This window comes from Gavia stellata, chromosome Z (assembly GCF_030936135.1).
Source record: "Gavia stellata isolate bGavSte3 chromosome Z, bGavSte3.hap2, whole genome shotgun sequence".
NCBI lineage: Eukaryota > Metazoa > Chordata > Aves > Gaviiformes > Gaviidae > Gavia > Gavia stellata.
Window position 1 is genome coordinate 66465110 of NC_082637.1, and position 144179 is coordinate 66609288.

General features: G+C 39.4%; 1 protein-coding gene across 2 annotated transcripts; it reads left to right on the forward strand.

The window, feature by feature from the left end:
* Positions 1-43163: 43163 nt before the first annotated feature.
* Positions 43164-116552, forward strand: KCNN2 (potassium calcium-activated channel subfamily N member 2). Of its 2 annotated transcripts, none has more exons than XM_059833953.1 (9): positions 43164-43185; positions 43483-44657; positions 44968-45063; positions 63782-64200; positions 92186-92327; positions 106233-106343; positions 108859-108986; positions 114293-114362; positions 116265-116552. In XM_059833953.1, exons 1-9 carry the CDS (start codon positions 43164-43166, stop codon positions 116550-116552), a joined length of 2451 nt encoding a protein of 816 aa, XP_059689936.1. The 2 variants fall into 2 exon arrangements, with proteins under 2 accessions (XP_059689936.1, XP_059689937.1); XM_059833954.1 differs by lacking the exon at positions 43164-43185 and having other exon boundaries at positions 43491-44093; positions 44181-44657.
* Positions 116553-144179: the final 27627 nt, after the last annotated feature.

The window sequence follows — 144179 nt, forward strand, 5'->3', positions numbered from 1 at the left end:
AAAGTGACATAGTGACATTCAGTCAAACATCTTCTGGTGGCTCATTCAAAGCCTGCTGAAATGAATGCTTTCTGTACATTTTTATATTTAGCCTTTCAGAGGGTGAAATATTTTTAACCAAGGAAAAATTACTTTCTAGATTTTAGAGGCCAGCCCTATATTGTTGTACATGGTCCCATTTTCATAAAAGGTAGGTAGTAGCTGCCTCTTGAAATCAGTTAAACTTCTTGTCATCACTGTCCCTATTGGGGGGATTTTGTAGACAATTATACCTATGGTATTTAAGAAAACACCCCATTCCCTCCCTGCACTATTTCCTAACTGGGAAAGCTATTTTTATTAAACACAAAAGCAACCAACTTGTCTAGATATGAATCAGCATCATTTCTGTAATTAATCCAAACTGAAATCACCAGCTGAAACTTTCACAGACTCAGAAGTTCAATCTGGATGCAAGCCAATCACTGCTCTGTTTTTCAAATATAGAACCGACATTTAGTCACAATTGGTTTAGAAAAACTAAATGTTTAAGCTGTTCTTGCACTTTGCACAGACATATGAGTTATTTGAAGTGTCAGGTATACATAGTACCTATTCAAAAAGTCAGAGGTTTCGTGAGGGGTTTTTGTCATTATTTTTTTTCTGTGTGTTTCCTTTTATATTTAATGTGGGTGACATAAGGGGAATTGGAGAATTTCTGGGCTACTTGCATCAACTACTTTCTGTAATCAGTGACTAACAACTAGCACCTTCTTCTGGGTGAGACAGCAAAGGGGACCCTCTAACATGCTAAGCAGTGGGTTACACATTCCTTTTGATCAAAGAAACCTTGAGGTGCACACATGATGTGTACAAGAGCTCTCTCACTTTAGGACAAAAATGAATCTGTTTCAGATGCTTCCTACAGATTTGAACTGGGGAGTTCAGCACTGGAAGTACAGAATACAGTACTAAGGAGCTAAGGATTTTGTAGGAGGGGACTGGTGTAAATGTTCAGTCTCCCTTATATCTGCTGTGTATCTGCTGTGCATCTGGACCATGGCAGATTTCACTGAGAAATTTCCTGGTTGTAGAGTTTTGAAATTACCTGTTTTTAGAGTGGTTGTTTTAGCTGATCAGTAGAAATTTGTGAAAAGGCTATGTTTCTGTGCAATTCCCTGTCACTGAGAACCACGGGTCTGCTGTGGACCGAACCTGCTCTAGTAAAAAGGGAAAGGCCTGCTTCCCTCTATCCCCACTGCCTTTCCCTCCGCAGCCCCCATATCACCCCAACTAACCCCCTCCCCATACCACAGGATCTCCCTGTAAGACTGGGTTCCGGCTCTGAGGGAGCTTTACCTTGCAGTGTCAGGGCAAGGGACTGTGATCTGGGAGCCTGGCGTGCAGCTGACTCTGCTGGGACCTGCTCTCCCACTTTATTGCTGTTACAGTGTGCTTAATCAAACTCTCTCTCTCTGCTGTTACTCACATTAGAGCTGAAAAAATGAACTAGCTGGGGTCCACATATCATATATAGGCTCTTCTCTCCCTCCTTCTGCAGGTGGTAAGCATGAAAACTAGTGTCAGCTTCAGTGCCTCTGCGAAGCCCACACTTGCTGACTCCCAGTATTGCAAACCTTCAGCTTGGTATCCACTCTCCAGGCACATAAAGGGTAAAAACGCAGAAGCTGTGGTAGGAGGGCAACTCTGTTAACACTTGTTCCTTATGTTATTAAAAGGACCCCCTCTTCCTGCTGCATATATATTTCCGAGATAAAACAGCTCTGGAGTAGGCTGTGTGGGACGATGCAGATGAGAGAAAGGGGCATCTCATGTGTCTTGACATCACTGCGAATGAGTCAGTGCTCCCCATCAGTCATCATGAGGCACGGAGGGTATTTGTGACTGCTAGATGCACAGAGGGCACGTGGCATGGCAGGGCACCTGAGCAACCTGGCTGGAGCCATGGGGCAGCCCTGGGTGGCAATGTACTGCCCAGCTGCACCCCCAGGGAGTCCCCGCTGCTCCCAATACCCCTCTAGCCTGCAGTAAGCCCTGACATTACCACTCGGTCTCACCAAGGTTTGATTTTGCTGCAGTGCAATTAAAGAACAGATTAAACTAGTCTAGGCAAACATCAAAAAGTGCATAAACCCAAAGGCAGAACTAACATGCGTGACTGAGCAATGCATATAAATACAATTCCAAACATATAAAATGTTCAATAAACTAGAAATCTATATTGCCTTTTTGTCGCTGGGATTTCTTCTCTTGCTATCATTCGAAGACAGTTTAATAACAAAAACAGGTCACACTGGTAACATTTTATACAAAAAGGGATAAGACTGCAAAGTCTGACAACGTTCTGAAATGAAAACCGTTTCTTACAAGCCCTGTCCTCATCCTTCCCCCCACTGAATCCAGTTTTCTGTGGTTTGTGATGATTTTGTAAGTATCTGAAACCTTAAAGTCCAAGCATAATTTGGAACTTCCAAAAATTTATAGATACTTTAGAAACCTTGTTTTACTACTTAAAATTTTTACAAATCACAGTCCAGAGAACAATAGCAGTAGTTTTTTAGTGTTTACTGCAGAAGTCATGCCTGCTGCATCACCTACATGTTCTTTCAAAAGCATTAATTTTTCATGATTATATCAGGTAAATTGACAAACTTAGCATGCATAGACATACTTGATAAGTGCAATAAGGGAAGACAAGATTTTCTGAACGTGCCGTAGCAATAAAAATTTATTTTAGAGGCTTGTGTGCATCAGCATTTAAAAAATCATTTCCATGATGCATGATCACATTCTACAAATCATCTGTTATCACTGATAATCTTTTATTAGGCAATTTCCATTTCAAAGAGTTGGTGTTAATTTTTCAGCTTCCTCTTATCCTGCCGTTATATCTTTCACAGAAAAAGTTAAAGGACATTTATTTTGAAGCAAAATAGAAAGTGACCCAGTGCTACTTTTAATAATTCACTTTTATATACAAGAAGTCAGATGGAGAAAAAATTGCTCAGCATAATTTTTAAAAGTCATAGCTTCATCTCTTTTAAAAATAATTTTATTTTCATTACTGTTCAGACTCCTGGAAGCAACTGAATGTTTTGCTGCAATGTGTTACATAATGCGTCAAAGAACATGCAGTCTTTACAGACATCTCTGGTTGTGGGGCAGATTTTGGTCTCATTTAACACTTTTTACACTAGTGTGTTATGCTTTTCTCTGTGGCGTTTTCTCTGGCTTAAATTTTGTACAGCAGACCAGAAGCAAACATTAAAACCTCCACAGAACCTCATGACATCCTATAGTGATGCCTTTTTTCACAAGGAGGACTATGTTTAAGAAAGGATTTATGTGTTTAGCTTTCTTTAGAAGCGTCTAAGCCCAAAATTTAGATATTCAGAAGCTCTCTGATCAGTTTCCTCTTAGCCTGCACACACTGAGGCTTTTCGTATTCTTCCGCCACCGAACCTCTGTGCAGATAGTGTTCAGCAGTGTGGGTCCCTCCTTTGCTTAATCTCCTTTGACTGCTTCTTGCATCAATCTGTTCAAAAACAAGCAGAAAAGAAGCTGGTGGCCTTCTCTCCTTTCATCAAGCAGCTCAGTGTGGATAGTCTTTCTTTTACCCATGAAGTGATTTCACCCCACATCTTCTACCATGTTGCTTTACTTCCTAAGTTGCACTACACTCTCTGGTGGAACTGTTCTTGTTCACTCCTACCGAAGCTGTTCCTCCCATGTCCAGGCTGCAGCAGGAGCTCCATTTGTTCTAGAGTATCTCTGGAATAGCTGTTGTGACAGCAGTGCTGTGTATTGAGTGCATAAACACAAGCTCATTGCGCTTGGATGGGTCTCTGAGGTCCTTCTAAAGGATGTATTCAAATTTTGTCTAATCATTGGTATTACTGCTTGTACTCTAGTTGATACTCTACCTGTTTAGGTTAATGTAATTTCAGCCTTTCATGCTTGAAGTAGCATTAGTGACTTATTCTACATAATCTTTGCTAGCTTTCACCTAGCAGAGTTATTTAGCAATGAAGTTCTTTGTTACTCTTCCTGTTGCTGTTAGAAATGTCTGTGAACAACTGAGAGTGAGGCTTTGTTATGCTGGCTCTGAACAACAAGAAATCTAAACACCCGAATCCCCCAAAAGGTGGGTAAGGAGAGACAGCTCACAAGCAGAGTTTGTCTCTTGGCTGGTGACAGCATGGGTAGCTTTTGCAGTGGTTTCTTTTGGTTGGATTGCCTTCTGGCATCTCCCTCCACTGCCCCTCCCCTGAGGCACTGTGGGTGCTTGTGCACTTGTGTCAGAAGGTAGCATCTAATCTTGGCTCTGAATGGAGAGGAGACCCATGCAGACATGTGCTCTGGCTTACAACGGTGACACTTTCCTTTGTTCTTCCCAGGGCAGCAGTTGCTGCTTTAGCCTCTTCTGTCATTTCTCACCCACCACACTGTTGTGCTGCCGCTTCGCAACACATTGCACATTTCTCCTTGAACTTGTTCCTTGGCTCCTTGTACAGGGGCAACGTAACAACATGCTGCCAGGTCGGATGTGTGGATGGGACAATCTCCCGGCTGCAGTACCAGAGAACTGAAGTACTTCATAGTCCATTCATGGAGTAGTGATGCCACAGAAAGTATCTAGGCAGACACAGGACAAGTCCACTTACACATTCAGGTCTTTTGATCCAGCAATTTACGAAGAGTTTACATTTTAAATAACAACACAGAAGTGTTCTTTTTCTTTATTTAGAATGTGCAAATGGAACAGCTGATCCCTACAAAAGCAATTCATCGTCATTATGTGATGTAGTTGCATATAGCATACAGCATATGACCATACAGCAGAAAATGAGGACCTACAGATTGAGGTGTCCAGGGGGAGAATATAGAGCAAATACTGATCAAAGTTGATGTGTTGAGCTTTTTTGTTTGTTTGGCTGGTTGGTTGGTTGTTTTTAAGTAAATGATTTGCATTAAGACTAATCAAAAGGAAGCAGCTGCTCTTCATCTGTGTACCAATTCTTAAACGGTATTGAAAATTAACAGTAAAAGAGAGCTGAATAATAAAACAGGGACATTTTTAAAAGTCATGGTTTGTTTTTTCAGGAATAATTTGCTTACGAAAAACTGTTTAAAACAGAAAAGATGTACTTGTTTCTACTGGTTGGAAACTGAACTGTGGTGGTAATATCTAGTATTCACCCCTTGTTTTCTGTGGGTGGGCCACTTCAAATCAAAACAGTCTGTGGAGCCAAAGGTTTGGGTTGCCTCCAGTTACATAACTGGGACGAGTTTCTCTGTTCATTTGAGCCCTCTTCCAGAGCAAGTCATAACAGTTTCACTAGAACAAGAGAGATGGGGATTAGTGGACCTCTGTTATCTATTGGCTTACAGAGAATCAAATACTGAAGAGCATGTATGTGGTTCCTCAGTATCACTTCTTACTGCATGTAGCATTGACAGGACTGTCAAGAGTTTTCCTTGCTTTGCCCATGCCCTTTCACATTTTTTTTCCCTGAGGAATGTTGAATGAACCATCGTTCAGGCTATTTCTGCTGTCTTAGACGCCTCTCTCCTGAAACCCACCAAGTGAAGCGTGGGTTTCTGTCTGCTGGGTCTTTTAATTGGGAAAAAATTACTGTGATGAAAAACTTGAAGTTACACCTCAAGTAACCCAAGATAGCATATGGCACCAAAAGATTGTTTAGTGTCTAACTTCTGCCTCCAGATACCTGCACTAGGGGCAGAGCCATCCTCTGTTAGGCACCATACACACACAACACTGAAATTGCCATTGCTCACGAGAATTGCTCAACTATAACCTGAAGACATGAGCAGATTCAACAAGCAGGAGAAAGGATATGAAACAACAGTTGAATAAAACTGGCTGGTAAAATAAACAATGGTCAAAGCACACCATCTGCTTTTCTGCAGAGCCTACAAATCACTGAACAATGTCTGGAGTGAGTTTAAAAGGATTTGAGGAAAAATAATTACTGTTGCTGTGGTTTCTGAACATTTGGGAAAGAATGGATTCCAATTGTATCTGCATCTTTTTCAATAACTCACACGGTATTACAGTCCAAGCCTATTTTATTCAGAAGTGTTTATATTTTTGAACCAAATTTCTGATGGCCAAAGCACCAGCTATGTTTATAATTCAGAGGCATAGCTCTGCTGTCAAAGCTCCAGGAAAAGCAGCTGTGTTGGGAAACTTTCTATGAGCCAATGGCAATTTCCTTCTTTTCTGAAGAAGCATGATTCAAAACCTCTATGACTTGTGATTTTGCTTTTCTTTCTCAAAACACATGGAAAAATTGCTACCTTCAAGCAGGTGGTCATATGTTAAATGAAAATAATGTTCACTGAGAGGTACATCATTGGAAATTTACCCGCATGAGAATAATGTGCCTCTACTTCTTCTGGCAGCTTATGTGGGAGTGGGATTTGGATCGGATAAAGAATCAGTGCTGCCCTTTGCTAATGGAAAATGATTATTTTTTCATAGCAAGAGGTATGATAATATGACAGGTACTATGAAGTACTCCCTTCCTTCCCAAATGTGTTAATAGCCTAGAACTTGGATGCGAAATAGCATTCTCTACTTCCATGTCACATACTTCAATGAAATTTTCACTGTGGTTAACAAGATCTGCCACAACATTATCAGATTGTTGCCAAAATCTACTGCATACTGTATGTATTTGATGTAATCAGTTGTCTCTGAACTGTGAGCCTAGTGGCAGATACAATTCCCCCCCCCCCCCCCCCACTGGATTTTTATACCATGAACATTAGAAAATTGCAGTCCTGCCAATTTGTTATTGTCTCTAAGGGCAAGGCACTCGTACTGGCCCTATATTCTTAAAATAGAATTGTTTCTGATCACTAGTAAACTCCTTTTGTCACATATGACAAACAGCAGAAATTAGAACTTGCAGTAAAATTATAATTTCCTGCTGTTTCCCTCCTGACAATCCATGTTCAGGTGGTGCTGAGCTTAAGTGATTCTGTTCCTTATCTCCATCCCTCCCCTCACCCCCTCTTGTAGGGGCATTTCTTCAGTTACCTGGAAAAAAAGCTGACTTGTTTATTTTCTAGGCTTTTTAAAATGAAAGATTGTAATAATCAAAATACTTGAAAGCTACTATATATCCCATGGACAGAATTGTAACAGAGGAAAGCAGTATGCAGAAATGCTGAGGATTTAGGGTGCTCAGCCCTGGAAGCTAACTTTTATTCTCTAACCTCTGTCAAGCTGTAAATCTTCATGCCAGATTATACTAGATATTGCAGTTAGCAATCATCAAGGGACCAGTTTAAATTCTGCCCACCTGCTTTTGCAGTGTATCAGCAAATATTTGGGTATTCAGTAATCTTTTGTGGGTTTTCTTGTTGTTAGTTTGGTAGGTTTTACTGTCGAATTAGATCCCAAGGGACCATCTGCTTATCAGTTTCCCAGTAGCTAGTAGGTGGAGTCTGTGGATGATCTGCTGTTATGCCCTTAGCTCTGTAAGAAAATCACATTTTGTCACTTCTGATGTAGTCTAATGAGACACAAGACTCTTGCTTTTTGTAACAACAATTTGTCACTCTTCAGAGAGTGTGCTGTTAAAACAAGTAAGCTTTTCTTACACATGCATACCTCAGAGGGGCAACATTCCCATCCTTTACTAGCATCTTTTATTGCAGTATATTTCAGATGATGATTTGGGACTTGCAGGGGTAGTTAAAAAAGGTAATTTATATGGAGGATGTTACAGGTATTATGTTTTCTAACAATTTCAAAGCAAGAAAAGGCAAATAAAATTTCCAGAGTGATTGTTTTATTCTATGATGCCTAAAAACTATGATATATGTGAAGTGTAAACCTAGTAAGTGTTGTTCTTGGTTTTCATAGAGGGAGTGTGAAACACTGATTTTATATATTTTTTTTATATATATATATTTATATATGTAACATATATATTTACTTAGTCTAATTGTGAGAGTGAGGCGAAAATGTTTGTGCAGGGGAAAAGCATGGCTTCTGCATCGGGCGACGAAGCTGGTGAAGGGTCTGGAACACAAGTCTGATGAGGAGCGGCTGAGGGAACTGGGGTTGTTCAGCCTGGAGAAGAGGAGGCTGAGGGGAGACCTCATCGCTCTCTACAACTACCTGAAAGGAGGTTGCAGAGAGGTGGGTGTTGGCCTCTTCTCCCAAGTGACTAGTGACAGGACTAGAGGAAATGGCCTCAAGCCGCACCAGGGGAGGTTCAGGCAGGATATTAGGAAAAAGTTCTTTACTGAGAGAGTAGTGAAACATTGGAATAGGCTGCCCAGGGAGGTGGTAGAGTCACCCTCCCTGGAGGTATTCAAGGAGCGTGTGGATGTGGCATTGTGGGATGTGACTTGATGGGCATGGTGCTGTGTGGTGTTGGGTGGGTTGGTGTGGTGTGGTTTTTTTGTTTGTTTGTTTGTTTTGTTTTGTTTTGTTTTTTAAGGTTGGACTTGATGATCTTACAGGTCTTTTCCAACCTTAGTGATTCTGTGATTCTGTGAAAAATACTGAACATTGGCAATCTCTTAGTGAATTGGAAAAATTGAAAAAATGCTGCCTGAGGCCTGGCTCATTTTTTGCCCTGGATCCACAAATATTAACATAGTTAGCTATAAAAGAATAATAAAGCAGTGTTCTAAGTAAGCAATTTTTTAGTTCTCCAAAAGTGTGTGACAATTTACTTTCTGAGCTTTTTGGAGAAAAAACTGATTTTGTACATAAGAGTGCACTTGGGCTGGGGAGAAATCAAAGCCTTTTCATCACAACCCCCTGTCAGCCCAGTTGTATGACGTAATTCAATAGAGTAGATAATGTGAGAGGAGAACCTATGAGAGAAAGAGAAACTCATAACACTTAAATTTAACCCTGACTCAACTGCAGTCTCTTCCAAATCCCTTTGAGTCCTGGACCTTTGTCTCCTGTGTTGCAGACAAATGCCAGAACTTCTTCAGATGAATGTGTATGTGTTCTGACATAAAATTCATCCTGGATCTACAGGAATTTTCGTTGTTGTTGTCTGGCATAATTTGTGAAGTGATTTTAATTTATCTTAGTATGGAAAGGAAATTGTGAGGGTTCTTTGTCAGTAAGAAGATAAAAACTCTGTCTTTTCTATTGGAAATAACAGCCATTGGGAATTTTCTGCATGGGTAGGTTAGTTAGGCACCAGTCTAGGCATTACAGTTTCTGCAAGCTTGCAGGGGATGTCACTACTTGGAAGTTTAATTGCTCTGTCACTCCTTAAGGCTGTTGGAATTACAAGTGCACCCAACTTTCATCAGAAAATACTGTAGCCTTGTTTAATTTAATGTGTGACTTACTACAGTGGATTCATTTCTAATAAACTGAACACTTCTTTCCATGTAACTCAGGTAGCCCTGGAACACAATCACCAGTTTTCGTGTAAGTGCAGAGTGAGATAAATACATTAAATGTGTGACTAACCAAGAAATCAGTTCCCATAGTAACACTAACTGCTTGACAATCTTTACACTTAGCATCCTACAGGATCTGTAAAGAATATCAGCATCATTATTATTATTATTATTATTATTATTATTATTATTATTATTATTTTGTATTGCTGTTGCACTAAACTGTGCTAGCCCAAGATAGCAGCTCCACTGTGCTGATGATGTAAGAACACGTGAAAATATATGTAGTTCTTTGGGACACATATAGTCTTCTGAATTGAGGAAAAGATAAAATTAATATGATAAGCAATAGGAGGGCTTCATAGCTAGCAATGCACACAGGATGACCAGCATTTATCATAACTCTGGGGTTTTTTCTCCTCTCTCTCAAGTCATAACACCCTGTGCTCTCTTAGCATTCCTTTCAGCCCCACTGTGGCTGCAAGGGATCTACCTGTAAATTTTGTCTCTGTCTTTTCCTCTCATCTGTTTTGCTGCTTAAGTTTGATGACTAGATATATGTTTAAAACTGCTCAAAAGCCATTCAGTTTCCCTCTAAGGTTTGATAATTCTGTATTATTTGGGCTTACAAAAGAAGCTCTAAGGACAGCATAACTTGGAATTTTTGGCTTTGATTAGCTTGTTGATTTTGTTGCCAGTATTTCTTCAATAACTTCATAATGATGTTTTTGAGATTTTTTTATATGCATATTTACTTCCATTGATCTGACTGTTAATAAAACACAAACTAATCAAGAAGATTTCACTTTACTTTTTCATTTGTGTGGCTAGTGCAGGTTTTTTCCTCTAGCTTTTCAACATATAATTTATTTCTCTCAGCATTAAGAATAACCTGTGTTTTTTCATGCACTTTCTGCAATGAGACACTAGCATATATCTCCATTTTGAACAGCACTGTTGTTAAACAAACTTGTCATTCAGTGGCCACCATTTAAGTTAAATTTGCCCACAGTTTAGAGTTGTGATGTGACAGTGTGACAGCAGTCAGGTTCCTCCACTTCCGACTGGACATTTAGCTGTAAGACCTGCCCAAAAGTGCTTCAGCAGGTGGTCACAGCTCTAGAAGGATATCAAGAAATACCTTATCTGCAGGGTTTGCGTACAGTCAGTCGTTCTGCCACTGCAGTATGCGTACCCAGTAATAGCACTCCCTTTTTTCTGTTTTTTGTCATGTCTTGTTAGGATTTTTAGTCTTGACCGGTTCAATTATATCTGATGCTTAGCAGTAAAAATAAATAAATAAATCTTAGCATTGGTGTCAAATTTGGATTTGAGATTTCATTTCCTTGTATACAGTGTATTCTCCATAAACCTGCGGTGTTCTCCATGCCAGTGCTTTATAGGAACTGGATGTTTCTACATTGTTCTGCTGTATCATCTAAACACCTTAAGTAAGGGAGATTAAATCTCCTTGTCCCTGTTCTCCACTACACTGGGAGTGAGCAGCAGCTGGGACATGGGTTTGGGTCCCCGATTCTCCCTTTTTGTAACATTGGCTTGAAGCAGTAGCATGGAGCTTAAAGTAAAGCAGAGTAATGGGATACAAGCTGCGCGGCTCAATGCCACGTGTCCCTCGCAAACATTAAACATCCTCCTTCTCTTCAAAAGGGGGAGTGTAATAAGCACAGAAGGTGGCTGTACGGCTTATTAGCTTTAGGCTGGCAAGGACTGCTGTTACTTATTCAATTAATTTTCAAGTTCATAACCTTTGGCTAGCTGAAATCTGCTGTTTCATGTTCACTAAAGAAAGGAGTTTGTGTGGCGGAAAGTTTGGTCCATCAAGTCACATTTGTTGTTAATGTAACTTCTTTCAGCATTCATGTTAAGTCAAGCTTTGGATGGGTTGCCAAAGATAAAAGGAGCCCACAACCTTGTGTGCATGTGCATGGCTTAACAAGAGTCTGTGGGAAGCAGGAAACAGCACATGAGAGAAAAAGGGAAAGGAAAGGATTAGTCTGCAGCATGTTTCATTAGTATGCTGCTAAAAGTTCCTCTAGGTGGTTGTGTTTTCATGATTTAGATGGTAAGATTAAAACAGTTAAAAATTTATCAAGCCTTTCTTAGATGTTCACTTCAGAAATGCAGTGGATTAAAAAGCTGTTTTCCTAGGATTGTTTGCTACTATCTCTTTGCCAGAACTTAAAACAAATGGATGGAAAGGATCTTCTCTTCCCAGTGTTCATCATTACCTTTAGGACAAAGAAAACTGTATTAACCCAACCAAGTTGCTGACCTCACTCTGAGAAGGAGGAAAAGCATGATGCATCCCACTGGCTCTGGCTTAGGAATTGAACTCTCACTTCAGGCAATAACATCTTAAACCATTGCAGTAATTGATTCACTGAGCATCTGGCTCTGGTTCCCATCCTGTTTTGATGGAAGTATATGAGGAAAGGCTGAAAGATGTTGTTTCCTGCATGTTATTCTGATACTGATTTTGATAAATTAGTAAATGATTTTGAGGTCTACAGGCTTAATTTTCTCTCTACATGCAATAACAGTAAATAAACAAACAAAAATTCCATTTTATTTTGCTTGGACTAGGAAGGTGTTAGCAGTCCTTAATATTTTGCATATTTTGAGTATTTTCCCTCTGAATTTTGTGATCTGATTTGGGACAGACATTAATTTGGAAATGTCAGTGAAATAGGGTGACTTCCTGCTAGCTCTGCTGAAAGTGGAGGTTTTATGAAATGCAACGTGTATTAATTCATTCAAAACTAAAGTTTTGAACCTAGGTCTCAAAATATAAGATTTCCCACTTTTCTTAGTGGAAGTATGGCTAGGTTATTTTCACGAATCTTGTTCTAATAAAACATTTATCTCATGTTTTTCATGTAACTATAGATTCTAAAATTAACACTTCCATTGTCCTCTTGGTAGGAAGAGGTATTCTGGGTTTGGTTTTTTTGGTCACGTTATTATCTTTTCCCTTATGTTTCTTTCTCCAGTCTTTAAACTTGTTTGAATTGTTTGTCAGGCAAGATTTGGAACAAAAATATGTATGATTTGTATGTACATCCTTGCTCACAAGATTCAGATTTCTATTTGTGTTTGATGCAATAAAAGAACTTTCCTGCTTTAAAAACTATAAAAGGGAAAAAACCCCAACACAGGGTCTCTAAATAAATCCTTTTTCTATAGCCCCTAAAAATAAAAAGCTGTCCCTTGACTTTATTCCTCCTCCAATTTCTTTTTCTACATGCATCATTTATTCATTGCTGCTACTCTCTTCATTTTGCAGCATGCACTGACTGTGTTTCAGGCACCTGTAATAGGTCATGCTTAGATGCCTGGTGACCATGACACTGTGTGATGTTCATGTTTTATATTAAACTGTAAAGTGATGGGGAAGCATCATCTGACCGTTTCCAACAATGAAGATATACTGCTTTATAGGTATTTGGATGGGAGGCTAAGCTGGTCCAAACTCTGAGATGGATTGGCTCAGATCTTCTCCTTATAGTGAGCTCTCAATGGAAGACCAAAAGACTTTTAAAATCAGAAAAAAACATTCTTCATTGAAAAAGCTAGAAATGTGACTCTTTTGAAATAAAGAAAACACAAACCAACAAATCAGGGCAGAAGAGAAGTAAAAAGGGTCTGAGTAAGACCTACTGCCTACTGCTCTCTTGCCAGCCAAATGCTGTTGCTGGAACATCTCCCCCCTGAGACAGCGCTTCAGCTTGAGAAGGACCAAGTAGAAGGGCAAAGCCCTCACCTTTGCCTTCCCTCCAGGGAGCTCCACCTGCCTCAGTCTTCTTAAAAGAGCATGTAGACCCAAGGCAAAGCACAACAGTTACTCTCTCCCATGGGCAAAATGACCACACAGTTTTCTTGGGTGTTCCTTCTAATTTTGGGGTGGAGAGGGCCTGTGGATGGAGGTGTTTTTTCCACCACAGTAGTAAAAGATCAAGCACTTAGCTTTCATGCAGCAAAGCTGCAAGTACTAATTGTTTTTATATGGAAATCCTTTCATAAGATAAGAAGATATGTTGTCATTTTAATTTCAACTTTGGTTGCTGACTGATGCATGCAAATAATTAATTAAAATATTCTACTGAATGAAATTATAGTTGATTAAAAAAAAAAAGGAAGAGAGGCATTATGATCCAAAAGCAACAGTATCTCCTGCTCATTACAAAGAGGAAGTATTTTCAAGGCAGCTAAAATGTCACTCTGGGGTGTTGAAAAAAACATGAAGAAAAGTTTTGGCAGAGAGATTTCAATCCTTGCTTTAAACAGCTCAAGTGAGACATCAGTCTACAGAAACCCCAACTGTGAACAAAATTAATGCTTTGCAGCTATGCAAATTTTAAACATGCATAGAAGGATAATAATATGATAACTTAAAGTAGTTACCATGCATTGTAATATTGCCAGTGACTGTTGGATCAAAGACAATGTAAAAATTTGATGATGTGTATCACATTGTGATAATGAATCTATTAATTAGCACACGCTTTTGTGTGCCAACAAGTTCATAGATTATGCAGCTTGCAGGAGAGTCAAAAAAGGTCTGGGATGCTGGTGTATGTTCAGGATTTGGTTTTGAGTTACTGAATAAGTAGTTGCCCAGAGTGTTAATCTGCATTAAAGAATTTCTAAAACAACTGCCACCTCGGCAATACCCAAGCAAACTGGATTTGCAGGTCAAGAATGTCTGGTGGATTGCAAGGAGCTTTAGTCTTTTCTTTTGTGCTTGTACAAAGAATCTACCTGAGGGAGACTGCATAGTGTATGTCTTTTTCTTTTCCCCTTCTGTTGTTACGGTCAGAGGAATTTCTACAGGGAAAATTCTGTAATGTGGCAAGGGTGAACTGACCTATTCTAGTAATTCAATCCATAAGGGCCTCAAAGAGAAGTATTTTTCTCTCTGCTTCTCACATGCTTCACCTGTGGGCTTTGCCTTGCTTCAGAAGAATGCGGTGATCTTAGAGGGCTCCTGGAGAGGGATGGGCCTCTGGAGTAACCATGTCTTTGAAAATCTGCAGGGAAAATAAACTAGAGCCTCCCATGGACAAACTGAGACAGATTTCGGCATGTCACATGATAACCAAACTACTTCTACATTTTTGTTGGTTCTTAGATGTATATGCTTTTCACTCCATCCACAGTCCTGGATGGAGGAGATATGTAGCAAGATCACTGCAACCAGGTTCTCCTCACTGGGGAGCAGCAGTTTCTAGTAAGCTGAAGATATAAAGGGGCAGTTGTGCCATCAGTATCACCTCATCATCTTGATTTACTGATTTATTAAGTTTCATTCCTCTTTGGTAAATTAAGGCAATTTGGGATGCACATGTAAGATCGTGTTCCAGTCAGTTTTTTGAGTATATCTATTACTGATATATATTACTCCAGACTTGCCTGGCATCTCCATGCTGAAGGCTGATTTCAGATGTCTGAAATTAGTTTTCACTACTTTTTAAAATGCGTTTCTTTAGAAGAGAGGTTGAAGATTCAGCAGTAACTGAAGAAATTTCTGTATCTAGTATTGCTATGAAAATCAGAGAGGATGACAAGCCTGAGATTTGAGAGAAGTTTGCCAGTAGTGGACACTGTCATTCCCTCAGCCAAAGTATGGATCATTCTTGTAAATTGGAACCTGAACTTGTTCTCAGCAATGTTATGCAATTTCCTACGGGGGGGGGGGAAAGAAAATTTTATTGGAGATAATTCTGTGCTGATTTAAAAGAGATAGCAGGGAGACAGGAGAATTTTAATTCTTTTTCATCAGATAGATTAACTACAACATATTTAAAGTATTTGTACCTTAAAGCTGTTTTTCTGTAGCAGTAACAGAGAAGAAAGGGTGAACACACAGCTTTGTTTTCTATGGATATCAGTCCAACTCTATTACCAGAACTAACCATAGTTGAAATAAAGAAAAAACATTTGTTACTCTAAATTAGAAACAGCAAAAAAAGAAAGCTATTGTTTTTCTGATACCTTTGGCTCAAGGGGTTATTGCCATCAGCAGACAAAAGCTGACACATGGCACTATGCTGCACAGCACATTGTGCTCCAACAGGCATGCGAATGCAATGCTGCTCATGTTTGCATCATACGGCGTTGGCGTAACACTGGAGTCCCTGTCGCAGGTAGAGTAGAGAGTGCACTTCCCTCCTAAGAGAGAACTAACAATGTATTTTACTGATACAAAATAGTGAGTTAACAAAGTTTAACAGTGGGTTAACAAAGTTTGATAGTAAATGCAACAGCGGTTTACCAAGATTTGATGGCAAGGTACACTTGATTATTCACTGCATAGAGGACAGGGTCAGACAGAACTGCAGAGAGACCCTCCCATTGAGTCACAAGGTTCAGAAAGGACCCCCTTGCTTTCTAAACTCCTTCTCAGAGAGGAGTCTAGGTGCACCTGGATCCAATCCTAGTCCCAGACTTGGTCAATGGTTTATCTCTAAAGGATTATATGCACGCAATCAATCCTTTATATCACTTAGATAAGGTTTCAAAGTCTGGCATGCTATCAGTCACTTACCGGGAATCTGTTGTGGCAAGGAATCTCTCAACCTTGAAGAGTAACCTTGAGAGGCGTCCCTACTCAAAGGGGAGACCCTTGCATGCAGCCTGCTGTCATTTCAGGAAAGCCCAATGGGCCCTGGGCTGTCCACTATTTATAGAGTAAGATGATTGACTTACAGTCATATTTGCATACCAACAAGACATCTGGTCACTGCTCCAGACAGCCTTTGCCATCCGTCTCCTCCAAGGTCCAACTCTAGCTGGATGCAGCCATCACAACGGACACTGGTGGTTATGGCTTAAGCAGGGGCAGGCAGGGGGAGCACACCGCCACAGTCCTGAAAGGTTGAGTAAGAACTGTTTGTCTTTGTGTGCCAGAGGATGGAACTTTAAATCGTGTCACTGCCACAGATCTGCTGATGAAAAAAGCCATGGCTGGAGCATTACTGGAAGTTTTTAAAAGAAATCCTAGTGAAAAGCCGAACAGTTAGGGGTTTGGAAAAGGAATCTGCCCTGTGTTAATGTGTCAGGAAGACAAACACAAGGCTGGTAAGAAAACACAGGCTTTTGATGATGGTGCTGGAGAGGTCAGTGAGAGACAGCAGTATTGATTGTGGTGAGAATGGCATGCATTGTGTAGATGAGGTCCACAGCAGGAAATTAATGATCTAAGCTAGTAAGCCATTACATACATTGGGCCAAGAATATATCATGGGTTTTTCTAAAACTAGCTGAGAGCAGGAGCTGGATGCTCAGCTCTTATAGACAGAACAACAGAAAATATGGGTAGAAGGGACCTTTTAAGATTATCTAGTTCATTCCCAACCTCAGGAACTCTGCCCGAAAGTTTCCTAACAAAAGTTTTTTTCTAGAAGATGCTATAGTCTTTCCTAGATAATCCATTCTTGCCCTTAACCACCCACACAGTCAAAACCATCTAATTTATATGCAATTCAGGATTATTGCTTCTCCTCCTACATCCAGGAGACACAGGGAAATATTTCTAATTTTCTCATTGTGGTGTAGTCCCTAGACTTAATAAATATCCCTGTCACCTCCGACTCCACCCCTCCTCCCAACCCTGCCCCATGTGTTTCCTGTTGTCGTTAGTCTCTTCTGGAAGCTTTCCACTAATACAATAGTTTCTAAACTGTGGTACTTAGAGCAGAGTATTCCCATTAGTAAGGTTTTTAGTCATGCGGGTTCTTTAGTGAGTTTTAGCTATTAACACCTCAGATGATGCCTTATTGCAAAAGTATGAGTTGGTAAAGCCTCTTTGGTCTGTGAGTCATTCCAGCCCCAGCTATTTTCCTGCAAAGCTGCTGCATAGGTGTTCTTCAAGTTGAACTTCTGTAGTTCATTATTCCCACAGAAACATAATATTGTGCAGAGATTATTTCCATGAGTTGTCAAGATAATTTTAAATACTCTCTATCTGCCAAAGTGGGTGCAATCTTTTCCACTTCATACACACACAAACTTACTAAGTGCATGGCCTACTCGCCTACTCAAGGATTTGGATCATTAATGTGAAAGCCCATTTGATATATTTTTACTGTTTGATGGTGAATCATTAAGAACTACTCTGACTATGATTTTTCTACTCAATTCTATATTTGTTTCATGGTAGCTCCCACCTGGACTGTATTTCTGTAATACCCTTACGGAAAGGTCATGAGAGACAGTCAACACCTTCCCTAAAGTAAGAGATACTGCATCTACTGTCTTTTGTCTATCTACATAGCTTGATAAGATTTTTTTTTAGCCTTTAAGGAGAAGAGCAATGTATTTTCCCTTACTTGTGGCTTTTAGGTTAGACAAACTGGTGTCAGGAATGCTAGAAGGCAATTGGCTAGGGGAATTGACTGGAAGACATCTTGAGGTCTATTTCATCCCTGTTGTCTGTCATAGAAAGCCAGTTCTCGCTAGATCACTCTTTGGCACTCTGCTAGCTTTATATAAACCTGACAAATCCAGCCTCCAGAGATTTATCACATAAAACTCAATTATATGTGCTCCAGGAAAGAGCTGGAACAAAGTGATATACTAGGTTATTAGTGAAAAATATCTTTTGGGAAATGGAAAGAAGTTATTCAGGATTACATCTCATCCTTAAGTAAGGATTGATCCCATAGTAAAATCTTAGCGGAGTCTCAGCTTTCACATCTTCTTGGTAGATGTATATTTTATGCTCTGCCAATATAAATAACTTGTCAGTTTGCCCTGGACTCCCTTAGTTCCCTTCTGCTCTGCTGTCATTTTTCTAGTTGCAAATCCACCAACAATTGTCAAGGGCTTTGACACTGAAGTTTTGAAACCAATACAGCCTGAAGTGTCCTCCATGGAATTACAGGAGTCACTTGCACATCCTTCGTTCAGGCCTGGGGTTGTGTCCATCTCTTTCTTTGCAGAACTGAGGTGTGATGTACTTCTGTGTGCTGTTTCAGAATGAACAATGGGCTGAAAGGGAGAGCCGTGAACCAGGTTGTAAAGACAAGTGCTTTGAGATGCATTGAACACAAGTAATAGCTGTTTCTGTTCACGGCTGTCAGAGTAAAGAAATACTGGGAAAGGAGTATAGAGTGGATAAACAGCTTTTGTTTTCCTTTTCACCTGCATGTGATAACTTGCTGATGATATCAAAGTTGCCTCCAGCTGCACCCATGGTTTGCACCCATCTAGCCCTGCTGCGATTACTATCCTGGCAGTAGAAGTGCTTTGAACTACTTAATACACGCAGTTTAGAAGCTGGACTTTTGTCTCTACAAAAATTAGTTTTTCATCAAGTAAAAGTCAGATAACAATGCATTTTTTAATCTGGCCCTTCCTTAATGACTTTTTTTGTAATTGGTATTTAAAACAGAATTGTACAGGTAGCAATGCCTAACACCTTATTTCCATGTTTCCCATTGCACAAACACATTAAACAAGTGCATATAAAAACTACATGACAGTTATTTTAGTATTTCCATGAGGCTTTGACAGCAAGACTGGATTGCACAGAAGGTGGGCAGAGGCAGAAACTGATGTTCCACGTGTGCCATTTCTGAAAGCTGAGTATTCTCTTAACCATCTACTTGTCAACCCCAGTTTCTTCTTCCAGTACGAAATGTAATTTGTAACTGTCTTTTAGGGGGAAAATGGCAATTCTTATGTTTCAGTAAATACACATTGTAAAATTTGTTATGTTATTTCTTGTTGTAATCAACAAACAAAACAGTAAGCCACTTTGTTTTGACTTAGTGAATATTCTGGAATAATCTTGAGAAGTTGGCTTTTTTGTTGTTTCCAATGTTTCTTTGTTGCCCAAATGGTCTGTTAAGTTTGTCTAACTTCCTCAACAACTTTGGTCCTGTCAAGAGAAAGGCATTCTGGATTCTATCTGGAGTATTAAAATAGGCTGAGATTTGATTGTAAAACAATTTGTAACCTCTTATCCCTTATTCTGTAGATGCAAACACACATAACTGAAAACATTGGGGCTACAGATGTGAGCATTTGAATACTTGTGATTAACAAGACAAGTACTGGCAAATAAGTAAACTCATTGTGGACAACCTTATACTGATTTTTGATAAAATGATGCATATTTCTGCCCTTTTGTCCTTTTCTTCTTCTTTCATCCACTCTTCCCAAATACAAAAATGTGTCAAATTCTTGTTGCACCTAAACGAAAATTTTCTTTTATCATGTAAGGAATAACATGATCTTATTATTAATTCTTCAATAAATATATCAGGGTTTTCACTGCTTTTATGCAGACAGTCAGCTACACTGGACCTATGCAGTTGGCTTGTTTGACTGCTGGGAATACATCAGGGCAGTTCACCCCAAGAGTGGGTGATGCCTTCCTTGATACTATTGCCAGGTCTGGGCTGTTACGCTTCTAGTCTGACCTGTGGCCTCCAGGAGTGCAACTTGCGACAACAGCATAAGATACTGTACTGATAAAAATATTTACGGTGAGACCTTCGCCTGAATCTTTTTACACCTATGGACTTAGTCAAAATACAATGTAATAAGAACTGCTTAAACCCAGGTGACTGAAATCCCTACTCACTGAAATATTTCCACTGTGTTCCATAATTGAGGTAGAAGCACAGTCTGTTTTCCAGTCTTTTGCGCAGTTTAATTAATGTAGGGCATCTCTTAGAAGGGTACTAGAAAATGCCATGCATCTTTTGTTCATTGAGTTACAGGGGTCTTAGGTAGCAGAAGCCCTTATGTGAAGGCTAGACTCTGCTCTGAGTTACCACCTCTGGAATGATTGCATTACCTGCATGAAACAACACCAACATTAACAGAACCTGTTCCAGGGTTTTACTTGGTTTCTAAAATATTTGGCAGCCACTGAAAAATTCTTAAAACTGAATAATCATCTTTAGGAATCTTGTGTGAAGTGAGAATATTTTTCTGTTCTTCAACTTGTATTAAGTGAGGTAATTTCATAGAAGATGAAGAAATGTTTGTAAAAGCATCGTGGTAGTCTCTTTAGCTTACAGTTTATGAATGCAAAAATGCTCAAGGAGTATGTCAGACCCATTCTAGAAAACAAAGCAGGTCTAACAGTGTCAGAGCGAGCTTCAGATGTCACATCCCTCTCAAGCCTAGTGCCAGCTGGGGTTATCTTGTTTAAAAGGGGTGGGGGAGAAACGTAAGTGTGTTTGTGTGTGTAGACATGAATATTCAGTCTGGCCCAACATTAAATGCAAACCCCAATCCACTTCTATAGTCATGCGGCAGGAGATGCGACTATCCCCCAGGACCTTAAAGGGGCAAGTGTGCAGTGGGTTGTCCGGTCTAGATGAGAGTTTCCAATATGATGTATTATGACAAGCTTGACCTTGATGTATAACAGTTGTGGTGTTTCTTTTTTAGTTTCTTTTTTAAGATACAGAATCAAGCTTAGTACCTACGTGTTGTATCAGACACTGTTTTAGTGTTCACCTACTTGAGAAATTCTCAGAGTACCATTAAAGGGCAGTGCATGTGTAATGATTTGAATCTTCCTACTAGGATGGCTACCATGCTGTCATATAACAAGGCTGTTGATTATTTTAATACTTCCATTCTATGTTAATACTTATGTCACTTATTTATCAACAGATAATATGAAGAATTCCCTAGCTTCATGTGTGCCTGCATTTAATGCTTTTTATGGCTGAATATGAGGTGAAAGGGTGAATGATAGTAGAGTAATAAATAAAGAAAGTGTGGGACCCATACAGGAGCCACAGATGTCTTGAATGCTGAGAAAACAGAGCACTGCCTCTTAAAAATGAAGACTTTAATTATAAAAAATGCACCAGGCAGCTCAGGGATGTTCTGGAAGCTTAGAATGATGCTACCTGCTTGCAGAAGGAAGCTTGCTATGTGAAGAAGTTTTGACTTTTTGCTTCTGATGAGGCACAGCCTGATTATGTTGAATGGCACAAGAATGACAGTTGTTGAGCCATGTGTTTGTCTATTTGGAAATACTTATTCTTTTCACTATGTTATCAAATTTAATTCCAAAACATTTTAGTTTCCTTTCCAGTTTAGAAGGATGTCAAAAATTAACTGAAGGGCAAAAGCGTTTCATTTTTATCACTTCAAAATCTTTTGGGGAATGGCAGACCACAATTACAAATCACATCTTTAAATATTTATCTATCTTGGGCACTACAGCTTGGATGATACTGAGTTTAATCTGTTTACAATTGATTTTCTTTTTAGAGGCAAATATTTAGGGTGAAATCCAGCCTTATTCATGAAAGGTACTGAACTCAATAGCTTAAATCAATGGGAACTATGAATACTTATTATATCAAGATGTAATGAATTATGCTTTCAAGTGTCTAGCCCTTCTCAAGGTTTAGCTCATAATGTGATTAATCACATAGCTATGGCAGGCAGGATTTCAACCAGAACATTCTCGCTAATGTATCTAAGTATGTGCAAATAGTGATGAAAAAAGGAACAGGATCTTTTCAGGCTGAAAAGTGGATTCCTGACCTTCAATAACTTTGTTACTCTAGTGAGTTTACTGTAGCTGGAGAAGAGAGGGTGGACCACTTAGTGGTGTAGCCAAGCTCTGCTTTCTGATGTGCTAAGGCTGCACGTTGCAGTAAGAACAGGTCACCCAGGTCTTCAGATCTGAGCAATGTAACTGCACTGCTTTCACGGCTTACAGACTTACTGTGTTACTGGAACGCAGGATAGGAACTGGCCCGCATACAGAAAGATGCCTGGCTATGCTAAGGTAGCTAAAGGAAAATTACAACACTCTTACAGCATGACGTAAAAACACTTCAGTTTTCATGAACCGAGGGGGAACAGGGCTGAGAAGAAAGGAGTATTTCTGTGTGAATACCAGGTGAAGGTCCATGGTGAAGGCACGCACAGCACATGTCTCTGTTGTTCTGGCTGCGTTCTGGGGCCAGAGTTTCTCTAAGAGACTTGGCACAGAGAGGAGCACTGAGAAATCACAGGATAAGGAAACACAGGAGAGTATAAGTGAAGAACAACATTTCTTGTTCTGAATAAATGTGATTCTTCCATTTGACGTTGTCTAGGGCATGCCACAAAATGCAGAAGATATCAACAGAAAGATACGAAGTTTCCCTTGCTCAGTCAGAGATACACAGAAGAGAAATTTCACCTCATCAGTGTCTGTTTTAATGTCTAGCAAAATTCTTTTGCTGAATTGCTTCACGGCTTTGTAACAACTGCTACACTAACATCTTCCATGCGTTGTAAATGCCTGCATTTCTAGCCTTTGCTGTGCAGTGGTATTAAGCTGCGTCGCCATTCTTTCTTGCAAAGAACCACACAAATAAAATACCCAGCTAATGCTCCAACTTTTTATATACTTCTGTCTGTTCATAAAACTTTATTAAGTAAACATATTCTTTGGCTTCCACATGTTTATAATTATCTGCCTGTGGTAGTGGCACCCCTGTGACTACACAACAGAAGTCACAAAAACTATATAGAAAAGGAATGAGGAAACATACTTTATCTGTTTGGCAATGATGATAAGGAATTCTTTTATCAACAGAAAACTACAGCTGTAATATATGCTATATGTATAGTCAATTTCAGTAATTGCTAATATGTATATTCCAGCTGGTATTCTTCATTTACTGAAAACTTTAAATGCCTTTGCTGTAATTGCTTATAAAAGAAGAAAACAGGAAATTTTACCTCATTCTGGTCGAGTGAGTTTTGCTTTCTTTACAAACTGTGGCCTAGCTTCAGAGGGAAAGCCTGAGGGTGCCATCTGTCCCCAGGCCCAGCCTAGATCAGGGTGACCTGGGCTCTCCCAGAAAATTGCCTTAAGCAGAGGAGGCATTGAATCCAAGTCCTGGAAAAAAATATTCTAAAACTGCATTTTATGTCTATTTTTGTCAGCTCTTTTTTTTTTTTTTTTTTCCAAAAGGAGATAGGTTCCAACCTCAGAAAGGCAACTCCAGACCATGAATCACAAGTGACTGTAAGAAGATGCTTGACTAAAAGAGAAGCTTTGGAGAGCAGTGAGACTTAGGGCATTTTTTCACTAATGGGGTGAGACAGACTTGGGCTTGCTTCCTTCTGCTGCTTACCTTACAGAATCACAGAATCACTAAGGTTGGAAAAGATCATCAGGTCCAACCATCAACTAACACCACCGTACCCATTAAACCATGTCCCACAGTGCTTCGTCCACACATTCCTTGAACACCTCCAGGGATGTTGACTCCACCACTTCCCTGGGCAGCCTGTTCCAATGCTTCACCACTCTCTCAGTAAAGAAATTTTTCCTTGAGACCGTAAGTGCAGGGAACAAGGCTGTGGGACATACCTGAGCTGGCTGGACAAACAATTTGCTTATTCAATTTGTATCTGCATTAACAGATCTACAGCTCTCATGGGGTAAAAAGAGCAGCTGGAAGGATGACTACAGTCAAATACACATAATTACTTAAAATTCAACACTGGGGATATTACACCAGCAGAGACAGAATCATTGTTGCTGTTAGCCATCTCATTTGAGTTCAATAAACTTATTTTTAAAAAACCCTAAAGCTTTTGCTGATGAATCACAAATAAGAGACCTCGAATGAACCATGGCTATTTTGTCTTTTCTTTCTTATTAGGGACCAGCCACATGGGAAATGTAGGAAGACTCTGAATCATTGGAGCAATGTAGGCATGCCAAGAAATGGCAACACAAAGGAGCTCAAGACTGCAGCTGTGCTTTGCTGTTGTGTTGATATATAGATACACAAGACAGGAGGGCTTTTTATACCCTTTCTTCTCCTTGTCCACCTGAAAGCAACTAGCAAAATATGATAAGTATTCACAAAGACTAACTTAAATCTGGGAGCTCTTCAGGGGTCTGTTCAGAGCTAATGCACAGGACCTAATCCACAATCACCTTAGTTCTGTCTCTAAATGTTTCCTACACCAGGAAGCATTTCTTATCTTTGCTGAACAGTTAATGCATAATCTCACTTGGACGCAGAAATTAGATGTTACTTCATCAGTCACTTTGAGGTAGTGGTCTGGTAGGCTTTCATACAGCACACTTTGTGCAAAATCTAGGGGACTGCACTTCCATGAAATATAACATTGCTGTCTTCAAAACACAGCTGGAAGAGGAGGTGGAGGTGATGCTCTGGAATCCCTGCCTCACTGAATGCTGGAGCCCATAGGCTGTACAGTCATGCTCCATTTCTCTTCTTTTTCTTCCTCAAAGACTTTATTCAATGCTTTGGCAGGGGAGAGATGCAGACAGTAAAATATTAGTCTGGGAGGTTTTGCAAAAGGTAGGAGATGAGTTTCTAATCCCAACACGATGATGTAGGAGCTTTCTGCTTCTGGCTTTCTTATATACTGATGTGTGTTCAGCAGAGGTTTCAGGCTCTGAATTCAAAGTGGAGAGAGGTCCTCACCTCTGACACTTACTAAGCTGGGGAACGGGACACAACTAAAGTACATTTTTACACTTGTGTTTACCTATTAGCTAGCTCTTGTGGATCCTGTTTGGAAATACCTCTTTCTCCTGCACAGGGAGCCTAGGTACTTAAGGTTGGGTTCCACTACCTGAAAGTTAGGTTTTTGCAATGCTCAGCACTGACACCAGAGTGGCTTCACAACATAGCGTGCTAAATGTGACAGATACAGAGAGGGTAAGGTAGCTGATATTACTGTACACAGAGGTTTGACTCAGCATCTATTGAAATGAATATCCTTTCACTCACTCTCATAGGCATTTGATGCTACCAAGTATTTAATTTTGAGGTGAGGAATTTGGCTTACATACTTCAGAAAACAGAGGACTAAAAGTTAGGCTCAAACACAATTCCGATACGGATTTTATATAGGGATTGATATTTCTCCTTGCATCAGGACAGGTAGTAAGACCAAGACTTTCACAGGCCTGCAATGACTGCTTTCGGTGCTCAACCTCCTGCATTTACAAGGACTGATACTTGAGACTAGATTCTCAGCATGTTCTGAAGCTCAGGGCTTTTTAAAGTGGCAAGTATATCTATCAAAAACTAAGACAGACAAACTTTAAAACCATTTCTGCAAAAAAATTGGTCTAAAAGATACAGAAAGATTAGGTTCTTTAGCAAAGCACTTATCAGAAAGCAGAGTGATAAATTAAGCAAAAGAACATAAGGTATGGTTATACATATTACATGATTAAAAAACATACTGTGTCATCCAGATCCCAACTCCATCTACTAAGAAGAGATCTAGAAGGATTATCCAGTTCTCTGATGCCTCAGTAATTTTCAGTTCCTCTCCCCCAAATTAAAATCAAAGCTTTTGTAGCTCATCTGCAAAGTACAAATATTATGGGAAGCAGTATCGAAGTAGAAAGCTGTCCTTTTCCACAATACTGTGTGCTGCAAAAGCTGTAACTAAATCTAAAATAGATCCTTTTTTGTCTTTGGCTTAGCCATGTGAGAAAGTACAATAAAACAAAGGGACTACAAACCAATATCCTAGATATTTATAGATTGGATATAAGTAGTCCAGCTGCAAATGTTGAAGTTCAATTTCTTAATTTCTCCTTTATTTTTCTTACATTTATAAGGTTACAAGAAAAGCACGATCATTTTTGTGTAGATTACTAATGCTACTCCCGTTAGATGAAAGAGAGAGAATTCAAAGGAGAAATTAATATACAGAGTGGATTTGGCTTATCTTTCATTAACTGAATATCTCCACTACAGTGGTGCTTCTCTTTTGGTGAGATCAGCATTTCTCAACACTGTTCCCCTTTTCCTCTTCCTCTTTCAATAATCCTTCTACATCTTCCCTCTTTGTATAATTGAAATCAATATTGTCAGCTAAAACTGCTTCCCAAATTCAGTTTACTGAAGGACATAAGAGTGTAATGGAAAGGGAATAAAATCCTAAAATCTGAAACTTCTTTTTTTTGCCCATGACAAACAAATGTTAGGCATAAGATTCCTTTTGGGAAGGTGAAGAAAAATGTTGCATGAAAAGTATTGACCAGCTGTCAGTCAAAAATAACTCAAGGACCCTATTCCTCCCCTTTTTTTTTTTCAATTAAATCAACCTGCATTTGCATATAGTTCCATATAAAACTCAAGCTATTGTTACTGTATGCATATAGAGTGACAGGGAAAGGGAGAAAAAAATACGCTATACAAAAGAGGAGGAGAAACCTTTCTGTCTATCATCCTTGATGAAACTATCAGTTTTAATAAAAGGCTATTTATTGTTCACTTCAAAATCTAATTGCTCTGATTATCCAGCTAACTCAGTCATGTGAATGGTCTTCCCCTAAAATCAGAGCAAAAAAGATTTTCCAGGATTTAGTTCCCTGAGTGGTTTGTTGGAGCAGTGTCTCTCTTTGTCTACTGACTAGTCACCTAGCCATCTCAGCAGGGGTATTCCTGCTACATGACTCACACCCTCACAACAGGCAAAATAAAGGTATGCTGTATTTTAATGCAAAGTTTGTTCATATTCAGCTGCTATTTTCCTTTTTTATTTACAGTAGGGCCTTGGTGGAAGAGCAGTAAGATTATCAGGGCTGCTATGCATCCTTTTAGTACTTGCAAATATTATCTTAAAGTGTATATGCAGAGAGAAAGAAAAACACTTATAATGAATGAGTTTGAAATGTTTTGATGAAGTGACTTGCTATTCTGCCTCAGTAATGATTTAGTAAATTTTAGTGCTGTGATCTTGCCACATAACAATCTAATTTAAAGCTTAAGAAAAATTATATGGGGCGGGGGGAGTAATGGAGTAATAACTCTTTACTGCAAAGACAACTTGATTTCAGGGTCCCACTAAACTGCCTTTTGAAAATCCAAGTGTATTAAATGGTTATCCCTTGTTAACACAATTGTGTTTATTTCAAGGACATCCACTGGATTTTTAGATAGGGCCCCTCCTTAAGGGGAAGATAAAAAAGTTGATTCCTTCCCAAAATCATATCAATCCATGTGTGTATTACTTTTATCTTTTATTATAGTTTTCATTCAGTTTTGCAGTCCCAACATCAGGTTTACTGGTCTGTAGTGTGCCACTCATCTTCCCAGGAACCTTGGCATCATATTGGCCATTTGCCAGCTGTCTGGTGATGCAGTCTTCAGCAAGAGGTTATATATTCTGCAGTTAGTAATTCAGCTATTTCATCTCGAATCACCAAATGCATAGGTAAATACTGGCTGATATTCCCTCCTTTATTTGTTTTTCCCATATTGTCTTTTACTGAGGAATCAGTATGGGATAGGTATTCAAACTGTCTGTCCGGATCCCTTCTTTATGGGGGACTTGTTGAAAGATGTAAGATCAAGACTGAAGGCTTCAAGACCTGCATCATATCTGCTACTTATTTATACAGGTTATTTACCTTCTAGTAGTAACTATTCTCGAGCCACTTGGTTTGGGGCATGCCCAGGACTAAAATCTTACATGTAATAATCAACTAAGCCCCCAGCTCATGTCTACGTCTGCCCAGAACAAACTGACCTTGAGTGTTTCTTCAACCTCTCTCATTACCGTGGCCAACTCCAGCAGGCATTTTTGCAACTTGCCATATAGTTCCACTCCTTCCCTCACTGCCCCTTCCAAAACAGAGGTGCTGCTATCTGTTCCCACAAATTCACTTATTAAACAATCTTAGGGCCTAGCACTGTCCCCTAGCATATGAGAGACCATGCTGTAGTTCTCTCCTGTGTGATAAAATCTTAAATCCCTCTGAGCTGAATTCTCTAATTGCCAGAATATAGGGTAAGGTTTTCTCAATTACTCTTACTGTTGAACAGAATAATTAAATAGCCATTGCAAAGCTCTACAGAATAATGACTGAGGAAGTCATTTGGGACTTGGAAGCCTGGATTCCAGTCCTTGTACTAAAGAGTGTTTAAAGTGTATTCTGTTAAGAGTCCAAGTTCAGAAAACCCTCTAGGTTAGTGGCTAAAGCATTGAGCTGAGAGATACAGATTAAAACTCATCAAGCAGAGTAAGATATTGACTCTATTTGTTCTGCATCTTGGGCATGTGCTGAGCAGGTGAAAAATGGCACAGGCCCCGCTGCATCCTCTTCCTCCCTTTTCCACCACCCCTCCATTTTGCAGGAAGTGGAGGCGAACACTGTGCCCCGGGAAACAGTTTGGATCTGGGAGTCTATCCTGTGTACTGTATGGTGGTATCTTACTTCATGTAGTGCCATCATCCCTCAGATGGCAATTGTCTACTGGCTAGATCAGGTTCACGTGTTGCTTCTCAATTTCACAGTTAAATGACTAATTCTTTCAGTGTACTGTGTAAAGATTCTAGTTGTAATCAGCAAGTAAAGGTTCTGGATTATATTAGTGGCTAGATACCAGAGAACCATTACAGTGCTAAGAAATCCAGCATTTATTTCTGTCGCTGATGTGCTACAGTTTTTGAACCTCTAGTTCTTGTCACAGAGGTTAATTGATGCTCTGTGGAGCTGAGTGGGTATTCAGTAGTGAGGGGTTTCACTGGTTTAATGCTTTAGAGTTACATTGTTTAGGTTCTAGTTTAATAGAGTTCATCATTTTACACAATTGTTGTAAAGACGTACTCAGGTGAGAGATTATTAATGTAAATCATGATTAAGAAATCCATCTACTAGGAAATATTCTGCAACTGGGAACTTAAAATATGCAAGCTACTGAGCAGCTATTCAAAACAGGCAAATCTTGAAATGAGAGAGGGTGTTCTAGGATACACAACATGCATTCATCTAACACCGTTTCAAATTAATTTCTAAAACGAAGCAAACATAGTTTCAAAGATAAGATCGTGAGCTTTTGTTGAGCTCCTAACCTGGACTGTCTTCTATTAGTTTCTTCTTTTGACAATCATAGAATCGTAGAATCACACAATGATTTGGGTTGGAAGGGAGCTTAAAGATCATCTAGTTCTAACCCCCCTGCCATGGGCAGGGACACCCTTCACTGGATCAGGTTGCTTTAAAGCCTCATCCAACCTGACCCTGAACACTTCCAGGGAGGGGGCATCCACAGCTTCTCTGGGCAACCTGTTCCAGGGTCTCACCACCCTCACAGTAAATAATTTCTTCCTAGTATCTAATCTGTATCTACCCTCTTCCAGTTTAAAAGCATTACTCCTTGTCCTATCGCTACTATCCCTGATGAAGCGTCCCTCCCCATCTTTCCTGTAGGCTCCCTTTAAGTACAGGAAGGCTGCTAAAAGGTCTCCCAGGAGCCTTCTCTTCTCCAGGCTAAACAACCCCAACTCTCTCAGCCTGTTCTCACAGGGGAGGTGTTCCAGCCCCCCGATCATCTTTGTGACCCTCCTCTGGACCTGCTTCAGCAAGTCCATGTCCTTCTTATGCTGGGGACCCCAGATGTGAACACAGTACTCCATGTGGGGTCCAGAAGAGTGGAGTAGAGAGGGAGAATCACCTCCCTCAACCTGCTGGCCACGCTTCTTTTGATGCAGCCCAGGATGGTTTTCTGTGCTTCACTGATCCTTTATCATTTCTCAGGTATCAGGATTATGACACATCTTCATCCCAGTTTGGTCATGTACTTACTGCTAAACTGGATCACTGGAAAAAGCTGATTGGAGATGGGCAATTTAGTGGCCAAAGATTTCTCTTGAGATACTCAGCGAATGCAGGCATTCAGAGAAAATTAAGACAATGCAAAAGGATTTTTTAACAGAAGTTATAAAAATGCTGATATTCCCCTTGCCAAAGGAGAATAATTTTACGTAGTTTATTCTAAAAGTGGATATTTACATCCATGATGGACTGGAAATGGTATTGCAATAAATATTATTCCTATATGCAAGAGTTGTGGGGAAAAAATGCTAGCAGTCAATTAATGATTATTCATTATCATTAACTATTTATTCAGAGTTTAATGCCTATTGTTGTCAAACTTCTTAAAATTCATCAGTGACCTTATTCTTTCAGCTTCCTTCAGTTAGCCAAAATCAGAGGGATTCTCTTTAGTAAAACACATGCAAAGGGATGACTGCTTAGCATAGGAAATTTCTAGAATGACAGAAAATTGTTATCAGGTAATTTTATTTTTGGAGATTCCTAAGAGGCTATATTGTGCCAGACAACTATAATAAACCTAAATTAAGGATTTGCTTTCTGTAAGGAGTAGAGATAGTCTTCTGCTTTGAATCTCCTTGCCTGTTTCATTCATTCAATGCAGTAAACATATTTATACAATCTCTACACAGAAATGCAAGAGCGCTACAGCAGGTGGACAAACCGAATAATATTGTGCACAGTTCTTCAAATTTTAGATACAAATTTCTCAGGCTTCTCCTTGAAAGTTCTTCTCACGCAGCATGTGTTATTTGTGTCCACTCTCATATGTTACTGAAAAAGTACTTTCCAGTTTTCCAGTACGTCTAATTTCATATTTCCCTCCTCCCTGAATGAGCATAATTCCAGTAATCTATTTTTAATATGATGTCTATATCTATTTAATACTCTTACTTTAATGCTACAAGAGAATGAATGCACTATGAAAAACAGACGTCCTAAATCAAAACTACTGATCATCCTAATACTTTTTTCTCAGATGGTTCACTAAGCACATGTTTGGTATCCATTTTCTCCATAACCTTACAAAAGACACTGTCTTATTTATACTATTTTAGAAAAAGTCTTTACATCCAGGGAAATTGCCTGTGTTTGCTCGCACTGCCACTGTGCCACTATCTTCTTTAGGTCTGGAATACTTGCACTATTCTTCTGCCTAGTAACAAAAAATAAATGTTAGGGCTAGAATTAAGAAAGAGTACTAAATCTGTCAGTATCATAGTAATTGGCTTAATTTTCAGAAATGCTCAGCACCTGATCTAATTGTCATTTTGGCAAAATACATCAGCTAAGAAGTTCCAAAAGATTTGGCACACTGCCTCCAAGAGTTTGACATAACTTGCTGACTGCTTGAGCCATATTCTTCACAGGTATAGCAGAAACAAATCTGTCCCCTTGACTGCACTGCTCTATTACACATACATTTAGAAAAACCCGAACATTTGTAAGGGTCCTGGAAAGTAAACTGGGTGAATATTTGCACATGCCTTCACTGGATAAACGATTTTAGGGTGAGCTGGTCTTTGCTAATTATGAGTTCTTTGCTTGGACATTGTAGATAAATGTGGCTTTGACAAATAATATATAGTTGAGAACCTTAGGAAACTACTGCTTTAATGTAGCAATAAATGGACAATTTTTTAAACTTCTTTTACAAAGTCACCTGAGGTAGGAATGTAACCCACCACTGCAAGTAGCTCAGCGAACAGTTTCAGTATGTAGTCACAGCCAAAGATGCATAAGTAATAGGATGAAGAATAATAAGGAGAATAGTTTAATAATGTTGAAGGCAATGCAGTAGCCTTCTTCTCTGAAGTGCTGCACTGGGCATTTCCTTTCAAGAAAGGCACTTCAGTGCTAGAGGCTGAGACAGGGATCATTTCCACTGGCAAGGCATAGAAAACGCTTGTAAGAAAAACATACTACATGCCCTCCTCACTTAGCTTTTTTGAGTGGTTTTCTAAATACCTGCATCCCACAGCGTTATGTAAAAAAAAGTGTTTTAAAATCTGTTTTAAATAAAAGGCCCTAAAAATAAAATACATGTTACAGAAAAACAGAACAGGACCCGTGTCTTCTCTCTCTTACCAGAAAAGCCAGCGGCAAGTAAATGAAATTTTAGAAATGTGAATATTCAACATTTATAATGGGATTCTTTTTTCATAAAATGTGAACCTTTGCAAATTACTGTCGTGGTAAGTCTGAGCTTTTAGCTCAGAGAGATTAAAAGGTGGCTGGGGTATCAGTTTAGATGTATATCTAGCATTTCAAATAAGAGACCTTGGAAAAGAAACCCCACCTATTATGTCATAGCCATCACTGACAAAACTACTATGGAGCAGAGCTGAGATCAGAGAGGCATGACCTCCCCGCCAGGGAGATGCACTGGAAAGGGGCTCCTGCCAGCAGCAGAGCTATGGTTGTCCCTCCCTCCACATAGACCGATCTTTCCACACCAGACTTCTGTCACCCAGGTCATTCAAAGTCAGCCTGAATGCATCACCATTCTCCTGCCCTTGTAAGAACTAGCAAGGGGGATGGATTATCCCTGTATCTAGTGCCGAGTCCTTAGCACTCTCTGTCTACTGAATCTCTAATTAGCTCCTGTCAGGGACAGGATACTTGTCTAAACTTGGAGCCTTGGCACTGCCTTCTCCCCACAGATTACAAAGAGGGGCAGTTCCAGTGCTCACAGGCCTTATCCGCCTTCTAAAGCTGAGCACAAGAGGAGGGACGTGTCAGCCATCTCCTCCATCTGCTGAGGACACAGATCAAGCTTGTAAAGGTGGCAAGATCTTATTGCTGGTAGAACTGTTCTTGAAAGAGCATGTATCTTACATCAGCAAGCCAACTTCGTTGTCCAGGACTCAGGCCAAAATTTTACTCGTATTCTACATGGATTAAATCTGTTCCCAGAATTTATCATTGGCATTTAATTACTGATATTCTTGCACTTTAAGAAATTCAGTGCTGGTGGCACATTGAATTTAGACAATTTATTTTGTATGTATATTGTATTTCTGGCCAAATATCACCTCTTATTGTTGTAATTACACTTTTCAATTCCCATGTCTCAGATTTTTTTTAAACATCTGCTGTCACATCTATTTTGGAATTGCAGCTTTTTTTATCCCTCATTACCATTCTTTCCACCTCACAGTTCATCTCTATAGTTCCAGTATTCCTCCATAGCGACTGCTGTCTTATTTTCATTTCTAGCTCCGCTGTCATGAGTTACTTTCACATTACAGACCAGAGACCAATAAGCAAGACTGATCCACTTGAAAGGCTTTTAGCCACTTACAAAGAAATTGTTTATGAGCATACTAGGGGGCATTTTTATGCAGGTTCATGCTTTGCCACATCATAGGCAGAAGTGCCACTCTTCCCTTCCATGTGGGAACTGTGTATCCATTTCCAGTGCTTCAGCACCTAACTTCCCAATCTGCTTGCAGCCCTGAAGTTTCAGGTGCACATGTAGATGCAAACATATTGGCAGAGTTTGTGCCTACCATACAGCAGCCACCTTTCTGCAAAGGTAAGCCGTTACATTTCACTAGAAAATGACACCTATAATTGTATGGCATTTTATAAATGCTTCCTGTATTTCACTTGCTGTAGATTTATCATCCTGACCTAGATTCTGCAATTACATCTGTCACTGTCTTCTAGGACAGTTTTCAAAACCAAACATTCAGACTATGTCTACAAAATATACGTTTACATCTGCAAAGAGATACTTTTGTAGAAAGACATGAACAAACATTCTCTGGCACATGCATCTGGTCTGTGTAAATACTTGCCTGTAGAAATGAAAGCATTACACTTGAAACAGAGTTGAACAAAGTTGGAAGGAGTAAAACTGTGAATAATTTATTTTTCAGGAGGAAAATTAGGAAGTTTAAATTCACATCTAACCAGATTTAGGAGTTCTTTTTCATCCCTGATGAAACCAGAAACTCTCAAGATGTAGTATCATGTAATTAAAAAAAAATAAATAAGTGGTTTAGTTGTTGCAATAAAAGGAAAATAATTTGATAGTAGGTGACATTATTCTCTCCCTTATTCAGTAGTCCTATTGTTAGACTAAGTCACCCAGAGCATTGCAGACTTTCAATCCCTTTCTGGCTTTGCCTGGGGATCCAGCCCCACAGGACAGCACAAGGTGTTCTGAGTAGAGACATTCCTGTGCCACCCTTTTGGTGTTTTTCTGTATCGGATAGATAGCTATTCATTGGTGCAGGACCAGAAATGATGGTGTTCACCTTCAAGTCTTAGCTGCCAGACTTCAAAGGCATGACTGCATTCTGTGACTTTTTTGTTTCACATTAAATGTAACAGCCTCAGAAGGAGAAATACAAAAATTTCTATTCTAATACTCTCATGCTCAGAAGGGAGGATAAAAAGGGTGTGAATTGGTATCACTGAATAATAGCTGATTATTTGAGAAAGCAGAGCTGGGCTTTATTGATTTATTTTTACCAAGAAAATTTCAGATGATTTACTTCTGTCATGTAACAGCTTGGGAACGGACACCATTTTTTTGTGGAAAATGTAACTGTCAGGGGAAAAAAAATCCCAAATGATCATCCAGCTTTGGGGGAACTGCAGTTTCAGCCAGGTATGTGAAAAAGTTCATTCTAACTTGCATTGCAAACGTATTTAGCAGTATGTTATTTTTATTCCTCATCATAACTATTTCTAGCCTTATGGAATTGCCACAGCACATGTAGTTCTGCAATCTACCTACTTTTGTTGATACTGTTGTTTTTTTGCATGGTAGCACTGACTAATCTAATAGGCAAATATAACCTGGAGTGTACTTTCTGCAAAGTCATACCATTCAATAGTAAATTAGACAACCTGTCCATGTTCATGGCAGTCAAAAAAAATAAACCAAAGTAGAACTAAACTACTAACTTTTGTAAAACTGGCCACTAGGTCTAGAAGATAGGAAAATTTAAGAGGGACAATTGTGGCATTTCCTTTTAGCTACCATTGAATACTGAATTAGTAAGTTTTTTTCAGGAGTTTAAAGAGTAAATTTCTAGTAGATCAGAGTAAAAATAGTCTAGGCAGTTTTTGTGAATAAACATAGCCAAACTTTTTATAATGTGGCCTTTTTTTTCATCAGTGCTATACTTCCCATGTTATAGATAAAATTATGGATACTTCATGTCAAATATAAAGTCTTTTTTCCTTTTTCTGTTATGCAAAACATGCTCATAAAGTATAAATCATAAAAAAACTTGATGAAGTTGAAAAAGAAATTGCCAAAGCTGAAGTGGCTTTCCAGAGTTAGTAAAGAGCACATGCAGACACTTAAAATTGCTTTAAACTAGCAGTCATGTAGCAGGTTCACCTTTCAGAATGACAGTCCTGTCAGTTATGTGCAATGCGAAGGGCAGCAGGACAAAAACTTACCCTAACTGACAACTGAATGTTCACTGAATGACAAATGAATATGATGACATTAGCTTGCAGTGAATCCTCCTTTTCCTAGATACTTAAGAGATGAAACGCTCAATTTTCACACACAAGACTAACAGTGACAACCATTTGGGGTATTGTAAAGTATAAGCAATTCTTGAAGGTCAGAATAAACACCTAGAGATTGTTAGAAATTTCTAGCAACTGCCATTTGACCCTCAAGACTTCAGGCCAGTTCTGAAGGTAGCTTTAAGATCTAGGGCTCAAAGTGCTGTGTTCTCCCCCGAGCACCCAAACGCTGTTACTACGCCCAAACAGCCGTAGAGGCCTGAACATGAGAAAGTCTGGAGATGGCCAACTGGCTCCTGGCTCTTCTAAAGGGGACAGCAGTAGATGTTGTGGGTGTTCGGTGGGTATTTGCACACTGCTCTTGGAGAGGGGTCTGTGAAAGGATCTCTCTTCATTTCCTAGAGGGGATTCCTGCTTGTATTCCAAAGAAAGCGACTGTTTTTTGGCTAGATCCATGTGTCTTGTGTACTCTCATTCTGTCTGACCCAATGAATCACCTCACATTTCATGGCTAGACAACCGTAAGTGGAGGGATTGGTTGTCCCTACACCCAGCTGTGATACAGCTTGATCTTTAGAACCTGCTCTCTGAGATGGTGTATGAGTGTGCGTCCATCCAGGCTGGCAGAAAGGAAAATCACATTTTCTTCCCTACTGTGTTTATGTGGGGAAGAAATTAGCTTACATTTAAGAGGAGAACACAATGGCTGATGGTGTTTAAAAGAAAATGCTTAGGCTCCTACCCCATCAGGAGAGAGTTCTCCTGAATAGGAGAGTCGTCGGTCAAGTGCTGGTCTTGAGGTTTCGTCCCTATCCTCAATTCATACTCGTGGCTAGCTCAAGCTCTGCATACTGGGTTGATAACTCCTCTAATGTGCTTGAGCTCTACAGTGGGGGTCAGGTGGCTCGAAACAAGGTGCGTGGAGGTGCAGGTGGATGTTGCATCTCCACCCTTCAGAGAACATGGCTGGCTGAATACTGGAATTCTGTCCTTAAAAAGAAACTGCATTATGAAGTAGTGTGTGACAATTTGATCTCAACATGGCCTGACATCTGCATTGCTGTATCCTGAGATGCTACAGGAAGATCTCTTACCTATGTGCCTTGTTTGTTCTGCAGTAATGATCGCAAAGGCAAAAATGGATTCCTACCATGCCTATGGATGGCTTTCTTCTCCAGAGGACAGGCTTCTGTGAATGAGTTTTATTTGGACCAGCTTGAACACTGATACATTTTTAATATTAGGAAAATTAGTCTGAGAAAGAACTTCTAGGACATACTTTATAATAGTTACAGCAGAGATTTCATAATTAAAACTAGAAGATCTTTTCCATTTCAAACTTGGTTCTGAACTTCCAAAAAAGGTAAAGAATCTAAAATGCTGGTCAGGAGTGAAGAAACCATACTGTCCATATATTTCCCATTTCTGCATCAGACTACTGTAATGTAGAATATATTTTGAATGTATGAAGTTGTAGACAGAATGAAAAAATATTATAGTTTTTCCTCTGAGAAACAGTCTGGTTATCCTAACTTTTTAAAGCAGTCTGCAGTGTTACATGTATTTTTAAATGTCACTTTGTAAATACAGGAGCTACTAATCTGATATATTGGGTTGCAGAGATGGCTTTTACCCAGCTGGAAGGAAGGAAGTTCAATGTTATAGAAATGTTTTCTGAATGGGATAAGATTTTATGGGCTATGTGAAAAAACTTAAGCCCTTTCTTTTTAAACTTATTTTTTATAATTAAAACTGCCTAGTCCTTTCCTCAAAAACACAGTTAATTTTTGGTTGAGTAGTATAGCAATATAAGGTATAAAGGAGAGAAGTGAGAAGAATTATACTTCAGAGAATGAAAACTTCATAAAACTTCTTGGCACTTTCTGGAATATCACTTCAAATAGTTGCTCAGTCGCTGAGCATATCAAGCCAGACCTGGCTTGAAGCACAGATCGCTTGAATAACTCCCCACTTTGACAAAAGCTGAGCTGCAGAACTCTTCCCTGTCTTCCACCACCTGACCCAGAAGTGCTGTCAAGTACCGTAAGAGTAAGCATCCCCTCTCCTCTGCAGCAGGGAAGGGCGAGAAGGAGGGGTAATGTGAAGGGGAGGGGAGTGGAGAAAAGAAGGTGGTACAGACAGACCTATCTAGGAATGAAGGAGTGAGATGCTCTTCCCACAGCAACTGCCCCATTCCTCTGTCCCAAACTCATTCTTCAAATAAGCCACTTCATAAATTAGGAAAACAACCACACAAGTAAGTGTATATCAAGTGGAAAGTAGGACTGCAGGTAACATGAAATCGGACACTGCCTTTCAACTTTTCACTGCTTTCATTTGTTCTGCAAATGTATAAATTTTCCAGACTTCTTAGAGATATGATTTCTGCAAACAGGACCACAACATACATTGACATTTGTGTGTGTTATGAATGTATCCAAAAGACTTTAGGTAAGATGATGACAACGAGCAAATGGACTTTCATGACATAGGATTTGAATGTGCTGTGGAAATTGTAGAGTCCTTTGGGGAATCAGGACTGCAGAAACAAATAAAAAAGCCCACAGTAAACACAACCAAAGAAGCAACCTTACACTTTATACATGTTTTGCACTGGGAGGGCTACTGACTGGAGGAACCTACAGTGCATTTAAGATTTGAAAGCAATCATACACAGCACACATTTGTCACCTGATAAAAGCAAAGCCAATCTCTGACATTTTACAGCCTAATAAGGGATCATGTTATTAAGTAACCTAGAATGAATTTTTCAGATACAGCAATGCCAATGCAAATCCATAGTAACTATGCTCTGATGGTAAAATGGAAGCAGTGATGGTAAAGTACCAATGGAAAAAATATTTATTTTTCAAATATGGGCAAATGAAATTTAATTATTTAGAACCAATTGCTACATGAATCAGAAATGACATATTTTATGTCATTTGTCAAACATTTTATGTCATATGTCAAACTGCTGCTAACATCTTCAGTTTGTGCACTAACAACTTTGCAAGGTATGATCTTATATTTAGATGTAAACTCTGTCTCATGGGACTCAATGGGTCAAAATTCTTCAAATACTGGATTCTGCAAGGTTAAAAGTAAGCTCATACAGTTGATAATCCCACACCCACTCAAAGTCACTCTGTGCTTTTGCATAGGCTGAAATAGAAATACTGCATGATGTTATCATTTCAGTAATTGTACTGAGTTGTAGTTCTGTGAGAATAATAAAAGGTAGTCAGATTAAACAAAATGTAATAGTCACCTGCTGAGCACCTGTAACAGCTGTGCAAAACATTTTTAACGCTGATGCGATTAGCTAGCAAAGAAATTCCTTGTAGGTGGCAGTAACCCTCGATAATCAGAAAAAAGTAGGGGCAAGAAAAGAAGTCATTAGGTTTGTGTGATCTCCAAGTGCTATAAAAATATCCAGAAAGGATGGAAAAGTGAATTAAGGGAAGAAATACTTTTTCCAGCTGTTTTGTGGACCCCATCCAATATTTTGAACATGTTTAATAGTAATAAAAAATTCTGTTAGCAAAACAATCGAAAAAACTCCATCCCTTGAAAAAGGCCCCTTGATGGGAGGTAAGGTGTGCAGCAATTCTAGATATTCCTTAAGCTGCACCCCCACGAATTAAGACATCCCAACTTTTGAAAATTTTGGTTAGCATTTTAGAGCTGTCAATCCAGTGTCCTTATCTTTCATACCCTCTATGTCCCAGATAATAGATGAGAGTTTTGAACTGGTGTGAATCTGCATTTTCATTGGTGATATGCTGGAGAAGCAGAAGAAAGTGTAGATTAGTGGAACAGTGTAAAATCAAAAGTAGAAACAGTAAAGCATGCCTCCTTCTAATATGTAGCTGTACTACCTGCTCAGAGTCATTTGGTATTTCTTCTCCCTCCCCGCTGCTGTGGAACATTTCCAGAAGGTCTTTGAAATGAGCACAGGTACAGCAGGGGTGGGATTCCAGTTAGGGCATATAACTACCTGACAACAGAAGTTGCTGGGGTGAATGTCAGAGACATCTGGTGAGTAAATCCCTGCCAGATGGCATGCAAAAGGTAATTTACACTTGTGGCTCATATGGTTAGTTTCCACGCCATCGTCTTGGCAGCTGTACTGCAGTCATTTTGGTGTTGTCTCACAAAGCACTTCTGTTGCTGCATGGATACCCCTGACTGATCTCGTGATACCCTACTGCTGTCGGTGTTACCTCTGTTTTTATTAATGTGACTCTGCTTTCACTGAATGGCATCCTTCTGTGTATGCACTGAGCTATGTACCCGCTTGCTTTTTATGAACTGGACAAGGCTGTTTCCTCTAGTGCTTTGTAGAAACTCCTAGGTCTTGTGAAGGGTATGTTTTGAGTTCAAAATACTGTTACAGAATGGAATTTCCTAGGCTTTTTTTTTCATTCCTTTTGTTTCCTTTTCGTTACTATCTTTCTATATTTTGTGACATTTTTATGAATGCAGAATTCTCAATGATGTTAACAAGAGTCTGGCATGAGTAGGGGCAATAGGGTAACAGCCAAAATAGCCTTCTAATACCTTTTATTGCAGCCTGCAGGTGTGGCGTCTCCGTTGGTTGTTGTTGTGTGAGCTTTTCAAATGACTGGCCATTAGCTCGCACTTCAAATATTTCAGAGTGGTTTTTTACTCTCAAAAATCTAATTCTTCCTGTGATGTTGAGCTTTCTGTCCTGCTATGATACAATTTTGCTCAACAGTATTCATCCTGTTCTTGCAATTAGTGTGTTTAGAAAAAAAAATTGTTTTCCAAACATCTCCAATAATCGTCATTATCAAATGATATCTGCAGTAATTGCCTGTCTCTTACTTTACACAAAGGTGCATGCGCACATGCACGTACACACACACGTGTGTGTGTGAAAAAACAGCCTCTTTGGCAAAGCAGCAGCAGGACCTATGATAATCAGTAAGAGCAGATCCATCCAGTATATCATGAAAAGGTAGAAAAAACCCAAAGTCCCCAACTGCAAACAGATAATGTTTGTTTCATAAGGGTTCACTGTTACTACTTTAGTATGATTTAGCAGTTCCAAGCTGCCCAGGCTAACTTATTTGTGATACAAAAGAATATAACAATTCAATTCACATGAAGAATGTATTTTATTTCTGAAAATAAATACACTCGTTTTTAAAAGCAAACTTTAAAATTATTTTACATGGGAAGATGTTAGATTAAATAGCATCTTCCTATTCGGGCTCATTAATCAGTGTCACAGAGAGGAAGGTTTACCTCTTTAACTATGAAAATGCAAACTCTCAACAGGTCTTATTTTAGACCTTGAAACTGAGATGAGATATCCCAGGTTGCACAATGTAACTGAAATGAAACCTCTAGTTGATTAGTTTTACCAAAAATGCCGTGTGATTAGTATGACCTCTTGTGTTAAACACGGGAATATTCATTTGTTTATTCACATAATGAAACAATCAAGCAATCAGATGAAACAGTAAAAGCTAGTAACAACACTGTCCTTCCCACTTCTACAAATAAATAGGATAGCAGCAGTAGATGTTGCAAAATTGAGACTTGTAACTTTTATATATGAATTAGAAAAATAAATGCAGTCATTTCCCCATATAGAACACAGCTATCATATATTTTAGTCTACCAAGACTTTAAAAAGATCAATTTTTTCTTCCCAATTCTAATAAAACCTTGCATGACCAGAGTAGATGAAATTACAGGACAGAGCCTTGGTCACTTCTAAATAAAACATGAAGATTTACCAATTTCTTAAAAAGCTTTTCATGGTAGACTTGGTCCTGAGGACTTTATCTTCTGTTAAGGAGAACACTTAAAAGAAAGTATCTTTAAGCAAACATTAAGGACACGGCATGCACAGAAAAGGAAAGATGCTACCTAGGCCTATCTAAATCTTTAACTAGTTCACAAAACATATATTCTGACAGCACATTTGCACTGGACTTTTATTTACAGAGTGATAAAAGCCCGGGTTTCCTAAGATTTTCATTTTCTAAGATCCATGCAACTCATGTGTGTGTGTGAGAACACAGGCAAAATAGGACCAGTGAGACAGAATTATCGCATCATGTTTTATCAAAAAAACAATGGAAGATCTGAAGCTGTGTTAAACAGACTGTTCATTCTTAAAAATAAAAGCATCTTCTTTTTTTTTTTTTTTTTGTCTTTGGTGCTCAGCAGAACTGAGTGCAATGGAGAGTATCCAAATACACTTTAGTATGACCTAAAAACACCGAGTGATTTATTTGGAAAGTGCTTTATCATTCATGCAAGAATGTGTGTGTGGATTTTTATTCAAAATTTGGTTGTTAAACAAATTGTGAATTATTACAAGGCATTATGATGCTGTATATCACACATACGCCTATTTATGGGTGCTTTTTCTAAAATAACCTATGCTATGTAAATATACTCAAAGAATTTTAATTTTTGGTCACTCTGAGTAATTTACCTATATTGTACAACCGTGATATTTAAAACATTAGTGAGGGTTGTTTGATTGTGCGTGTGCAATATGTGCTTGCTTTAAAAGGTACACCTTGGTTAGGAATTGTCACTGAAATTTTATAGCAGAGCATATTTAAAGACTTTGTTACTGACAGTGCCCCACTCAAATTTCTAAAATGCAAACCATTCAAGGGTGTAGAGTTTCAAAGGAAACTGAATGTCGTGTGACACACAGAAATCATATGGATCTAGGCTTTTATCCTATAAAGGCTTAGCGAACTTTGACATCAGAGAGAAGTTAAAGATGTAAGGAAAGCTTCCATGCTATTACATTTTGCAGCTGATTTTTCAAGCTGTAGACAGTGCAGCCTGACTGAAAAAAAAAAAGAAACCCCTCTTATAATCTCACCTAGGTGACAAGAATGGCACAGCTGTAACAAGGTAAATAACTTACCATTTTCATGGTTCTTCCCTTAAAGAATCTTCCCTTAAATAAATGCAGAAAAGAGACTTTACCTGGTGCAGACACTACTCTGCCTAAGGGAGCTGCGGGAATGAATTTTTCAGTGAGAGTTTGGGAGGGAAAGGAAGGGGAAAAGGCAAAATGGTAGTAGCCACCCAACTGCAGGGACTGCACCTCATGCCAGGAATCCGGAGCCGGAGGGGAACGCAGATACTCAGTGACACCGACCCCGTTTCACGGTAAAGCTCCCGCCGGCCCGGCGGCGCAGGGCTCCAGGCCCGAAACCACCGCCTGCGGTGTCCCGCCTGGTGGCCTCACACCCCGGCGGCCGACTCTCCCCTCTCCAGCTGAGGGAAGGAGCGGCCGACAGAAGTGCCCCCCCCGCCCCCGCGCTCCGTGACAGGCCCGAGATGTGCCGGGGAGGGCTCCCCGCAACCCGGCCCCACGGCAGCCCGCGGGGGCCGCGGCCTCTCCCCGTTCCCTCCGGCGGCAGGCGGCGGGCACGGCCCAGGGCCGCGGCGCGGGCGGCGGGAGGCGCGGGCCCGCCGGCGCGGCGGAGGGGAGCGAGCGCGACGCTGTGTTTTGCAGGGCGGCGGCGGAGGGGCGCGAACGCGACGCGGTGTTTTGCGAGAGCGGCGGCGGCGGCGGCGGCGGGCGGAAGGCGCCGCTGGACAGCTCCGGAGCGCGGCGCCCATGTTCCGGAGGCGGCGCAGATGTGAGCGGCGGCGCGCAGCCGGGGAGCCGGGGGGCCCCTCCGCGGCGGCCCCTTGCTGGCGGGGGCGATCCCAGGAGCGAGCGCGCTCCCCGCCCCCGGGAACCCCCGGGTTTCCGCGGCGCGGGGCTCCCCGCGGCGGGCGGGGTGGGCGCTGGGGCGGGCGCGGAGGGCGAGGGCAGCCCTTACCTGCGGGCGCGGCGCGGGCGGGAGGCGGGATCCCCGCGCGGGGCGGGGCGGCGGGGGGACCCTGCGCCGCCCCCGCCGCCTCACGCCGCGGCCTGTCCCCCCCCTCCTCAGGTGACGTGATGCCCCTTGTTTTGGTCCGCCCGACCAATCGGACGCGGCGGCTGGATTCTACGGGAGCCGGGATGGGCCCTTCGTGGCGGCAGCAGGACTCTCCCCTGCCGACCATAACGCATTGCGCAGGGTGCACCACCGCCCGGTCCTCCTGCGGCTTTAACGGCCCCGGCATGGACGCGCCGCGGCAGTTCCCGGCGGGCTTCGGCCCCGAGCAGCAGCAGCAGCAGCAGCAGCAGCAGCAGCAGCAGCGCCCGCCGCCGCACTGTCAGCAGCAGCACGGGCAGGACAAGCAGAGCCTCCTCCAGCAGCAGCAGCAGCAGAGCCCATGCCTCCAGTGCAACAACTGCGCCTACTACGGGGCTGCTGCGGCAGCCGTGGGGGATAACCTGCCCCTGCTGCTCCGTGCCTCCTCGCCCCTCTCGGGGGCCTTCCGGACGCACTCCTCGCCGCTGTCCTCCGCCGCCTCCTCCCGGCAGGGCAGCCAGCTGAACGTCAGCGAGCTCACCCCCGCCAGCCATGCCCGCGCGTCCAGGCAGCCTCACCAGTACCCCCAGTACCACCAGTGCCATAGCCTGCAGCAGCAGCAGGCAGCCAGCCCCAGCAGCAGTGTCAGCAGCGGCAGCACCCACCACCACCACCACCACCACCACCACCACCACCACCACCACCAGCTGCAGCAGCAGCAGCAGCAGCAGCAGCGCCGGGAGAGCAACCCCTTCACCGAAATAGCCATGAGCAGCTGCAGGTACAACGGCGGCGTCATGCGGCCGCTCAGCAACCTGAGCTCGTCCCGCAGGAACCTACACGAGCTGGACTCCGAGTCGCAGCCGCTCCAGCCGCCGCTCGCCAGCCCCGCCGCCGCCGCCGCCCTCGGCACCCCCGCGGCCCCGGAGATCGTCGTCTCCAAGCCTGAGCACAATAACTCCAACAACCTGGCGCTCTACGGCCCCGCCGGCCCCGGCCCCGGCCCCGGCCCCGGCCCGGGCGGCGCCAACAACGGCGGGGGCAAGTCCAGCAAAAAGAAGAACCAGAACATCGGCTACAAGCTGGGGCACCGCCGGGCGCTCTTCGAGAAGCGCAAGCGCCTCAGCGACTACGCGCTCATCTTCGGCATGTTCGGCATCGTCGTCATGGTCATCGAGACCGAGCTCTCCTGGGGCGCTTACACCAAGGTACCGCCGCCGCACGCCCGGCCCGGCCTGGCAGCCGGTCCGGCCGCCCCGCGGCCCCGCGGAGGGGCGGCCCCGGCCCCTCAGGGAGCCCGGCGCGGTGGGGCTGCTCGCCCCCCGTCCCGTCCCGTCCCCGTCCCGCGGCGCGCCCCCCCCCCCCCGCTCCCCGGCATGTGGCGGGGTGCCGCTGGTCCCCGCTCTGCCCCCGGCGCCGTGAGGCTAGGCGGCCCTCCCGGGGGCCGCGGGTGGCCGTGGGGCGGGAGCGGCCCCTGCGCGTGGGTCTCTGAGCGACGGCGGTGTCTTTCTCTTGCAGGAGTCGCTGTATTCCCTCGCTCTGAAATGCCTTATTAGCCTCTCCACGATTATCCTGCTCGGGCTCATCATCGTGTACCATGCAAGGGAAATCCAGGTAACGTTTCCTTCTGTGGGTCAGTGAGCATTGCTGGCATAGCTGGGGGCGCGAGGCCGTTTGTCTGAGGGCGCAGTGGTGGTGAGTGCTCGGCACATCCCACTGGTTCAGAAAGCAAAAGTGATCTCTATGCACCTGCCGAAGTTCGGTCAAGCGACCTCGGCCCTGGAGAGAAACACGGCTGGCTCTGCCTGCTAGGGACTGTTGCCTGCCGTTGTGCTATAGGATCGCTTAGCCCTGAGGTTATAACATGCTTTCTCGGTGACATGCCAGCAGTCTTCTGTGGCAGATGTACAGCAACAGTCTCTTATTTCCCAATGAATAGATTTCATGCTGTGCGTTTTCTCTTGACGGCAAGGTTAATTATCTTCGCTGTGCAAGGTATGTAATCTTCACTGCGCTGTCTCAGATACAAGCGTACTCTAGGAGAATGTTTAAGAGGAGGCGGAAGACTTACATTTGACTTGTATTTAATGCTGCACAGCCACTAGGAATGTGGCAGAGGAAAACTGTCAACAAAGATAGGGCTAAAGGTTGGAGGAATGTAATGATCAAAGCTGTAGAATAAGTTTTGCAAACACTGTCACAAGTTCTGTCCGATGGACCTAGTTCTAATATAAGTAGTAATTTTTTTGACCAAAAATTAAAATTTGGCATTTCAGCTCAAATGAAACATACAACAGAATTCAAAGTTTTGAAGGGAAAAATACCTTACTCATAGATACATTGATGCTTTTGCTTTTCCAGGTTAGTTAGAAATATCTTAAGCTACAAGCTGAAATGACAGCTTTCAAGGGCAAAGAAGACTTTTCCACTGGTACCAATCAGTTAAAAAAAAAAAAAAAAATTAAGACTTGTATAGTACCCTGCTTCTATGCAAATGAATGCTGTAGTTTCAATGTGAAATGGTACCATAGTCTCCTACTTAGGGTAATGTTAGAAAAGTATTATGTTACTGGAGACTCTGCCAAATTGGATCCTGTTGTGCAGTCCTTGCACATGCAAAACTTCCATTCCTGGCTCAGAACCCAGTTTCTCTGCATTAATATCAAAGATATTGAAAGCTGTTTAATGATATTGTACTCAATGAACAAGTGTTCTGGTGAAAGAGCATCTCTATAAACTACTGGAGTACTCATGAAGAGGTTTATTTATCTGTATAAAAATAAATCGGCGCTGCTGCGATGTGGGAGCCTTCTTTTCTGGTGTATCTTCCCACAAGTGGTGCTTGAGGCATGAAGAGCAAAGCTGAAAAAACATCTCTGTAAAAATTTGAATTACTCTATGCATTTTCCAGAAACTTTAAATGGAAAATTTTATGCAAGACAACAAAATAGTTGTAGGTCCCTGTATGCATCAGCTCATCCTAAATATTTATACCAAGATTTGGTTGGGTTTTTTTTTTTAAGTAAATAGTTACAAATTTTCATTTCCTTAGGAGTGTGTTATGGATCAGAAAAAAGAACCTTAGAAAACTGAAGTTGTAATTCTGTTTGTGTTTGGTTTAAAAAACTGTTTGTGTTAAAAAACAGTTAAAAACCTGACTGTTTTAAAGAACTTCCTCATGTATGTGACTACATGGAAGGAGTTATGCAATCATGTGACTTATTCAAGGTTAATGTAGTTTTCAGTGCTGCCTGACAGTACAGTACACAAGTATACCTGCCAGCAAAACAGCCATAGCCTACGTTTTAGTCTGAGAGACACCGAAAACTGCAGTAGTCGTGGCAGGGCCTGAAGTGAGCTGCAGCTTCAAGGGGCTCTGTCATTCATCTTGAAAATGAAAAGGAAGTTCTCTTTTTCAAGGAGCTTGTTACAAGGAAAGGTCGTAGTATCACCCTTAGCTATTAGATATCTGATAGGTTTTTAATTTAGGCACAGTCTGTTTTTGTACACACACTTGACTTTTAAAAAATAAGGTGAAGAGCATGCAGAGCAAAATTTATGTCCATCTACGGTCATAAATTTATGTTACACTTGAGATCTGAAAACAAGAAGTACCTTTAAAATACTTGGTTTAGGAATGTAAGGAATCTTCTCCAGGCAAAAGAAATTACTGCGTAACCCTGATAATGTAATGGTTTTTAAATAATCTTTAAAGCTGACTGTTTTCTGAAGACACACGTGCCTTTAATTCAAGTGATTATCCTGCTATGTGCAGTAGAATGAATCACATCTGTAGAGTTGTGCCCACAGATGGTTGGTTGTGTCCTGGAGGACTATTTGCACCAGCTATTTGTCAATCCTGTTCAAGTTTGAACATTCCTTTCTAATTCTAGTCTGAAGCATACTTAGACTTGACCAGTGGGTATAGTGTAAATAAGCAGGAATTCATCGAGAGAATAAAAATTATTTTGTAAAAGAGAAGGTCAGTGTATTCTGTTTGTGGTGTAGTATGTTTCATACTCTGGTGGAAGCAAACCAACCTAAACATAGATAGATTTTTCTACAAAGCACGAGACAAAACATGTTGGGAAATAAAAAGCTGACAGTTTAGTAATTATTACTGATTGCAGATTTAATATTTAGAAACTCCTGGTGACCTAAAATGCCGGCAAATGGAAATCAGCTTTTTCATTCTTTTCAGTAGCCTGTGACCTTGATTTATTGGTAGGAAACCCGAACAGCCGTGCTGCAAGCAAGTCTACAGGGCAGTGCCTAGCAGCATAGCAGGTGACTCTAGCCTTTCCATTTAAAATGACCTTGCCCATATGTTTTGCTTCGAAAACAGTCAGCCAGCTGGTTAAACCAAACTCTAGAGCTTGCCTGTCCCAGACCTGCTGAATGTTGCAAGGGAGTTGGAAGGGAGGTTTATAAAGACTTGTAGGGATTCTTCCTACAAGAAGAGAGTAACATATCGACGTGAAACGAATTTTCTTTTTCGCCCTTTCCTCCTGTTAGAGCGTGGTTGATGTGCGGTGGAGGAGCTGGAGCACCTTCACTCTCTCGGGGGGCGGGGGGGGGTCGTTTTCCGCCGCCGCCTCTTCAGCACCGCAGACAGCTCCGCACGTTGCGCGCCGTCCGGGGCGGCCCGGCGGGGCCCGGCCCGGCGCGGCCGCAGCGGCGGGCGCGGCCGCCCGCTCCCGCCCGCCCCGCCGCCAGGTGAGGTCCCCCGTCACCCGGCGGCACATGCATCCCCCCGGGCATGTTTTTAGCCTCGCCTTCAAAACCTGTTAGCAAAAAGGCTTTGGTTTTGGACTGCCTGGAACTTGCCCGGAGCTCTGCATCTGACAGACCAAAGTCTCCAGAAGGGTGTAGCTGCAGTGTTTAGACAAGAGTAACTGTACGGATGCTGTGTAGTCTTGTGAAATACTGGAATTGTTAAAATATTTTCATCAAATACGTTTTCAGTGATCGCACTGTATTAGTTATTCTGTATAACTTCAAGAATAAAGCAGGAGCTGTTACTAAATTTAACAAATGTGAGTCCATGTTAAGACGGAATAAAAAGTCAAATGAAACCAGGTGGATTTAAATGGTAATTCATAACTTACATTACCATTTCCAGAAAAGAGGATAGAAAACATAAGCAAGTTTCCTTCACATCCCTCCTCCTCCTAGACAAAACCCCAAATGAACAAGAGTAACGACATTGGAGTTGAGGATAGTAACAACAGTCCAAATCTGTGTGTTCTCATTTTGGTCTGTTGTTGTCATAGGTATAACGCTCTTAAAAAATCACACTTGGGAGATTATGAAATATGCATTGCTCTTTCTCCAAGCTTGTGTGGTTGTTGAATCAGTTCTTCAGAGCAAGTGCCTTGTGTTTGGAAGATCAATGGGAAAAATGTAATTCATCATTATCCCAGCCTAGAACAGGTATTTCTCTGACTATTACTCCACTCGACTCCAATTTGAAGAGGTGGAGGAGGGAAGAGATAAGAACATAGCATGATCCAATTATCGTAATAATTTTTGATGTATAAATTATCCACTTCATGCATAAACAGTTTGTTACCTAATACTATTTTACATAATTAAAGCAGCAGCATGGAACATGTTTAAAATTGTAGTTCCTAGACAACTTATTGTTCCATTCCACACTTCTCTAGTAGAAATTTCTGTTAGATCAATAAATAAGGTTAGTTTATCAATAAATAAAGAAAGTTTTGGGTGGCAGTTCAGATGGTAAAGCTGCAGTTTTTCTACTTTTATTGAAATATAGACCTCTGTCTCTCTTTAGTACTGCTGGAGATAGAAATGCTTTTTAAATATGCACCCCCAAAATTCTATTGACACTTTCTTGTATTACTCAGAGCAAAGGATTAAAACCAAAATTCTCTGAGGTTGCCAGTAAAAGGTCTTTAATGTCTTTTCTTGGGCATTCCACCATAGCCTGGTATTTCTTGAGAGATGGTGGTCGCTGGAGGAATATATTCACTGGAACACTTCTCCTTTGATGCTGGACTGCTTAGTGTATCTCTTCCGTAAATAAACATTGCCCTTCTATTGCCTGTCCTGAATAATAATAACCTGAGTAATGCTAACCTCTGGTCTCCTGGACAGAATCAGAACCTCTGTTCCTTCTCTCTGATACAGAAGCTCTCACTCATGCAGAAACATGAAAGTTGTTGGTATTTGGTAGAATTGAATAGAAATCTTCATTTTTTTGTATGTCAGTTGAGATTTCTAACCACTTCTAAAATGTATTGTTAGTTCATACTTAGGTAGAACACCTGTGGAAAGTCTTGTGAACTCCAAGGTTAAGGTTAAGCCATTGCTTTCACAGCAGAACCTCCCAGGGCTCCAGGGAGAAAGCGCCTTCAGTCCCTAGATGGTTCTGAGGTGGTGGGAAAATAATGTGCTACTGATGGATTTGGAGTGAAACACTTTCAGTCTTCATTAACTTTATCGAAAGTTATCACAGCTGAGAGCCCAAATATCTTGCTGAAGAATCAAGAATCTTTTCTTCTTTTCCCTGTTCCTGAAAACTTGAAGAAATTGAACAGGCAGTAGTAGGAAAAAGCAAAGGATGGTAATAAATACATATCTTGACCTGTCTGTTGTGCAAATAAATTCCGTAATGCATGATAGTAATAAACGCTGTTTACAGGAGTTTCGTTATCTTATTGGCATCAGTGGGAAGTTCTGCAGTAAAAATTTTTCACTCTTGAACAAATACGAAGTTAAACTCCCTTACAGTCTCCTGTCATAAGAAGTGATGGGTATTCTGCAGGCCAAATTATTTGTTTGTTTTTATCTATATTATTGTTTTGCTTTCACTGGGGTGGTACATGTGTATCTCATTAGCTGTCTTGTTGGCAATCTGTTGACTCTGTGCTGAGACTAACTTGCCTTTGCTTAGGTATATTGAAACATCAGGGATTGCACACACAGATGTTAAAACTTCTGCTGCAGAAACAAATGAGTTAGATTAAGAGCACAGAGAACAAGTCTGTTGAATAACAGGTGAAAATCAAAAAATAAACTTTGAGTGATAATTTTATTCTGATCTAAAGCCCATTGAGAATTAGTGATTTTTTTTTTCTATTTATTTTAATAGGTCTTGGATTGGGCAACAGCAAAACTCATTGTGTAGCAGTTTTGATCCAGGATACAGTAACTTCATGTACAGACTCGAAAATTCCTTTCTACCAGTCAAGTTTAATACACATCCGTATGTGTTTTAAACAGAATGTTCCATATGTGTATTAAACAGCAGAAAATCATATAGGAATCCAAGGACACTGTATCTGTCAAATTAACACTTTAGAGTATTTTTGTGAAAATACTTAGTTTTAGTTCCATTCAGTATATTTTTGATAGTTTATATCTGCAGAATTTTCTGACCCAGGAAAAGTTACAGGTGCCCAGTGGCTACGAAACACAGCACTGTAGTGCATATGGCACAGAAAGCAGGCTAGAAAATCCTTTAACGTTGGTCAGCATCCAAAAGGATCTGAGGCCTTTTGCATTGAAGTTACACGTAGAAGACACCTATATTTCCAACAGGCTCCATCAGAATGTAGGAGAAGGTTGTACCTGGTGGTCAGGACACTGAATGTTTGGCCTGGCCATACCTAGGTTTATCTATTCATATGCACCAGTGTTCTGAGCATTTTTTAATGAGGCTGTTAGAAGTTTATCAAGATGTAGTAGGGCATAATGAAGTGTGAGAAGGTATGGTATTGCCCCTGTTGGAGAAGAATGTTTGTAGCCAGAGATCAGATTCTGGATTTGTATAAATTGTGTTGTTTAGCTGAAATCAACAGAGATAACTGTTGTCTGCGATCTTAGAGGCATTCTGCACGTGCATCTCAATGTGAAAGTATTGTACATGTCAGATCTGTGGGGACTTCAGGTGAGAAAATACTGTCAGGTACTTGACTGCAGCTCTGCTTTGCCTGAGTTTAAGTGAAAGTGTGCCAAGACTGACAAGTATAGATTAATGCTTTCGTGATTCTGGTTCTGGTTTATGTGATCTACTAAATGTAGTATTCTGGGCTTTGAATTTGATTTGAGACATGTTTATGGTTCGTTTTGACCAGAGGTCAGAACAGGAATGGCTACTGTGTAGGACTTGGGAGAATTAACAAGCTGTGTGGAAGCTTCTATGCAACTTCAATTAGCTGTTTTCACCCTTGATTTTCGTGATGAAAGTCACACTCCCGTACTAGAGGATGAATTACTGCTCTGAGCCTATGAAGCTCCTTTTAAGACGTAAATTACCCCTAAGAGAAGAGGCTGTAATTGATCTTGTAATTAGCTTTCAGGTAAGCTGGATATATTGGTCATTGTACAAAGTTTCTTTTATTAAGTGAAAATAAACTGTAAAGTATGCAGAAAACAAAGTAATTTTCTGGGGAAGTTTCCACAGCTCTGTTCTGTGGAAAAGAGAAAAGTTGCACATCATGACACACACAAAAAAAAGAATTTAATATCACTTTTCTATTTATTTTTTTTTAAATAACATAAACTATATTACATTGAAAAATGTGAATGGAAAAACTTCCATTTAAAAATGTGACATGTGAAATACCTATGTATCACAGTGTATTTTTAATGAAGTTGTTTAAATTGACTTTGTCCCATTCTTTTAATGAAAGCTACATTAAGTAATCTTCTGTCAGAAGATCAGAAGAGATTGTCATGAGAACATGTTTTCCAGCTTAGAAACAATTCTTGTGTAAAGAGAATGGTAAAACATGAACATTTTATACTTTAAACTGGTGTATCTGAACCGAGGCCTTTGCCACCGAAAATGTTCAGTTAATATCATACATAAATAATTTATATAATACTGTTTAATGTAGTTGCTGGGAATTACACGTTTGTAACTTACTGTTTCATTCAGCTTTTACATCTTGAACAGTCCCTGCAATTGTGTTCCTTCATCTGTGTGAAAACAGTTCTTAATAAACATAGTTTTATACTGACATTTTAAAAACGGAAGGATGTGAATGTTAGGTACTCCATGAAGGAGTGAAGAGGGATGAATTCTGAAAAGGGATGTGTGCATCTTCTAAGGTGCTTCCTTATCTCTTTCATTTTGGTGGAGACTGATGGACCTTTCAGAAATAAATCCCTTTTGAGGAAATACTAAACCTTTTCATGTCAGATGGAAATACCCCTGTAAGTTCCACATAAAGTAAAACCAAAGGGTAGGCTTTAAATATCTTTATATTTTAAAATTACTACTATTAGTCTTTTTAAGAGTAATTTGTTCAGGGCTGTTTTTTCTGTAAAGAAACATATTTATTAAAAGAAAAACCCGCTCTGTCAAAGTGGCACCTTATAAACTTTTATGCCTGTTAATACTGTAGAGCTAGCCTGATGAATAGGGGAGAGCTGGGTTCTGTGTTATGTGATTGACCAACAGAATTGTTTATTGAATTCTAATTTAATACATGTCACAGAGTTATTGAAGACGGCAGGAGCCATGAGGGTCATAAAAGCCCGTACAGGTGTAACTATAATTTCCCTTGCAAAAACACTGCTGCTGGTAAGGATGTGTCTGCAGGAAGGGACCTAGCTTCGTACTGAGTCTATGTATTGAGAAGAAGGTATCAGAGGCAAAGGAAGGGTTTTTGCTTTACAAAAGAGCATATTTGAAATAAAAAATAATTGAGAAATAAATATATATGGGTTCATATCCGTAGTTTTTATTGTCACCTGTGGGTAAAGAGCTTCCTGAGTTTTCCTACCTGTGGTCTGCAGTAAATATTGTTGCTTGTAGTAGTTCCGAGTGTAGCTGTGTGTCTTCCATAAACAGTTACACATCAGTTCTGTGGTTTGATGGGTAGGTGTAAGTTAGCCCATGAAGAAGGAAACACATGTATAACAAGCATTTATATTGTAGTTTACATTGTCAAAGGGAATTACTTTTTTTTTTGGTCACTTAAATGTTGTTTTTACAACAGGGAATGCTGAGACCAGTTCAAGTGCTGTGGAAGTAATCTGGGGAAGGCTTCGTAACTGCACTTGAAGCTCAGGCTTGTCTATCCTGTAGTCTTATGCTCACATCAGTCATTTGTCACGTAAATAAGACACTGTTGTTGCTGTCCAGCTATGCCAATAATTTTCAAGAACAGCCCGCTTTAGTGGATGTCTCAGGCACTGCAACGTAGAATCAATGCTGTGCTCCACAGTATGTCATAATGAGATATTGTTGGAAATCTTTATGAAGCATTTTATTCCTATTACAATTGTTTATTCCAGCTTTCATAGCACTGCAAATTCTGTAGCATTACTGCAGGTGTATGCAGACATTCACTCCTGCCCTACCCCTGACATCAGACAGTAGTGTCTTTCACTAGAATAATGCATTATGAAGCAATGCTTCATCTTCACTCTCTTAACAAAGCAAAGATTCATCCCAGGTGGTGAATGGTATTTCTTGTTTTGCGGCAGTTGTTATGCTTTTAAGAATAAGATCTGTTGCAGCTAGGGAATGAGTCATGTTTTTAATTAAAAATAAAAATTGCATAGTAGCTTTGATTCTGTCTGTACCATTGCATCCATAAAATTCGCACGCATAAAACTCTGATTTCAGTCTGGGAAACTGGAGAAAGACTGAATGTTTAGGTGGGGCTTGACAGCACAAAATAAGTTGTTTCCTACCTGAAACAAATAATAAATAAGACTAGCAGTAACGATCGCCGAGCATTCACTGATAGCAGCTAGGTTTAATGAAGTTTTCGTCAACAGTATTCTCACTGCATTTCTGATACAACATTAGTTACCATTTTTTATACCAGTCATGCACATTTGAGGTGTGTTTTGACTTCAGAGGAGAGTCATATTTGTGAATATCTAAATTAGTGGGATCTTTAGAGCCTTCCAATTTAGAGCATCCTCATTGTATACGAAGGATTTGATCCTTAATGCCTTTGTAATTATTAAAATATCTTTTCAAGAAGACTTGGAAACTGTTGAACAGACATTGATTTATGAAGAAGCTAAGGATGCTCTTTACCCACTTTTTCTTTGCCCATGAAGCAGCTACTTTCTGCAGTAGCTGTAAAATTCAGTTTTGGCCATGTAGCTGCTACACCGGAGTATAGTGGGTTCCTTTGTAGATTCCTTTGTAGGACAAGAGTTGTTCTTGGGCTTTGCATAAGGAATGGGCTGATACAGGAGAAATTCTTGTCTAGTCAAATTCCAGCGTAGCTGAAAAGGTATCCCGTTACAGTTACTACTGAACACGGTCCTCATCTGAATGGTGTCATGGGTAAAGTGGCTTCACACTAAGCCAAATCCCTTCTTTTCTTCTCATTCAGGTTTGCGCTTCATGGTAAAAGCCAATAATTTGCATTCTGTTGTGATTTCTACTGTGTGATAGTTTGAAATAACTTAAATCCTTATGCAGTAGGATAGACCAGTGCTGGACCTGATGTATTCCCAGTTCAGCTTCCATATAGTTTTAAGATAGTTCAATGGCATAATGGGGAAAAAAAAAGTTAAGTTGATAGACTACCCATGGCCAGTCTGCTTTCCACATTTGGTTGTCAGATGGGAAAATGTTTGGTTCTCCATCTTTATGTGCAGACATATATGAATAGACATTTGTCTACCTCCCAGCAACAGAATGGGATGCAGTGGAGCCAGATGAGAAATTTAGCAGTGTGGCTGTAAGTTGGCAGACCATACTTTTCCCCTGCCATTTGGCACCTGGAAGGAAAATAAAAAAGATGAACAGGTTTTTTATATCCAGCCTGTGATCACAGATGACAGCTCATCCAAAATTAATAATTCTTGCATTTCTCCTGTGACTTTTGTATGTATGTTGTTGCTGGTGTCATCCTGTGTTAACTGCCGGACATCAGACTTTTTGCTGCCATGGTCTGTCCTGATGAGCATAATGGTTGTGAAAATAAAGCCTTCCAAAACATTTTGAATAGCAATTTTATGTTTAAACCGTGGAAGATAGGGGGGTTGGCAGCATTCAGTGCAAACTTGTTTCACGTATTTGGCTTGCAGACTTCTTAAAAAATCCAGTAGCTTTGAGGACAGAGCATCTTTTACCTGAGAGAGCTGCTGTAAACTAGACAGAGTTGATGAAGATGTAACATTCAAATAACTAATGGGGCAGCAACAAGAACTGTGTAGCTAAGAGGTTATTGACAGAATATGCTGGGATTTGAGTTTTTTGGGAGTTTTTTTGTTTTTTTTCTGAGGAAGCAGCTGCAGTTGTAATTAGTAGTGATCAGGTAAAACAGTATTTTACCTATAAAGAAATACAGGTAAATACCTGTAAAGAAACTCATGTCTATGTTTAACCTTGTGTTGAAAGTTGCTCTTCTTAAAGATATTTTAACTTAATTTTGAAGCAGTTTGAAAACTGTATCTGGTATATGGTTTAGCCAGGAACCCACTTTAGGCCTTCAGAAGTAACAAGTATTAACTAAATAGCTGCTTTATTGCTGCTCTTTCCCAGTTTTACTTGCCAGGGTGAATTACAGAGGCAATTCTTGCAGGAATGCTTCTATACACTTAGGATTAGCGTGTGACTGTGTTTATTAGAAATTTTAAACACACAAGTTCATCTAACTCCACTCTGCTTCTCCTGCTGCCCAATTCTTAGTTTCCCTTATTTAAGTGGTCATGCTTTAGCACAACGCTTAAATACTTAGATTTTGCATTTCTCTATTTGGAGTTACTTTAAACATATCCTTAAATGAAGTTCCCAGTTTAACTGTGTTTCTGAGACAGTAAAAACAATACAGGGACTTTATAATTCCTGCAGTGCTGATGTGTATTCACCCACTGTCAGTTAAATAAAAATTTACCCAGTTTAAAAAAAGACACGCAAACTTTCCCAAATACCTGAAGTATTTATGTCATAAGTAAACACTAAAGGACCAACTGAGAAAACAGATTGTTGTGTATATGATGTGTTGGTACCAGTCATTCCTTAAAAACAAGTTCCTAAGTTTAGAGTCACTGGTGTACTCCTTTGGCAGAATGAATGAGTTAGCTCATTTTATCTAGTTTTGGATTTGGTGTTTCTTCCTTTAACTTATGTTTCCCCTATTCACTTGCAAAAGTATCGCCAATTTCTTCAGAAAATACATCCTTTTTTTAATTGGTTCCAGTTTTCCTAGGAGTAATGAAGCTGATCATCCCTGAGGAGGGTGAGGCTTCTCTCGCATTGGGAACAGTGGCAGATGGCAGCCGTTTTGGGAGATGGCATTTCTTCATGCAGTGATCTGTAGAACAAATTATTTTTAGTACTGAATGAAGAAAAACAATTCCTAAATGAAGACTTGTAAAATAATAATTTAAAATTAACAACATAAAAATACTGAAATGTAGATAGTTCTCCCCAGTGAGTTTCGCTTCTGCCAAACGATTGTAGAATCAGAGTTACTTTGTTTCTGAGGTAATGAGGAAAAATATAACACAGACCACTAGATTGCTCATAAAATGCATTCTAAAAATTAGTCCTGTAAAATGGCACAGTTATTTTATGGGAAGATGTGCTGCGTTCTTCATACATGAAGTTTTGGAACTGCTGCTTCAGTGCAAAACAAAATTCATCACTAACTTTGAAATCAGTGCTTCCATCCCCATACTGCCAAGAACAGTGTAGTAGTTGTAGCAGACCTGAAAGAGCAGAAGAAATTTTTAAAGAGGTTTTTTTGTCATTTTGGGTTATTTTATTAGCATGGTAATTTGTTCAGTGTGATTATGTGTTTATATTTGTGAAAGTGCAAAGGGAACCTAAGCAATTCATTCACTATTTCTTTGCAGCTTTCCCTTTTACATGTAATAAAGCTGGCATAGCTCATGTCCTGCTGCACTCTCTTAGCAGGGAGAGTGAGCCAGAGCAGGACAACAAAAGTAGGGGGTAGTGTGGGGTGGCAGCTAATGGAAGCTGAGTTCTGAACAAGTTGTGGTGTGATGTGGTAAGATTAGGTTAGGTTAGGTTAGGTTAGGTTAGGTTAGGTTAGGTTAGGTGCTGAAATGTTTCCTAAGTGCTGGCTACATCCAAATAACCTTGCTTAGTCCTTAGGTTCTTGGGGAAAAAAGCTGTGGTTGAAAATTATGTATCTCTTTCATTCCATCTCTGTCAATTGTATGAAGCTGCTATTCTGGGTTGCTCTGGGTCACCCAGTGTATTCTCTAGCAAATACACCTGTTATGTAGAAACATATTCTTTTTATTTTCTTTGTTATTTCTTCCTTGTTTTTTAAATAACAGAATAATAAATAGTATAAAACTAGATAAATGCTATTTTAGTGAACTGGTCCCATTTTCCCGTTTTGCATGTTTATGCAGGAGACCTATCTCAATTGTTCCTTCTCTGTTATTCTTTTTGCACTTAAGCGATATTCCGAGCTTTATTAAGTCATAGTCCTTCCGTATCTGCTTGGAGAACATTTTTGACTGTCAACCCCAGTCACAAGAGCTTTTGGGAACTGCTGGTGCTGGATGGAAGCCTTCTACATGGGGTAACTTAAGGAGCTTATTCTCATTGTGTTTTAAGCAGCTGGAGAGGGTGGGATCTGAAACTTTGGTATAATGAAATAGCTGTTACATTACGAAGACTGTTAAAATGAAGAAATACCTGTCGTGGACATTGACTTTGTGGAAACTCCTCATTCAATCAGTTTAATTCAGTCACTTACTGGTGGGTCTACTGACTATCTCAAATGAACATAGTAACCCTGAGTGGTGGACTTTTGTTTCTGGACCTCTGATTTGGTTCAAAGGTTCATAAAAATTCGTATAACTAAATATCTCCCTGTTGATTACAGATCTGAGGAAGCTCAGCTGTGATTGTTCCAGCAAGAGTCCAAACAAAATTAAATTAGGAGATTGTCTTGTGAAATATCTTTTTAATATGGAAGCGAAAAAATCTTTTGTTTTGATATTAATATTTTTTTTAAATCAGCCCTTTCTATTAATAAGTTTATTATCTAATTCTTTTTATTTTGCTATATAGTTATAAGCTTGTGATGATTTCTTAGTTTGATGCACAATTCTGCTTTTCTCAGGGGGTGGTTCTTTTCCATAGCACTGGGAAAGAAATCTTGATATCTTGGAATGTGCTTTTTTTCCTTTGTAGTCCTTGGATTTCAATTCTTAACACTATTACCTGCATAGAAAGTTACTGGGTAGAAAGAATGGCATTTTTAGGAGTATCTCACCTTCGTTGGGTCCCTGGAGCACAAACGTATATATGGAGAGACCTATATGAAAGAAATCCTAGCAACTGTTAAGTGCTATAATGGTCTTTTGGCATTGTAGGCTGTTGGGGGGTTTGGCTGTTTCACAGTTGTTTGAGAGGAATGACAGAGCTGAAAGTCTGGCCAGTACCACTTAAAAATATTGAGCAATGCCTCTGAATATCTTTGGAGAGAGAAAGCTAAAAAGAATACTGTCAGTATGTGATTTAAAACAGAAGGGAAATATGAATAGGTGGAATTTAACTTTGTGTTCTTGGGCTGAATTTAACCCAATGGTAGTTTATGTGATCATAAATGTCCTTTTGTTTTAAAAAATCTCATAGAGTATTTGGGGTAGGTTTTTTATAATCATCTGAGGGACAGAGGTTAAAAAAAGACATAGACAAACCTGATAAGACTGTTGTTTAACACATACCTGTATTTTGAAATGGTTGTGATTATGTGTGGCCTGTCAAAGTAACTAAGACATATTATTCAGATGTATTTTAATGTGAAGTTTTTGATACTGCACTTCTGCAAATATGGTTCACAAAGACTATAAATGGTCTGAGCCTCTTTTGCACATCCCTTCCTGAGATGGTAAGATTTCAACACAGTCTTTGAGAGAAGTATTTTGAGCCTGCTTAGCTACCAGCACACACTAACATGAAGTTTTCTCTACACGCAGTGATGCACACAGTGTTTATAGCAAAATATCAGTAACTATGAAAAACTAGTTTTGCACAGAGATGCCAAATTTAAATAAATATGCTATGCAAATAATAATTTTTGTGCTGAAGCTAAGTACCAGACTTCTACAATCCTCTGTTTAAATTGGCATTTTTGCAACTAGGGGCGGGGGGGGGAGCGGGGAGGGAGGGGGCGTGTGTGCATGTATGCATGTATAAGTGATAGAGCAGTCTAGCTTCCCCATTTGAATGAAGTAAGCATGTTTTATTTGGTAGATAGCTATATCCACAAGACCTTGTGGATCAATGTCTAATGAGCTACTAGAAAGTTTGGTTTTAACTCTGGGTGTGTGAAGCATTCTGGAAAATATAAGCTAGCCAAGCCCTCATGTAATTTTGTGAAAAACATATTCTTTGCCTTCTGTGCTTTGCATGCAGAAGGTGTTCAGTGTCTCATGACTTTACGTAGAACTTAAACCCATTAATGTCTCTGCTCTGTGGCGTTTTATTTAGGATGAGGAATACAGCAGCCACCAGGAACTCCTGCAGGCTCTCCAAGGTCAAGGACAGGCCTTTAGATAACTTACAGTCCATTTGACTATGTGCCTTTTGATGATGGAAGAAGGTCTTTTTCATCCCCTAGTTAGGGGGAACTGCGTTGAAGGCTTGAGACGTCTATCTCCCACCACCATGTGGTTTTAAATCATTTGTACTTAATGGGGTGCTGTGGAACAATAACTTGGCTGTTTATAGTAGTGAGACAAAAGCAGTATCTTCTTCATCTCTGAGTATCATAATGGTCCTTTTGGTTGCATAAATGAAATTTTGGGGACTACACACTATAGAAAAACGTCTGCTCAAAGTTTTAGGTAAATTGTCAGCCTCAGAGGCTGTATTTTGCTTCTCTGAATCATAGTCCCATCAGTTCTTTCATAAGGTTTAAGTGACTCCAGTATTTAACCATTTTAAATTTGGATTTTTAAATTAAACAATTGCAACAATATGTTTGAGTGCAGTTGATTCCCCTTCCACAAGGAATGTTTCCAGGAGTACAGCTGATGCTACTTTATCACTGTTTATTGCTTCCTTTTTACTCCTGTGTTAATGTATCCCCACGGTATTACAGCAACATAGTGATACAGTTTTCAGATTTGTTCTTTTACCTGGATTGTAAAGGCATTTTTAGAAAATAGCTTGTTCCCTTGTTCTTTGCATTCAACATCCTCTGATAGCCTGCTATGAATCTGTTTTGATATACTAATGATTTGCAAAATTAACTTCTCTCCTTTTGTTTTCAGTAGCTTCAAGGAGTCTGATCTAGATTGTCATTGTGTGTAATCTGTCTACTTTGAATGTGTTTCTCTTTTTCTGATCTGGTGTTATATGAATTTACTAAAGTGTTATGTAAATATACACATACCTATATAAATATCTATAATATGATATTTATTTTTATGTTTTTACTGTGTGGCATTACAAATAATCAAGTTCATTTGAAGTTAAAGATTGATTTATGTCTTACATTTACATACAACATGCTGGAAATACATTACATAATTTCAGGTGAAAATAACTTAAAAATTTTTCTTGTAGAGTGCAGACTTAGTAAAGGTATATGAGAGTTCTGTACATTGCAGAACACTGATGCAGTACTTGCATTAGATTTCAATACTGAATAATTATAAGAAATGTGAAAGCTATGAACAGGCATAACATCTTTGACCTTGACTGGAGTTTGGCTTTCTCTGTGGAGTGCAGGACTCAATTCTATAGGAAGAGTTTGCTCACTCTTTTATTATGTTCTCTTTTTATGGCTAGCATCATTCTCCATTCAAATGGGGAGTAGTATCTAGAAATTAATGCACAGTTATTAAAAGAGGATTGACTGAAAGCATCTGAGAGGGTGTATACATACCCTTTAAATTGTGTTCCACTGCTCTCTTCTTCATTCATTTACCTTCCTCGCTTTCCGAATAGCAAATGTACCTAGCCAAGCATGCAGGCATGCACAAATACCTCTGTATCTTCCAAACTGAACATGAAATTTGCATTTAGTAGGTTGCATAATTGCAAGTATATAAAATGTATGTGAAAACCTGTACTAATTTCCGTCTCGTTTTGGTATGTCCCAATTTAATTGTTATTCACAGACTTTTTTAGAGGCCCATATTTGTTCCAGAGTGTTTGATATCCATCGTAGTTTGAATTTAGAGACACAGAATTGTAAGGAAATCTTCCACATAAATACGATTTTGAAATGTTAATATTTTTATGAAATAGATATGTTTGTACTGGATCTGTGGTCCTTTGTGGCTTCTAGTGGTTTCTACCTTTCCTTTACCTCCTAAATCTCATTATATGACAGCTGAAGATATTAGCACTTTAAAATATTATATTCCTTAGAAGAAATTGGCACAGCTGATTTCAAGGGAAGTTAATAGGGATCTTCTGTGTCTGCAAACATAACCCACTCCACTGAGCACTACTGAGAAACTTCTTTCTTTGTAGCAGGTTAGGATTTCTTCTGCTGACAAGTGAATATGTTATCAAGTATGTATTCCATAATGGCAAAGTTTTTTAAAAACTCAGTGATTAAATAATATTTTCTTCTATGAAAATTGTAAGATCAAATTTTAATGCGTAAGTTTAACTCAATATTCTTCTATTCTCATATTTTAAATTGAAACAGTACTTAAGGTATCATTTTTCTTGAATTGCCCTTCTCCATATAGGATTCTTTTTGAAATCTGTGAAGGTAGTAGGTAAAAAGGGAGGATAAAAGACCATTGCTTTTTTCAGCAGATTTTGAATCTTTAAAAGAAATTTTAAAACTTTGCCAGTTTGACATATATTTGGTATGTATCTGAGAAGTGAAATATTTAACTCTGCTGTTAATTTATTCTTTTCTTCAGAAATCCACACATCATTTGAGAGATTTCATATTATCTATCTCTTTTTCAGTCAAGCCTATTATTATTCATCTGTATTCTGGGTGTTCTGAATACCCAGACCTCTACATAACTGATGTAGCACTTCTGTGATCTGATTGACAGCATTTACAGGCTCATCACAAGAATCAAATGCACTTGAGCCTTACTGTACTTTGAAAGTTTGGCCCTTCATACCAGATAGTACATTTGCTAAGGGCAAACCAGCACTCTTTTGGTAATACATACATACATACATAAATTGGCCTTCCAGTATCAATTCATGTATCCAGTACACAAAGTTTGCAGAATGGCCACAGGTAAAAGAAAGCGTATGTGCTCATGTTGCATACATTGAATTCACTGAGTGTTTCTTTAGCTTAATTCAACACTGTTTTTCTTTGTCTTTAATAGTTTTGCAGTGGAGGTAAGAACTATATTTAAGTGTGGTGGCTTGACCTTGGTCAGCTGCCAGACCAACCCAACCTCTCTCACTCTCCCTTCTCAACTGGACAAGGAGAGGAGATCCCTTACCAATTACCTGCACTGGCAAAACAGGCTCAACTTGGGCAAAATTAATTTCATTTCTTGCCGGTTAAAAGTAGAGTAGGATGGTGAGAAACAAAGACGAAGACTAAAACACCTTGCCCCACTCCCCTCTTCCCAGGGTCAACATCTCTCCTTAATTCCCAACTCCTCTATCTTCTCCCCCATGGGTGGTGCAGGGGATATGAGGAATGGGAGTCTGTCCACAGACTTCTCACACTTTTCCCCTGCTCCAGTGTGGGTCCTCTCCATGGTCTGCAGCCCTTCGGGCTAAACCTGCTCCAGCATGGGTCCTCCATGGGCATTAGTTCTCGTAAGGAGGATCTGCTCCAGTGTGGGCTCTCCGCAGGAGAAATACTCACCTTGCTCTGGCCAGGGTCCTCCGTGGGCTGCAGTTTCTCATGTAGTTTTGCATCCTACATTGATCCGTATGAGTGCCTGAATCTTGAAGAAAGCTTGGATAATTCTACAGAAGCTATACAGACCTGGCTGTAGCATGGATATGCTCTAGGGCAGGCTTAATATTGCATCTTAGAAAGTATTTCATTTTGTAATTTAGATACCCATTCTGAAAAGACTTTCTTAACTTTTGCTCAATTTTATGAACTTGGAGTAAGCAGTTGATTTTGAAAGGACAAGGCTTAATTGGTCCACAGTTTTGTTTTATCAGAAATTACAATTAAAGAAAATATGAGGCATTCTTACTAAATAATATGTGAAAATTCAGTTTCATGTACAGTTTTAAAAATAGTGCATGAAAAAAAATCTTTTTGTCTTAGTTATGTTTCACTTCATGGTGATGTAGTAATGTCATTTTCTGAAATGGAATATTTATTTTCTTTTTAGTGGTCATTGGCAGCTCTGAAAACGATGGTATTTTAAAATGGAATTATAATAAGGTTTGTTAATTATGTACTAAAGTTAACCTTATATTTTATTATTTCAGTTGTTCATGGTGGACAATGGAGCAGATGACTGGAGAATAGCCATGACTTATGAGCGTATTTTCTTTATCTGCTTGGAAATACTGGTGTGTGCTATACATCCCATACCGGGGAACTATACATTCACATGGACAGCCCGGCTCGCCTTTTCTTACGCTCCATCCACAACAACAGCTGATGTGGATATTATTTTATCTATACCAATGTTCTTAAGACTGTATCTTATTGCCAGAGTTATGCTTTTGCATAGCAAACTTTTCACTGATGCCTCATCTAGAAGCATTGGAGCATTAAATAAGATAAACTTCAATACCCGTTTTGTTATGAAGACTCTAATGACAATATGTCCAGGAACTGTACTGTTGGTTTTTAGTATCTCATTATGGATAATTGCTGCATGGACTGTCCGAGCTTGTGAAAGGTAAGGTTGTTCAGTTTTTTTAGTTCTTTCTGTCTGTCTTTCTATTTTTCTTTCTTGTTTTGCCTCTTCGGTTTTCGATTCAGTGGACCTAAATATTTAATGGAATGGAGCTTCCAGGTCCTTGATATTTGGAGTTTTGGTGGGGTTGTATTCTGTGTCACAGATTGTCAGGAATGCTATGCCTTTTAATCTGACGGACTTCTGCAGAGAGGTTTGTGCCATGCTGTTTACTGTAGCATTACGATTTGATTTCAGTGTTTTGATAAAACTTTAGGTATGCTTGCTAAAACACAGTGGACAGATACCATAAAATGTCTTTAAGAGTAGTTGTTGATATTCTGCATTGATACCAGCTTTCATTTATGTTGTTTGTAAGTTAAATTTATTGAGGATAAGGTAGATAAAATAGCCATGTAAAATTCCACTGGAAAATGTTGGGAGTGAGGTTAATTTGAGTTTACTGTGCTGTAAAAAAAAAAAGTGCAAAATATTGTTGGGGAGTTGGCAAGATCAAAAAAGAGGAACACACAGAACAATTACAGTAATATAACTCTATTTCTTCCCCTAAAAATCAGAAAAAGTGCATTTGAGAGGCAGACTTTCATTCATTTCACCTAGTTTTCCAGCCTCTCCCCCCCACAGGCTTCGGTGTAGGTGCAGAGTAAATGGCTATCAGTGCTGACAGCTTCAAATTGAATTTCTCAAACATAGCTTTAACAAAAAAGAAATAAGCTTCTGATTGGATAGCATTGCTTAGGAGTATGAGAGAAGTTAACTAACGAGACAATTAGGATGATCTTCTAGGGAAGATTTCATGCCTGGGACAGCTCTTAGATCCTGGAATGAATTTCTCCTTACTTAAGCTGGAAGATCTTCAACATATTTAAAGCATTTCTGTTGCTGGTTGTTGACCATTTTGTTTTTCCTCTATCTTTCCATGTCTGCCCATTTTAGAAGCAGTTTAGGGGAGTTATTTGTGACAGCTAGCTGATTTAAATCAGCAGTTAAATTGCACACCAACTGTTACGGTTATGTTACTTTTGGAAGTTACTCCTTGCATGACTTCTCAATTTGTTACAAAGAAAAATAGCTGATGTTATAAACTGAGTGTAGAGATCATGTTGACATTGTATTTTTTATTGTTAAAATCACCAGAATTGTGGAATGTAGTTTGTTACAGTAGATGCTTTGTGTCAATGTTGCTTACTCGTGTTATGGCAAGACTAATCATTTAAGAATGTTCTGAAAATGCCATATTAACAGTGACATATTACAGTTTCAAAATATTCCCCATAGTGGGAGCAGAGGGAGCACCGTAGATATTGACTCCATCCATAATAGTTGTATTTTAATAAGCATGTTCTTGTTTCAGATGTAACTGACTTCTGCAAAGCCTTTCCTCTTTGTCTCACATTCTTAACCTCTGTTCCCACCAGCTTGCTTTCAGCAGAATTACTGCTCAGGAATTCATGAGTGTCTATTCAGGCATTTCCCAGATCGTCACTTGTAAAGTGGCTCTGAATAACTTCAGCATCCATTGCTGTCACTGTTTTACATATCACTGGTTACTAAATTATTATTATTACTATTACTATTACTATTACTATTATTAATTTATTATTATTATTAAGCATTAAATAGTCTTTCTGTTATTAACCTTTTAATAGATGCACATTCAGAATAAGCTTATAAAACTTCTGCCTCTCACAGTGAAAATTACTGAAAAATATTAACTACTGTCTGATAGCCATGTTTTCAAAACATACTTATTTGTTAGTATAAAGATGTCAGGACAAGAATGTATAGTGTATAAGTAATACTAAAAGTAAAAGAAACCAAGACTACCTCACCTGTTTTCCAATCAGGGAGAGTGAAGACAACACTATAACAAAGTTTTGATTTTGTGAGTTTGTTTATTTCTATTTAGAAACTGAGGCACTTCCACATCACTGTGATCCTGGGAAGAAGCTTCTTTGTTTGGTCAGGTACACTGAACTCAGGGTTGCAGAGAAGGCTGAATTTTCTTCAAGTCTCTGCTAAACTAGTAACGGATTTTCCACATTGTAATTTGCAGTTGCTGTCCTTGAAGTGACTGTAATGGTTTGGACAGTAAGCTGGATAGCCACTGACTCCTCTAAAACTGAAACAAAACACAACTAAAAGCAAGTTAAATATAGAAGTGAGTATTAGATTAATATGTCTCTAGCATAATTACTTTCTGTCAGTGGAGTCCAATGCAAGATTATGTTCCTTCACATTTAACAAAATTGTTAATTTTATGTTTCAAAAACACTGGAAGGAATATATTTTGGCTTTGGAAATTAGATACTTATGTCATTCATGCTAGTTGCACAGCCAGTTTTGCATGTTTTGCCTCAGATTTTCCCTTGAGGGACTATGTAAGTATTTTGCCAAATGAATGATACTGGCTCTGGATTCCAGTTACTAATTAGTCCATCAAAAACCTATAGATCCATAGCCCATAGAGAAGTACATTTTTTAAAAAAGCTTCTTTCTCAGAAGAAAACCTCAAAACCCCACACATCGGAATGCTCTTAACACTCTGCCATCTGAAGCTAAACATCCCTTTTTGTGTAGCTGGGGACAGATAAAATAGCCATTTGTCATGGGAAAGGACAAATGTGGCTGCTGAATCCATCCTGTGGAGGACTCTGTTGTCCAGGTTGTAGTCCTCAGAAGATGTCTCCTGAGATCGTAATGGCTTTGATTTGCTCAGTAGTTAAAAGTTTAGTTTACACAAATAAAATACATTTCTTTCATCAGCTCTTAAGTTGATTTTTTTTCCCTCAGTTTTAACTAGAGGGAATCTTTATTTTTTGGAATAGAGTATTTTGTGTACACAAAATGATCCTGAAAATAAATGTTGTCATTAGAAGGAGTGTTTGCTATTCCGCTTGACACTATACATGAAAGCCTAAGGAATTTTGGTACATTTAGCAGAAATTAGGAATTAGGCAGCAGTCTGGTGGCTTTGTTTTTATGAGGGGAGATTTACATGAATGAAATTTGATGGTGTTAAATGGTTCTCAGCGTCACTCTAGCACCAAGCTTTTTAGCTTATGTTATTCAGTAGTTTTACATAAAGCTTTGCACTAGCAGTTTTAGTATTTCTTCAGTGTATTCAGTCAGTTATCTGGCCACCCAAATTAGAACAAGATGATGGTGATAAGATTTAATAGATTAAAATATTAAAATTTTGGAATGGAGATGAAACATTCTCATGCTATTTCGATGTCCTTGGTGAGGGGGGAAGTTGCAGTAGGCAGTATCCTTACTGTGTGCTCAGCAAAAGCTGTTGCTGCTGAATGGCAGCCTGATTTTGAGACTGTTGTTCTATTTGAAGTCAGATTTTTCTTGTTGCGGGCTGTCCTGGGGATAGCAAGGGAGATTTGGAAGCACCATATTTCATAAAAAGAAAGGTAATGTGAAAGAGCATCATTATCCACCTCTCTAAGGAAAACCCTGTAGAGACAGGTTATGGGTTGAGGCAGGTGAGTGAACCGTCTGATTAAAGACTTTACTGCTTTAATAGTCATCTGACTGATCACTTGATATACACTGAACTAAGGCAGGACATGTGTCTTTCTCAGTGCCTTAATGGCTGTATTATTAGCTCCCAGAATGCTAATTATAGCAAGTAACACTTTGGGTTGGTGAGCAAGGTATTTTCCAGGATTGCAGTTTAAGGTCATCCATGAAGGCAGAATGTGGTACGGATAATGATGGTGGACGGCCAGCTGGGTATAAACAAGTTCCTAGGCCTGCAGAGTAATCTGGCTGAGGGAGTTTGGGAGGAAAAGGTGGGGAAAACGTGGAAGTGTTGCTGTATACGCAATGCCGGAAACTCTTGCTTTTTTATTGCTTTGTTTTTTATGTCTGTTTTGAAGGGAAGATTACATTACATGGGTTTTAATATCTGCCTTTTCATTGCCAGCATCAGTATATTGCTGTCTGTCATACGTGGGCTTCGTAATGAAAATCTAAAATTTTTATTAAGTCTAACTCAATAGATGTTTGTGTTTATAACATCTCTGAGGCACATGATCTAGAACACTTATGAATATGTTACTTTCATATATGAATTATGAGCCCTGTAAGCAGATTACTTTTTGCAGTCTTCCATACTGATCTTGTTACTGAAGTAGCCCTGTGCATGGTTGTCAGTTGTTTATAGCAGTTAAAATAGAAATATTTGGATTCTCAAAAAAAAAAAAGTTAATATATATAGCATTATATCATTGAAAAGTCTGACAAATTTGCTTCGCTCTTCTGGAGAAGACCTGCCTCTGCTGTGAGAAGTCTGCTGCTTTTCTAGGTTATGTAGAAGGTAGTTGCTCTTGTTGATATTTTATTTTTTCTGTGCAAAGGAAGAAAGAACCTTGCCTTCTGAATGCACACATGGTTATAATGTGCCCATATATCAGGTCAACGTGAGCCACATGTGCCAACGTGAGCCACATGTGCCCACATTACACTGTTGTACGTCCAGAACAGCTCGTATCACATGCCCAGAGTTACTGTGGCTTTACAGGAGCAGAACTGAGAACAGAAGTGGATTTTCTGCTTCCCCAGAGAGCACATATTTGGCACCATTTTTGGTTCTGTTTTTACCTCTCTGTAACTTCTGGCAATGAAGTCAGTTCAGATTGAGTGGTTTGTTTAGTCAGCATTTCTTCCTCCCATCAGCTTCTGCTCTGTATTCTTGCCTTGCTTTAACAAAAACAAAACCAACCAATCAAAAAACACCAAAAATCCATCTGTGTGTGAAAGTGAAATCCTTTTCTGCTCTCTGCTCTTTCTCGTTTTCTACAAATAAATAAATATCTGTCTTAATTCTTTGAAATATGATGCCATCACAAAACTTCCAGTAAGCAGCTCACACATGACAACTGCTAGGCAAAAGTTAAGGATTCATTTGATACAAGCAGGTGGATGCACCAAGACTTTCAATTGTAATTCATGCAGGAAAAAAATGTTTCTTTAGCGATCTAATTTCCTCACAGTATGTGTTTGACTTCTTTGGTTGGCATGAGGACCTTATCTGAGGTTGTACACTGCACATATGATCCCAAAGCCACACTCCACTGGAAATTGCCTTTAGAAGTCTCTGCAGTGCCAGTGTGAAGATTCTTGCAAGTAGTTTTTAAAAAAAAAAAAAACCAAAACAACAAACCAAGCTTGGGTATTTAGTTTTAAGCCTATTTTTAGCCCCAAAAGCTCAGAAGCAATGACATATCATTTTTATTTTTTCTAACTAAGATGTCTAATAAATGTCACCAGATCAAATAATGTTTGTGTATTGACAGTGCTGGCTGTTTATCACAGTTCTTTACCTTACCTTGGCTTACTGAAACTAAAATGTGCTATTTGCAGTCAGGTTTCTCCAGTGGTGGCAAAAGTTAACTGTTAAATATTCAACACAACAGTGCTCAAAGATGACCCATCATCATCTTGACTTGAATCTGTGCTATGAATTAATGATTCTCTGCCTTCTAGTCTTAATTCCTGGTTTTGCAGACTGGGTGTAGATTAACTGTAAATGTTAGGTTACTCTTTTATAATATTTACATCTCAAAGCGACTCATAATTAAAACCAGATGTAACTGGTTGCATTTTCATTGCAGATGTTACCAATAGACATCAGCTACATTGTTTTATGAAACAATGAGGGCAACAAGGGAGTCTGTCACAGAAGTCTGATATACATAACCCAGATCCAAAAAAGAACAACTGATTCAAATAAAAAATTGATTTGCTAGGTGTATCCAGAAGGATTAATAGCTAAATGATGTGCTCTTCAGCTGCTTGAAGACAAAAGTTTATGCACATTTAATGGAGGACGCAGAAGCACCTATTCTAATGCATGAAGAGTTTGATCACTATTCTTTTAAATTCATATTTTCCTTCCTTTGGAACAATGCTGTTTGTGTATTCTTAGCTAAAGAATTTTGGGAATGCAAGTAAGAACATGTTCTTCAGTTTGTTTGGATTTATAGAATTAGCCTTATAGCTATGGAAAGTAACAATAACTGGTGCAGTAACTCAGTGGATATAGTCATCCCTTCACAAAAATTTATCAAGCCAAGAGAGATCGGTGTTTCTGTAGTCCAAAAATAGCAGACCCACTTGGGGGAAGGGAGTGCAAGAGACAAAAAGTTAAAAAACAAGCACAAAAAAATCTCCTTGCTTACTTAAAGAAAATCTGACATCTGTTTTTCAGGGTCATCTAACTAGAGCAGGAAAACTTTTTTTTAAAATTAAATTTCCTTTTATTTACAAAGGATTTATATGTACAACAGTTGCATGAGAACAGAATGAGGTGGAAAAGCTCATGTATAGTTCCAAGGTCTCATAAGAATGGTGAGCAAAGTGAAAAATATTTTTCTAAACGTAAAAGTCCGAAGAGAATGAGAATCCTACAAAGGAGTACTTACCTGCTCTCAAGGCCAAAATGCCATTTTTTTTTTTTCTTTCTCATTAATCTTGAATCCTTAAAACATAATTCAGGGAACAATCTTTCTTCCATTCAGCAAGAAATCCTTTCAGATAAGAGAGCAATTCATGGAATTTTTTTAATCATTATTTCATTACTGGATCCAAAATACATCCTCTGGTCCTTGCATTTTTAAATGCGGTAGTTCATTTTTTTCCTCCCCATTTTAATCAACACCTTAAACTATTCAGAATATTTTGCTTCAAAAGGAGTCAAAACTATTTGCCATAGTACCTTAAAAGCAGTCCTCAGAAAATATGATCATACTGAAGCAGAAATCAATTTCTTATCACTTCAAAATATTATTTACTGCTCCAGTAGCTTAATGTATTTGAAAAATGCACCCTGAAATGGGGATTTAGGCTTTACTACTGGTTTTCTTTTGCTTCTTGATCTGGATATCAGGCCGCAGTGAAGAGTTTAGATCATGGTTTACAATTCAGTGCTAATAAATGGGCAATATGCTGACCGAACTCTGACCTTAGACACTAAAGAATTCCTTTTATTTGGAATTTACAATTCAGTCCTAAAAATTCAAGTCTATAAGGTCAGTTACAGGAGATAGTGTGGGGGGAATTGCACATAAAGAAAACAATGGTTATATGGAGGGAAACATCAGAAGGTGCTTTTTAAATATTTTGTATGTATGTTCTTTATTTTCATTTTCTGTGCTCCTCGCCCTTTTAATTTGTTGTCTCAGTACATTCAGATTTTTTTTTGCTTGGGTAGTTTTTTGCCTTGAAAAGTTCGAAATCAGCTATAGTATTTGCTACAGCTATTCTTGATATGGTAAGTGATTTGCACCAAATGGGTAATAAGTATTGCAGAGACATCACACTAGTGGCCAACCTATGCTTAGAACTTCTGCTTCGGGATATAGCACAGCTATATTCCCCTATAGTTAAATATATGGGGAGTACAGCTGACCAGACAAATCTTTACTACCAGTAGGTCCCATAGCTTTACATACTTACAGGTTACTTCAGTTTTTACCAGGTAATTTGGTACTGTTTTGTTTATGCAGAGCTGAATACCCCTCATACTAAAACTGCTGATTCAAAGGATCTCATCAGTGTTTCCTTCAGTACAGCTCAGTTACGTAAACAAGCCCCTAATCCCTATGGAAACATCTGATGTTTAAATCTGCAACAAAGTTTAACAGCAATTACAGAGAGCCCTAATTCTGTGTCATGCTACAGACCAGTGTCCGGTGAGTGGAAAGGTCCCATCACCAGCCCTTCTGGAATATTATTGAGATATGAAATCAGTGTCGAGTTTCAAAATGGCAGTTTCCTTCTCTTACTGGGAGTGGAAAAGGGCACAGCTCTGCCTGCATGACTTGGTCTGTATTGCTGAGTGTAAGAAATTAATGCTGCAGGAAATAGGCACTACCGAACTGGAGCCACGTGTACGGCAGGGATTTGGGAGACTTAGCTTGACATGGCACCCCCTGGGTCAGTCTGTGAGATGGGCACACTTGTCGCATGCAGCTCTCCCTGAAGAGGAAGACCAAAGGTTGCATCTGTTCGCTTGCCTTCTGTCCAGAGGAACTCACCCTTAGTATTTCTTTTTAAAATAGTTTCATATATAAAAAAAAAGATTGTTAGTCAAAGGAAAAGTGACACAGTAGTAGGGGGAAGGAGATTTTGCCTTCTATATTCATTGCAAGTGACAAGGCTCTTCCCTGTTTTGGCTCAAAACACAGGAATTCTCATATCCTGATACGAGTATTTCTGTGAAGGTTCAATGGCATTTCTGGACTGAAATCCAGATACCTTTTTCACTTTTATTTATACTGATTTATTTTAAATATTTTTATAAAACTACCCTAACATTTGTCGTATGCTTTAGACATTTCTATTTGGGTAACTGAATCAGAAGGAATGCTGATTTGTTTTTTAAAAGAAGCTTGTTCTCCTTTTTCCTCCATCATTATCAGTGGGGTGTATGTGTTCATGGGATCTCTGTTCTCAGATGCGCAGTGCTCACTAACAATGAACTTGGAGTTAGGGCCATGATACATGACGTTCTTTCTTAATCTTTTAGCTGTGCATGTGTTGGTGTGTATTATCACCTACCCTCATGCTTCCAAAAACAGTGATGTTATACTAGTTCAGAGCTTGTAGGCTGATCAATCAAGAACATTCCTGAATTAGAAAACAGAACATGAATCTACTTGCAGTTATTTTTCTCTAAAACAGAGCGTATTTGGTCTGGCTGAGATGGAGTTTATTTTCCCCACAGCAGCCCTCATAGTGCTGTGCTTTGAATTGGTAGCTAGAAAGGTGTTGATCACACACCAGTGTTTTGGCTACTGCTGAGCAGTGCTCACACAGCATCCATGCTGTCTCTCCAGCATTCCCCCCTCACCAGTAGGCTGGGGGGGCAAGAGACTGGGAGGGGGACAGAGCCAGAACAGCTGACCCCAACTGACCAAAGGGATATTCCATACCATATGATGTCTGCTCAGCAATAAAAGCTAAGAGAAGAAGGAGGAAGGGCGGGGGGGCATTCGTTATTGACGTCTTCCAGAGCAACTGCTAGGCATACTGAAGCCCTGCTTCCTGGGAAGTGGCTGGGCATTGCCTGCTGAGGGGAAGTCGAGAATAAATATTTTGTTTACCTTTGCTTCTGCATGCGGCCTTTGCTTTTGCTATATTAAACTGCCTTTATCTTGAAGGCAGTTTAAAACAAGGGTTTTTTTTCTTATTTTCTCCCCCCGTGTCCTGCTGAGGAGGGGAGTGATAGAGTGGCTTGGTGGCACCTGGCATCCATCCAAGGTCAACTTACCACACAGAGTGATATCCAGTTTTTTCTTTTTAAGCCTTGTTCTGTGTTACATGAAATCCACTGGCAAAATTCCTGTGGGTTTCCACAAGAGTGGTCCACTGGATTTAAGTGTGTTAATGGAAAACTGAGCCTATCAGTGCAATGTGAATTGGACAAGTATCTTGAATTATTTAAGTTGCAAGCTTCTGGGTCAGGGTCTGTCTTTGTTCTGTGTTTGCACACTGCTTAGACAGTGGTATGCAAGAATAACATTTATATATATGATACTGCAGTACTAGTACATGTATTAATTTCTAGTGAGGAAAAAAGGGAGCTAAACACTTCTGAAAACTGGTGATGTTCAGATGAAGATGAATGCCTTCAAGTGTTGATACAGCAGTTTAAGACAAACTGTTCAGTTTTGATCGATGCTAACCGTGCTGACAGCTTGTGCTGAGAACACTGCCCAGGCAGGAGTAACACCCTGCTAGCTGGCTTGTTTTCCCCACAGAGGCTCACTGCCCGAAGTGGAGAAGGTTGAGGTGAGAGTCTCTGTAGTTTCGCTTGCAGCGGGGAAGCTATGTTCATGTCACTCTGGCAGTGGGACCTTAAAATCCGCTATTTGGTAAGGTCAGTCAACTGTACTCCTGTTAGGTGTGTGCAAGCACTGTGCACAGCACTGTGCTGCAAACATACATCAGGTTGAGTTGGAATGGCATGGACACTAGACTGGGGTCTCTGTGCTATACTTTCATTTATGGTTTCTGTGACACAGTGCTTAAGTGTGTCTTCTGATGTCAAGTTTGAAAGCAAAAGAGACCAGTCCCTGATATCTAGGAAGGTGCAATGGACATAAAAAATAATCCAAATGTCCCAGAGTAGCAGCTACCTGAATAGGGTAAGAGCAGAAACAGTAATAGATGGTGTGACTGCCATGGGGTTGGTTTGGAACCTAATGCAAAATCAATCTGTGGAAGCCAGTAGACTTGCATTGTCTTCAAGGACTTTGATGATGGAGCCAAAATGATTGCATCCTGAATTTGTAATCAGGCAAATCATGACAAGTTGTTGGTATGAGCCTTGGGTACAAAGTTAAGTATCAGTTGTAAGGAACTGTGTACAGGTCTGAAAATAGGTTTTGCAATGCTAGGAAATAGGGATTCATGGCAGAAAAAAACCCTGAAACCACTGTTAACTGGCATTGGTATGCATGAAAAGCAATGTTATCATCACCTTGGAATATCTATCTCACTGCACGTTTTTGTGAGAGAGAAACAGAAAGGGAGAAGGATGTCTGGCAATAACTACAAATAAAACAGCTGTTTTGGTTTTTTGTTGTTTTTAAAAGCTTTATTTATTCCATTAATTCACTAAATATTTACAAATAACTTTGACTTGCAAAAGACTACTTGCAAGGTGAAAATAGCAGTAAAAAACAGTGTATGCTGTCTTTGAAACAATAAAACTTATTGTAATACATAGCCAAGAAACGACAGAATGATTTAAGATGTAACTGTAGGACAGAAGATTTTTATTAACATTAATGATAATGCAGTCTTCTGTAATAATCATGATCACCTAGAAGTGTAAACAAATCATTCACTTAATATAAACTGAATGGGTTTCATATCATGGGTATGCCAGGACTGTAAGATTGTGTCCCAGTTTTAGGGGTGCAATGATGTATTGTTCACCAGTGCTTATTTTGTTATGATGACATAATAAAGCGGGCCATGATCATGTTAAAGAGTATTCTTAATAATCGTAAACTTGAGTAGATGCATTTGTTTTGTCTCATTGGACAAGCTGCGTTAAAAATATTTTGAGTTGTAAGCAACTTCGGAGTTCAAAGCAGAAAGGTTTTAAAAACCTAGGAATTGAGAGTTGTGTGGGCTGAACAAATGAACATATTCTTTTAAAGATCAGGATTTTGTGTAAGAAGATTAGGATAGTAAAAACTAGCTTTTCCAGAGCCATCTCTGCAATCCAGGGGATTTCACTTACTACAGCTATGCTTTAATTTCCTTGCCTATAATGCTGTGACCCCCTCTTTCGGGGCAGATTTTTTGGGCATCTTCAGCAGGTGCATAGAGACTCTGCAAGCAGGGTATGCACAGCTTGAAAGTGCAAAGCAATTATTGCTTACTAATGCACCCAAAAGCTAGCTGGAATTTAGTGAACTACTAGACTAAACATTAGGACACTCAACACCCCAGTAAGACACCAAAAGAGCCTTTGCTGGCCAGGCAAGCATGAGCTAGGTGGTGAATGTCTGGCCTCCACAGCTCCCAGGAACAGTCCTCCATGCTGCTGCATTGCCACCTCCTGCCATGCTGCTGGCATTGATGGATTGATGATCCCCCTGGCCCCAGCCAGAACAACCAGCCTGACTGGACTTCTGATTTTTTTCTTTTAGGACTTTATACCTTTCTACATTGGAGTTTTACTCTTGAACCCTTGAGCTACTAACCGTCCCTCTCAAGCAGAGCTGTAGTTCCTTCTAGTTAGAGCAAAATTTTAATGATTATAACCCAAAGCACTGCTAGCTTATGCATATCCATTTTGGAACATGTTCTGCATTTGTAGAAAATTAAACATTTGCATCTTGCTGCTTGAGCAGAGTAGCTGAACTTTTGTTTTATTTCATCCTTGTGTCTCTGGTTGGGTGTTTCTTTCTTAGGATCAATAGCAGACCAACAAAGATATAAAGGACACAGTTTCAAACTAATATGCTTCTGGTCATTGTACAATAGAGCAAACAGTTAAGTAGACATGTGACTAAAAATCTTTAAAAATTTGGAGCTCTGCTGTCAAAACCTGTGCAGGTGCAAGCTGTGACCTGGTGATCTCATGCTCTCATAAGATGAGTCAGCTTGAGCCATGAAAATCTATGTTCAGGAATGGGTACTGATTGAATAACTGGTGCTAAACTATCTAAGAGTTAACCGTTCTGTGATATGGAAGTGTCATTTTTAATAAGACTTAAACCAGTGCCTAGTTATTATCTTTAAAGTCTGTGATTTTTTCATGAACACCAGATATAATAATATAAAAAAACCTAGCTGAAGTACCTTGTCTTTGTTTGCAAAAAGGCCTACGAGCCAGTAATACTTTTCCGCCCTCAGTTTGCTGCATATTAACTGTCTCATGCTGCCTGGATGTTTTTGAAATGAAACGAAACAAGGAGTCAAAAGACATTGTTGGCCTAGTTGGCCGTGTAAGTGTTAAACAGAAGAATTTGATGTAAAAGGAAGAAAAAATATTTTAATCCCATTGCAGCTTGATGCTGATTGAGGGGAGAGGAGGATTTTGACTGAGTGCATTTTCCTTTTTTGGCTTGTTTTCTCATGTTGCCATATCTCTAGTAGGTATAGGATGGATATAGGACATGAGGTCTAAAGGGGAGAAGCTGCTCCCTTGGTCCAGCTCTGGAGAAGAGTATGGGAGAGCATGGAAGGTATTTTGATTGATAATCAGTCGTGTCAGAAGGGTCAGTGGGTTTGTTTTGAATTCAGTATTTGGCTATCGTACATCTGAGGGGGAAACTTAAGCGCGGGTTTATAAAACATTGCACACCAGCTGCTGGGTTTGCAGTGGCGTGGTGGTGGGAGAATGTGGAGTTTGCTCTGGTGCAGTTGCTGTTTGGCAAGTGCACCATCAATTTGCTGCTTCAGGCTTGCTCTTGGTAGTTAGACAGGGATGATGTTAATCTTTGCCCCATCTCCTTCAGACACTGCATTCTTTGTTGTTACTGAATAACCTAAATTTATCAGTTGTGTAGACACGTAGTTTAATTGGCTTGACCTGAGAATTGTCCAGAATGTTTTCCTTTGTGACCTTAGTGTCAGTCCAGGGGCTGGACTGCGTATTTCTGGGCATACAATAGCATATGTGGGAAACGACCTTGCAAATGATTTACATTAAGTAGTAGTCTTCAAATAAAAAAGATATATCTCTTCACTGAGTTTCAGAAAGAAGATACTTGATGTTCTAATTTCTTGCGTTAAAGGTGCTCTCCTATGTTATTTTATACTTTAAAGAATGCAATAGATGTAATGTGCAAAGCTTCCCACAGTCTGAAATCGCAGAGATGCAGCATTGCCTGAAATTGAACAGTGAAATTTCAAATCAAGTATTCATGCCCAAATGTCTTTTCCTTTTGACTTTGTTTCTAATCATTCATCTTTTCAGAAAATCATCATACGCCTTCAGATTAATGAGCTTCTAAAATTGTAACCTCGACTGTTTAAACTTTGGTGTTAAATTGCAGTCTTTCACAGTAGATTCTTTCCAAGGTATTCAAAAGCAAATTATATGTTATGTTTAGTTAATTTAACACCAAAGATGCTTGTCAGCTCTCAGTAATACTTGCAGCATTAATTTTCTTCCTTTTCCAAGCCTACCAGCATTTAAAAAAAGTTGTGCATGATGATTCTTGATAATACTGCATTTAGAGTGGTATTTGCTCAAATAGTTGAATCTCTTTGCAAGCACATCACATCGGTTGCCTTCCTTATTCTTTGTGTGCTGGGAGGCAGAAGACCTGCTGACGCAACCAGTGTACTGCAGCAGGACGCTGTTGTCCTTCAGTGATTGTATTTCTGATGGCAAGGAGTATGATTTCTCTTGATTTTTGGAAAATGAGATCTACCACAGATAATTGGCCAAGAAGCAGATGCCGTGGCCAGATGTTCTAGTGTCTGCTGGAGACGCAACAATCTGCACCAGGAACTACACAGTCTATCAGTTCATTTTCACTTTATTTCAAAGGAAAATAAAAATTTAGACTAAAATAATGTTAGCATGGTTTTAATAGGATCAACCCTAATGCTTTGCTCTTATTCAGGTAACTGGCAGTAGTGTTGTTGGTAGTAGAGAACATTGAAGTGAAGGTTTTAGTATACCAACAAAAGTATGCTAAATGTATACACATAATTTATAAATTCACAAAAGTATTAAAAAGTGGGAAATTTTAGTGGAAAATGCCATTATTTAATGATATAGAGGGTGTTCTGTTTGTTAAAGCATGAAGTAGAGAATCCATCCTACAGTTCTGTTGTGACCTTGAACAAAGTCACTTAAGCTCTTTGTGTCTATTCCATGCAGAGAATTATATTTACTATTATTGTTTGGTGTGGTGTCCTTATGCTGAATAACCAAATGGTTTTAACTTACCCAGCAAAACGTCCTATTATAGTATGGTCACAGTGCTAATGCTTTCCTATTGTTTAAAATTACGGTATGGCTAGAGAAGCAATCTAGATATACCCATTCTGAGGAGCAAGGGGAGGGGTGTGAAAATGCAGGAAATGCTGTTTATTCTGTATGCTTACATTTTGCTTTCTCACCCTTTGGGGAAAGATATTCAGAAAACATAGGGCTTCCCCTGCAGAAGGCTGTGTGGCTGTACTGCAGCTCCACACCTACTTCTCCTCGGTCACAACTCCAAAACCTGAAGGAGAAATTGACTGAAGCCGGGTGGCATCGAAAAGTAAGACTGTTGATCTCATGTATTTTCCAGGGATTTTTAATCCATATAGTTGGAAGTCTTTGTCCTTTTCCCCTTTGGGGGATTCGTGACTAAATTTCTTGAACTCAAAAGTTGCAATCTAGAGAAACCCAAGATTTTTTTTGTTTTAAAGAGGAAAGATAATTTTACTTTTAGTCACATCTTTTCTTGAGTTCTATAAAAGGTAACACTGAAATGTAGTTGAACTCTTACAGGAAAATTTTTCAGTCTATGTTAAATATGCCTTGTTTATAAATTTTTATAATGAATATTTTGTAGCTGCAGAAATACAACTTGCGTATAAAGTGGTCCCAACTCTACTAGAATGAGACACATATCTTCAGTTCAGTTTCTAGTCCTCTTCTTCTTCTCCCAAACAAAACATCTTCTGCTGAATATCTCTGACATGTTTATTCTTTAATGTCATGCATGGACTTTTGCTAGCAGAGTAAGGTGTCTTTGACCTGTAAGCTGGTGGTCATTACTCCTTTAAAATGAGGGGCAAACCCCCAGAAAAATAGTCTCTTTTTGTTCTCCTTTGTGATGGTTTCAAATTATAATCTCAGATATTTTTTATGAAGCAGGACAGCTGAAACAGTTAAGATACCAAAAAAGTTGTAGCTCTGCAGTCACGTTTGGAGCTCTACAAATGCCTGTGATCTTTTTTTTTTTTCCAGTTGGATTCAGTTTATGGATTTGTATATGTAAAGTCTTGCAGAAGGCCAGTTCTGCCAAGCAAGTGAAAGGAAGAGGATTAATAGCTCTCTAAGGGCAGCATTCTTCTCACTAGAACTAGACCTGCTCATGCATATACACTTCCCCATGTTTGTCCCATCAGTGAACTCGTCTTGTTTCTAGGGCCAAGAGAGCACTGTAAATTAAATTCAAGTTTGTTTAACTTTTCATCTTCCTGCTCATACTCTTTGTTGCAATTTAATACTAATTATGTTGACAGTCTTTATGAACCATTCCAGAGTCTGAAAAAGGAATAATTAGTAAGAGTTGAAATTAAAACTAGTTTTCATATCAAGCATTACAGAGAGCATGCCCAAATTCACGTGTTCCCATCCTGCACATCCTTCGTTCAGCCTGATCCCTGATTATGTGCTTGCCTGTCTGAATCATGACTAAAGAGTTGGGTTTAAGTATGAAAGTCACATAGATACGACACGCATCTACTATATGATTTGCGTAGAAATTATCAATAGAGCAATCAATAGGCATTAGGTAAATTCTGTTTTATTAAAGGATTTTTCCAACACGTTCAACATGTAGATTGCACAACACATGTAAGTGTAAATAGTGCAAAAGGTAAGTTCAGTTGCCACTCCATCCAGACTTCTCTCCTCCAGTACAACACAGAGTGACAATACGTAACTGCTCTTTCTTGCTGAAAATGTTACTTGCTTGAGTTCCTTCAGAGCACAGAATATCATTCCTTTCTTCAGTGCTTCACCGATATCAATAGAAATGAAAAGTCAGAAAGTCTTGAATAAAGACCAAGATATCAGGCAACAAATTGGTCTTGGTAAAAAGAATTTGGCAGTAGAAAGAACTCTCTCATGTGCATGGTCTTTAGAGAAAATACTGCAAAATATTTTTTTCCTTTTTTTTCTTTTCTTTTTTGATAAATGTTTGTCTTTTTTGGTAAATGAGGATGACCCCTACAGGGTAAGTGAACTTAAAAGTTATTCTGTCCTAAAAGCAAACAACAAACGACCTTGAAAATGCAGAATTAGCAAGCCTGATTTTAATCACCTTTTTAATGAGAAAGTAGGGAAGAAAGTAGAAGAGTCAGACTTCATATAATCTCACACTCCCAGTATTATAGATTTTGATGGCAACATGCCATGGTCTAAAACAGACCAAAGAAAACCGTAACTGCATCTGGCATTTTTAACATTCTGTGGTGAAGGTCTCTTAAGCATTTTCTTTTTGGGTGCATTTAGCTGGACAGTACTTTTGTCTTCAAATCTGGCACTGTAGAGGTCTGTATAAGCAAATAAGGATGATATTCCTTTATTATCATCATCAGAGTTAAGCACTCCATACAGCTGTATTACATTTCTGATAGCCTGAAATAAGGTATTCTCTCAACTTGTGTTTGCCTTGAGAGACTTGCAGCAGAAGTCTGTCCCATAGTTGATCCGTGTACACACTCACTGCACTGTAAGGCATACGGCACCAGAGAGACACAAAAATTTGTCTTCTGTATAGATAACCTTTCTTGATCCCCAGTAAATGAACATCTGTAGATTACTATTCACTCTGAAGTATTTTCCTAGCCTTCTGATCGATCTAATGAAAAGAACAGAACTAAAAAAGGGAGTACACTTTTTTTTTTAAATATTGACAGCCTCATGCTGAAGTTTCATACATAAAAATATAAATGGAAAATATTTATGTTACAAGTGCTTTCGTTGTTTCATTTTCTATATAGCAATATATAGTTATGTTTTTATACTTCTTTATGTTTCATAACATTCAATGTACTAACTGTCCCAGTACATTAGTAACGAACTGTTAGTGAAATCTGGCACAACTTCCAGATGACTCTCAAAAGTACACAGACTTTGGGTTTGGAATTGTCTTTATAAATATTCAGTAAAATCTGTCTAGCTTCAAGCAGTTTGACTTATAGAAGCTAAACTCAATAGAGCCTTTACTTTTCATAAATGAAATTAAAATATATTCAAGGAATAAGTACACTTTAGGTTGATGTAAGTTAAGTATATATGGCTCCAGCAATGTCCATGATACAGGGTGTGAGCCCAGGCCCAAATCTGAGGCAGTCAGTGAAATTTTTTCCACTGACTGCAGTTACTTGTAAGGCGCTGTGCTATATAAGACAGTTTTATTTTCCAGATTGTCCAGAACATATATTTTGATGAATCTGTAGGTTATTTTGTTTTCTATTTCCATATAAAATGAAATTGACTTGGGCTTTTTTTTGTTGTTACCTTTTTTTTGTTGTTACCTTTTTTTTGTCATTGGTTTCCAATGTTCATTTCATTACAGAACATGTCTATGTTGGTAAAAACTGTTGATATTCTCAGGAAGCTTGGAGCAAAAAAAAAGCAGGCTTTATGGCTGTGAGCTTGTACTTCATTCCTTTTTATGGAGGGCAACATATCAGCTTCTGTTGTAGAAAACCAAGATACTAAAAAATAGTAATTTGCATGATAATAAATGAAATTAGTTCCATGAGAGAAAAATACCTTCAGAGTGCTCAGTTTGTCAGAAAGTCTTCTCTGAGAATTCAGCATCATCTTTGCTGTATAATTTCCCCTCTTCCTCTTTTCTTCCCCCTTTTCCCACATACAGGAGAAAAGAAAGGCTAACTTTTACCTAGTTATGCCATTTTATGTCAGAAAAAAAGGCTAGGCTTAATTTTAAGTGCATAATTTGTAATTCTATTTCTAATTTCTAAAACTTCTATTTCTGACGTTTTTCTTCAGCAAATTACTTCAGATTCTTTAGACATCAATTGATTCTGGTGACCTCAACTTAAAAAAAAAGAACAAAATACAGACCTTTCCTCCTTCTGAGGGGGCCTTGTGTGTATAAAATAGTAACAGGCTATCTCTAGAGAAAATGCAAAATGCAGGATAGGGGAAAATTTTACAAGGGAAACAGTTGCTAGTGAATATAATGAATGATCAACAGTAGAGCTCATTAAGAAACTCTTTGATTTTGAATTATTCATATTTCTATCATAACACAGCTTTAACCAATGCTGTTACAGACTTTGAAAAATTAAAGCAAACATTAAAAATAAGATTCATTCTTACTGTATTGACAGATTTCAATGATTATACTGTGTAAAAAAATATGGCTGCAGAAAGGAAATATACATGCATATATATATATCTTTTAAAATAAGATTGCAAAATGCAATGCTGAAAAATAAGTATTCCCTCAAGATTGCTTATGTCACTTCAGATTACTTTTTTATATTCATGCATTATAATATTCTTTTAACTGTGTATTTATGGTAGCTTCTTTTACTGAACGTCATTTGATAAAGATGATACACAGAACTACAGAAAAAGCATGTCTTGGATATTTTGGGTTTTATGTCTATTAGTCAGTGTTTTTGTGGTCTCAGTACTTTCTGAATTACTTGTTGAATTTTGCTTTGAAAGCAGAGCTATTTACTCAAAAGAGTGGTTTGTCAGGGATTGGAACGGACATGTTCCGTTCTCTAGCTCCAGCCCTAACCTTTTAGACAATATCTCTCTCCACTAGATTAAAGAGTCATGTTCTCTCCATTTTGAATTCAATTTAAAGCTGAACTAGCTTCAGAAAGATATTCTGAGATACTTTCACAATCTGTATCCTAACAGGTAGGGCAGTGAGATGAAGATGTTGACGTCAGTCAGCTTTGTGCTTGAGAAGAGGTTTAAAGCAAGTTTGCTCCTCATAGTGAATGCTCTCGTCATTAAGCTACTAAAGTGAAAAAAAGGTATCAACAGCTCTTTTTCCTGTGCATTGTAGGAAGCCTGATCAGTTGCTTGTTCCCTAAGAATCTTTCCATCCATGTTGCTTCACGAATGGATACTGAGACATTTAAAGGGCTATTTTGCTGCTTCAGGACATGCCGCTATTTTTGGAAAAGTGAAGAATTTTGGTGTTATGCAACTTTTGGCTGTTTAATTTAAAAGATTTGTTTTTAAACATACGTGTTGTTGTAGAGGACTTTGAGTTCATTGGTTTTTAGTCAGAGCTTTGAGCATCCAGGCTAATCAAACTGTGAATTATAGAGCTGAAATCTCAGAAGGTGAAAACCACCAAAGTAATGACAAGCTGTAAGAAAGATGGTTAACTTCATGCAGGGACTTTGTCAGAGAGTTATGAAAAATTGAAACATGATTTTTCATTTCCAAAAACTGAGGCAAAAAATTGTAAGACAATAAAGTGTTTTGTGCTACGGCTGTCCATCCCTGGAGCAGAGCTGTACTTTGCATTGAAAAAGGTAGTAGTATGTTTTTGTGGAGACTGAAAAGTAGCATATGGTCATGGAATTATGGAGCGCATTGTAATACATGTGCCAAAGTTCGTGAATAAAGATTGTCCCGGACCTTACTGTTTTGGTGCCGAATGCTACTCTTCATCCAGCAGCTAACAACCACCATTAGAGTCTGAGTTTGCCTCTTAGCACTTGAGCAATATGAAGCATGCTTAGTTTTTCTGCACAGTCTGGACATGTATATAGGAGTTGGGAAAGTCTAGAGAGTTGAGTATTTAAAATCCAAAGGCAACCCTGTGAAACATGAAAACTGTTTTTGTTGAAGACAGAATAACATCAAATGTAAATAAATTTCAGTAGAGCAGGGAAAAGCTAAATCCCTGAGCCTGTTCCATAGCGTGAGGTAGCTAGATCTATCTGAAAGAAGATTGGCTGAATATAATAAAATGTATTAGTCCAAATACTTAACGTTGGGCAAAATTTTGCACAAAGGATAATTAAGGTCAGTTTTCTGAAATGGGAACAATCAGTCATGTAACCTTCATGACAGCTGCTACTGCTAATCCCAGCTTTCATCTCTGAGAGACAAAAAGGTATTCCTACTGGCCTTACTTTCTTTCTATTTCTCTTGTGCATATTTTATTAAAATGAGCCATCTGTAGACGCAGTGAACCTGATTGTTTTTCAAAGCAGTCAGGATATACGTTTAAAAAACCCTGCCGCAGGCAGAGCTCATTCAGGTCTCTAGGAGTTAAGGGTTGGTTTACGACTTAGGGTGCAGCTTGCCAAGATCTTGAGTGTTATTCATTATTCTACCAAGTCATGACAAGCATGTTGGAAGTAAATATATGTTATAACTAAGTTTAAATCCCCAAACAAGCATTTCATTTCATTTCATTCTACATGTTGAAAAGGAGAAGCATAAATTTTTACTTTTTTTTTAGTTTAATTAGCTTAGCAATTTTATTAGGATGTTTCTTGATATACATAACAATACTCATAACAGCAAAGCTTTATTGGTATCCAAAATGTGAGATGAAGGCAAAGGCATAGTAAGAATTCTGAAATGGATGAGCATGGAAACACTAAATGGAAACATTTTAAAGGATGATCAGCAGAAACTCTGGCAAAAAAAAAACCAACAGAAATCCTGGTCCCACTGAAGCTGAATGGCTTCTCTTGGAAAGATGGAAAATCTTTCCATCTACCATGGCTATAGACAGGTATACTGATTTAGCAGAACATCAGCTCTTTATAGCACCAGGAAAACAAGGCAATTCCTTCACCAGTGGAGGTCAAATAGAAGTTTGGTGCCCTTCGAAATAATGGCAATTAGTCCTTATGTCTCTCGTGGCAGGTTACCCATTGCCCAGACATTGAAAGGTAGATATCTCACAGCAGCTAAGGGTTTAAACAATTTTGTGTCTTCACACTTATGCTTAAACTGTAATTTATATTCAAGAATAATTATAACATTTCTTAAAATATGCCATCTCACCGTTCTGTTTTTGTGTAAATTTCTCTCTCTCCTCTGTCCTCTTGTTTTCTTCTAGATTTTTTCCGTGCATCTTAGGTAATATAGTAACATATGCTACTTATGTAATGATATTTAACATTTCTGGATTTATTAGTTTCCCATAAATAGTCCACAAATACTCTTAATAGAAAAATCACGAACATTTTGACCCCTGTAGAAGCAATCCAGACAGCTTACTTGCACACATTACTTTTGGTTGGGTTCAGAACTGCTACTGATGTGAGTCTGTCTGTATGAAATCCAGACACTTGCCATGGTGTTTTGCACTTCCATGAAGTGGGTTTTGTGACAAGAACATTTTTGCTGCTGTTCATAAATATTTGGGGGATGTCAACAAACATGTTAGAAAAAAGACAAGGAGTGACATGCACTTTTCAAGCTGCCTTTCTAATCCTAAACCCGTCAAGGCAGGCAAAATTTCTTATGTTGATTTCATTAGGCTGGGAGTCAGCCCCGCTGTTCCTTCCAAGTGCCGTGGTGGTTTTCTTTTTTTTTTCTTTCTTTTAAACAGGAAGAATTGAGAAGGAATAAAAAGACCTGTCTATTATCATTGCTGCATTAATAGATAAAAAGCTGCCAGTACTTACCATCTAACTAAGACTAAAAAGGCACTTAGTAACAGAATGGCTGGATACTGTGGGAGAACTCCAATAGCTGGTTAGATCAATCAGTGTCTCAGCAGAGTCTTGACAAGTTTCTGATTTAATGAGCTGAGCCTGTTTCCAGCCGTTATTAGTCTAAAAGTTTTTAACGTTTGACAAGACTAAACTCAGCCTGGATTGTCATTGTAGTGCAGGCGAGGAATTTCTTCACAATTATGGTAAAAGCAGGCTATTTTCTTCTCTACAAAAAGGGTCATCTTTTCAACCGTTTTTTTAGTTCTTTCCTTGACTTGTTCAATAAAGCAAAACCAAAGATGGCGAAGTTACCAGAGGCTGTCCATGGAGGCAAGATAAACTGAAATGATGCTAAGTGTGAATTTATGCCTCAGTGGTCAAGCTTAATGTTATACTTGATTTCTTCTTATTCAACACTTTTTAAGATGAATGTGTCTTAGATGTCAAGATGTCAATGTGTGATAACTGTGTGCAGCTAAGAAGCAGATATTTTACCGGTTAAATGAAATGTCATCAAATATGAACATATTTCTGAAGGAAAGTAGCACTGAAAATCATGATACCGATAGTGAAACCAGAAGTGATAAATAATCTGGAATATTGCTTTGACAACCCAAGCCACTGCAGTATTGTCAGCTGAGGAATATATTTATGTCTTCCTGAAATGAATGGTAAAACTCCCACTCAGTTTGGCTGGGGAAGGAATCGAGCCATGCTACTTTTGCACAAATCTAATCATTCAGCTATTTCTGGTTTAAATTAGTGTAGTCTCAGGACTTCTATATGCTGGTTGGTGAGAATGGATAATGGTGTTTCACACGATGAGGATTGCCTGGTGAGTAGCGTCTTCCAGCTGCAGCACAACCTGCCTGCTAGCACATTCCTAGGAGACAAAAAGTGATAAATACTTATGCCTGTGTGACTTCAGCCAAGGATTTTCCTACCTCGGGGGAATACACAGCTTTTTTAAATAATCCTTTATTCTGCTGCCGTGTGAGGCTGGATGTGATCCAGCAAATCAACGTGTTTATAGCTGCAATTTTAACACAATTAATACTAGCTCTTATCTTCAAGCGTCTCACCGTGTTTCTAGTGCAAGTTTTTATTGGCTAAGAATAGTGGGCTTTAAACATTTAAATAACTTTTTTTTAGTGATTCTTATTTAAAAAATAAAAATCTTTACAAAAAATAAAAAACTTTATCAAACTAAAGATTAATGAGAAAAAGCTTATGTTTTGGAATTTGGTTGGTAATGACTAGATTTTTCTTTGTGTGGAACTTGTCACTGAAAGGAAATCTTCATGTCTTTTTCTTTACTTCCTGAGCTTTTGGGTTTCTGAGCTGTTCATGGTACAGTATTTTCCTGGCAGATTTCAGGGCTCTCAGACACAGAGTGAATGGATAGTTTAGGAAAATGGCAGCTGAATTCTGGAGTGTGTTGCATCCATTTCTTTCACACTCCAGCTGGAATGAGGAGATGTTTGTAGTGACAGATGACAACTGACAGTGAGTGAGGCAGCTCTGCTCCAGCTGTTCATGTGGATTGCTTTTCTCCTCACTTAGAATGTCCATTGCAATTAGCTCTGCTGGGGATAGTCTCAATAGCGAAGTGAAAAATACAGCGATGGGGCCTTCTGGTGACTTGAGTGCGACACATTAGAGGTGCACTGATGAGAAAACATGGTAGAGTTTCACTTCTGCTGTGTTCATGTTACTGTTCCCTGCATTAATGTAGTTCAGTCTTCAGGGCTGTGGTAACTTTGAAAGCAAATCAAAAAGGCAATGAGTAGATTTCTTTCCCTTCCTCAAAACAAAGCAATTTAAATGCCTCCAATGCTTATTTTGAGCCATTCCCATGGCTGTACAAATAAAACCTTGCAATTCCTACTTTTTTAAGAAATTGCTTTTCCTGTTTTGATATAGATGTAATAATTTGCTGCCCGATGGTGGACACAGGGTAACTAAAGACTCCCCTGGCTTTGCTTGTTCAGGTTTGAATCCCAAGCTATGGTGGTGTGTAATGACATAGCAGAGCACTTTGGAAGTGTCTGCCAGCACAGCTGTAATCTTATGAATTTCAGGAGGATGTAGGCAGGAACCAGAATTACTAACCACAAAGATGGAAAAATCATGAGTGAGGTTGCAAAAAGCCAAGACAAAAACAGTCTACCTTCCTATAAATCTGGCATAGAAATGATGGGATTATCAGGACAGTGACACACCACCCACCCCCCCACCCCCCACTTTTAGATTGTCTCTATTTTACTTACAGATTTTTAACTAGAGAAGTCACTCCTTCAACCTTACCTGTACAGCTGTGAGAGAAAAAGAGTTTTTTGGTTTTGTTGAAAGATGAAATTAGGTTGTAATTTGCATGCTTTGCCATGTTTGAGGAGTTGAGGCCATAGAGAGGGTACAAAGTATCCTTTGTTTCTTGGTCATCATAAAGTCTTAAGTATTAGTGATGATTTTTAAATTAAATGTGCACCATTTGGTTGCTGAACTATAATCTTAAGATCGCAACCAGGTGAAATAATCAGAGTACAAAGTCCAAGAGCGCTGAGCTAACAAGACAAAAACATTAGAACAGGTCATTGAAGTGTGCTACTAAATACGGATGCAGACGGCTTTCATGAATATTTCTTCTAGGGGACCTTACTAATTAAGATCCATGTCTCCAATGAAACTTGAAAAACTACTGTTGTGCTTTTTAAAATTTAAGCCTATGTCACCTTTGTTAAATGATCTATGTGTAGGTTGGCTTAGGAGGATAAATGCATAAAGACTCCATGATCTTTTCCCAGTACTGTTCAAGGCTTAAGAGAGGGGTTTTGGCGTTCTGTCTGTGAAACTGCTGTTTATTTCAGGAACTTACTGAGTTGGATTTGAATGTTCTGTTTTCAGTCATATCAAGATTTCTATAATTATCACCAATGGGTAGGGCTGAAATTTTGTAAGGATGTAATTATTTGAACAAAATGCAGAAAAAATCAAAAGCATTGTATTGCATTTTTATCTTCATAAGAAAACTGTGTTCTATCTGAAGTACGGAAATGGCCAGGCTCAAAACCCAAAGGGGGCATTAAAGAAATGTATTCTAAATATTTATGTAAGCATTTATTGGTGTTTAACTGAGTTGCTAGCCTTAGAATAGGTGTTGTGACTTTAGCGCCCTTCTGTGAAGCTCATCCAAAACCTATGGGTCATATTACTCTGTAGGAACTTGCATGATACATAGCCTTTCTTCTTGCCTCCTGGATGGTATGAATACGTCTCTCTTCCTGCATCCATATATTTCAGAGCCATTATTTGCTAAGTTTTCTAAGTGGAGACTAAAATCCATAACATTTAGAGCAGACTGGAAAAAAAGCATTGTCAGATCTCTTTGTTGCGCAGAGCTCTGTGGTCATGAGTTAAATCAAGTTTGTCGTTTTTCTTACTACTCCTGTTGCTGTTGTGGTTATTATTATCTGTGTCACTGGAGTTCCTTAGGAGCTCCAAATGTGGGCTGTTACTGCGTTGTTCTAGGTGCAGAACAAAAACCTTTGAAAGCTTGTATAAAGGATGCGAGAAAGCAACACTGACATCAGGAAAGAGAAGAGTACAGGCAAAATGTGGAACAGACTTGTTTGGAGTGATTGCTGTAGTCTCTGGCAGTCAAAGAGGTTTTATGTTGTTGTAACCATCAAGGCATAGGTGGGACTTTGAAGAAGACGTTTTGCAGATATTTATAGTGAACATCTTGCAAGTGAGAGAATAGGGGATTTCCTGAGAGTGTCTTTGTGCTCACTCTGCATTCCTGTTCTGTCATGGAGACTGCGGTCCAGAAAGGAAGCAGTTATTTCAGTTGTGGAAAGCAGGCTGCTTACGTATTTGTGAACTAATTCCCTAATGGCCCTCTGTGACCCACTGTGAGGCATGGATTTAGGAGCTGGTTAAAAGAATACCCTTGAGGCTCCGACAGCATAGATAGCTAACCTGAGGCTTCACAGCAGCCGCAGGCATTATTGCAACCTTGAGGCTGCAGTGCCTGCCACAGGTAGTCTCTGTTGCAGAACTGCTCTGTCCAGGGAGCAAAATTTAGCCCTAAAATGTGTCCTTATGCCTTGCCAGTTGATTAGATGTGTATGTCATGTGAAGACTAGATTATTCATTTGAACTTGTTTTCTTTGAAGGAGAAAATGAACATATTCCACCAGAATATTAAAACTAAGACAACAAATGGCACATCAGGAAATTACACTTAATAGCTGACTTAACACAAAAGGGAGGTTTTGCTATATTTAGGGTAAAGATCTCCCAACTAGTGGATGAAAGAAAGGCGGTGGATGTAGTTTTTCTGAATTTTAGTAAGGCTTTTCATACTGTCCCTCACAGCACCCTTTTGGACAAGTTGTCCAGCTGTGGGATGAGAGGGTTCACAGCACGCTGGGTGAAGAACTGGCTGAATGGCAGAGCTCAAAGGGTTGTAGTGAATGGGGCTACATCTGGCTGGAGACCAGCCACCAGCAGTGTTCCTCAGGGTTCAATTCTGGGGCCAGTTCTGTTCAATGTATTTATCAACGACCTGGATGCAGGAGTTGACCATTAGCAAGTTTGCTGATGACACCAAACTGGGAGATGCTGTTGGGTCTCTCATGGGACGAGAGGCCTTGCAGAAGGATCTAGATAGATTGGAGCACTGGGCTATGATTAGTGGCATGAAATTTAACAAGGACAAATGCCGGACTCTGCACCTAGGACAGAGTAATGCTGGGCACAGGTATAAATTGCGAGCGGAGTGGCTGGAGAGCCACCCTGCAGAAAGGGATCTGGAGGTGCTGGTTGACAGCAGCCCCACATGAGTCAGCAGTGTGCCCCGGCAGTCAAGAGGGCAAACCGCATCCTGGGGTGCATCAAACACAGTGTAACCAGCCGGTCAAAAGAAGTGATTATCCTGCTTATTATTTTGTGTTGGTGCAGCCTCACCTTGAGTACTGTGTGTAGTTCTGGGCCCCACAATTTAAGAAGGATGTTAAGGCACTTGAATGTGTCCAGAGGAGGGTAACAAAGCTGGTGGAAGGGCTGGAAGGCATGTCCTGTGAGGAGCGGCTAAGGACTTTGAGCTTGTCTAGTTTGGAGAAAAGGCGGCTGAGGGGTGACCTCATTGCTCTCTACAGCTTCCTGAGGAGGGGAAGTGGAGAGGGAGGTGCTGATCTCTTCTCCCTGCTATCCACTGACAGGACACATGGGAATGGTTCAAAGCTGCATCAGGGGAGGTTTAGACTTGACATTAGGAAGCATTTCCTTACTGAGAGTGCGGTCAAACACTGGAACAGGCTTCCTAGAGAGGTGGTCGATGCCCCAAGCCTGTCAGTGTTTAAGAGGTGTTTGGACAATGCCCTTAATACTATGCTTTAACTTTTGGTCAGCTCTGAAGTGGTCAGGCAGTTGGACTAGATGATCCTTGTAGGTCCCTTCCAACTGAAATAGTCTATATTCTATTTTATCTTTTGATGACAAGAAATAGAATGGCATACTTTTCTATTTATCTTGAACATATTGAAGGAGAGGGAAGATCTTAGGTTGTCTAAGTCAGCATTTACATGACAGTTCATGATTAGATTTCCGATCACAGACTTACATTTAGGCCAAGGAGATGGAGATGTGCTCTGCTGTCTGCTTGCCCACACATCCTTTTCTGACTTTCATATTTCCCTCAGACTGCAGCAACTATAGCAGACTGGTATCTTATGCTGCCGCAGAGGATTAGCAGGATTTGCACCCCTGATGAAGAGATTCTATAAAAAACCAAGAGGTTCCTGCTGTTTTAATAATAATAACAGAATACTGAATTATAAACTATCCTGAGTATCTCTACTACTGGGTGCTATTGTTGTACCTTCTGTTTCTTTACTGCTGTTGTCATTGTATTTGAGTTTTATTTAATTCCTTATAGCTGCTTTTAAAAAGGAAATAACTATAGAATACAAGAATGGTTGTATGACCAGTTAATGAGATTTCTTTCTGACAGCACAAAAGTTTAACACAAGTTTTCATGATAAAGACGTTGTTTTATTTTTCATTTCAGGTACCATGATCAGCAGGATGTTACTAGCAACTTCCTTGGAGCAATGTGGTTGATTTCAATAACTTTTCTATCCATTGGATATGGTGACATGGTACCTAATACATACTGCGGGAAAGGAGTCTGTTTACTCACTGGAATCATGGTGAGTGTTCCTGAATTTATTAATTGGATATGAGATTAAGTTTGCTGCAATTAATCCCAAAACTTGTGGTAGTCATAAAGAAATATTTACTTGCTGGCTTGTAGAGTATATATACTTACTCGCACCATTCCCATGGTCTTTCATTCCTGGTAATGGAATAGAGGGTTTTTTCCTTCTGTAGGTAAAATTTAGCAGCTGTGTAAAGAAATACAGAGAAACAAATTCAACCCGGACATAATTCGCAGCTTCAAAATCTCAATGGAGTTTTTCATTAAATGTTAAGGTATCATATAAACTCAATTATCTTTGGACATGTGTAATTGGACCAGTACTAATAATGAATATACAGTTCTGACTTTTGTTTCTTAAAATTAAGTTACTCACAAACAAAGAAATGTGATGGTGGCTAATCTCGTAAAGCATTTTGCTTGAGCATAGTTTTCTACATTATTTCTTATAAGTCTAATAACATACTATCCATAGCATTCCATTGCTTTAAGGGGATTTATGTAGTGCAATTTTCACTGTAAGAGTTTTTGTTACCGTTGATAGAATGCAGCAATTGTTAGTCCGTGCATATTCAGTATATATTTATTAACCGTACTTAATGTCTGGTTTTAGTTTTTCTGTATGCAACATTTGGTCGAAGTTGGGCAGGGAGTAAGGTGATGTATTATAGTATCTGGGAAATTTACACATATCTACAGTAAATTAGAAGTAAAAAAGCTCCGGACTCTATGCCACTTTTATTTGTATCAACTCCGGTGTAAATGTCCCTGTGAATGAGAAAGGCAGAATGAGCATCATATATACTGTATATAACAGTAAGATACATACTTGTTTCTGAGTTGTTGCCATTGATCACAAGTAATGCAGCTCCAATATCTACCTTCTGTTAAAACAGATATATTGGGATTATGGCTGAAAACAAATGGTATCAAATATTTGCCCCTTTTGAATAGGTGTTTTGGTAAAATTTTTGTTTATAAGACTGTATTTTGTGTCCAAAGAGTAAAATAGATCAATGCATTTTTGTAATGTTTAAGAATTTTTTCCAAATGCCTTTTTTTTCCTTTTTTTAACATCTGACAGGTTTCAGGTCATTGACCTGTATTGAGAAAAGGTTTTATTAAAGGCTGTTGGCTAAGCTCAAATCTGCCATCTTCTGGGGTATTTGCCTTTACTCTTCTTTCTGAGCTGGATTTTGATGCCAGAAAGAATAAAATGTGATCATAAGTTCATTAAGAAAAAAGGAGGACAAGCAGTACATATTGCCACGGGATTGTGCAGAATGGGGACAGAACCGTGTTATAAAGCTTTTCTTCTTCCCAGGCACTGTTTAGAAATAAGAAGCAAATACTTGAAGATGCAGGTATCAGACCATTTTGTTGACTCAAATTGTTCCACACTTTTCAGCATTTCATTATGAAAAAACCTTACAGTAACAGAAATCTAGGACCTTCAAAGTCCTGCAGAAGTGCCATGAAAATAATAGTATTGATACTAATCATCTATGGGTTTCACGCTGCTATTGCATTTATGCTAGTGCAAATGATAGCAGCATCTGGACAGTTATTTTGAATAGCTGTGGGTAGGCTTATGACATTATTACGATGAATACAAGGTAAAAATAAAATCAGAAAAACAGACTTCAGATTATTGCAGAAGTTATTCTATACGCCTGTGAATGAACCACACAGAAGCTGAAATTATAAAATATATTTGTCACTTTGCTTACGACAGCACCAATTGGATTCGGTTGTAAAATTATTTATGGCGGTTGCTTCCATTGCTTTGGTGAAAAAATAAAGTACTGATTAATATGTACCATTTGCAAACATAGCATTTCTTTTTCACAACTGAAACAAGATTCCGTTGAAAATTAGTCTTGTAAAATGTATGGATTATACTCAATTTCATGTCTTTGATTGTTTTTTATGATTAAAAATTCTGCAGCTGCTTTGGAAGCACAAAGGCTCCAATCAGAATCTCATGGTAATGAGTTTGGGATAAATACCTCCAGAGACAGAAAGCATACTTAACCAAAAAACAAGCCAGGTAGCTAGTGTGTAGTGGTAGGTAAAACAATACTGAAAGCCTGAACGCTAATTACCTTTTTAAGGACATCTGCAATATGGCTTTGGCAAACGTCATCGTTGAGAAAAAAGTTGCAGAGCAATGGGAGAAAGTCAGATGTTGAAATTACTCTTGTTTCTTTTTTTTTTTTTAATAAAGGATCTGAAAGATATGAAGTATGAAGCAGTTAACACAGTAATGAGCTATCTTCCAGCCTAACCTGCAATACCATAAAGCTTATAGGTCTTGAATAGAATTCTTTAAAAACAGCTACTCTTCTGAAACTTTTACAGTAACTAATTAATGCTTGTTGTGGACAAAAGATCCTAAAAGAACGGACTTACTTCAATTACTCGTCTAATTGAAAGATACACCAGGATAATCGTTGAATTAATGTAACAAATACAATCAAACTGTGTATGTGATTTTAAGAGGGAAAATGTAATTCCCTAGCACCTGAAGTAGCAAATATGTTATTGGATTAGTATGATCAATACCAAATACCACTGCGTTTTTGCCTTTGAATAAGGTCCCTGTTAAAAAGGGTGGAAGAGAGATTAAATAGAAATACTTGTGAATACAAGAGTAGTTTACACAGACCACTGAAATTAATACCGGCTTTGCAAAACTGGTGACCCATGGAGGGCTCCTTTGGTGTCTTGACCCCAATGAAGGGAGAGCCCAGGCGCCCTGGCTGTCCTCCTGCGTCTGCCTCAGGAATTGCTTTCTGTGCAATGGAGATTGGACTGCTCAGGCTGAACCTTGTATTGTGCTCCAGCCTGGGAAGTGGACTTTAGGCAGTCTGCTGATGGCACCAAGTTGTGCTGGCTATTGAAACTGCAGCTACTGCTATCTTGAGGCACTGGTTCAAGTGACATGTTTTAAATTCTGCAGATGCTCACTGCTGCAAAATAGGAAAATCTTTACACATATTCAGATTATACCAAAAGGAAAAAGCCTTAAGAATCGTTAAGAGTAAACCAGCAAAGAAATCTGATTAATATATTAGAAAAATTAAATTAAAAAAAAGGAAACCTGTGAACAAAGAAGGCAAATACTGAGAAGATATGTACTGTCATATTGAACAATTTACTTTTTGATCTTGCAAAGCACTTAAACATGTGAAATTTTAATGAAAATACTGACACAGCATGATACAGAGTTGGTGGCATGGGTTAATGCAGAGACACTTTACAGACAGGCAAGTGAAACTGAGCTGGGTACCTCAATTCGATTGCCTGTCAGTGTTTTTCCAATGAGATTTCACTAGGCAGCAGCAGTAGACTATGGGCCAGGTGGACTATAAATCATAGAGCAAATGTGTCCTCTGCCCTCTGTATACATTGGGTAGGTCTGCAAGAGTGTGATGGATGGATAGAAAGATGAGTGCTGTCTCTGCTATCAGAAGAGGATATAGAGGAGATGGGGAGACCTATGGCATCTTCACCATGCTATGCAGCTTGTCGGAGTTTTTGTCTGCCCACTGAAGATGCCATCCATGGTTGTCAGTGCACACCCAAGCAGATCTCTCTGATCCTGGTCAGCAGGCTGAGCTCAGCTACAGGTGGAGCACTTTCTTTGTGCTGATGCTAAGTGGAACTGCTTATATAGGTAGCACTTCCACCCCCTTAATGGTTTTTTGGGAGTTAGGGCCTTGGACTGGTTTGCCAAATTTTCCTTGCTTTATGAGGAGTATAATGAAGGTAGCAAAAATTTAAAGAAGGGAAGTAGAAATGGGTAGAATTGAAAGGAGGGAGCAAGTGTGAGAAGATATGGGAAGATGCATAATTATTGACTGTGAGATGGATAATTTTTTCAGATCTTTGTAAGCTTTTGTACCTACGCAAGAGATAATAATGGCAGACGATTCTGCCGAATCCAAATACAAGGATCTGTTGCAAGGTTTGAGAAGAACTCTTTTCCTCTTACATCCAGCATTATGTGGTGAGCTAGTGCATTTATTGTATGATGCAAAGCTAAGGATGCAGAATCTTCCTGCAGAGCCAACCACCAACAGTTAGAAGCAGACGTGCAGAACTAGTAGGTCATACCTATGTCACTACAATAAAATGGGTGAGTTGCAATTGTCCTGTCACAGGATGCACAGGGTGGTCGGCTATAGCTTGGATGAAGATTGCTTTAAATGAAATAGCTGTTATTTCAGAGTGTCTGCCTCCCTAATGCTGAAAGTGCACCTTAAATGCTTCTGTTATTGAAATGAACTCCAAAAAGATTGATAAGCCTATGGAAGAACCAAATAAATTAGGAAGGTTTTCTTAAATTTACATCATGGAAGTGGACAAGATTAGATGTTTCTTTTGGAAAGTTTTTAAGTTGCATCTTTTAACTACAGGATTTGAACACCACTCATGTAGGTGAAGATTTCTTATCAAGAGTAGTCGCAATGCAGTCAATGTGTACTATCTGGCCTTAGGGACACTAGTTTTTATTCATTCTAAATCATGAATCAAAAATTAATCAGATCTGATTTTAAAGCTTCTCATGCTGCAGCTTTTAATGTCCATGTGGAAGTCTGCATTTAGTTCAAAAGAATCACAATTCCTTTCCTATGCATCATGAAAAAAGTGACAAGGATGAGGTGTCTCTCTCTTTAACCTTCATCTAAGGTTAAATTGTGGTGTTTGTGCATGCAGTTTTATCTCAGACTCAGCCTGCTCTTACCAACAAATACAGAGAACTATATACAAGAGGAATGTGTAACCTAGAGTAGTATAGTTTTTAACCATATGATTTTTGTTGGTAGCAAAATCTGAACTGTAATATCTTTGAAATTTAATAGTTACTAGATTGTAAGAAAAAGAGAAAAAAGTAGATTCTAACTGCATAGTTAACATTGGCTGCAGATCTTCTGGGATGATTCCTGTAAAAGAGAAAAAGAATGTAAACATCAGATTTGAGCAATGAAATTTGAAAATTATTTTATAGAACTTTCTATGGCTAATGTACAAAAAGGCCGTAAATTATTTTCTATAATAATCCCTAAAATATTGTGGGTTCTTTTATGAAAACTTTTGTTTACATTGTTTAATTCTGTAATGAGTTGCGAAAACACAGAATTTTATTTTGAATCACACTCAAAGAGCTGAAAAGGTATGATTAAGACTAATACGCTGCTTTATGGGTAGATAGGTATGGTTGAACTGATAGAAGCAACTCAATTTTCTGTAATAACAGTAAAAGAATAATAGATTGTATTGCTATTTAAAGGTTTACCTAGAACATTTTGCACATTGATCAAGAATCTATAATATTTTTATCATTTCTAGTATCTGGTAGTAAAAGGTCAGAGCAATGTAGTGAATAGTTTTGTGGATGAGAAGCCTAATAGAGGAATTTCAAAAATCTAGAACACAGCTCAGTTTTTACTCCCCTGAGAGTACAGGAAAATAGGAAAAGCTTTTCATGCAAATTGGTAGCAGCTCGGGTCCATGTCTCAGATATATGGTGGAATTTAATTCACTTGGTTCTGAGAATTCAATAATAAATATAAGTGATGTCAGGATTCAGAATAGATTGTGTTTATTCCTTCTAACATAGTACAATCTAACTGGACAGTGTGTTGAGCAGAAATGTAATATGGAGAAGACAGTTAATGATGCTTGAATTATTATGGTTGAAGCTATTAAAAGCTGGGCTGCTCAGAAATTCTTCAGCTCCTCTACTACTGTTGTTCCAGCACAGCAGATTGCCAAAATGGAAACTTTTGTAAGGAACAAACATGGTTTGGGATTATTTTATAGCTATAGGTTGTTGGGATTAAATTTCTAACTGAAGCAAAGAAAAATAAATGATCAAAATCAAGTTGAGAAGCTCCAGAGGGTCATCCCTGAAGCAGTGGTGGTTAGGCCAGTAATCTGAAATATGAGAGGACAGCAGAGGCTCTACCTCCATTCAAGTAAACAAAATCTCCTGGAAGTTGTAACCCTCTTTTAGAATTAGAAAAAATAAGGGAAAAACCTCGATGGGAAGGTCTTCAGTTCATACCAGTAGAGCTGGGAAGTTTTTGAAGTGTCAGAGGACAGGGGAACTGTTTCCCACTTAGGTCTAGCTAGGAGCTACAGATGCATTTCAGCAACTTCAAAGGCAGTCAGTTACTGGCTGGAATGAACAGCGATTGTCCCATGATATCTTTGTTTACATAGATATAACTGGTGCTGATGACTGTTGCAGCAAAATTTCTGCTTTGTTTTGAAAAAATGTAATTTGGTTTGGTTTCATCTGCAATAACTTCAAATTTAATACAGCAATTTTTATATATTTTTACAGGTATTCTCATGAAACTTTTGTATTTACAATACAGGTGTTGGACAAGAACATCATCGGTAGCCATCATCCTGAATTATTAAAGTAATGTTTCCCATCAGCATTGTAGGCTGGTGAGCCTGCTTATTTAGTAAAATCAGATTTCACCTTCTTGCTCAGCAAAAAGATTTTTTGCACATTGGCAGAAACTGTCTTGATCTCCAGGGGGTTTTTAGCTGTTATGGCCATTGAAGGTTTCCCAGGAGCTGAGCCACCAGGGTGCGTTCAACTCTTGGGCTTCCCTGAGTTAACACTACTGTTATTTATAGGTTCCCCTGTAGAAGAGAGATTGTGTTCATTTTATAAATCATCGTTTTCTGTGCTGTCTCAGAAGCCTTTCCCAGTACCCAACTTGCATTACTCAAGAAAAGGAGTTTACTTCACCCCCGCTACCACCACCCATTACTGTGTCTGTTTTATCAACTTCATATTTGATGACATTTAATGCTCTTCGTAATTTTTATTTTTGCAACATTGCTAAGAACCTTACGGACTAATTAGAAGTAAAGGAAGCTGCTCATCTGCTGTTGTAGAGATTAGAAGTTTAAATGTTGCAATAAAATTCTAGCTGTGGTGCAGACAAACTCCACTGAAGACAATAGTAGCCAGGCAAACATCGCATTTATGAAAGTATAAATAATGCAAAACTATTTTAGGTCACCTTTTTGGCTGAGATGGCATAGTTGTCCTGTTATTCATCCTATTTTGTTTCAGTGTTGCAAGGTTACACATGTCTCCCAGTAAATAATGACAAACGCAAAAACACATTTATACAAAACCGTTTCCCTAGCCTCTGTCTGTCTTGTGGATGGATTCCTCCCTCGACTTCTGCATTGCTTGTTTTGGAGAGGTTTTTTTTTACTTGAAGCAAGATTTTTTAAAATTTTTTTTTTCCCCTTCCCTGGTGGTCCTGTAAGTCCAACTTCTAGTGAGCCAAATGAACAGAGTACCTGTTTAAATTCTTACAGGATTTTCATTTTATGCAGAGCAGCAGGAGGAATGTTGTGCCTTTTCTGGTGCAGAGCTAAATTTCCCACCAGAACCATATGTCTGCAAAGCGGACCCTCTCTCTCCCTCAGTGGATCCCAAGGGAAATGAGCAAGAAATGTGGCAACTGCCTTCTTTCAGCTACAGGCAAGTATAGCAGGACATTTTTGTGACAACTACAGCACTAAAGACTGCACTTCACTTCCAGTTCAGTGAACTAAAGACAACAGGAGACTTTCAGCTGAGACATTGATACACAGTGTTGCTTCCTTTCTCATCAATACCACCCTCCAGGCATATATATGACCCCCAGGCAGTTGCAGAAATGGCTCAATTCATTGTTGTCTTGTAAAGGTGTTTTGGAACCCTACCAAAGAAAGGACCAAGCAGAAATGCCGGAGATGTTTACTTGGAGTACAGGGTTTCTCTGCTGACCAAATGCTGTTTTCAGTGTGGCTTATCAGCCAGTGCTAACCATTCTTTGCCTTAGAGAACCCTTTAGTCAAAGGGTTGCAAGCACCTCTCTTTGGTTATCACTAAAATTGGGCCCTTACCAGAATGTTAGATGTAAATGCTAGACTTTATTAAAGCCTGAACCCTGCAGTTTAGCAATCACTGTGTATTGCACCAGTGTGAACCCTCAGTCTTAGCACTTGTGAGCCGTAGGAAAGGCATGGTCTTGATCCAAACTTCATAGCCTCACCCTCATCAGATACTTTGGACAACACCAGCTTTTTCCCTCTAGCTGCCATGGCTATGTCTGACGTGGTGAAATTCTCTGTGTTAACTTTAAGATAGTCAGCTTTGGTCTGGTGGTTCTGACAATAACAGCAGAAAGCTTAGGGTGGGCTGCATCAGTGAAGAGAAGGACAGAGGACTATGATTAGGCTGCTAAAGGCATCTCAGCTGGTATAGTATATAATAATTATATTGATACATAATCTTGGTAAACCACAGCAGGATCTGAAGGAGAAAAAAGGCAAAGTAAGGTCTAGTATTATGATGTGTACAGTATAATTGGTTAATACAGACCTACCATCTTGATTTATTGTTATTTATATTCCTGTAGCACTTCAGGACTCTAACACCTATCCTATTGATATCAATACTGTATAAAGATGGTAGAAATATATAGTCCAAAATCCTGAACAGTTTACCATCTCCATATAGCAAAGAGAGTGGGGAACAACTAGGCATTATGTAGGATCAAACAAGTATTCTTGCCACATCAGAATCTTAAGTACCTTCACTGGTTTTGCTAAGCTTGGTAGTAAGTCATATCCTAAAAAAGAAGGGGAGGGATTTGAAAGAAAACTATATATTAGATTTGTATGTGTTTCCAGGGAGCTTTTCCTAAGTCAAGAGATGATACAAAGGATTTTGTCTGAAAGGGCTTATTAAAGCTCAGATCCGTTGCTTCCATACTGATGAGATGGAAGAGCCTGGAGTCATAAGATACTGCAACTGAGAACAAATATTCTGTCTGTGATGCCATAGAGAAGGGAGTAGATGGACACAGAGCAGAGTAACATAGTAAAAATAACGGGCAAAGAGAATAACCCTTGCAGCAATCTCTGATATGGCTATGGAAGCAATAATTTGATTTGTTAAAGCATGTGAAAGGAAGCATGCAATAATTCAGAACTAAGTGCCAAAAGGAGAGACTGTGCGGAGAGATAGGGAATGTTGCAATTTATGATGCCTAAGGGTAAAGTGAAAGATAACACCAAGTGATAGTTATTTTGTTCTGAAGGATGTGTTTAAGCATTTGTTAAGTTGCTACATTTAAAGTATAACTTAAAATACAATGAATTTCACCTTTCTTCTCTTGCTGTTTTCCAATAGTGTGGGCTTAATGTCAAAAAGCCAATGCCTGTTGACATTTTATTTTTTCCCTCAACTTAGTTCGTTCTTCCATTCGTTTTTCTAAGGAACATCATTCATCATTTAGGCTTGAGTAACTGAGAAAATAATTAGCCTACTGTGTTTAACAAGCACCTAAGTATATATGTGAGTCAAATACCCACAAATACTTCTGTTAGGACAACTTACTTGGATTCTAGGCATCAAAGAGGGTACCAAAGGAGGCATGGACTATTGCTTACCTGCATAAGCATTTGAACTTAAGGCATTGTTCTTTGTCCTGAAAAGGAGCAGCATGTTTAGAACTAAAGAGATGAAGAATGTCCTAAAGATTTTTGCAGATACATCAAAAAGTTTTCATACAGGACAGCAGCTAAACAGATTGACAATTGAGTTCTGTCCAGTGTAAATGGCTGTAAACCTTATGCTTCAAGATTGTACTGCTCACAAATGCAAGTTTTACATCACCGTCAGAGATCTGATGCCATCGTGCAGTCCAGTGTTTGTTGCTTTGCACAACTGAAAGACTGAGGACGTGTCATATGTTTGTTTTCAGACTTCTTGCTGTGGAAGACTCAGTGGAGTCCTGGTCTTGTCGTTTTAGAGAAGCCCATTTTTAAATCTGTGATCTTTAAGGGCTTCTTCTGGTTTAGTAGATAAGTTTGTTCAGCCTGTACATGCTTTCTGGAAAATAGAAAAACTCAGGTAGATCAACTTTTAAAACTGGTGGTTGCTGGCAAACCCTTGATCGTAGAGTACTTGAAAGAAATCAAATTAATGGACAGTTAATTCTGTTATTACCCACTTCCTTTAAATGGAGCAAATGAGCAATATAGTCAGACTTTAACTTTGGCTTGCCCAAGCTGCTTACGCTGTATGTGCTGTAATAATTTGTGTCCAGGTTTTTTAACAGCTGTGTCTAAATTGTCAACACAGCTTGTAACTGTTTAATGCTTCATGTCATGTGAACACATACAAAACTTCTCTGCATAGAAAAAAGAGTTCTGCAATTTTGAGAAACTGTGAAAGCTGAATTGTGGTTTTCAAATCTGCCTGAAATCACTGAAAATCTGAATAGTCAGCATGAATTAATTAAATCTTTTGGCCATTTTTTCCCTTTCTTGTGAAATAGTCTTAACTCAGACCTTTTAGTTCTGACGTACATAGTTATGAACATTTGCTAACTAACAAAAACTGGTGCTTTTTAATTCTTTGAAATCTGACACTTGCTTTTTCATCTTTTACTTTAGCCACACCTTGAAGGGTCTGTTCAATGGGGTAGAAGTTGGTGGCTTTCAGATATATATCTCTCTAGCTAAAGCTGCAGTGGACTGATGAGGGAACGTTATGAATATTCATTCTTTCATTCTCTTTTTCCTCAAATTTTGACATGCTGGAAGTCCTAAGTGCCCTTAAAATCAGATTGCTTACCAAGCCAAAATACACTACAATAACTCTGTAACGCAAGAGGCAGACCAGGGGCTGACTGAGGAATGAAAATTCTAAATACAATTAATTAATGCCTTGATACTTGAAAATATATACGTTCATGCCTTTTTCTTTTCCTTTGTATGATATATAATTCCCCTGAAAGTTAAGCAAGAGCTTGAAGCAGTGATTTAGTTTATTATTTACTTCAAAACAGTATAAAAAGAATGATGTTGGAAATTATAAAATGCAGTAATCAAGTATAAGACTTTTTAGAATTTTATTCTCAAAAGAGCCCTTCTTGCAGTTGAAATATTTTCATGGTGCTTTTACTTAGCCTAAGTCATTTTAATAAAAAAGTAGCTGCTGCATTATGTAGTATTGATAGAAGAAAAAAACCTGAGCATATGAGCATGAATTCTTCGAATTAATGTTACTGATTTTCATGTGAATCATGGCAAATATGATGCTTACGATGCTACCATTTAAAAGTAACTGTATTGCCTCTATTTCGTTTCTGCAATTTGGAACAATTCTCACTCTCTTAGTATTTTTAAGGATGCTGAGATCTTTAGGGGAGCCATATAATAGTGCAGAGCACTTCAACATCAAACATTAATTAGCATCATTTACTTTAAGTGAAATTTCAATCTTATTACTCTAAGCTGTTAGTTGTTTAAAGAATTAGTGTGATTTGTTTTCCTTCAAGGTACTGCAAAACTTAAACATGCAGATAATATAATACTTCCTTCTTTTGCAGAAATGCTAAAAGAGCTCATTTTGATATCCTGAAATCCTATCATATCCTACAAAGCCAAGAGGGGTGACCTCATCTAGAATACCTTGCCATTCCAGTAAGCTGTTCTGGAGATGAGGAAAATAGCAGTGCAAATACACCATAGAGGTGGTTGTCATAGCTTGCTGGTGACAATATTCTGCTGCTGCAGGCAGTGTCTTTCACATAAGATATAAATCCACTGTTTTTAATAGCATTTGGCCCTTATAACTGCTGTGCCGCTCTGAAAAAGCATGGGAGTTAATCGCAAAGGCTGGAATAATTTCAACTCAAACCAAGTTCCTTTTGTCTGCCACCATTCCTCTAGCCTTTTTCAAGGGGGTCTGGGAAAGAGGATCTAGTATTTTTCTCCCCTAATAACTTGCAATATACAGCTCTTTTGTGCCACTTTGCCAGTGGTGTCTGTATTAATAATCTTGTTCCGTTTTAGCATTCTTGCTGTAAGCAGGCAGAACTCAAGTTTTGTCACTAAATCAACATCTGGCCCCCGTTATCCTGACATACTGGGACAAAAGATGTCTCTTTTCTCTTCATGTTCTTGCTATGGTATGGAGTAATTTATTTATTTATTTGCCCCCAGAGAAGTCTTCTGCGTATTAGCACTTCCGCCCTCCTTCACAGGAAGGAGACAAAAGGAGAGCTGTCTATTTTCTGGGGAGGTAGGGCATATGGTCGAGCACCTCCTGCCTAGTCCTCTTCTCAGAAGGCTCAGTGCATTTCTGAAGTGCTCAGTCTTAATCTGCATTGGCTGTCTTCTTCCTTTTTAACTCTTAGTGGGATCTGGAGAAGCAAAAGAATTTACAGCCCCATTTTGACTCATCTTATGGAGAGAGTAAGACTTCAAGTAAATTTCCATCAACTTCTATTGACTCACGGTTGGAGAACAGAGGGAGAGGGAACAGCAGAGCTAGAAAGCTAAGGACAGGAGAGAAGCAGGAAATGCAGCAAAATTACAAGGGACTCATTCAAGGGAATGCTGAGAGCTGTCGGGGATAGAAGCTTTGATAGGTGAGAACTAATTGCAGAGAATTAGGTGTTTGTAAGGGAGCAGGTGGATTTCTTGGAACAATCTACCAGGGGAATGGAGAATTAATTAACTGGAGACTTTCACAAAATTCATTGGGTGCCTCAATAAGTAAGCAGAGAGAGCAGATTCATTTCTTTGAGGGCACTATGTGAATAAGGATTCCCAATGAGTTAATTGATTTTGCAGTCTCTTACGTATTTATTAATGGAATTTGTATTTTGGAAGCTAGATTCAGAGATTTCTTCTGGATTTTCTGGAGAGACTAAGGCAGTTATAGAGGTGGGGAATGGATAGAGAGTAAATTAATGGGAGAAATACAGAAAGAGTGGAAGAAAGCTTTGTGAATGAAAATGTGGTAAGCTTCAATGTGCAAAAAAAGATTGCTTTATACTGGAGAGTAACTGACACAGGTGCAATAACAACTAGATTGGTGTCAATCTGCAAGTTGAACACAGCTTCATATATTTAATGTAATTTTTGTACTTTTTTAAAAAGAACCTGTAAGGATTTGTCTAAAAAAATAAAATACTAAAGCCGCAGAATTTATTAATAGTGTACAGTAAATGATACCTCTAGATGTGTATAAGAGATACTGCTTCCCATTATGTGGCTCATTTTAGCTTCCTTTCCTTTCATCACCCCAAAAAAAGCATTTAAATTTGTGATGCTGATAAAGGCACAATAGGGACAGGCACCTACTGGCTTTGGCCTGCTGTGAACATACATGTCCATGTATACACATGCATATGCATACATATACACAGAACATATTAGAAAATTGTTATTTTCTCCATCCGTGTTCTGAAGAAATGGTCTTGTGTATGTGTGCTATTTTAAATGGTAATAAGATAAGCAGAAATACTGTAGGAAATAATTGTTGAAAGACTCAGAGAATAACAGGGAAGTATATTAAAGTAATTAAATACTAAATTTATGATCTTTAGGCCCTACAGAAAATCCTAAGAAAGTTTTCTTTTTTGGAATACTAAATAATAATCTAATGTTAATTCCTCTTTAGCAATTGCTGTAACCTTGAGACAATTGTTAAGAACGGTATTCTGCATCTATTTACTCGTATTCTGGGTTTTAAAAGTCATTTTGATCACCCCCTTTGTCTATGCACTAGAAATGGGATGTGTTCAAATTTTCAACTGCTGCAGGAAAAAAAGCAGAACTTTTAAATGATGCTGCTCACTAATTATTTTGATGTCTTGACAGTTTACCAGCCTGTAATTGCTGACTTTTCCTATTACTCTGAACTGAAATAGCTGTAGCGTGTTCACTGTATTTACCAGGGATGAATCACCTGATGCGTGCCATACTTCTACAGCAAAGGAGAAACTTCCACTAAAAACTCTGCAAAATGCAGTAGTAACATCTTGGGGGTTTGTTTTATTGTTTTCAGGGTGCTGGGTGCACTGCACTGGTGGTAGCTGTGGTGGCAAGGAAGTTAGAACTTACCAAAGCTGAAAAACATGTGCATAATTTCATGATGGACACCCAGCTAACTAAAAGAGTAAGTCATACTTTATATTCACAAATGAAAAGGAAATGTATGTTAATTTATTTCTGCATTTATTTTAAATAGTCTCCTGCTCCACTCTCCTCCTGAACTTTTTCACGGGTGTGATTTCACAATGAGGAGGAATCAAATGCCTTGAGTTTTTCTCTGAATTGAGGGCAGTTGTGAGTTCTCAACAGATTTTAAGGATTTCAATATACTTCCACAGAGGGTCCTTGCAGCTGGAAGATAATTGGTATAACCAACAGTCAAATGCTGTGAAACTAGAGACTACTATATTAAACTAAAAAACTTTCATGCAGCATTTGAGAAGAACATATAAAAGTTTTATAGCTAAAACAGGTGAAATGACTGATCTATACAAGAATTTCAAGCTATATGAACAAAGTTCTTGAGAGAAAGACATATTCATAGTTTGTGAGTGAGACAGTCTTTCCAGTTGCTTTGTGCACTCAACACCGTGTTCACTTAGTGGCACACAGTACTGAAGTGCCTTAAAAGGTGTTTGTAGATAATAATATTTTTAGAAGAGAGTATTTAAAAGAAACCTCTAGAAATCATTAGAATTCATAAAAAATATTTTAAAATTTTCCTTTTGAAATGTAATTGAAATGACGATGATATCTTGGAAAATTAAAGAATGCAGCAAACAAGACAATAGAAATCCTTTCTTGAGATAAAACAGGTCAGGGTCAGTGTTGAGGGAAAAAGAAAATGAGTAGGAGCTACACAGTCCTCTCAACTTGTTTAATCTTTGTTATTGAGAAGAGCCAATACGGAGAGGTAGGTCCTTACACTCACAACAGGAACTCAGCAGAGCTTGTCCTTACTGATGGGTGGAGAGGGTTGTCGATGCCTGAGCTGGAAACTGCGGCTCTGCTCCAAGCGGGAAGAAGGTTGGCTGCCTCAGCACAGCTCTGTGCAGTGGTGCAGCACTGTGCTGCCACAGGTCCTCTGCTGTGGAGAGCCATGTCATGTCTCTACATGCTGTGTTTCCAGGATATGTCAGCACACCGCTCTGATTGTGCTAGCTCCCTTGTTTCTGTGCTGGTCACCACTAACAGCCTGTATCTCCCTAAGCAGTCATCGTGAACAAAGACTAAGGATGAGTGGGAAGGCAGTTCTTGCATAGGTATAAAGGGCGTCTGACTTGAGGTGTCTATCTGAGCTTCTTGATTTACACTCCTACTATAGTCAGTTAAGGTCTTGTTGATGCTACACCACAGACAACTATTTGTCCCTTCCTAACACAGGTGCTTTTCTAGTGTAATCTGGCAGCTGAGCTCAAAATGTCTTTCAGGAGGTAAAAAGGTTTTGTAAAGATTGGCCAGATTTTGAGTCTGGTGTTCATTTGTGCCTTTTAATGTTAATTTTATTCAGCTATCCTTCATATAGATCTAAATATCAGTCTAATACTGTATCCAAGTGGTGCTTTGGTAGCTTCAAACTCATGAAGCTCAAAGCACATGAAAAGCAAACCAAGCAGCAAATCTGAGATGCACATCGGGTCACAAATCAGTTATGCAAATACTAGAGGGGTTTCCTCACAGCCTGAAGACAGCCATACCTTGTGGAAATGCAAGGACTAGGTAGAGATTGTGAGGAGGTCTCTAAAATGTACTTGTGCTTCCACTGAAGTCAGGACCAAGGTTCTCCAACACTTCTATAGGTACAAGGTGGGGACCTCCTGCTGGGAAGAGCTGCTGCGTGGCATTCCTGCAATGCCTTTACCTAGACATTGACTTACCTCTGATGCTGCAGTGACTGGCATGATATAAAGTTGGAGGGAGAGAAAATAAAGATGACTAACAAAGGCAGTTTTCCTTTGCAAGTAACCTAGTCATTCTTCCATTAATCAACAAAGCATTGAAATTCTTTGTCTGTTGTTTTCAAGCATTCTTGAAAATTTTGGAGGGCCTAAGAAGGAACTGTAGGTAGTCTCACCTTTCAAAGCACTTATGAAATAGAACACTGGCCACATTAATTGACAAGATATTTTTTCATCTCCTCAGAGAATGGTAAAAAAGAAATTAGTAAAAATGTAAACAAAAAAAGAAAAAAAGTATGTTCGAACAGCTCTGGAATTTTAAAAGACTGTTAAATTGCTAAAAGACTTAAGAGGTACTAACCATAGAACAAGAGAGAAATGTTATGATCCTATTTGTATTTACATTTAGTTAATTACCATACAGATAATGCATTAGTATTTCCTCACTGTAATTTATTTTGCCATAAACACCAAACGGTGCTAACTCTTTAAAGAGGGACAGATTATCCCCCGATGCAAAGAGCTGGTCCCAATATCACGTTTATAAGTAACACAGAAATTGCTCAGCAGTCCCCTTGGTCCCGTTATTGCTTTCTGCCCTCAGTGCTGCAGCTTCTTGATGTACCCACTTCCCACAGTTAGGCAGGGTTTTAAGTGCTTTGGAAAGAGTTTACACCAGAAAAGGGAAAACATGACATAATGCTACTTTTGTCAGATTGGTGTTTTTCTTTTATTAAACAGGTGAAAAATGCAGCGGCCAATGTACTCAGGGAAACATGGTTAATTTATAAAAACACAAAGCTGGTTAAAAAGATAGACCATGCGAAAGTAAGGAAACATCAACGCAAATTCTTGCAAGCTATTCATCAGTAAGTACTATTTTGCTTTGGTTTTCCTCTCCAGGTGTTTTCTTTCTTAGTTTCCCTCTCCCTCATAGTCACTCTTAGTCCTTGTGTCCCGTCCTGCCCCCTCCCTTCTCTCCCCCCGCAACTCCCTCTCTCCCTCATCTTAGAACATTGCTCTTGAGGTTGATTTTTCTCTAAAAGTAAGACAAAGATAAGGTTTTACTGTATTACCTGTAAGTAGTGTTTAATGAAAAGAATACACATCAAGTGTCATTGTAAAGCCCAACAGCAATTAGTTGCCTCTGTCCACCATATATTCTCAGTGCATAAAATCAAATGTTGGTATGTCAGCTATGACCCCTGACATCTGTTCTAGAGAAAAGGTGTATATGCCAACAGTCGTGTGACCTTTGAACACCTCTGGCATGATTCAGATGAGTTCTTCCCCTCTACTGAAATCTGAAGGGGTTGAAAACAAGCCTGAGAACTGTAATGAGTAGTAGGATTAAGCTGAATTGTGGTATTGCCAGACTACAAGTATTTATCTGAAATACACAGAATCACAGAATGATAGGGGTTGGAAGGGACCTCTGGAGATCATCTAGTCCAAGCCCCCCACCAGAACAGGTTCACCTAGAGCAGATTGCACAGGAATGCATCCGGGCGAGTTTTGAGTATCTCCAGAGAAGGAGACTGCACAACCTCTCTGAGCAGCCTGTTCCAGCGCTCTGCCACCCTCAAAGGAAGGAAGCTCCTTCTCATGTTTAGATGGAGCTTCCTATGATCAAGGTTGTGCCCGTTACCTCTTGTCCTGTCACTGGGCACCACTGGAAAAAGATTGGCCCCATCCTCCTGGCACCCACCCCTTAAGTGTTTATAAGCATTAATAAGATCCCCCCTCAGCCTTCTCTTCTCCAGACTAAAAAGACTGAAGTCCCTCAGCCTTACCTCATAAGAAAGATGTTCCAGTCCCCTAATCCTCTTCATAGTCCTTTGCTGTACCCTCTCCAGGAGTTCCCCATCCTTCTTGAACCGGGGAGCCCAGAACTGGACACAGTTCTCCAGATGCGGCCTCACCAGGGCAGAGTAGAGGGGGAGGATAACCTCCCTCGACCTGCTAGCCACACTCTTCTTGATGCACCCCAGGACACCATTGGCCTTCTTGGCCCCAAGGGCACATTGGTGGCTCATGGTCATCCTGTTGTCCCCCAGGACTCCCAGGTCCCTTTCCACAGAGCTGCTTTCCAGCAGCTCAGCCCCTAACCTGTACTGACACATGGGGTTATTCTGCCTCAGGTGCTGTACCCTACACTTTGTTGAATTTCACAAGGTTCCTCTCTGCCCAACTCTCCAGCCTGTCCAGGTCACGCTGAATGGCAGCGCAGCCTTTCGGTGTGTCAGCCACTCCTCCCAGTTTTGTGTCATCAGCAAACTGTCTGAGGGCACACTCTGTCCCTTCATCCAGGTCACTGATGAATCCATTGAACAGGGCTGGATCCAGTACTGACCCCTGGAGAACACCACTTGTTACAGACCTCCAACTGGACTCTGTGACACTACTCACAACCCTCTGAGCTCTGTCTATCAGCAAATTTTCAATCCACCCCACTGTAAAGTGCATCAAAACCAGCAGAATTGCCCAATGATTCAGATATTCTTCCTTGGACTACATAGGAGTAAAAAAAAAAAAGACTTTTGTCCCCAGGAACCACAGATTCTTCTTGAGGAATGGTCAGGACCCATGTCACTATTTGTTTGCTCTGTTTGATGACCCCATCCAGCCTGAGGCAGCCCTTTCTACATCTTATGAAATCAGTTTCCATGAGATGCTGGGGAAATGTAGATAAATTAAGTAAGTTTAATTTCGAACTGATGTTTTGATAACTTTTGAGTGTGGACCTGTGCCTGAGCCAACCTGTGAGGAGATGTGAGAAGCATCCATCATGAAAAGAACACCTATGTGTCATCTTGCAGGAAAGACGGGAAAGAAAGGCTGGGTTTTCTTATTTCCTATTAGTAAATTTTGGCTAACAATCATTGTTTCTCTGTTTCATAGCAATGTTTTAAAGCAATGGGTAGCTAAGCTTAAGGTATGAAATGTTCTATAAACCTTGATTACTGTATTATATTTAGCAAACTTGCAGGATTAAATGTTACTGTGCTATTGCAGAAATACTTGTGGGAATAAAAAGATGACAAAAGTCGAGGCATTTTTATGGGGATATAAAAAGTGTATTTTCCCAGTTTGGTCATCCTGCTTAGCTTAAATGATTGGGAGGCAGAGAGGAGTGGCAGGGGTTCTGGGATAGAATATGGCATGTCCTGTGCATCCTTTGCTGGATGTGAATCCTTGATTGCAAAGGTTATTCCTTAACATTTTAACTTTGCTATTTATTTTGTGTGTGTGTGTCTGTGTGTGTCTGCGTGTGTGTGTGCACACATATGTTCAGAGAAGAATCTAAAAAGCACAGCAGGCTCGATCTGCAGCTTTATATATCATTCAAGGCCAGAAGAGCTTCACAGGATATAAAGTGTTGTTCTGCACCTGCCTTAAAAATTCATTAATGAGGTGGGGTGAAGAACGTGACAGCAGTAATTTTTTCCTAGCTGTGCCAGCCAAACTTTGAACAGCTCTGTCTTTTAGCACTTTGCATCCCATTCCCAAAACTTTTGTATTTAAGCAAAAAAAAAAAAAAAAAAAGGATACTTTTCTCAAGATGCTGAAGAATGTGCCATGGATGAAAACATAGCTCTAGCAGTTTGCTTTCTTCCATCTGTAGCAGAGTATATGGGTGGAAATTATTTTTTCTCCCTTTGCATCTTTAAACTTTTCTCAAGTGACTCATGGTAGTAGATGGCTCTTTTCCATCTTTCTGGATTCTTGGTTTTTTTATTGGTCCCCCTCCTTCACCTTCACCTGGAGACAGAAATAAAAGGAGTGAAGTTTCAGGGCCAGTTTTGTGCAAGAAACCAGAGCAGATCAGGAGAACAGTCTCAAACTCACAGTCATAGCTCTAAAACTGCCTTCAGCTGGTCTGGGTCTTTTTTGCATCTCATGCCCACTAAATAAGATGAAGGTGAAATCATCACTCTAAATGATAATCTTAAAAGGCATTTTATGTATTTTATGAATAAGAAAATCTACAGATGATAGTTAATGGCAAGATTTGAAGCTATTGCAGGTTCCTTCATAATGAATACAAGTGAGTTAGACTCCACCTCAGGCAGTTACTGATTGAAAGAAGTAGCAACTCCCTAGGACTTCCCACCTGCTGAATCGAGCCCACTGTGCTCATTTGGTTGTTTTAGTATATTTTACAGTTTGTTTTCTTTTGTTTTGTCTTTTATTTCAACAAAATGAAAATAGAGCTCGGAAGTAAGTTGTATAAGCTGTTCCTTTCTGAATTTGCAGAATTTACCACTGTCTGCATGCAAAAAATAGAGTCTTTATTTGTGAACTTCAGTGGTCTGATTGCTGCCATGGAAACGCGATCCAGAATCATGATCTTTTGCTGTGATAAGTGAAGTTCATAAAATCAAGATGTTTCATCTCTTCTCTTAATGAATTTAGGAACAAAAGTCTGACAGTTTTCTTTAAACCCAGCTGCTGCAGCTAAAGACTTGCCATTACCTAGAGATAAATTTTTACAGTCTGTGATAGCTATTGGGTTGTTTACCATGAGGAATTATCATGTTGCTGTCAGCTGGTACTTGTATTGATACAAAAACAATGCATTTCTTGGAATTTTAAAATTAAAATACTGACTGGCAAACCAATGAGTAAATGAATCTTAAGAAAAGCAGAAAACAGATATTCTGCAAATTATTTGAGAGATGCTTACCAAAACACTAGGGTTATCATTCTCCAGTCAAATCATTACACGCTTACCTTTGAGTAATTATTCTGTTCTGAGGCTGTAATGATGTAACTCCATACCTTGGAGACTCCTCCATGTTTTTTGCTTTAGAATAGCTCCAGCTTATAGCCTCTGAAAGCATCATTCCTACAGTCTGCATTTATGTTGTGTTCTGAAGGAAGCCTCCAGGGGAAGAAGAGCATATGACATTCCCAATTTTATGTGAACAAATGATTGCTACCTTAACAGAGTTATTTCCTAGATATGAAAGGAAATGCTCGGTAACTAAAGATATGAACAGAAACTTCCTGATTTTGGAGTGTGTCCAAGAAGGCTTTCTTTAAACTAGCTTTCTAAGTAACACTGTCACGGAGAAATAAGCAGAGTACGCATTGGCAACCCACCTGCCACAAAATGCTGCCAAACTTACTTTCATTTGACACCTAACCGAATGGTTAGCTTGGTTGGCCCTTGACATACTAGTAGACTTCATGGTATCTTATCACATATTGTTTATAAATTGATACGTTGTTTTTGAAAAATGCTATTTCCTGCTTAGAATAGCCACCAGGACAGTCATTGGAAGTCCAAGTATTTCTCTGTTGGGAAATGTTGAACAAATGACTCGTACTTAAGGGAGAAATTGCTTATTTGTGAAAATTGCATCTACAAACCTCTCCTCTGAAAAACATGGACTTCGTTTCTGGGTACACATAAGAAAGGTCATGTATATATCTTTCAAAGAATGTGCATAACTAATAATAATGCAGATGGGTAGGCATCAAAGAGAAAAATATACCCTTGCTGATTCTTTCATAGTTTTTCAATGCTGTAGCATTGAAAAGGAATGTCTAATGTAAGTTTAAAAAGTAATCATATTTAGATTCACAAATTATGTAAGAAAACCAAAGGTACTGGCAAGTGTGTTGGTTATTTAGCTGCTGGTCAGATGGAAGTTCTGTTTAAAGTAATGAAAAACTCACTTATCACTGTATTTCCATCAGGTTCAAACACCTGCTAACCCAATCCATTTCCGACAGAACAGGGCTAATACCTGTATCTAGTCACGTAGGCATGGGAAGATTCTTGATTGCTACAACATTAACGACAAAAACCAGTTATTCTATGTTTCTTCCTATATCTACTTGTCACGATACTGAGGCTTTGAGGAATGTTTTGGCTTTCTTTCATATAGTCCGGATAAATTGTTATCTCCCTTTTTGAATTCAAGTTTGACCATGGCAAATGGTATTCTCAAGGACATCACATTTCCTTGCTCTTTCCTTTTTTGCGGTGTTGAAGAAGCATGCTTCTCATTGTAGCAGGCACATGACCAATTCTGACTTTACACAAAATACTCAAGGCATTGTCCATGCAGTTATTTGCTCTTGTAAGTTTTGTGCATGCTTTTTAGAAATCCTAATATGACCACATAAAAAAAAAAAAATCTGACTTAAAATTCTATTTTTTTAGATTAAGAAGTGTAAAAATGGAACAAAGGAAACTGAATGATCAAGCCAACACTTTGGTGGACCTGGCAAAGGTTAGTAGGCAATTATTGTTGTTTTAACATTCATCCTTTCAAAATTAAGAGTTTATAAGTGAAAATGTTATTCATTATATATGCAAATATTGTTAACAAGTTTGTTATTTGTAGAAAATGAAAATATGTGTGTGTTTTGTGGTAACACCTACTGAATGAAATGTTTTGCTTATGGTTCTGACCAAAGTTTGAATGCACCATATTTATATATAATTTTTTTGTACATTTGAAAAAGATTTCATAATTGAGAGGCTGATCCTGAGAGCTCTTGAAGTGACTGCAGTGGTCATGGTAAATGCTGAACTGTGAGTGGGCCGTAGTAGTGTAGGGCTGTGTAGTAAAGAGATTTCCTATCTGGTGATAGTGACTGTGCCATGAGTGATCATAGTACACAGGCTCTCAAGCAGACTGGAATTAGAGGTTCTGGTTTTCTATTCCTGTTGTCTTATGCAGCAGTGACTTTGGACAAGTAAATTTATGTCTACGTTTGTGTAAGTTTTTATAATTAATAATATCTGCCTATTTTGCTGATAAATCATAAGGCTTCATTAATCTTTTTTAACCCATTTGAGGTGAGGTAAAGAGGCTCTTCCATTGCAAACTGCTTGTCTATTGTTTTCCTTAATATAAAATAATAACTAGAGGGTTAGAGGGCTGATTTGATAGCATTCCAGGTTTCACATTAGACCTCAATATTTAACAGTTACTTTGATCTTAATTTGTGGCTACATTAGAGGCATTAATGGACTTTTCCTAAGGGTTTCTTGTCCACCTACCTGTTCATGTACCTCAAAACCCTCCTCAATTTAAAGTGCATCAAAGCAAAGATTAAACTCTTCAGTGTTCATTCCCCTTTTGCTTTAGAGAACCACCTGACAACTTCAGTTGCTGAAAATACATTTCAGTCTAATGCTTCTGGCAACTGATAAGGACTTTTCGCATACTATTTAATGTAGGCTACATTGCTTTCAAGGGTTATGCTAGTATCTTGAAACAGGGGGCAGAGAAATGGGTTATCGACACTCATCTGATACTGAAGTGCTTTACACTTCCGGCAGTCAGTCATTCAATTAATTTTCATTCCCTTTGGATGGTTTATAAACTTCAACCAGTTTGTCTGCTGAATTACATCCAGCTTTGACTCTAGTTTAAGTGTAATCTGAAGTCTCAGTCTATCAGAGGGAGAAATTCAGTCATTATTTTTAACCAGTTCCAAGTCTCTAAGAACTAACACATTTCAGATCACATTGTTACTGACCACTATGGCATTTTAAAGTACACCCTATATACTTGCTGTAACCAAACGCTGTTTTGTAGAGGGCAGATAGATTGGGGAACCCAGGAGAAGCATAAAATTGAATTTTCACTCCTTGCACTACATTTCAAAAACAATCCACCCAACTACTCTTACTATAGCCAGTTCAAGAAAACCTGATCAGTTTAAAGAGAAAGCAAATGAACAACATTTGTGTTCTGCTTAGAAGAATGAACGTATTTAAAACCAGAGGAAATACAGAAGAGTTGAGGATGGGTTATGGCTTTGGAGCCTTCGGTCTCCTGGTGGCTTACACAACTGACTGTTCACAAAGCTTAGCATGGTGTATTTCTAAGCACCTGAACTTCGGAAAAAGGTCTGGTCTTTTGTCTAATTCATTTAGACCTTGACATCTAAAGTGCTACTCAAAATACATTACATTTCGGCTCAACAAGTTTAGTAGAAAGTTTATTCTGAATCTACAAGGAAAATTATTTCACAGGGCTAGATATTGTTATAATATTGATACCTTTTTTTTTTTTGTGAAGCGCAATGGTATTTACAAATCTACAAATGTAGAGTTGTGCTGCTTGTTACAATATTTGTAAGGTCTCTCTAAACCTTTGTTTACATCCTTCTACTTTCAGACTCAAAACATCATGTATGACATGATTTCTGACTTAAACGAAAGAAGTGAAGATTTTGAGAAGAGAATTGTTACTCTGGAAACTAAACTGGAAACTTTAATTGGTAGCATTCAAGCTCTCCCTGGACTGATTAGCCAGACAATCAGCCAGCAACAGAGGGATTTCCTTGAGGCTCAGATACAAAATTATGATAAGCATGTTGCCTACAGTGCTGAACGGTCACGATCTTTGTCAAGAAGAAGGAGATCATCCTCCACAGCACCACCAACTTCATCAGAGAGTAGCTAGAAGAGAATAAGTTAACCACAAAATAAAGACTTTTTGCCATCATATGGTCAATATTTTAGCTTTTATTGTAAAGCCCTATGGTTCTAGCCAGTGTTATCTGGGTTCTGATGTCAGAATGCTGGAAACCTGAATACGTTTTAGGCCAAAATGATTGAAAACTCTTCTTTTTTCCCCCCTCCTCCTCTCAGATGCACAGTGAATGCACCTATTATTGCTATATTAGATTGTTCCTCCTGTAATTTCACTAAGTTTTTATTCATTCACTTCAAACAAATTTTACTACTACAGTATATAATACAATAAAAAGGTTAATTGCTGCACATAGTTGCTCGGTTACTTGAACTTAACAATGAGAAAAAAGGTCACAATCAAAAGGACTAATCATAAACTTCTAAGAAACAGATTTGAAGCTTAATAGTTATCTCAGTATGAAAACTAATTCTCTAAACTTTGCTTGCAGTGGAGGGGGAAAAAAATCAATATTCATTTAACAATGTGCTGTATATGTATAGTCATTTTAAAAGGTCACTGACAGCTTCGATTTCTGAAGTGATTGATTAAAAATATAGTTTATCCTAGAAAATAAGTTATGAAGTACACTATGGGTTTTTTAAATCTTCTTAGGACTTTTGTTTAACATGCATTTGTACACACACATATAGATAATATATATACATATATACTTATGTATATAAAATAATTTATGCATTGCCCATGGCAAAGATCTTTTAAACTGACTATTTGTAAAGCTACTGGCATGCAAAAAGCACAGGTAAAGTCCTGTTCATTTATTCAGAGTCCCATAATTATGCCAGGTAAGTATGTCCAGACAGAAGCATAACTTTCAAGCTGGAAGTCTCCCATTAATGCGATTTGAGTTTTGAAAGCTGCTACTTTCTTCACTCCCTGGTTTTTTTTGTTTAATGTTTCTGGAGTGAATGACTGACATACAGAGTTACAGTACGCACAACTGCGTGATGGCAGCACTATGTTCTGTATACATTACATTTCGGTAATCCCTATAGTTTCTGCTATGCAGTCAAGCTTAGCAAGACACTTTTAGCAGTATTTCCAAAAACTGTTGTAAAAAAACGTGCTGTAGACTGGAGCTACGGCAGTGAGGTATCTGTGGTACTTTACTTTCATGCACAAATAAGAAGGTCTCCTGCTTTCTTAAAAAAACCCACACAGCATAGTGTACACGTTTGGGAAGAAGTTCTGGCTGACTTTTCTCCTGGTTTATATTCCAGAATAGCAAAACTAGATAAGCTTAAATGTTCAGCACATGCAACTTGCATTCACAGTTCCTAATTATAAACAGGAAATACTTGACTTTATGAAATATTTTATAGTACTTGCTATTTATTAACTATACTAGTCCTGCCCCCCCTCCCCAATTTACAGACAAGGGTGACACAAATATAACAAGTAGGCATGGCTGTCTGTTTCCACGGAATACTGTGTCTGCCTAGAAGTGACTAACATGCACGTTGAAGGAAATGCCAGTTGCAGTTGCTCCATGAGGCATTGTGAGTTCTGATCAGTAGCAACAGACAGGGAAGATAGTAATGCAGAAACTCAGGGCAGAGCTGTCCGTGCTGGACAAGAAAGAAGAGCTGTTCTCCCCAGCACCTGAAATTCTCCAAACCAAATACGTAATCTGAAAAACAGCAGACATTTTAGGCCTATTTAAAATAAGGGGTCTGCCTTTTTTGGGGCTACAAAATGTACAACTGATGAATGTAAGTTACATCCAGAGGTATTGCTTGTTTATGAAAATGTCAAGAGTTTCTCCAACACTTTTTATGTCCTTGAGAAAGATGATGACTTTGCAGTATTTTTCTCCCTAGATGAGCAGGACAGTTCCATGCCTTTGGAGTGCCTTGTTTACAGACTGTGGTATTCTGTGGCTGGAAGTAATACGCAGTATGCACAGTATTTGCAGTTCTGCTTTTGTTTTTATGAAGTTCATTTCCAAAGGAAAATATGGATACTGTGCTAGCCGAGTCCTAAAGTAGATGAGATTTTGAGCGGTCATGAGGTTTCCTGCTTTACACTGTTGGCAGGATTAGAAGTAGTGATTAATAATACTGAAATTTAATAGTCACGTTTCAGAATTCTTTTTTGAATATTTTTCTTTGTCCATTCTCCCTTTTTGTTTTGTTTAATTTAGAATTTTTTTCCTGTCATTGAATGTGAAATACACTTACTGTAGCTTGAACACATTCCTTTTTGTCCTGTCAGCTTGAACTAGCTCTTCTGTTGTTTACATCTTTTTTATATTTATAAGACCCATTTTTTTTTTCTCCTCTGGATTGTACAACAGGGTTTTTAAAGAATTGTAGCTCCACATTGAAAATTCTTGCCAATCTGTCAGAGTTAAGTTTGAGTTAAGATCTAGCTATAAGTATTGAGTTGGTTTATTCTGATGTGAAACAGCAACTGTCATCTTTGACCTCTCAATTTCTTTTACACACTAGGACTCAGGAGCCTAAGCCTACTAAATTCTTGCAGCAGCTTTATGCAAGCAGGGCTGTGAGATGGACCAGCACTATCCCCATCAGTAGGGTTCTGTAACAATCTGCCAAATTATTTTGGATTCCTTTGTTTGTTTTTAAAGCAAACAAATGACGACACCATGGAACACTCCAGTTCAATTTCTTAATTTACTCCAAAGCTCACTACAAGTATTTTATCTGCATTTTTGGTACTGATGATTCTTTTCTTCTAATACCTGGTTTTGAAAAGCACTTAAGCGCTACGTGTGAATCCAGTCCAAGACAAGACAGATATAAACTTGTATTCAGGAGAGCACAAAGCAGTATGGGTTTTATTTTCTTACTCCTGATGCAAAACTCCTTTTAATCTTTCCTTGTTTCAGTTTTGTAGTACCACAAATTCCATTACTCACTTTTTTATTTCTAAAACTTAAGCTCCTTCACTGTGTTCAGTGTATGAGCTCACCAAAAGGAAAAAGTAGCATTATGACAGATCTCTGAAACTGCTAGTGTAGTTGAATGTAGATTTTTCTTTGAAAGGTTGTTTACAAATGACAAGGAATCTTTCTCAAAGCAAATGGCGTATTTGCCATGTTACAGTTGAAAAGCTTCATGCACCTCTTGCTTTAGTCTCACTGATAGGAAAGTTCAGCTTTTAGTTGCTATTGAACTTCTCCTTTTCACTGCATTCCAGACACCAATTCCATTTATCAGTTACTTTGGAGTCTTGTTGCTAATCCCTGCATTTTTAATGACACTTAGCAACGATATCTTGCCTGTAAGGACTGTGATGTAAGATCACAAATAGGCCTGTTCACCATACTTAAAACTAAGTACATTGATTTAAATAGTACTTTTTAGTTACATTCAAGTTTTTGCAGGATCAGAATAATGCATTCACAGATATTATATTTGCAAATGTTCTGCAGTTCTTAATTCTGCAAATCATTACCTATTGTAAGCCTGCAGATATTCCCAGACAGACTTGTGTAATTCAGCCTTTCTTTACCTCCTGCTGCTCCATAAAGATGGATCTGATATGGAAAGAACTTCACTATCTATAAGTTATGCATCCAGCTTAGGAGCTCTGAATGCCTTCTGGAAGCTCATACCTTTCCTTGTGAGCTATTTAAAAAGGTGGCTCCCCAGACTGGGTCTGAATCGCTGTCATCATTAGCAATCAAAGAGAGTTAATTGATAGGCATACTGTTTTACTGCCACTCAGTTTGTAAGACTCCTTCCATGTCAGATTGTATGTGGACATTCAAATTGATACACCGCACACTAAAAGCATATCTAAGCATAAAAGAATAAATGGTTTAAATATGAATGTCTAATATCCAGAATAAAACCTATTACCCATATCAGTACTACAAACGGAAATTGTCTGAAAGCTTTTTTCCCCTAACTAAAAGTTATGAAAAATTCTTAGTAAGTTTTATCTATGGAAGAAAGATTTTCTGATTAGTAAGTCTGTTCTCTCCATCTGCCAAGTATTTTGTTGCTTATATGATTTCTTTTTTTAAAAGACAGTCCTTAAAGTCCTTTTGTCTTTTTAGTCCACCCCTCTCAAAATAATTATTAAGTGGTGAGAAGCAACCAAATAAAGAGGGAAAGGGAGGAAAGAGCTAACACTGCTGTGCCTCACTTTCAGAAACCTACACCCACATCAGCATATCTACGTGCTCAGGTAGAAACAGTCACAAATTTCCTCCACCAACACTCCTGGCTACCTAGATACAAGCCAGCTGTAGCCCAGAAAGAGCACTGCTATATCAGTACAGTCCGGAGGTGGAGCTTACACATGTTCAGAGTCAACCATTTATGTATGTGGAACTTTATGTATGCACAGTAAAATTAACCTACATCTTTCAATCAGGGCTAATGAATCAGATCCTATACCTGTTAACACAAGTGCAGAGAAGACTGAGCTGTAATGTCTGTCAGCCTTTTTTCTCCAAACCTTGTAAGGAGTATTTATAAGGATCTTTACCCTCTCTATGACTGAGAGAACAAAGAAAAGAGATGCTTAGGAGATACTTTGCAGCCAGTTGTGCACAGGTATGGCTCTGACCCGCCCGAGTGCCTCACCATCTGCATATCAACTCTGGTCCAGAAATCACAGGGTTTCACTCACTATAGAGTATGTTAGCACAGCACTGAGCAAATAAGACCCATTTCTCAAGAACAGCCTGATGCACAAGGTGATCGCAATAAACAGGAGAGGAGAGGTCAGTTAATTTATGCAACTCTGCTCAAGATTTATGGCTTAGCATAGCACCAAGCCTAATGCAGACACTTGACTCCCTGCCAAGAATTGCTTGCAGCTGGGCAGTACAGCACATGGATGGAGCAGGTGCAGCATAGTCTGGGCTAGGGTGTGTAGACATGCTCTGAGAAAGCTAAAATGGAGACAGTGCCAGAATTAGCATGACCATACTGCTCTCTATTAGACTTTATTACATTGACACAGTTGAAGCTCCATTAGGTCAACAATATTCAAGCTTTTATATGAAGAATGTTCTCCTGCAGATGACTGCAAAGCTTTTCTGCATAATGGAGGATATGCAACACAGCTGCAGTGCAAGAAAAACTGTAAGCTACAAACACGAACCTGTTGCAATCTAACATGGCAAGTAACCAGATCAAATGGAGAAGTGAAGCATAAAATGCTTTATGCTGACTTCCCTTGTATTCATAGTCACTTAAACCCATTAGTACCTTCAAATATTTAGGAGAATCTAGACTGTTTTCAATTATACATGAAGCAAGCAATAGCTTTTAGTTAGAGTAAAAGGTTCTACTTTAAAACAATGCCTATTCTGACCTCTTGTTGCCTTCCAAACCTGCATTTCCAAATATCTTGAGTCTAAAGAGGAGCCGCATGTTCTGCTATGTGTTTACAACAACGCAGGTCTCTGAGCAGAAGAGCATCTCCAGTCCGGATAAATGACCAAAGGTCATGCGGCACTGGCAATAATAACGAAGTTAAAAGAAAACATTCAAGTAGGTGAGTTGACCAGCTACAAGTGTCAGAGCTTAGAAGAGGTTTAAGTGAAGCCTCACTCCAAGTCTGAAAGTCATGGGTGTCAATGAAAAGTAAGAGACTGTGCAATTATGTTTCCTGACAACGAACAGCAGGGACACACTCTTTGTGCTTAATACTATCCATCACCTTATATGGAAAAGTTGTCAGACTATTACAGAAGTATGAGGGCTGCTCATCACACAGAAATAAAGCAAGATTTTTTTAACAAAGAACTCCAAACTCTGTAATAGAAATGAGGAGAAAACCTGAAAGAGCTTATGCTAGATTATTGTCTCAAAAGACAGGCACCTAGCCTCCCAAAGAATTGCAAGAGATGAGGTTTCAAGTGGTCTCAAGCAAAAATCAAACAAAAAAAAATACCTCGGGAGCAGTTTTGCAGACTCAGAATTGTCCTTTAAAAAAAAAAAAAAGCTATACAATGTGCTGAGTAGCACATATCTGTGCAAAATGAAGTGTGGCAGTGCTCTGCTTCTCCAAAGTGACTGAGTCCAAATTCCTGCTGAAGAAGTTAGAAATGTCCAGTGGTCAGCACGTGAACTTGATGTGTGTAGGAGAACAAGAAATCTATCTTAAGAATCACTACTAAACTTAACCTGCAGTTTCAAATAATTGTGACACACTGGGTAACATTGCAGTAACGATCAGAGCTCCAAGATTTTTGGAAGCATCACTTACCACACACACACACACGTGCACACCCTTTGGTTAAAAGGTCTCTCAACAGTGCACACCAGCCACACTCCCTCCATTGCTCCTGCACAGCCTCAACCCTTTGCTCTTTGTGTTTTCCTCCAGCAGCTGCTGAGCACTGGGAAGCGTGGCTGCCTCTGTCAGCGTCCCTGTGTCCCTGGCACAGAGCTGCCAGTACTGATCTGAAAGGCGCTGTGGCCCTGGGGCACTTGAGAGGCCACTGGCCCAGTGCTTGCATCTGGAGAGAGCTGATAGCAACACCCAACCTGAAGGTGGTCATGGCCCCCCTTGGCAGGGCAGCAGCGTGTAACCTGGGGGTTATGATGGCTCCATCCGTTCTTCCTCCTGCATCACTGTATCACTACGTTCTTATATTTCTCAAATGGTCTTATGGACTGAAAAATGCTTTTCCTATCACATCTCAAGCGTGGTAAGACCTCACTCGTTTTGACAGGCTGTGCCACTGCTGTGAGGAAAGCATGAGGTCTGCTGCTCCACTGCGAGCACAGGGCAATGCTGTGGCACTCAGCAGGACCCTTTCAGACAACTGCCCACTTTCTAGATCGAAACCGACAGCACTCCACCAGCACCAGTTATCAAGATTCAAGGGGAATAAACCTTAGTAAGGTATTCTGGCTGGGCAATGAGATCTAGGGGCTTAGTTTCTAAGTGGTTAAACATTAAAGTCTACTTCCAACAAGAGGAAAGACGGGGAAAAAATGATGCAAGGAGAGACGTCAATTAGCCCTTCTTGATTTCTGTGTTGGTTGGAGTTCAGAGACTCACTTGTGCTGTGTGCTGGTGAGACAAAAGACCTGCAGATTCACTCCTGAGCACGCGAATTCAGAAGACAGTCCCAAGGCTGAAATGTGCTAGCAAGCCACCTAGCTTCATTAGCTTCCTTTGCAACAGAGCTTTCAGTCAGTTTGGCTAATAACAGTGAATCAAACGCATTGCAGTATCTGTGGTTTCAACATGCTTTGAAGGCACCTCTCGCTGCTGGGCTCAGGACCCTCTGAGGAGTGTACTGAATTCAGGTAGCTCAGCTGGCACCACTGCCAGGCCGTTTACACAGACGTGCCAGAAAATGTCTATGCACATTGAATTCACCTGGTCAGCAGGTACTGTAACACCTTTTACGGACTGCTCAGCACATCATCGCCGATCAAGTCTGGACAGAAGCAGCTTTCCCATGATTTCCCAAGCTACTGTGGAAGATAATGCATAAATAGCTGGAAGGGTTTCTGTTCTTTCAGATTTTTTAGTTACAATCTACACACAGAGGAAGTTAATCAGGTGTCAAAAGTGCAGGGAAATTAGGCCAAACTTATTTCAGTGATCAAGTGCATGAAAAGAAACATAAAAATTGTACATAAGAAGTAGACTGCTTTTCCAGAATTCCCATATTCAGCATTGTATTTCCTGCCTTGCTAGCCTGTTTTCTGCAGCCTAGAAAACGTATTTAGTGATTCAGCTATACTTATTTTCAATTTGAAGCAATTGCTGTAATACAGCAGCACAAAATATATGGATTTCCAGTATTGCAGATATTCTTTTCAGCAGAAAGGCAACAGAAGAGAGATGGGCAAGTAGTGGGTAGGCTTTCCCAATAAGTTTTGCAACACATTTCAGAGGTAGAAATAGGACAGAGAGAGGGTTTGATTCTCAGCTGGCACAGCCTGCAGCCTCTGTATTAGTGGTCAACAGATACCTCTGAATTGTCCTTTGGAGGTTGTGTCCGCATCTGCCACGGAGAAGACGTGGGCCATCTCTGCAGACAATGTAGACGTGGCCTAATGTCTGGTGGCAGACAGCACGAGTGCATCTGTCTGAGCCCACACTTTGCCCATGTGAACATCTACTTCCCCTGCCACCTTTCTGCTCAAAGATCTCCAGCTGTAGCACACAATATTCAAAGAGGACTAGACACAAAAAATACAGACTGCTACCATAGAAAATATTTGCTTTTAACTGTTTAACATTTGCCCTCTTTTTCCTCTGCATTAAAAAGATTAAGAAGGAAGAAATATGAAGAACACTATTGGTTTTATTCAGTAGGAACAGCTCGTTTCCATGACATTATACATTAAGCTTTTTCTAAATGACAAGCAGATTGGCAAAGTCTCTCTCTTTTTTTTAAATCTGTCTTCACCTTCCCCCGCCTTTGATCTTTGCTTAGTGGATGTAAAAAAGACATTGTCAGATGCAGAGGCCTTTTGTAACCTTCTAACTTAGTGTAGAAAATACCTCTTACATGCGTATGAACTGGCCAGATACTAGCTGGTGGCATTTAAATGTACAATTTAGGATATGAAGTTCCACCTGCCTTGACTCACACTATTTGCCCTGCAAGGAGCCACAGAATTAGCACACCTCGCACTGCTTCACAAGCTGTTTCACAGTTGTTTGAACAGTTCTGGCTCAGTTCAGCTGAGTGCATGATAAATAGGCTGAGCACCAAGGCTAGGTACACAGCAACTGCACAAAGGAGCCCAGCAAGGATGTGGTGATTTTGGTCTTGTGAATGAAGAAGCTCTATCCCACCGCTCTGTTTAATTCACTTAAACAGAGCCAGAATCTTCCCTGAAGCTGCATGTATATTATTGCCCCAAGTAATTTGCAAGATGACTGTCAGAAAATCTTGCTAGCAGACAAATTCTTTTCTGTTGCAAGTCCTGGTATTTCTGCTAGATAACTCTCCCATGGAAGGGAAGTCACTGAGAATAGTAAGTTATCTATCCGAAGTAATCTATAGGAAATACCACTCTTTTCCCTGAGATTTGATTTCTAACCCCTCAGGGATGGATGTACATCACTCACACCTGTAAATATACTTGGAGTTCAGTGTTTCCACCAAAAAAGAAGATATTTCCTTTTTTCTTTTTTTGAGGAAAAACATTTCAATTAACCCAAAAAAGCAGGGTAGCAATGACACTCGTAGGAAAAAAAAGATTTTTTATTTCTGCAAGGTGGCTTGGTTCAGCTGTCTAATTTTCTGTATGGGCTCAGATGACTCAACTATAAAGATACTTATTAGAGCAAGAATTGGAATGCAGATTTCTTCTCCTGCTCCTTTCCAGGAGCATGCTGTAACAACTACCCATCCATCAGCTTCATTCTCCCTGTGAGAGGATGCTCTCCCCTAGGAAGTTGGAAGGCTGGGCTCAGATCCCCATAGAAAGTGCTAAGCCTACAGGCTCTTTCTTGTCTTACTGGCTAGGAGGAATAAGCTGCCCAGGGAAGTGGTGGAGTCACCCTCACTGGAGGTGTTCCAGGAACGTGTGGACGTGGCACTGCAGGACATGGTTTAGTGGGCATGGTGGTGTTGGGTTGATGGTTGGACTTGATGATCTTACAGGTCTTTTCCAACCTTAGTGATTCTGTGATTCTGAGGAAGCCCTGGCGACTTGGTTCTTTGCTCCTTACTCTTCGGAGTCAGAGACAGTCTGAACTTTTGCATCAAGCAACACCGTGCAAGTGGGATATTAAAAAAAAATGAAGCTGTTTCTGGCAGCTTTGAGAACTAATGCCATTGTTAAATGCCTCTTGTGAAGGTAGTCTTAGGCCTTTTCTATCCCCTCACTCGGTTTTGTGGGAAAGAAAGGTGAAAAAAAAGGCATATAGCATTTTTAAAAGAAGAAGCAAAAAGATAATTGCTCTCAAAGTTCTATAAAGAAAAAGTGAACAAATAATACATTTTTTTTCCAGAATAATGGAATGATTCTGCACTTTGGACACTAATCCCATAGGGAGCCAGCAGTGAAGACAGGCAGTTTCACAAGTTACCCTACCAAGTTCAGTGCTTTTGATAGCTGCATTGCCCTGTTGGCATTCAGAAACACTTAGAGCATCTCCAGCACAACAGGTTACCAATACTGTTGGCTTTATGAGGAAAATAAAGAGTGATCTGTGCAAACACCCAGTTAGATTGCTGTTTACCTGTCCAAGCACTATATTTGAGTACAGTAATATCCCACAAATAAACAGTACCAAAATGTATTCCATCAGCCAGCAGATCATCGGAGCAGAAACTTCTGCCTGGCAGGTGTTTGTATGGTGCCTGGACACACGATGCTGCTCCCTGACTGTAGCTGGCAGTACCTGGCCAGCCTGCTGTCCTGCCCGCTTGCGCTTCTCATAGCATTGTTGCAGCCCTGAGAGGCACCATGCATGTCGCATCTTAGAATCAGGCCCATCAGATTATTTTGGCCATTTTTCCATTACAGTCTTAGATACTGAGTGAAGATTGTGTTAACACAAGCTGATGCCTAAACTCCAGATTTCAGTACTGTAATTGGAAACTTTTAAATGAAACACTCCCACAGTAAAGAAATACAGGTATTTACATGAATCAGCAAAGAGAATGTGCCATACTGTACGCTTTGTTGTTTTAGGAAAACAGATTGGCTTAAAAGGTCACAGAGCTGACTGCTTAAAATTCTACTGAAGAGTGCTGACTTTAATAATAAAGGATGTGTTTATATTTTTATTGACTGTTATGTTTCACATATTGCAAGAAGCAAACAGGAAGACAATGTTAAAGGTGTTTTTTACTATACTATTGATGCCACGTGGGCCAAACCTAGCAAGCTGGTTAAAGTTAGATCATATGCTAGTTGAGTGATGGTTATAGGAAAGCTTGGTCTGATCAAGGTTAAAATTGCTTAGACATGAAAATGTACAGAACACTTACAACAACTGAGTTGTTAAACCCATTAACTACCATTTCAGTGCTGATATCTCATAGAAGGATTTGAGTACTTGTCCTATTAGTGATGTACTAGCGGATAAGGAGTCTCCTCTTCCACTGTGATTTAAGAAGCAGTCAAATGTAACAAGAAAAAGTTTAACTCCAATAGGAGTGGAGTGATGCACCCAATTAGGGAGAAGTACTTCTTGTTAAATGCCTAAATCCTTTCCCCCCACACCAATTTACCTGCTCTTCTTTGTGTATCTGGGCATTTTTCTTCTAACCATCCTTCCTAGCTGGCCCCCAAAACAAGCTGGCCCACCACACCATCTTTGTACGATGAGTTAGTTCTCCCTGTTATTTTCTGAGATGTTTTGGATGCCAAATCCAGATCTGAGTATTCCACTAGATGCTTGACTGTCTTGGGAGGAGGTATGTACAATACAAGTTGAGTAGCACCCAAACTCTTTTGAGAGCCCTGGTTCCAAAATATCATTAAAATTATTTTAAAACCTCATTTCCCCTCAGTAAAGCGGGGTCTCTCTAAACTCCCAGAGTATAACATAGGGTCATAATATAGAAATTTTTGTAGTAGACACACAAACAAAAATGCTAGAATACTTGGTTATACGTTAAATGAAGGGAAAAAGCTAAACCAGCAGTGTTATTGCTGTTTACTTTTCACTTAAAACATTGCAAGAATTTAATGATATGTAAAATGCTGTAAGTGATTTCTTTTACAAGAGGTTCAACAATTTCAGAGGTAATTTGTAACATGCAACCAACTGGGTGTTAACCAGTCACTTAAAAAGAACCACATGGGTATTTGCTGCTGAAATATTTATGCAACATCACTGTTTTCAACTAGACTCTAAAAAAAGTACATGGGATAAGTTGACAAGTTATGCTTCTCCTTTCTTTTAGATTTGCATTATTTAAATATTCCTTTGATTACTGGCAAGAGATGAGCACTGTGGTTTGAACAAAAAAGTCCATGCAGTGTTTTAAGATTTATTTTTAAACATGGATGCTCCTTTCAAACCTTATGCAAAAAATGGCTTCCGCCTCACTGTTGATGGCCTGCTTTCTTCAGACTTCCACACACTTACTTATACTTTCTTTAAGTAGTGACAAACACATAGAAATCTAGCATGGGTACCAATGGCACATCAACTGATCTGGAGTCATGTTTTTGTTACTCAACACCTCACTCTTCCCCGCAGCCAAGAACGTTCAAAATCATTGGACTACAGAAAATTTACCTTCATCTCACTTCAGCCAGTTCCTATCAGTTCTATAACAAAAACAACCAGAGGAAAAATATCCAGTATGCCAATAACAGGAAATGGATAGGGGTTAGAATTACAGAAAGATTAAAAAGGTTATTAATTAAAACCAAAAACACAAAAAACCCCACAGAAGTATTTTGGAAACAAAGTCAGTCTAGATTAATGATAACCTTTTAAACAGATTTCAACAGGCTTTAGACAAAGCCTTTAGTGGTTTAACAGGATCAGAAAGAGTAAATACTACATCTCACCTCTTGGTCAGGTGCTGAGACCCCGTGCTGTTTTACCTGGAGCAGCTACAACCTTTCAACTCTGAATATATTTACTGGTTTCTGTGAAATAGTCTTTTCAGCTCTTAATGAACAACAGCATCCACTCCCAGCTCTGTGGGGAGTTTAGTTAACACAACTACTGGTAGCGCTCTACAGCTGAACTCCTCCTTCACTCCTCTCTCAAATGGACTCTCTTGTTTCCACAAGTTGTAAAGCGTTAACTTTAGCAGCAGCTGCCCACTTGCTAACTAGAAATCCTCTTGGTGGATTTTCAACCGGTTGCTACTAAATTCTGAGAAAGTCAGGTAATGCCAGGAGGAGAACACTAGAGCATCAAATAGCTGGCATCCTTTGTAAGTGTGATTAATTGTGGGCCTTATCATATTGTAAGTAAGGAGAATGCAGCTGTTCCCTGACACTACTGGAGAGAAAATAAGTAAAAATTAATGGAGAATGGTACACCCAAACTTCAATTTATATTAATAGCTTCAATATATATCCACACACATATATAAATCACTCAAGAATTAATACTTAAAGGAATAAAGAATTTTAACTTAAGATTTAACTTTCTAAAGCACCTGTCATTGTTGTAAGATTAACACACCTCCGTTACTATATAAATTCATCTTCTTGGCTAGCATTAGCAGTTTCTTAAGTCCTGTAAAAATTTTACATATTTGCACACTAGATCTTCATGACCTGTTACATCTTCCAAAGGAACGAAGGTATTTTGCTGCATGTTTGTTCCCCAGGAGGACAGAAGGGAAGCCCCCTACTATTGCAACTTCTAGCAAATAACGGCCATCAAGGAAAAGCAAATCAAAGCAGTGGCAGTTGTGTGGCTCCCCAGCACCAGTGGACGGCACAGAGGCTCTGCCACCTTGCTGCTACAGTCCCCGGGAGCTGCAAAGCCAAACTGCAGAGGTCTTGAGGACGGGGGAAATAGCTCAGCACCACATCAGCTTTTAACACTTGATTTTGTTCTGTATGGGAACACAGACAAAACAAAAAGTAAATGAAGCCTTTCAAATGTATTCATGGTAAATAAAGTGGTTCTACAGTATATTGGTAAAGGCACAGGATAGGGGTATTCCTGGAGATGCTGGCTCAATCCCTGCTTTGCAGCACACATAAGACTAGCATTTTCCTACAAATCAAATAATGGTAGTTTCTACTTGCGTTGGACACATTTCAGCCACATACTCATTTGCAATTCAGCAGAAGCCTCCCTCAGTTTTTCTATGTCATGAAGGAGATCAACACTTCTTCATTAAATAATCTGTCCTCAATGAAAAAACTAATTTCGCTGAAAACACATTTGGCCATCTTCCCCCTACAGAGTGTGTGCCCCTTTCCCACATTACAGTTTGGTTAACAGACCCAGTGTGGAGCAGTATCTACTTGTAGGTAGACTAAGTTAGAAAGACAGGGCACTATGGAGTCCTAGCAGCTGTAGGTAAAGTCAGACCCACAATACAAACTTGCAATTATAATTAATTTGCTTTTAGCTATAATTCATTTGTTACACCTGTTAAACTTCTTTTTTGAGAAGGGAAGCAAATGGCAGTACTACTCATACTAGCAGATTTTGTTAGTGAGGAGATGGAAACATAGCTCACAGGGCACAAAGATGCTCAGCGTGATTTTCCTCACACCCTAGAATAGTTACCACCTTACTCTGTCAGTTATGTTGTTGTTCAAAAGCCCAGAGACTTTCAATTGTATAATAAATCTTTTTACAGTTAAGTACAGCTTAGAGTATTTTCTTCCCTTAAGGTACAATTTTTTTCACTTAATCGAGGTGCTTATACATTATTCATTAGTTTTCCTTCACTTCCGTAACAGCAGAGTACTTCCCTGGCTTTTATCTGAGGTGCACAAAATCACACGTGTTTACACAAATCTGTTCATCTTTGCAGTTACCTTATTCACTGTGCTTCAAGCTATTGGACATCTACCAGAGCACTAAACAGAAAGCAGCATACCAAAGCAACAGGCTTCTGAAATGAATAGGTGTGATCATCAAATACAATCTATCCTCACATCATTGAAAGCATGTGCTACCTTCTCTGTTTTATTTTCTTTATTACTAGTATTTTGGATTATCTATATTGACAATAGGGCAAAATAAGTTTATTCTGGTTAGCAAAGATTGGGGTTATCTTGTGTTTTGGGTGTCACTGCACACAGTGAGATTATCCCTACTCTCTCCCAAAGGCATCTAAGTCTATACAAGTTTAAAAACATGGGGAAAACTCATCCACCAAGTTTGCCATATGAAACTATGGCAGAATTTGGAGGTCTCAATCAAGACGAGACCCCTAAGCTCATAGGCCACCTGCTGCTCTACCACCATTTCTACCAGCAAGCTCTTGGCAGCTCTCTGCTAAGCACACGGAATTTGCATATCATATTTCAAAAAGACATAACCTTTCAGGTACATTGCCTGCAAATCCTTGACACCTAACTTAGGCAGTCAGGGTCACACAGGATAAACAAGGAAATATGCAACTCCCACATCACCAAAGGTTTCATTATGCCAGATCCTGCCTTTTTTTTTTTTTTTCCTTTTTTTTTCCAAAGGGCTGATATGTCAGTGTCTCAATTTTATTAGTATCACTTTTACCCTATATCGAGACAGCACCTTTGGCCCAAGATATCTTTTGTCCAAAGAAACCTCTTTGACCCTAGGAAGTGATAGTGCAAAAAAATCTAAACCCTTTTACTAAGGCTTTGGAGTTTGGGGCTGCCATTTATGGACTTTGCCTTTCACTTTTCATTTTATGTTGGTTTCAGGGTTTGAGGTCTGCCTACAAATCCACTGTAGCTTCCTTGGCCATGGCAACTAACTTGGAAGAGTAGCAAATACCACAAACATTTGAAGGCTGCTGTCTATCTAAAGTTAAGAAAGCTAAATAAAAAGCTAAGATTGTAGACAATCCATTTGCAAGAATTAAGATGAAAAAATGTATTTTTAAAATTAATTTACCTGCATATTTCATCTTTGTTTTTTTCTTTCTGTTGCTTAATTCACACCAATTTGTGCAATTTCTCTTTGCTTTGAAACTCTTGCCTAAGAACTTCAGTCCTTACAGTCTTGCACAGTTGCTTCCCCCTGAGGGAAGGCAGCCAGAGACCAAACAAGCTGTAAGCTTCCCTGGGAAACTGGAAATTCAACACAGCCCAAACCAAAAATGCTTGCAGCAACAGATGAAGCTGGAAAAGGAAAGAGGGGAATCCATGCTAATTAAAAGCAGTGTTTCCAGTTAGAAAAGAATAATATTGAGAAACCCTTTCATAATCTCTGGAGTTCCCTTACAAATACTTGCAAGTTTTAACACAGCAGTTAGAGCAGAAAGAGGGTCCATGACCATAGTTGAGTTTTTCAGATGAACAGGCGCAATCGTATGACAGGAGACAGCAGACTGCTGAATGTCAGCTTAATCAAACCAGAGCTGTCATGGATGCTTGTAGACGTCAGCACCCTTTCTGCTCATGTGTAGCTGGATCCGCACAGCTTACCAGACTTCAGAAAGGTGGTTTTAGCTTGGTTGTCACAAACTGGTCTAGAAGACATGACTGAAATGTGTCTGCTGTTGCAAGAAAGATGCTGTAGGATTCCAGACCAGTCAGGCTCATATCATCATTTGCTTTAAAAAAACCCCAAACCACCAACAACAAAAAAACTCCTCCACCTTTCTCCAAACACGTCACTCAACACCCTCTCTGTGATTCACAAAGACTCACAGATAAGCAGTTTTGTGAGTGAGGGACCACAAAACTGGTTGCCCAACAGACCCTGGCTGAGGATCTAGCTCTTGCATGGATGCTGCCATGCCACAGCCCTTCCACCAGCAGTGCAGTAATAGATCCTCTCTCTTCCCCCAGCTGCTAAGGTCCTAGAAGTTTTGTGAAACTCTTTGAGTGCGACCATCCAGCCAATTCCTTATTCACAGAGTGGTCCATCTGTCAAATCCATGTCTCTCCCATTTAGAGTTTTTAGGAAAGGGTCCAGTTCATTAAATCTGACATCTGTCTAGCTTCTATTTGCCACATAAGGAAAAAAAAAGATTGACAGGATGATGCTATGTGAAAAATAATTGTAGAGATAACATATGTCAATAAATAAACCAAGTGCTTGGTGCAGTACAAGGTACACCTTGATTTTCCTAAACACAGTAAATAAACTTCAAATTTTTAATGCTGTCAGCAGAACTTAATTTGTACACAGTTACGTGGTCACACATTTCTGGGTGAGTAAGTTTGCAGAGAAATGTTGATTGCTTCATGTTGGCCTTAAAAGTGGTCACATACAGCTCCTAAATCCATATGCCAGTACATAAATAACCAGCTTAATTTTAGAGCTTGGAGAATGCATTAGCTTCTATCATATTTCCTGATGTTTCACATATTGTAATACTTGGGTAGTAGTTTGCACCCCTAAACAACAGCATACCCTCCTAAATTTTGAAAATCCTGTCTGTTTAAACTAGTTATTTTATGTGTTCTGTGAATAAGTCAAACTGCTGCCTGTAATGTAAACAAAAAAACCATTGTCTAATTTGATCAGCCAACCACAACCTCTTTGGCCCCACACTCCAAACAACTGAATTTGAACTGTATTTGAATCATCTGCTGCTGTCATTGCAGATACTAAGTCCCCATTCTCTTAAATAGGTTGAATTTTAGTTGAGACCCTGTATCCATCTCAAGAAGTTTTTCTGAATCTTTCAAATTTCAGTAAAGATTTAGTAAAGAAAACAGGAAGGGCTAGGGAGGATAGTGCATTTTTTTCTTCTCCAAAGCAAATCCAGGACAACCAACAATACAAGAGGAAGGGTTGCTTAGCACTAGAGCACATAAAGAAGACAGACATCCTCCTGCACAATCTCTGAAACAGAAGGTTTCTGTTGTCTGCTAACAAAATTAGTTGCAGAAAGAACAAAGATCAGCTGTCCTTCCAGTCGCTTCAATGATTCCTGGAGGCAAATGGCTGACAGGACAGTAACAAAAAATTAAAAGAAAAAACAAGGCCTTAGCAATAAGGTAAAATTAGACATAAAAATAAATAGCTCTGCCTTAATTTCTGTATTCTCTGACAGAGAAATGGACTTTCTCAAACATGTGTTTGAAAGCCAAGATGGCATAATCAAATCTACTTGAGTTGCTGCGTAACTGTTTTTCCTGAAATAAGTTAATGCTAAAAGGAAAATATGAAGTTCATATTAAGTAAGAATGTGAAGTATCATATTGCAAAGTAAGTTTAAGCATCAAATTGCAAAATAAGTTTAAGTATCATATTGCGAAATAAATCTTAACTGCACTCTCCCTTGCAGACAGCAGCCCTCTACCTCTTCTCATGTGAAGCATTAAGCATTACCTTGGCAGCTGGAGAGCAAGATACAATGCTGACTACAACCAAGAATTAACGTGAAGATCCAGCGATGGCAAACACAACAGAGAACAACTGCACTTGTTTCTCTTGTGGCCTCTTGTCCCCTAATACATTAATATCAGAGGCAGCCTCAGCCAGCATCACGTATATCCAGAGACACTTAGCCTGTGCTCTTTAGTGTCTGACATCAATACAGACTATGGTATCCCGGACAGGTTTCTGGAAAAATTTTATGAATTCAAACAAAACCTTCTTTTGCATTTATGGAAATCCCATTTAGTATTAAAAGCAGTGTACTCTGAGTTCCTAAACAGTCTGCTTTGGAAGAGACATGGATGAAAACTTTACACAGGTCTTCCTTTTCCTTTGTGCTTCCTATATGAGATAATGAAGGAAAAGGTAACCGAGTGTTTTCAGGCATGCGACCTTTTTGAGGGGGGAGGGAGGGAAGAGGAAGAGGGCAAAACCAACAGGTTCATCTTAGCCCTGGACTTCCTAAATCGCACCTCAAGAAGCGTAGGTCAGAGATACTACATTTCTTAAGAACATGCTAAAATGTAAATTATTACTGAATGCTGTTCTATCTTCCTAGACAAATAACTGCCCAAGTTTAAACTTGTCTAGGCAATGATACTTCTGGCCATGATTACACTAGAATAATAATTTCTGGCTACGCTAGCAGTAAGTTCCTCTGTGGACTGTCTTCTAGCATAAACTAGACCTTTTTTTTTTCCAGGATCAGTAAATAGCGGAGTGTCTCTGTACAGGGGTAAGCCTTACATACCTTCAGAGTGTGCAACTAGAGTAGGAAACACACACTGGGTTGGTCTGTCCTTAGCACAAAGCAGTAATAAAGAAAGAGGGTCTCAGCCCTATGCAATCTTACCTTGCGGCTTTACAGGCCTGATCAGAGGCTGATGCAACTAAGGGCTTTGGTTTAGGCTTATTGCAGTCACAAAAACAGACAATGTTTGGGACTCTGCAGGAGTACTGTGTGTGCCACATACAGCCATGTCCGCCCAACAGCAACTGGAAGCGTGGTAGGGACAAATGAAGTACATGACTGGATTTAGTTAGTCTGGATGATAGCAGTGTTTCTGGCCTGAACTGCATCTTCACAGGAGGACACAGAAGTTCTCCACAGATGCAGGACTTCTGTGGCTACCGCTGCCGAGCACCCCAGCTGCTGGCGCTGGAGTTACCTAACAAACGTGGCTTCCGCACGGGTAAGCTGCCGTGCCCTGATGTACGCTGTAGTCTCCTCACGAACAAGGAAAGCATCTAAACAGCAGAGCTCATGAGTGAGTAATAAATCTTGATCCTTTACCTCTGGTCATGGTATGAACCCTAGACAAAACCCCGAAGTTTTCTTTTGGCTGCAGCACTCAGAATCATTTCTCTCAAAAGCCACAGAACTAGAATTAAGAACCACATGCTGGAAAGTTAGAGGAAAATTTCCAAAGAGTCTCAAGAGTTTGGTGACTACCATTAAGCCATTGACAACGGCTGTTTCACTCTCCTTTGTGAATGTGGAAGCACTCAAGAAAATGGAGTAAAACAGCATGACTGCTGCTTGAGGACAGATAACGCTGAAGATTTACAAAGATTTTTTTATTTTTTTACAAATACAAATCTATCTTTTTGCACCCAAAATACTGAACAATCTGGAATTATTTTGTTTTCCCACCTCAAATGTTCTTTTATAAGTTTGTGAAGAGTCTGTGAAAATCTCCTGGTTTATGATTGAGATCATCAAATGTCAACAGGACTTACTTTCTGAAACTACAGTCGCAGCTGGAAGGTAACCAGGTGTTGAAAAGGCAACGTGTGACATAAGGGAGATGAAAGGACTCATTAACAAAATGCAGATGATGATACTGTGACTAGCTTCTGAACTGTCTTCAATCTATGACAGGGAATCCTATGAGTGAGTATTACTTTAGCTTTTCTTCTACCTACTGGGTACAATGAAAAACATAAGAACACAAACATGGTGTCTCAAATCAGCACCTATATCAAAGAAGCTTAACTCATTTTTAAAGAGGTTTGGGGAGGGGGGAGGTGGAGATGGGTAGTGAGGGGATGCTCATAATCATGAGGTGCAAAAAGCTTCCCTGCTACCCACAGCACACCCAAGAGAAGAAACCTGTCATTTAAATATTATAGCACCTAAAAATTGTTTTTTAATTTCACAGATCCACATCCCTATAGCACACGTTCGTTTCTGCCAACAGACTGAAATTCCAGAGAAAATTTGTTAAGGAAGGAAAAAAGCAAACGCTACTGCCAGTTCACCAACTGAACTGCTGAGAGCACAAGGCTGTCTTCCAGCAGCTGGCTAAATACCACCTACAATAGCCTTTTAGACCAGAAAACTGAGCCTGCTGAGAGATCCAAGTACTTCTTTAAACTAAGTATTAACAGCGTATCCATTTGGGGAAGTGAAAACTTAAATTAGGTTGCTATAAATACTGTCAATCCCACTGTCATAAGAGGGAAGTTCAATTAGCTCAGACTGGTCCCAAAAATCATATTCTGAAAATGAGATAATGATGAAACACCACATGCTTTTTTAAATTAGCCATTCTGTCAGTAGCTCAGAGAGAAAGCTTGGTAGTGTCAGAAACCAGGAGTCTTTTCTCTTAAAATGCAGCAGCTGTTCATAAGGGCTTGTTGAAATCACCATGAAACTTGAACTGTACTGGAGGGAAGACAGTGAAACAAAATAGCCTGTAAAGAGCAGCTGTGTCTGAGGAGTTCAGCTTCAGTGCTTTTAAACTGCGAGCTCCTCGCAGAGAGCTTTTTCCAGCCTCAGGAAAGAATTCACTTGATACCAGGGTCAGAGGAATTTTTAAAACCTCCCTGGGTCAGAAAGCTCACTTACCAGTTTTGATTTCTTACTAAGACTAACCCACCAGACTTTCAAGAACTGATAGTGGACCTATCACTGGTAAGTGACTGAAGCAGTAGCCAACTCACTAACTACCAGGGAGACAACAATTGACCTTGTATATTCAAAAACAAAAAATTAAAAAATCTAGGATTACTTACAATGCAAGTTAAACCACCTTATAGTCCATCTCTGCTACAGAGGACAGAGTGTAGGAGTCTTCTAAACGTTGCTTTTCACTAACGAGGTAAAAAATAGACCATTATAAGCATTGTAAAAGGATTGCCAAGTTCTAAGCCATTTTTCTGGGTGTTGCCACTACATATTTACGACATTACTCTACAGAAGTTTCCAGATATGCAATTAATACAAATAGGAGGCTTTGTTATGCATAGACCATAATATTGGCTTTGTAGTACTGGCAATGAACTCACTTCTATAAAAACTTGTGCAAAATCTAAACCAGGGGGAATGAGGAAAGGAGGTGAGAACGCCTTGGTGAGATATCTGCAGAGGCACAACACACCCAGGAAGAGCCGCCTGAGAGCTGCAGTTGCACTCTGCACAGTATCTACCTCATCTGCCACAGCTTCTCTCTTCTGTAACTGCTGGCACACATAGGGCAAGAGGAGATGCCTACCCCGTTAAAAAAACACCCAGAGAGTATAAAGCCATTTAGAATCCAAACAACAATTCTTTGCACAGATACCAGAAACCACGTGGGTATGCAAGGACTGCACGAATTTTGCAATATTTGCAGTAAGTGAGGTTAGCTACGCGTGGGTAGAGCAAATTGGCAGTCTAGGGCCCAACCGTGATTTGGGGTGTTAGAGAAGCATAGCACTTAAAAGGGATTTGAACATACCGCAGCAGTTCTGCACAGCGAGAGCCTCCAGGATTCTAGCATTAGTCCTCCTTCCATCCTTTTCCAGCTCGGAACTCAAAACAGCAGCTTGCGGATGGAGTAAAGGAGCAAAGAAACACACTGGGAGCACTTAGCTCTCTCCCTGCATTAGTCCCGAGCTCCCCAGCCCTCTTGTCCCGCTGTCCAGAAAGGGGTCACTCAACTGGATCTGCAGCGGTCCTCAGAGGAGAGGTTGACTCGCCGTCTGCAGCCCTGTTTGCAGTCTCATGCCTGTCATGTGCCACAAGGCGAGACAGGACAAGGGTAGGCTCACCAACATGGGGGCTGCATCTGCTCCTGGGTGGATTTTTAGGAAGATGGCATTTAGACAGATCTGTCAGAACCCAGCCTTGGTTCATCACAGCACCCAAAGCTAAAAAAAATCAACATCAAATAATAATAGGTAGCATATTTACAAAGGAAAAGAAGAGGGATATTTTTTCCTGACCAATTCAAATCAAATCTGATTTCACCCTCACAAATACAGAGCTCTCAGGTGTAGTATGTTCCCAAAATCTGATTTTTCTACTTTCTTGGTCCTTTGGGCACTACATCAGGTCAAAAGTGGGGAGGAGGAGAGAGGAAACTGAAAGATGGGAGTTCATTCTTGGGAACTGTCAGGCTCACTGGAGTATAGGCAGTCCTTGCCTCCCATAAATTAAGTTATATTTGCCCCATTTATAACATGTTCCATCTGAACACTTCACGGCATTTCACATTCGGTTCTCACAACATTGCACATATCTGCCGATGTGGGCATCTCAAGCTCACATGGTAACAAACGGAGTTAACACAATAGCACAGCATTAGGGTCAAGGCTGAGCAAAGCCTTGCCTCTTTCACATGCCTGCACAAAGCCTCCATCCCCATTACTGCAGCCTCCCTGTCGCATCCTTTTCTGGCTCTTGGTTTGCTAGAAGAAGTAGTGCCAGAAGGAGGTTTGGAAGGGAAGGGTTCAGGGGAGGACTGTGTGGCTGCCGCTTTTGTTTTTGGAACTGGAGAGCAGACTCAGCAGGAATGGGAGCAGGGAATCACAGATCTCTGTTGGCAGCATGTTGTACTGGAGGCAAGGCAGTCAGCCAAGACAAAGCTAAGAGTTTTCCATTTCTAATACTTTCCACGGTTGCAATGCCCTGTTGAGAGGACCAAGTCAGAAGAATATAATTTCATAATACATGTTTATTCTGCTTACTGGCAACTGAGCATTTGAAGGAAATCAACTTTATTAGCATGCCTGATACACTGCTATTTGTGGTATGTTTTCCAGGTCCATAATCTACAGTGCAACAGGTTGAAAGGTGAGTGTAACAGAGAACCCATGAAATATCATATTATCATGAGGCTGGAGCTGTTTAAATTTAAAAATTCGGTGAGCAGAAGGTCTTAAAAATGCTGTAGGATGTCAGGGCCCTGTGTGAGGAGGGAAGACTCTGCAATCTTTCCACCCTGCTCCTCAGGGTTTAGCTGCCTGTGTTCAAGGTTGGCTCTGCCACAGTGCAGCCATGCAGCCTTGGACGAAAATCCTGTGAAAACAGCTGTGTTGTGAGAAAGAGCTGTGAGATGCCTCATGGAGCATCTCTTCCTCCTTGGCTCAGGAGTTACATTTAAGCTCAGGCTATCGCTCCTTGGTCCTTGCCTAAGCCATCTTGCAGATAGGTGCTTCATGGCCTTGCACCTTGCTGACTCTAGTCCACTGACTTGTCTCCCTGGATTGGCCTCCTACTAGCCTCATTTGTGGGGCTGGTGTGGTGGCAACAGGTCCCCTGGCTGCCCCTCCTCACTGTCCCAGCCCTCTGCAGCTCTCCTTGTTGGGGTGCTGTGGTCCTGTGCCCCTGTCATTGAAGGCATGACTCTGCCTGCCTCTCTGTCACCCTTGGCTCCCAGCACTTGTGGAGCAGCTGGTCCCTGACAGAGTGTCGTAAAAACAAAACAACTTTTGAACCAGAGAGAGACGTATCATGTATCAGCATCACAAAGTTGCCTGGGGGATGCACCAGGCTACCACTTCCCAGTTGCTTTTGCACTTTCTTTCAGGGATGCCCTCCCTGAAATGTTCTGAGCAGCTGCTGTCCTGCCCTCCCCTGCCCACTTTCTTTCACAAGGCTAACAAGCAGCCAGTCTGCCAGGGGCGGAAAGCAGGACAGCCTGGTGGATTCCTCCAGAACTCGTTCATGTTTAAGTGGGGGCAGCAGGTGGGGAAATCCATGGAGAGCAGATCTTTCTTCTCACCCTCCCTGTAAAACTGCATGCCAGTCAGCCCGCACAGCCTGTGTGGGGTCCCAAGAGTTCTCAAAAACAGAAATCAGGATGAATTCTCAGATTGTATCTGCTTCAGGGAAGGGATATTCCCTCTCACATATTTGTTCAGCTCTGCTGCACTCCAGCCCCTAGGCATCAAATCAGCTAGTAATTTCAGTTCTGTTTTCAGAACGTGTCAGAAATCTCTGAAGACGCTTGCTAAGAACCGGTTGCAATCACTCCAGTGAATTAAGTGCCCATTAGCAGACTTTCATTTCTTTACTTGTGAGGATTGTCTATGCAGGAGAGTTAGTCTAATCTAGAGCACTTTCAAAGTGCTGTTGATTTTGACCAACTCCAGTAGATCAGGCACTTGCTACATTGCTATTTACTCTCATACAGCACAACAGAAAAATCAAATGCTATCCGGGTCACCGAATCCTCACAATTTTTGTGATCATAAGAAATAATTATTTGCTGAACAGGAAGAATAGAAACCAGCCTTATTCCTCTTTTCTCACCTAACAGGTGTATTTAGATGCTGGGAATCGTTTCTTTAAACAATCTCCACAAAATCTTTACAAATACATAATGTCACATTGCCAAGGCATGTGTGGGACTTTCTTGAGCAAGTTGCCATGTATCTTTTTAGCATGTGAACTATGCAGCAAAAAGGTGGCTATAGTAAGCATGCAGTTTTTTGCTTTTTAAAAATGCAGCACCATATTCCATAATCACATAAAATTCTGTAAGTTGCTGGCATGTAATTGCTGCAACTGTGAGCTATCTCATCTTTCAAATTCAACCTTTTTTCTTTACTCTAATTTCTTTCAGGAACAGGAATTTTTACCATGCAACACTAAATTTTCAAATGATACAGCTTTTTACGTATAAGTATTGAGTTGCCCACACAACATTCACACTTGCTTTCCAAAAGAAAACAGTTTAAGATGTTTTAGCCATGCAATTGGTAGGATTGTACCAGTTTAACAGCAAATACATTACAGTCCTGTTCTGTCATATGTATCAACTTTTTCACATGTTTCGGGCAAGATTCTGTTTTCAACAACTGCCGTATATTGACGGGAGTCCAGCTGGCAGCAGCGCTGGACCCCAAGGCCTGTCATTACTGCTCCTTATCCAGAAGTCACTCAGTGTTATTAAAAGAAGTTCTTAGTTTGATAGTCTCTCTATTCTTCCCCACCCCATCACATCCATTTTCATTTAACAAAATAATCTCATCTACTCTCATACTCTATTCTGTCCCAGCTGACCTTCATTCTCAGCAAATTACTTTAGAAAGCACCCACTACATTCTGCAGAAGGGAGGGGAATATATTTCCAAAGCTTTTCAACATCTCCCAAATATTCTTTTCTATGTGTGAGAACTGCTGTGCTTCCATAGAAGCCTTTTTGCAGTTACTCCATTGCATCACTTGGCTTCCTTTGCATACTTATGGCATCAACTACACTGCAAAGAAGCCATTGCTCTGTATTTATTAACATCTCTCTACACATACCAAATACTGTGGCCTATAACTGGCAGAGGAATACTCCCTGTATTTGGAAAGGATCACAGTAAGCCATGGAAGCACGGAAGCATGTCTTTTTTTTTTCTCTGTTTTAAGAAAGACTTCCCACCTTTTCCTTGTTTTCTTCCAGTAGAACGCAAGTTTTCTATTAGCAGGACTTGTTTATGCTCATTTGGTGAAAGTCCATTATGTCTGCCACAGTACAACACATGCTCTAGACATCACTGTAAGGCATCAAGGACTTCAGAAGGTAATGTAACACTCGTATGAAGTACACTGAAGTGCCGTGTATGTCCTGACATACCTGACCAGACATTGCTCCCTATACACTTGGCTTGCTTCCTAGGTGAAAGGCTAGTTCCTTGCTGCTTTTGGAATAGCAAACAGAGGACAACCCTTCTCAAGTTCATTTATGTACTTCATATTTATTCCGTAGTTGGTTCTATTTTGTGTGACCTTTTTCACATCAAGAGAGTTTCTGATTAATGTTTGCGGTTTGCTGATATGGAGACCTCAAATCTATCTTCCTCCTAGAACATATATATGAACAATTACAGCTTTGAGCATGCCTGAGATAAATTAGCTGGAAAAGCTACAAAAATACCCAAAAGTGCCTTTCCTCACCACTGTCATCAACTCTTCCGCATGCCGTATTGACCACAGACTGGATACCAGTTATAATTGTTCTTTGTCAGATTACCTAGCAGGATAAGCAAGAGTTTTTCTCCAGGTGTTTTGAAATCATCACAGTGATTATAGAGCAAGTGGACTTTGGAATTGGTCCTGCCCTAAACCTTTGCAGATAAAAAATTATCTTCTGAATGATTCTCCAGGTCATCATGAGGACTTTGCAAGACTGCACATTTCAGCCTCATGCAAATTCAGAGAAAAGATCAGACCTACCAAAAAAAACCAAAACAAAACCAAAAACCCCAAGACATCAATGCTAGCAAATTTTTGTGTTTGTTAATATTGCTGATCACAGTTATTACATAGTCTTCTCAAAGCCATTCTGAAAATCTTTGTTGCAATCTAAGGTCAACTGAGTGGCTGCAGAACTAAACCAAATACTACCCCTTTATTACATTGAAGTGTGCCTTTTCTTGTTTTAATTAGCCCAAAAGCTTTCATAGTAAGGCATGATAATAACAGAAGTAGAGCTAAAACTGCTGACAAAGTTTATTCAACATGCAAATAAAGCAGAGTTGAATATAGCATGAAAGGTCTGAAGGAAGCAAGCATTTAAGAAAGGCTTTTCCCTCCCATTCCTCACCCTATGCTTTTTTAAAAAAAAAAAAGGAGACAAATCAAAGCCAAGGATTTTTTTTTTTTGCTCAAGTGCTGTATGCAGAATGTGGTTGCAGAGAGAAAACTACTGCTTGAGGCAACAGTGGGACTTTTTTTCAGAAGTTTCTCCAGTTTCCCTGGATTATGCAGAACCTCAGAACCACCGAGAGTCTGCTTTCCTAGTCAGATTCCCTGTGGGATACATGCCAAAAAAAGTCAGGCACCTGGAAGCTTGGAGTCAGGAATGGTCTTCTACCTGCAAATTAGGAGGACATCTATTCTTTAGCAAAACTGTTTCTTGAAGATATGTCCTTTAACTTGAGATCTTCCACCATCAAACTTCTTCCCCAGCAGAAAAACAAACAAAACTAAAAACTCAGAAACACTTTTCTCCATAGCTATATAGTTTCTATTAGTTGTTTGAGATACTTGCCACTCTTCTCCATAATCATACTGTACTACCAAAAATTTCCATCAGAAGCTACTATTGCCTTTGGAGAACAGAATTCCCAAGGAGGCAGGGAATGAGAAAAGGGAAGAGCAATTATCTGATATGGTCACAAACTTTAGTACTAAGAACAGAAAGATGGTTTTGTTTTTCAGGAGATTAAAATACCTGCAACAGCGACTTACTCAGGCACTACTTGTCTCCACTATCTCTCTAATTCCAACAGATAGTAAATGCATTTTTCCAGCCCTTAACATTTATTGTTGGAGAAGGGAACATTTGATTATAAAAGCTGTGGGTTGAAATGAATAAAGGTAACACAATTCTGAAGATGCCAGAAGTCTGAGGTACATCAGTAGGACTCCACATTCATTTTCTGATTTGGTTATGCTACTAGAGTGTTTCATCTCCTTTCAGCATTACCAAAATGAAAAGAGAGACG

What these genes read in the sequence shown, in the direction of transcription:
- KCNN2 (XM_059833953.1), top strand. Translation starts at nt 43,164, where the DNA reads ATGTTCCGGAGGCGGCGCAGAT. An exon ending in CCTGGGGCGCTTACACCAAG is followed by an intron (nt 44,658 to 44,967) that starts GTACCGCCGCCG and finishes TTTCTCTTGCAG; the next exon opens with GAGTCGCTGTATTCCCTCGC. An exon ending in ACCATGCAAGGGAAATCCAG is followed by an intron (nt 45,064 to 63,781) that starts GTAACGTTTCCT and finishes TTATTATTTCAG; the next exon opens with TTGTTCATGGTGGACAATGG.